This window comes from Mytilus californianus, unplaced genomic scaffold, assembly GCF_021869535.1.
Source record: "Mytilus californianus isolate M0D057914Y unplaced genomic scaffold, xbMytCali1.0.p SCAF_53, whole genome shotgun sequence".
NCBI lineage: Eukaryota > Metazoa > Mollusca > Bivalvia > Mytilida > Mytilidae > Mytilus > Mytilus californianus.
The window spans coordinates 986,632-1,109,464 of NW_026262705.1; the positions used below are offsets into that span (position 1 = coordinate 986,632).

The following is a 122,833-nucleotide window of genomic DNA, read 5'->3' on the forward strand; positions in this document are numbered from 1 at the left end:
ACTAAAATTGAGAAAGGATTAGATAAAAGGAATTTCAGATGCCAGGCTCTTAAAAAAAGTTGTATTAAATAAACAAATAACTAAATTCAATTTTGTCTTTGTGAAAATGAATAGTATTTCGTCTTCCTACTGGAAATGATTGTCATCAGATTTCACAGGACGTTTCATGTTATTGCAAGTCTTCGGTTTTTAGGTATGATCAGATTGGCGCCTTTTCTTATTGTTCGCTGGCTTATTGTTCGCTAGCTTGGTGCATCTTATTGTTCGCTGGCTTATTATTCACTAGCTTGAGTCTGGTATATATTTATGCATAATGTTGAATTATTCCAAAACTATTAAGTTGTTTATCCCCAGGCATAGTTAGCGTTTGCAGTATTTGGCACGACTTTTCGGAATCTTTGGTTTCCAATGCTCTTCAACTTCGTTTTTGATTAAGCTTTCTGTTTTCAAAAATGGTTCGCGCGTCACCGATGAATCTTATGTACCAGAAACTCGCGTCTGGTGTACTAAATTGAAGCTTGATATCTTTGACGAGGTCTTTTATTTGTTAGCTGAAATTGAAGTTTAAGTCGGGTTTTGTACTCTTATATCGGTACTTTTTTGTCTTTTGTCATTGTTTTTTTGTGTTGTCTCCGTGATTCAATTTAATAACTAGTCGAGCACTTTTCAACTAAATTTTAGTTTGTTCTCATATTATACTCTTACACCACTATATGCAGTTGATTCAAATTTGTCATCACAATCAAATTAATTAAAATAAATAAAATGAAAAAAACATTAATGCAAAGATTCCTACATTTTTGGTCATTTCAAAATCATGACATTACATATTATGAAGACTTTTGTTTTATTAAAACGATAAATCTATGATATTTAAACTTGGTAACAGCATCAACCCTTAATATGCAATACAAACAAGACTATTTGTTTCTAGATTTCCAAATATTTTACGCCATATAACATTACTCGATCTGATGAGTCTTCTTGAGTTGAACACCCTATCCACATTAACCCGTCCACTCCTAGACAAATCATATGGGGAAATGATATCCCTTGTTTACTGGTGTCTATATAATTCGTTAACAATCCACTGATATTGAGAATATGAATCAACGCGTTATCTATGTCGGTTACAACAATAGTATCTGTATTTGTTATCATAATGTCTCCTGGACAAAAACGACAAGAAGTAATGTTATTGTTTCCACTGTACCTCCATTTTATTTTGTTTGGATAACCCAGTGCAGCGACACACCCGTAACCAGGCGCGTAGATGCCTTTACACAAAAAATCATTTGCTTGCACATTTTATTCACAAAAAAAAAACAAAAAAAAATTCTGAAATTGAATTACGGATAGTCTTTAGTCTTTACAGATTATCGTGTCGGCCGTGTTTAAAGCCCAAATCTCTGATGTCGTCTGTAGCAGTGACTAACAAGGAACTATATATCCTTCAATATTCGCAATCTTCTCCATTCTAGTTACAATGCCAGTAACTAAATCAACTACTGAACGGTCATTTAGTGCATTAAGGCGACCGAAAACTTATCTCCGTTCAACCATGGTACACACAGGACAGACTATCTTCGTTTGCGCTCATACATGTTCACAAAGAAATGGATATCAACACCGAGAGAGTTCTGCGATCATTTGCCTTGGCAAAAAATAGATATATGGACTTTTGATATTAACTATACTTTAAGTCTTACATGCAGTATAAACATTTAATAATACAGGCGCAATACAATCACCTTGAAACATCTTAGATTTATATCCCTTACTTATAAGTCAAGACTTAAAAGTGGCCGTTAGATTTCGTATTCCCATTGTCCGTTCGTCCAAAAGACTATTGATTCACCTGGGGTATCTGTGTCCCAAATGACCTTCTACCGTTGTCGTAGAAACCTCTCCTTTGATTTGAGAATGACCTTCGTGAGACACACTACGGGTGTCTTGCAAGAAGTAGGAACTGCTTACCCTTTTGGAGCACCGGAGGTCGCCACATTGTTTTCTCGGTCTGTGTTTTTCATCTGTTGTGTATTTAGTTTTCAATGTTGCATGTTTTTGTTTCTCCTTTTGTGTCTTATCTGTTCCCGGGTTTGTCAATTGTCCATTGATTAATGCTTCGATTGTCGACTCTTCCTGATCTTCCCGTTTCATAATTTTTTTTTTATATTTGAAAATAACCAAGTTAATAATATAAGCAGCAAATTACATAACTCACTAGACTTTTACTATCGTTTCTTGAAAATATGGTATAGTAAGAAACAGATAGGGTATTTTTCATGTTCAAAGCAGTCACTGTAATTACTCATATGCCCGGAGCTTCATGGGGATTCGCTTCCCCAGACCACCGTCTACGGTGCTGCCCTGGATCCCCAACTAGGGTGCTACCCTGGATCAGCTGGGGAATTTGAGCGGTCCATAGCCTCCTCCCTTGCCGAATCACTATAAAGTCCACAATATTCACAAAATAGGAGTTTGGGTGTGAATGTGATGTGAATTTCATAAGCATGGCATACCGGGAAAATGGTCCAAACAAATTTTTGATAATCTGTAAAGACTAAAGACTATCCGTAATTCAATTTCAGAATTTTTTTTGTTTTTTTTTTTGTGAAAAAAATGTGCAAGCAAATGATTTTTTGCGTAAAGGCAGCTACGCGTCTGTATATACACATATATATATATAATATAATATATATATATATAATTGAACGTTGTTTTCAATTTAGACTTGTTTATATTTTTTCGTTTGGGCTTGTATTATATTTGCCTTCGGGTTTATATGATCCGTTCATCCTATTTTGACTCTTCAAAATTTAAGAGTCAATCCCAAATTGAGGTAAATTATATGCCTTCCAAATACCGTTTCGATTCCTAACATCACTGAAGAGACATTAATTGTCGAAATCCGGATATGGTGTACAAATTTTTGCACCTCATGTTTGCGGTATACCATCTTTTCCGCAAGTTTATTGTTTTCTGTTTGGTATTTAATTAATAAATTAAGATGCATTTTTACATCTGGTGATCCGTTTTTTTGGCAATCGCCATGGCAGTCAGCAGGGTTTAAGAACATCCGTTGTTCGACCTGCTAGTCAAATGCGTTTTGTTAAAATATACTTTTTCACTCTTTTTGGTCTTTTGGAAAATGTTGTTTGTGCTGTATTTAGACCACTCTACCAAGAAATTTGTTTTGCATGCACACGTATAAAAATTGCGGTTTTTATCCAACGCAATCATAGGTTTGAACGTTGTTTTCAATTTAGACTTGTATATATATATATATATATGTCTCTGATAAAACCTTGCAACTTTAGTTTTTCCACTTCAACTTCAAATCCACAATGAGAAAATCTTTAAATTCTTAATAAAACCAAATGATATACAGTTTATTTCTGACAGTAAGTATATACTTATATATAAAATAATGTTGTAGCCAGCAAGGCATCAGAAAGCCTAAAGTTGCACTTTTCCAAAAGAGTTTGTACGAAAAAATGCCTACAATTAATATATGGTCAGTTCAATGACTTAAACCGTTTGACATATTTGAGCTTGTTTGTTTATGCTTCACTTCTTCCATATGCTATTGACTCTTTAGAATTTTTATATGCACTTTTGGTTAAGCAGGAATACATGTCAGAAAAACTAAAGAAAAAAAAAACCAACAAAACTACACAAAACTACACAAACTGAGAAGATAAAAAAGAACAGATAGAGAGAAGACAAAGATGAAACCAGATGGAGATCTTGTCAAATGGCAACTTCAAAGAAAGTTACAACCAGAACCGCCAGAAAATCCAGTTTATTTTGAAATTGTAATGGGGAAGTTGCTCTCCCAGAAGTTTTATTTACTGCTTAAAATACAACAGAAAAGGATACCAGTAATAATAATGTGCCTGATCAAGAAGATATATGTATCAACATATAATTATGTGTCCGACCATGACGGAGAAAATGATAATTAAATAAAAGTGAGATTTATGAATGTAAGGCCACAATAACAAAGGAAATAGTTAAATATTTTTGCAGATAGTTAAAACCGCATCTGGTAAAACCTTTGTGATTAAAAAAAATGTGGACAGATGTTTCTAAATGTATGGCCAAAAATAATAGCGCTTCTCCCCAAAGTTCTACTAATTAAAAAGAAACTACAGAAATACATAGCGGACTGCAAAATAAGGACAAACACAAATTGTTCAAAACTGAATCAACTGGTAAGGATACGTCTGAAACGTCAAACGAAGCCAGACAGTGAGTCTAGAATTGGAAATGCTGAATCCCTAATAAGATAGAACTCTGGCGGAATCTTTGCTTCACATGTACTGTTTTAAAAAAAAGATCAAAACTTCTCAGTACTGTTGCGTCATGAGTACTATCTGGGTTTCTCGTCCACACATAGTTGAACTTCGTCTTTGAGTTACAACATCCGAAAATGATAGAATACATGTAGAACTTTTTTTCTGTTAAAAAAATGCATGTGGCTAGTGTTGATGATTTATTTTGAATATGGAATCCATCATTAGCACTAATTACATTTTGCAATTGTGATCTTTCGCTAAATTGTATATATGAGTTGAATGTCCACTTGTTGCATTAAATTCTTGTGGGGTACTTTGCCATATTATTACTTCAGGCATCTCAGAGACCATTACTGATGATATTCGTTTTATTCTTGCTTGGCAGCTTTCTTTGATGTACCAAATCTGTCTGCCATAGAACGGAAACTCTCCATATTACCAATGATAATGTATCATAGAAACATAACTTACTCTTTTTGTACATTTGGAGTTGGACCTTTCTGCATGTCTATTAAATTCAACTTGACGGGAAATCCCGGGCATGTACTTTCAAATGACTCTCGTGTCAGTATAAAATGCTTTTTAAAAAATCATTAAGAATTATAACGCGGGAAAGTTATATATAATCCACAGTAATTGTCTATCCGTGGAATAGATTCAGCCGACTTCTTCTTTCGTTGAAATTCGTCTATAGACATCAAATGGTAGAAAACAATTAATATACATTAACGTACAATGTGCATGTTGTTGTTGTTTGATAATTAGGGTTGGGATGCATTGTATTGATATTTTTAAAATGAAATTTATTGATTCTCATATATGCGTATAGCTACCACTGGTTACAGACAATAACATTGATTGCTACCAACGAATCTTCTCTGAACGCACCCAATAAATAAACAAATTATAAATAGATTTAATTTATAAATATACACATTCTTTTGATGGAAGGGAAGTCTCTGTTCAGTTGTAAACCGATATAGTCATGGTTTAAAAAGTGCAAACAAAATATCATTAATTTTTGAAGTTTAAAATAATTTAATACACATTCAAAAATATTCGGAATGAAGTCAGAATAAACAAAACAATATATGATTAAAACACACATATTTCAATTTGAAATAATTAACACACCCGGGCGTGGTATGGGTTTTGCTCATTGTTGAAGTTTGTACGGTACCCTATAGTTGCTGAAATATATGTTATTTCAAATGTAACGGATAGTTGTCTCATTGAATACTACATCTCCTTATTTCATATTGCTATACAACAAAAAGATTAAAGGTTATTTAGTAGTACGTACTTTGCCCATTTTTCTTAACTGAATTATCTGTACAAAAAAGATAAATTATATAAATGAGGTATCGTGCACGTCTGTCACCTGTATTATTGTTTTTACTAAATAACACATATATGGTTACTATCGTACACTAATGCACTCGAAATACATTGTGAATCATTGTAGACTAACTGTTTAATAAATTTACCTGTAATATCTCATAAATTATAAACATGATAAACACTGAATATTGAGTGGACACTCTCGTGTCTATACATAAATTCTGAATAACATGTCAACAAAGATATACATGTACACGCCAAGGATCGAAGTAGTGTCACAGTGGAAATTTAGAAGGTAAGTAAATATATCATAAAGATTGTCGCCACTAAAGAACACACATATTTTACTGTTACTTTATACAGAACAAAAGCAGATTTACGCCATTTAACTGTTTACAATTGATATTTTCTTTATTTTTACACACTTTAAATAATGAGTGCTGCTGAACCAACATTGAGCATGATGTCTTGTGGTACCGAAGTCGACACCAGTGCGGGGTCTGTAATTTAGGCTAGTGAAGCTGAGTCCTACTATAAAGACATAATGTAGAATGCATATTATGACTGTTTTCACCCCAAGGATTGACTGGGTTATAGAAAAATTGTCATATCTCGATTTATCCCGTCCGACAGTAAAACAATTTCTAAAGTTGGTCATTCGTTTGGCTGTTGGGGATGTATAAATACGTATAGCCACTTTCGGTCGGAATAGGGGCGTTTATTGGAGGCCCCGGGTGAATGTGATACCCTCAACACATTAAAGAGCCAAAGAAACCCACTTTTGAGAGGTCTGTAGATAGCCTATTACAAGGAAAAGTGTGTTTTCCCATCTACTACACCTTAATTTTCAAAAGGCTGTCCACATTTCTATCTAGTATTAATTTAAGTGATAAGTTGTTTTCTTCCGGAAAATGGATGACGTATTTTCCACAGTGACTGGATATTAAACAAGCAACAATCAATTAGTCAAGGGACTCGCACCATTAAGGAATTAAATAAAACTGGTAGTGTCGGTTTCTGTTTATCTAATACAAAAATAAGGTGATGTGGTATGATTGCCAATGAGACAACTATCCACGAAAGTATAATAAAGTGTATTTAAGCAATTATAGGCAACCGTACGACCTTCAACAATGAGAAAAAAACCATACCGTATAGTCGGCTACAAAAGGCCCCGACATGAAAAATATGAAGCAAGTCAATTGAGAAATTTAACGGCCTATTTTATAACAAAACAATTTACGAAAAACAAATATGAAGGACGTGAACCAACGACAATCACTGAACTACAGGTTCTGACTTGGGACAGGCACATAGAGAATGTGGCGGGGTTGAACATATTTATGAGCGGTCAACCCTCACCCTAACCTGGGACAGTGGTGTAACAGCACGACATAAGAACCAACTATAAAAATCAGTTGAAAAAGGCTTAACTCATCAGATCGATACAAAGAAAAACATAAAACAAAAACATAGACGTGGCTTGGTGTATATCCATCCATAATCCCTAACAACAAAAAAGACACTAAGTACAGATCTGAAATTACTCGCAGTTACTGACAGATAGTTCAAAACCAATAGCAACTAATAAAAAAAAATCATGTATCTAACACTGAAATATCAATCAGTACACATCCAACATTCAATGGATTTAGTGTAAAGACGTCATTAACAGAGAAAAACATGACCTTGTGCAATGCCAAAGTATAGGTATCGACAGATTGTAGTACCGTGAAAGTAGATATGTGTAATGTTTAATATGGTTTTAATTTACTGATAATAAAATCGATATTTATACCAATAAAACAATATTCAAAGTTTTAATTACAGTGTTGAATATGTAACCTTTTAGAATAAGTTTTTTTAAGGATTGATAAGTTTACCCGGATCGTATCTACATTTCCGGGCTCGGTTAACAACATGATTTGATTGATTGATTGATGACTAATTAACCTCCAGTGGTAAATTACATTCTTTATCTTCTTCCTCTGCATCGAGCGTGATACAATATTTTTCCACTGGAAACATTTTTTTTTAAATTTTCACTTTAAAATGCGAGGCTTGTTTTTAGAATTTAAAAATACAATTAAATTGTCGAGGGTGGAGATTCGTGTTGTACGAGATTTGGTGGTGGAAACTATTTCTCGAATGATACTTTGTTCATGATTTGCAAAAACATGTTTTCTTTCTATATGACTTCATCAGACATAGTCTCCTTTTTCCTTACGTCACAGTAGAATAAAATATAGATTCGATTGTTAGTTACTTAACGTCCATTGTCAAATAGTTCATGCATGTTGAGGACGAGAACAAATTAACAATACATACAATAGTTAGGTCTTGTAATAGAGGTCATCAGGGATGAAGGTCGATGAAATTTCGACTGCCACTGGAATATGAGGGTATATTGGATTAGGACAGAAACTTTGCCTTGCAACAGGCCACCTACGAACCCCTCAATGAGTTGTTGCAAAGGTTATAAACATGCAGAGAGCGTGTCATTCTCTCTACACGAGGCATCAGATTTCTGACATTCTCACCGGACGTGGCTGCGTACTTGTACATCCCGCACAGTCAAACGGAAGCCCCACTTTGGCAAGGGATTTACTGCCGGTCGAAAGAAGACCTGTAGAACCCACATTTCTATTCTCCAGTCACCCTTGCTGATGAGGAAAGCTAGAATGTGTTTTCTTATAATTGAATTTACATAATAAAGAACCGAGATCAAAAGGACCATGTTTATTACAAATATGAAATATTCAAACAGTCAAGTGAAGGTATAGGTCGGCTAAGAATTAGTGCTAGCATCGTTTTGTAACAGTCGATAGAGAGAAATATCACCTAATATTTTGATGGGTCCCTAAAAGAAATTAAAAATAAGTAGAAACGACGCAGCGGTTGGAGACAAATGAGGTAAGTATTACGAACAGTTCGAGAAGTTTCTGGTATCAGATCAAGAGTTATAGGATCATTAGTATAGCGTTAGTTGTTATTTATCATGATTTTAATTCAGGGCAACATATACATGTATATGACGGCTTCAATATGGACAAACACGCGTATTTAAAATTTCATTTAATTTAAGTAATGTTCCCCCTAATAAATCATAAATTTTCTGTGTAGTGTTTTGTGAGTTTAACTTATTATTTGTCTTTTGTTGTTTTCTCTTTTGGTCGTGGTGTTGTCTTCGGATACTATTTTTTTGAATGCCCTCCTGTTTACGGATGAAAATGCTTTACTTCAATATCAATATGATATCTTACATCATTTGCAACTATTGAAAGCAAAAACACAATATACATTTTTTCAGCGCCTGTGAGCTAGTGGACACACATAGTTAAACACCAAAGGTTTTCAACTTCATATCAGAAAGAAAAAAAACCAGTAAATTTATGCAAGGAACACATTTATTAATTAATAGTTGGTTAGTTGCTTTAATTTTAAAAGGATCAAAACAAAACAGAAAGAAGATACCATGTGGACATTTGAAATTCACAGGTAAAAAAATCAAGGAAAGGACAAACAACAATAACAAATAAATTTTACACGTTAGACTGAAGACACGAACCCCACAACACCAGAGATGAACTCAGATGCTCCAGAATATTTTAAGCAGTGGCAACCGTCCGAACGAACACCTTAAATGTGGAAACAGTTTTAAAATGTTCTTACCTTTAAAAATCACGAATCAAAACATGCATGCCAGGTAGTTTTGCGGTGTTATTAAAATTAACAAACCTTCGGAATTGTGATATTGTTTTTATTGCAGACTTAAAAGCAATATAAAATGTCTTCAATACCTGTGATAGATTTCCAAAAATATGGGCTTCATATCGAGAAGGCAGATTCTGTACCTAGGGAGGACTTGAAGGAGTTAGGAGACCAGATGTGTGAAGCTCTACAGAATATTGGGTTCTGTTATTTGAAAAACCACGGAGTTCCTGATGCACAGGTACATTATGTTTTAGCTCACCTGGCCTAAAAGGGCCAAGTGAGCTTTTCTCATCACTTGGCGTCCGTCGTCCGTCGTCGTCGTCGTTGTCGACGTTAACTTTTACAAAAATCTTCTCCTCTGAAACCACTGGGCCATATTAAACCAAACTTGGCCTAAATCATCCTTAGGATATCTAGTTTAAAAAATGGATCCGATGACCCCGCCCATCAACCAAGATGGCTGCCATAGCTAAAAATAGATCAAAGGGGTAAAATGCAGTTTTTGGCTTATATCTCTGAAACTAAAGGATTTAAGGCAAATCTGACACGCGGTAAAAATGTTCTTCACATCAAGATCTATCTGCCCTGAAATTTTCCGACGCACTAGGCAACCCATTGTTGGGTTGCTGCCCCTGAATTGGTAATTTTAATGAAATTTTGCAGTTTTTTGGTTATTGTCTTGAATATTATAATAGATAGAGATAAACTGTAAACAGCAAAATTGTTCAGCAAAGTAAGATCTACAAAAAAGTCAACATGACAAAAATTGTCAATTGACTCAATAAGGAGTTATTGCCCTTTAAATTAAATTTTTCACAATTTTTCGTAAATTTTTGTAATCTTTTACAAAAATCTTCTCCACTTAATCTACTGGGCCAAATATCATTAAACTTAGCCACAATTTTCAATAGGGTATCTTGATTTAGAAATGTATCCGATGACCCTGCCATCCAAACCAACATGGCCGCCATGGCTAAAAATAGAACTTAGGGGTTTACTATAGATCTAGAAGTCTATGGGAAAATTGTAAAAAAATAATTTCAAATGTTCACAACTTGAAAACTAATTTTAATAATGATAAGGGGTCTTCAGTTACTATTGTAAGACTACAATGGGATGACCTGCTTTTAATTTAACTACTGGGCTAAATTAAACCAAACTTGGTCTCAATCATTATTGGGGTATCTTATACTATTTATTATGTTTTTAACCTTATTTTTCATGATTTCCAAAACCACAGTAGATACAGGTGAGCGACACAGGCTCTTGAGAGCCTCTACTTGTTCTCTCTAAAAGCAACTTATGATAATTGTAGGTGTTTCTACAGTGTTAATTCAAACACCACAATAACAAATAAAAACGACAACAACAACAACAAAAAGTCATTGTTAAGACATTACAGTATCTTGTTGATACAAATTTCCTTATCAACTCTGTTTTAATGAATAAAAGCTAAAATCAAAATTTACATTAAAATTAGATACTAATATGAATAAGATGTACATTAAATTTGAGTTTAAATATTATTATAGTTGAAAGAAGTATTGGAATTGTCAAAAAAATTCTTCAGTCAGCCATTAGAAGAAAAAGAAAAATGTGCCAAACCAGATGGAGGTTATGATGGATGGATCGGACTAGAGAAAGAAAAGTTAGATTTTTTTTTCAATTTATACGAAACTATTTAATATTTACAATATCATTACAAAATAATGTTTGTAGCTTCATTAATTGTTATGCAAAAGATTTCTTATATTTGTTTAAAAATTTCCGATGGGTTACATTTTAGGTGAACTATTTGGTCTTTTAGGTGTCAGACATTTCTGAGGAAGGGGGGGGGGGGGGGGGGGAGACAACGAACTATGATATTTGCTGTATCTAATAAATAAAAATTTACCTTTATTAAAACAATGTATTATGCAAAAACATGAGAGTGGGAAAAATATCTAAACTAATTTCTATGATTCTGTTCTACTTTCCTTAAAATGTATGTTAAGATTATTTTTTACGTGTATTATATTTCAATTGTACAAACAAAACTAATTTTCCCTTGGCGATTGAAGAGTAACAGGGATATAACGCTTTAAATATGGTTGCCTTCATCTCTCCTATCTGACTGTATGACTTATGCTGATTGGGGCTTTAAGATGGGGCTATCTGCAATACAACTTACCATTGCGACACCTCTTCGGGGGATCTGCTGAAGACAATATGGTATATAACAATATTTCTAACATGCTCTCTTGTGCGGTTGGGTAGCAGTTGAAATGTCCCAATCTCCATCCCGACCAACCCACTTTGCAGATTTCATTTAATCTTTTTATTGTTTAAATAAACTCATCATAGATACAAGGATTAAAATTGTGTACGCCAGACGTGCGTTTCATCTACAAAAGAGGTACACAAATAATCAATCAATTATTTGAGCTCACCTGGCTTGAAAAACTAGTGAGAGCTATTGTCATCACTTTGGGTCTGTCGTGCGTTTACAGAAAGTTTCTCCTTTGAAACTACCAAAATCAAAATAAGAAGATGTGGTACATGTATGATTGCCAATGAGACAACTCTCGACCAAGACCAAATGACATAGAAATTAAGCCTATTGCAGTTAAAATTGGTCACACTCATCCTTAAAATATTTAAGTTAACAGAAGTTAAGTTATATCCAATAAATACGCCGATCAACCAACATGACTTGTCTTTTTTTGTGGAAACGATAGTAAATAGAGAGAAACTATAATCAGTACAAAGGTTTGGCAAAATAAGTTCTGCAAGTCAACACGACCGAAATCACCAGTCGTCTCCTTATAGGTGGTTTTGCCTTTCAATGATATTTTTGTATGTGTTGCTTTTTCAACGAAAACTATAAACAGCAAAAAATGTAAATATGCAAAAAAAACAAAAACAAAAACAATGAACGATACAGACTATTTGGCCTCTAGTTTTCAAGTTTCGATATCTTTAGGTCAGTTATAAGCGATATTTTTTTTAATTTTATTTGATCCAACGTTTTGTTTGTTTGTTTAGGGAAAATAAACAGGTTTCTGAAATGCGGAGTAAAACCTTCTGGCTAAAATCTGACCCATAAATAAGCTGCATATAACTTTAACACACAACAGGAACGTTATTCAAAAAGTAAATGAAAGTAATATTTAACTATATATACGCCGGGACATTTGTAATGGTTGATGAGCTGGACAAATTTTTAGGTACAATTGTAATTTTCCTCTCCAAGTTATATAAGATGTCTGTTTCAGACTGAATTTAGAGAGACCAGTAGGAGATTATAAAGAAACCTATAACATTACTCCAATATGCGAAGTAAGTAATATAAATAGATCATTGAATGATGGTTGGATAGATGGAGGCCTGCATCTATACACAAATGCACAGATGGATGAATTAATACATGTGCATTGATATATAGCTGCTTGAATGTTTTGTCTTTTATTGTCGAGCCTGCGAAATTTATTTTGCTAAAGCGAGACAAAGCGATCCGATTCCGTCGTCGGCGTCGTCAACATTTAGGTTCAGTCTGTGCTTACAGTTTTTTTAGACATCAATAACTTTGTCAAGTCTACATGGAATTTTATGAAATTTGGACAGAAGCTTGTCAATGACCGAAATACAGTATCCAGAGCAAAATTTTGAAAATATTTATTTTCATTAGTACGTATTTTACTGATAAATGGCCTTAGTTTTTTTTACAATTAACATTCCGTTTCATTTCTTCGTTTTAAAATATTTAACACATTATTTTACATTGTTTTCTGTAACCCACACCGGAATTACTAGCGTTAAACGTTGGTTAAAAGTTTTGTGACGGGAGACCTTTGAGAATTCATATACCTAGTAGTTTTTGGTTTGATGCTAAAAATGACATTGATTGTAGACACCAATGATAAATATCACTCCCTTACGGCACAACAGTTCATAGTCCATGTATAGCGAGAGATTTATGTTATCAAATTCAGGATAGCGCATGTCCTTTTGTAAAACAAGTTTGGAAAACTCTTTATAAGCAAAGAAATCCAATGGAAAAGAGCAAATCCCATGAATACTTCGATATCATTACCAAAAACCTAGCCCGAAGTACACTGTCACAACAAGCCCTAATTTTACTCTTCCAAATGGTATAGCATTGTTATGTTTCATATACTAATAAGTAACCGAAAATAGGAGGAATACTCAAAGAACAACATTAATATGTTACCCGTCTACACGGAAAATATAAGATTTTTCTCGTTAGTATTTGGACAGCTGATTGACAAAACCGAATAAAAAACAATAAGCCATCTGTAATTTAAATTCTTAAGTGCTTTAAAGGTTCTATACACAAAATTACACTTTATCTGTCCTGTATTTTTCTTTTTTAAAGCTGTTTTTTTGTCAAAGGTACATGAAATCAGAAAACGTCACCAACATTGACTTATTTTTTTCTACAGTTAACAAGTAGAGTACAGTTTTTTTTTCAGTTGACATTTACAGAGAATCAAGGATTAAATCTTTTTGACTTGATAAATTTGGAAACCTTCATGGATTGTTATGAAACTTCGACAGAAGCATATCTTCAAGTCCAAGAAATAGCATATAAAAAATAAATTCTGATTTTTTTTTTAAATTCTGAATTTTACCGATAAATGGACTCACTTTTTAAGTAAACATTACACTTACACTGACAGCAGCAATCGCAGGCGAGCCACGGGGTATGCGGAATCCCTTACGATTTTTTTATTACTACATAAAATCATCAGAGTCAAGCCACCTAAAATAATTTTTTATCTATCTAGTACATAACTTTTGATTCATTTGGAACCCCACCAAATGTGTCCTTATTAATACTATGAACAACACGACGGTCTCCCTTGCGTAGCAGAATCTGCTTACCCTTCCGGATCACGTGAGATCACTGAAAGCTTTTGGTAGGGTTCGCATTGCTCAGTCATTAGTTCATCTTTGTTGTTTTTTATTTTTGTGTTTGCATGTTTGCGTCTGCAGTCATTGATGACGTTTTTGTGTGCAGATGTTTTTTTGGGTCACATCATCATTATTCAGCAGCTTGCATTGCTAAATTTTCAGTCGTAAATGTAGTTTGGTGTTAGGACGCATGCAACACTTGGAGTGAAGACGTGAAGACAATATGTCCACTTTTACCTATACTTTTAGGCTTCGTTTAATCCGAAATTTTATATATAAAGTGATCTACATGTACATTCACCATAGCTTGTTATAAGTATGTGTCTTGAGAAGAATAGCACAAACTAGGCCACCGCTATTATGTTGCGCAACATCGACTTTAATTTTAGTTTATCGACCGAGTTAAAATACCAGAGTATCAGACACAATCTCCATATGTAGTACTATTTTTTACATCAAGTGCAGATTTCAGATACCAAGAAACCTGCAATTATATAACATTGTTTAATATATTATAACAGCGTTTGTTAAAACTTTTGTCACAGTATTTTAGGCCTCGTAAAGAGATAACATCCAAGCCTCTTTCACTACAAAATGTATCTTCTCGCTGTTACATCATTGGAAAGGTGTGACTTAAATACAAAAAGTATATATAAGCAACACCTAAAAGTTTTAAGTTACTTTGGAAATAATTTAAGAATATTGTCGGTAAATTTACGAATTTAAAGCACGATAAAAATGTTTCATTTAATTTCTTTTTGTGTTAAATTTTGTATATTAATCTTCTTTGACCTCGCAGGACCTTTTCTGTATTAAATCTTCGCGGAAGCGCAGCAGCTGATATTATTTAAGAAGCCCTGATTTTAATCTTATCTGCTGATTAGGGATTTTTTATTTGCCGTTAGAATCACTGAACATTCTTGATGCACATTGTTTTCTCGTTTGTAATACTGGTGTCAAATTATTCAGATCAGAAATACATATTTGTTCTTCGTTTGGCCTTTCAACTTTTTTATTCGGGGATCACTGATGAGTCATTTGTAGACGAAACACGCGTCTGGTGTGAAAATATATATGCCTGGTATCTTTGGTGAGTTTATGTTAATTCTTCTATTTTTATTATACTTCATTTTCAAATTTCAGGTATGGCCGACCAATATACCAGAATTTGAGACAGTTTTAATGGATTTCTTACGAAAATGCATAGAACTAGCTTTAAGAGTTTTTGATGTTATCTCCGTTGGTTTGAATTTAGAGGTAATTGATATGACATAAAACATTTTTTTTTATTGTTTTAATATTATTATACACGTATATTACATTTTTGATTATAATACTTAATAATATTAAACAATACAAACTATTTTAGTAAAATTCTACATTTGTATACGGTTTACCCCAACTTCAGTAGTATGTATTGGATCTTTATTTTTTCTGTTATATTTTTCCTTCAAACAGTCCATATCATATTAATCTATCTGTTCGTCTTTCCACCATTAGGTTTAAGTGTTTCGTTTTTAAGCTAGTTTACCATGAAGTGTCAACAAATTGAAAGTTTGTTCATGTTTATACTGATGTTTCCTTTTTACAATACTGTCTCCAATTACAGAGAACAATTATACTTTTCTTTCATTATAGGACAAGAATTTCTTTCGAAACTGTCACAAATTAATTGGACAAAGAGGAAATGTCACTGCTCTTAGAAGTTTGTTTTATCCGGCTATTCCAATGGAAAAAGGTAGATTTTTCCGTAGTGTCAATAAAATGTTTAACAGTTTATATGAATAAAAGGAGGCATGAGGATACACGCCAATGAGACAGATATTCAACGACACATACACAAAACAGAAGAATAATTAGAGAGCTTTCACATGTTTATTTTAACTTGGATGGAGAGTTGTCTCATTGGCACTCATACCGCATCTTCCTATATCTATTAACATAATATTAATATTAATATGATTACAAAAAAATTATACCAAAATTTTTTGTCACGTAAAATTAATATTTATATATTATTCCGTTTCTTAATATAGAATTGTTATGTTTCAATTTGTTGTGTACTAATTCAATTCACAAGAACATTGTACATTTTCCAATTTCTACACAAGAGATTAAATCAGCATTGTTTGCAGAAATAATGGAAGGCCAAGTAAGATGTGGTGAGCATTCAGACTATGGTACACTAACGCTACTATTCCAAGACCTCGTCGGTGGATTGGAGGTAAATGAATACTTACTGTATATATTTTTCCTAAATTAATTTAGATATTAATTATATATATTTAAATAAACACAAACTAGAGACTAATAACAAAAAACGAAAACGGCATTGTAAGACAAGCTAGGTAACTTCAGGGTTACAAATGTCAATTAATTAATTTTGTATAGTGTCACTGGTGAAGCAAAATATTCTTCCCCTTCCGGAACACCTGGTTCTATCCCGTTTTTTGTAGGGTTTATGTTGCTCAACAATTTAGTTTTCAATACAGTATTTTTTTTAACTACTGTGTTTTTTATGAACTTTATAGATCATTGTAAAACCGTCTTGACTTTTTTCTTTAGCTTATGATTTTTGATTGGTTCCTTGGTTCAATTTTCTCTCGTTTTTATAAGAGATATTGGGAAAAGCAGGTATTTTCACTGTAAATGTTTGTTTGGGATACATATGCATATTTTCATTCAATAAGGTCTACTTATTACCTGATCAAATGTTCTTAATCTTACAGCTAACGTATGATCATCTGCTCATTTCAAATCCTATTTTAGGGACTACGAACTCGGCCAGACTTATGTACTCACAGAAATTTGAATGGCCGATCTCGGGAAAACTACTTACTGAACTATAAATGATTCTAACCTAAAACAAATATCCATAAACAAGTCAGCAACTTGACCACGGACATTATCTCCCTTTTTCATAGTTTTTATTCGAAAATAACAAATCTGTAATTATTAACTTCATGATACGTACAAATTCATCAAGTTGTAACGGGAAGTGCTTGAAATTACTAAGTTTAAGAAATTATATATATATAACTATGATTATATACTACATCAGACATTTGTATCACACTTTTCCAAATAATAGGACAGAACCCTTGAATGCAATCGTAAGAAATTAGGTATAATTAATAAAAAGATCAGAAATACATTTATTTTTCTAATTCTTTGTAGTTTAACCCTTACCCGAGCGGTTTTTATTTGTTATACGATTAACACACGTATTCTTCTTTTCAGTTTTCATTAACTTATCAATATTAAGTTCAATTTTCTCTGCCAGTCTCTAATTTTTCGTTATGTTTTCATTAATAAAAGATAAGAAAAACTCTGTTCTATAATACACGAAAGTTTATGCAATCTGTATAAAAACCAAATCAACCCATTTTTATCGTTTATTCGTTAAATTATCTGGTGTGCTATAAAACATTTCTTACCTCGACAAGCCTTGTGTATTGAAAATAAGAGTTTCAGGTTCGACAATTCGTAACTTACTTGCAGCAGAGGCAAATTGTATACGTACATGTATATTTTTTTCTTGTCAAATACAGGTAAAAACACGTGATGGGAACTATATTCCAGCTACACCAATTTCTAGTACCATTGTTGTAAACATTGGGGATATGATGCAGAGATGGACGGCAGATAAACTTATTGCAACGGTAAAGTTTAACTTCTTTTCTAAATGTGGCAGCATGACTGTATGTTTGTTAATTTTATATTTTTGTATATATTTCTTAATGTTTTTATTTTTTGTATGATTGGCTTATGTTTTGTTTCGTTTTTGTTTCTCTATGGGTGTAAGGGGCTGTTCTGCCTAAAAGATTTTGACCACAGATATACAGCTTAATATATGTATTTTGTATGTTAAAATGTTTGTGTCGTACAAGAACATGTCAACTCATTGTAGTATTCATACATGATACGATAACACAGAAAGACAGTGTGAATAAAATGGACAGATGCCACAGTTTTGACGATATCAACCAGTCAAAGTGCGCTACTGCACGCTCTTGAAAATGTCAAGAACTCAAATTGTTACATTTGTAGGTTTTGAAGTTTAGTATGAGTAGTTTCGTAATTGACTGAATCGTTTTACATTCTTTTGTCTCCATCTACTATAGATCTATAGTTAAATCATACAATAACGTAAAATATCCGATATTTTAAAAGGAAGAACGAAATCTGACAAAGAAAAAGAAATAGAGATTTCAAATGTCTATTGCAAAACGATTACCAAAGTTGAGAACAATTTAAAAGATAACTTTTTTGTCTTCCAAAATACTTTTTTGACAGTAAATTAGTATTCTAATATAAACAAAACCAAAGCTACATGTTCAAAAACATGAATGTATATTATACTGTATACTTTCAACTTCAACTTTATTTGATCACTCAGACACATTACATACGTGTAACAGGAGGAATACAATATTTACATATATACAAACAATACAAAACAATGGTTGGTATGGAAAAAAAAAGAGAATATATTATTATACAATCAATTCACAAAATGTTTATAAGTTTACTAATAAACAGTGATAACTTTTTTTTTAAACTTTTACGTTACATAGTGATAATAAGCCTATCATTTCTTGATAACATGGATATCTAGTAAAGTAAATAGGAATATGTTTATTTCGTATGTCTACCATTGTCGGAAACAGACATTCAAAAAGGTAATGAAATTCAGTGCCAATTCCTATATGACATATTCTTTCTTCTTTTTTTCTACATAGAAAAAGAGGCTCTAGATATTGTATCGAATGCCTAGATAACTAAGAAAACTGGATCACCTGTTGGAAAAATTGTTTAGTTTTGATTTTTGTTCTACAACGTGTTGGTTGTTGTTTGTAATGCATGTTGCTGTAGTGTCTGTTAGTTTTGAACTTCTTAGAATATTTTTGTATTTACTATTTTAATATAATTTAATTTTGGATGTAACGCGTCTTCTGATTGGCTGACGTTGTTTTGTTTATCAGCTCATAGACATAATTTTGTCATGTGACCGTGACGTCATCAACGTTTTTTCATGGTTTACTCCGGTTTAAAATGGAATTTAGAATTAAATTATAAGAAATGACTATAATATTTTTTCTGTCTATTCGAAATAACATAAAAAATGTGGTGCACACTTTAAAATAACCCGCTACGCGGGTTATTCAGTGTGCACCACATTTTTGATGTTATTTCTTCATAGACAGAAAAAATATTACAGTCATTCCTTAAATGATAGCTCACCATATCGAAAAGTTTTAATTTAAGCTTTTGTCATCATTTTCTATATGCTGTCAGAAACATTTTAGGTCATATGATATGCAATTCTTCTGAATATACATGAAACACTTGCCACTGGACATGAAGCAAACTTCAGTCAATCGATTAACTTTTATTTACAGAAACATCGTGTTTTAATTCCGAAAGAAGAATCAATAAAACGACAGAGTCGACAGTCTGCAGCTTAAAAAAGCCTTTGTTTGTTGTCCCGGATTCATTTCACGTCATCACGTGTTTGGACGATTCTGAGAAATACCCTTCTATCACTTGTATTGATTATCTCTATGGAAAGTTTCATGAAAAATTCTAAATTGGTATTGATTTTTTGAAATATTTTATATATCTAACTTAATGCTTTGCTTGGTATTGCTAGAAATTTGCAAATCTGTAATTCGTTTATTATTCAAAATTAACGCAAAATACATAAAAGATGATAAATTTCGTATACACTATGTTAATTGTGAGTCTATTCCAAGATCCATTGTAAACTCCAGTTGCTTTTACTTGTGAACTGTTGTTTTGAACAAGTTTAACAGATTCAATATTCCAACTGTGTCTGAACAAGATTTTTTCGACTTTGTTTCGATATGATAAAAATATGACGAGTTCGTGATGGCGGCTGTTTAACATAACCGATCGAGTAGCTGTAGCTAAGAAGTAAATATGTGATTTGTGTATTTACTTCATTTGCATGTTCGCTTCCAGTGTAGCAACCTTTAATTTTGTTTCATGAAAACTCCTAATAGCATAGCGCAGTGATTAAATTTAGCAATGGCTATCTTTAATGCTTTCAAGCTTTATTCTTCCTACAACTTTATCCTTCAGCTCTACCGATCCTTTATGATTATTGCAAACACTTAACTTGAAATTCAAACACGATATGTGTGTGTTTTATTTTTGCTGTTTTTTTTGTTGTTGTTTTGTTCTTTTTATTCTTTTTAGTCGGATGGGGTAATATTTTTATTGTTGTTATTATTATTATTATTTTCTTTTTGAATGGTTAATAAATATCAAAAACAAATATGTACAAAGTTAAAAAGTACAATTTTTTTTCTGTAATAATCATTGATAATGCTTTGGTAAGCATCAAAGGTTTATAATATGGGTCAGTTAAAATTATTGACGGACATTACTGTAAAATCTACGGAATCCGACCAAAATCGAAAACTTAATCAAAACAAAAAAATGCAATCTCGAGTTTAAATATATTGTCATAAAAAGGAGTTATGATTTAACGAAACAAAAGTGTTATAGCACTAAGACAAAAATATAAATATTTTCTTTCTCTTTGAAAAGTAATTTCAGACGAAAATTATACAAGAGAATAAATATTTTAAAAGGATAAAATCAATAGTAAATAAGAAAATTTTTATGAAAGCATTTCTTCTTTTGAATTTTATAGATATTGTGTATTGAACAAGGAATAATTTTGAAAACTTTCAACCTTAAACATATAGATGTTTAGAAGATATTAAGTGTATCTAAATTTGCCGAAGAATATTTAAGGATAAATATGTATTTTCAGAGACACCGAGTTCTTATTCCGGGAGAGGAAATCCAAAAGAGGAGAGATCGTCAGTCCGTGGCTTTATTTGTTTTACCAGACGATGATGCAATAATCCGGTGCCTGGACAACTCGAACAAATATGAACCAATCACAAGTCAAAATTATTTGAATATGAGATTTTTTGAAAAGTTTTAATAATCACTTCAATAAAATCATACTGACATGAAGTTTACTTGTTTTTATTCAACCGTCAACAAGGAATTGTACGTATTGTTATAGCAAGCATTAAGCCAACATCTTTATGTGAATATGTCCGACTGAATCTTAAAAAGTTTGCTTAAAAACTAGACAGTTATTGAAACAAGAAAAAGAAGTTGAAAATAGTGAGAACAAAATAAGACCAAGGTTATTCAGAAATATGTGAGAATAAACCACCGATATATACACAAATACACAAACACAGATTGGTCATTTAATTTATATTGACGTTTTATAAAAAAAAATACCACTGATGCTACGGATCTTTAGCTACGGATATGACTAAATAATAGTAAACTAATCTAGTGTTTGTAGCTTCATTTTTTTGTGTAACGCGAAGTGTTTAAAAAAAAAAAATACATGCATATGGACGTTTTATGATCTGAAGGTGCTAGTATTCAATACATGTCAGTTTTGATTCGAACCATTTCATAAATTAATTTATTATAATAATTATAAGCGCAACTTTATTTTTATAGAATGCAATATTCAGCGCAGACACAAAACGCTGTTTACAAAAGGGCAATCCCTCTTAATTCAAAAGAAAACGTTTGAACTGATTTTTGTAGTGTTTGAACTGATGTTTGTAGTTTGTTCTTATGTTGTGCCGTTTCAAATATTTCCCAGGTTAGAGGTAGGGTTGAGCGCCCGCAAAAATATTAAACCCCGCCAGATCCTGTATGTGCCTGTCTAAAGTCAAAAGCCTGTTATTCAGTGGTTTGTAACTGTACGTCATATTTGCTTTTCGTTTATTGTTTATTGTTTTGGACATAAATCAAGCCATTAGTTTTCTCGTTTGAATTGATTTACATTTTTTCATTTCGGAGCCTTTTATAGCTTGCTATGCAGTATTGGTTTTACTCATTGTTGAAGGTCGTACGGTGAAATTTAATTGCTAACGTGCACGTCATTTGGTCTCTGATGGAGAGTTGTCTCATTGGCAGTCATACAACATCTTATTTCTTAGACTATATTAGATAGCATGTAATGCAGTGGTTGTTGGTTGCTGTCTGCCATATTAGCTTTTCGTTTGTTTGGTTTTTTTTATCATAAACCAAGACGTTGGGTTTTTCGTTTGGATTGTATAATGGCCTTTTAGCTGACTACGATATGGGATTGGCTCATTGTTGAAAACCGTACGATGACAACCATTTCATTTGGATTTTGGTGAATACATGTAGTTGACTCGTTGGCAATCCTACCACTAAAACATCCTTTATTTTTATATCGAACAGAATAACTAAAATATTCTGAGATCGATTTGCTAAATGATTTCAAAATGTTTTATTTTAGCATAAAAATTAAATTAACCGAATCAAATATCTCACAGCAGTTTTCTCCTCAATGATAAGGACATTGAACCTAATTTTTACACCTGAAAAGATTACTACCTACACCACGTTTGCATGCGGCGGCCGCCGAAATAAATCTTGTATTTCACTGTGTTTTGTATTTTACAGTGAAATACAGGATTTATTTCACCACGTGACATTGGTTTATATTTGACTTGGAAATGAAGGTACAATTTAATTTTCACTCAACTGACGTAATACAACAATAGACGTGGTTGTGCCATTGTCAACAAGCTTGCGTCATAAACACAACCTGTTCTTCATAAAGTACGATCGTACTAGTGTGTTCATGATTGTCATGTTGGCTGTAGGAGAGTGCCAAACTCCTAGGTTATAGAAATATAAGGGTATGTATTTCATGATTTGTGAAGAGTAAGCTCACTGGAAGCTGATATTATTGCGCATCCCATTTTATTTCAGGTTCATCTAATATTATTCAGTTTAAGTTTTCGCCTTGATCTGTCAAAATGTAATTTATGTAGCATGCCAATGGTGAAGCATTGGCTACTAGGTTGAACCTACATCGTACCCTCATTTCCAAGTCAAATAGAAAACGATGTTACAAAGAGAAATAAATTTTGTATTTCACTGTGTCTTGTATTTTACAGTGAAATACAGGATTTATTTCACCACGTGACATTGGTTTATATTTGACTTGGAACTGAGGGTACAATTTATTTTTCACTCAACTGACGTAATACAACAATAGACGTGGTTGTGCCATTGTCAACAAGCTTGCGTCAAAACGAAGAGAGGGTAGTCCTTGCATTTTTCATAAGCGAACGAATGTCGGGTGACATATTGTTCCTCAGTTTCTTTTTTTTTTGTACTAATATTTTTCTTCCACTTGTTTTGTCCGTGCAATTTCTCAGGTACTATAGGACAAATATTCATGAAAATATACCATAACAAAGAACCACCATATGTGGATGTGTATTTAGACTTTGGAATTTTAAAAGGATAATATATTTTGTTACATTAGAAATTCGTATTCTACAAAATTAAAGCCCAGTTTAAGCGAGATTAGTTCGTGTTTTTGAACAGCCATTGATACAAATAGCACGGGAAGCGAAATACACAAATCATAAGTGATCGATCTGACAATAATATTTAATTATGTTAATTTGGTATGAACATACCAGCCAAATCTGCGCATGTACAATGTTGCAACCTTGATTGATGTATCACATAATTTGTAAAATGAAAATTTAATGTAACAATGACTCAAAAGATCAAGACAATACCTGCACCCACAGATGTTACATATGCCTATATTCTTTTTAAATTTTTACTTTTCAACACTAGTAAACTAATAGTATTATAGTTAATACAAATAACCGTATCAACTTTGATTTTGTAAGCCTTCAAAATTTTTCATAGAATCTCATATTCAAATAATCCCTACTCGTAATTGGTTCGTATTTATTTGAGTTGTCAAGACAATAAATGGTGGCATCTTCATCAGGATTTACAAAGAAAGCTAAGGACTGTCGGTCAACCCTTTTCTTCATCTCTTCAGTCGGAATAAGAACTCTGTGCTTCTGTAAAAAAAGAATAAATGCTCATGTGCTTTGGCAATTGAAGAAACAAATGTTATAATCATGTCTGTTATGTGCGTCAAAAGATATACGTCCATAAGACATTAACCAAAAGGCAATTAAAAGACATTTTCTTCTTTGACAATTTTTAACAAATGCCTCTAATGGCGAACGAACTGCTTATTGATCTAAGGCATTTGAGCAGTCAACATCCCCTCTCATTTTTTTCGGGATCATGTTGATCAATGTTTTTATTTGTTTATTTGTTTATGATTACTATATTTGTATCTTAAATAAAAAAAGGACTGGCTATGATTTGCCATATCCAAATTTACTGTAGATTTTTTTAATCATATGATCCCTATTATGCCAACCCGAACGAATGTCGGGTGACATTTTGTTCCTCTGTTTTTGTTTTTTTTTTCGACTTAATGAGTTTGAATGTCCATTTGGTATCTTTCGCCTCTCTTGTACTAATATTTTTCTTCCACTTTTTAGTCCGTGTGATTTGTCAGATACTATTGGACAAATATTCACGAAAATATACCATAACAAAGAACCACCATATGTGTATGTGTATTTAGACTTTGGAATTTAAAAAGGGCTGTATTACCATGATTACCATGGAAACAACAATAATGTAAAAAAAAAGTGGTTTTTGAAGACTAATTTCTCACTAGTACGACTTAAGTAAAAAACTTGAAATTTTTATGCAATGTAAGTGTCCACTTAATACAGGTTTTGTATAATTTTGAGAGGCTTTGGAACTGCTATGCAGCAGCTTTATTTCGAATATGTTTAACATAGAACCCTATTGGAAAACACATACTAGTAAGTAGCATTCTCAAACTAAAGATCAAATGTATCAAAGTTTTATAGATATGATATCTTTAAATCGGAATAGTTTTCAAAATTTTCAAAAATGGCAACGGTCGCCATGAAAAGAGCAAAAAATGTGAAAATTTTCAAAATGCTCAAAACTTTGTGAAACTTTACAGAAATGTTAACTGGCATATGCAGTTGAGGTGTTTGACTTTAGAATTTTGAAATAACTGCTGTTTAGTGGTAATTTTCGGAACCGGGTGACACCCTCTATTGCTTGCAATTGCAATTCCAGTTATAATTATTATTTTTAATTTCATGAATCTTATTCTGATTCTGATAATTATTATAAATATCATTATAACTATAATTCCAAAAGTGCCTTTCACAACAAATTATAGTATATTGCTAATGACATCAGAAGGAAAAAACCTGTGAATATATTCAATTTATATATACATGTACATGCATATATAAATATAGTTAACGATGATTCAACATGGCATGATATATTTCAAGCTGATCTGCACTGAATGTTTGATTGATTGATTGATTGTTGGTTGCTTAACGTCCAGTGGCAAATATTTCATGCATATTCAGGACGATCACTGAATGTTTGTAATCTATAACTAAATTATTGTATGACAAGGTAATTGCTTGGTTGTATGAATTGAATTTGTACCATTTTAAAAGTTGAACTTCAAGCGGACTAAAAAAAAACTCAATAATGTGATTGTAATTAATAGTCTGTGTTATAAATGCAATTAAGGCATTCTTTAGAGAAAGAACTACAATAATCTTTGTTACTTCGAAACTAAGAATTTATTACTTTTATGAAAATTGTCGACATAATTCTACCAGTTATTTTTTAAGAATTAGACTCCTTTACCTCAGACTGCATTGTACCTCCTTACATATCTTTTGAAACTTGATAATGTTACAAAACTATACAAATATCATAATAGTCTGGACAAAGATGACTTTTATAATTTAATTTCATTTGTGATCAATGATAATAAAATAGACTTTGTGAGGAACAACTTACATTTGCAATAAGTTTGTCTGCTGTCCATCAACAATAGTTCTTGGTATAGGAGGAGCTTGAATATATTCTCCATCACGTGATTTTACCTAAAATGGTGTTATATATATTAATTAATGAATAAAAGAAGATATGGAGTATACATTTAATAAGGCAGCAAACCAACATGAAACATTACCAAAAAAGAAAAAAAACACTTTATATAAATGCGTCCGCTTTTCTTGATTAACCTTCATGAGGAACGCTGAAAGCCAAAAATTTGGAAACCAAGGATGTTTTAGTACCTAACCATTTGAAGAGAGCTACATGTATATGACCGAAAAAGAACTAAAACTCATAGCCAAATCCACATTTAGGTTAACTTTGCATGAAAAAAAGAAGCGACAGATACCAAAGAGACATTCAAACTCATAAGTCGAAAACAAACTGACAACGCCATGACTAAAAAAGAAAACAGACAAACAACAGTACACAAAACACAACATAAAAATAAAGACTGAGCAACAAAAACCCCTTCAAAATCTGGGGGTGATCTCATGTATTCCGGAAGGGTAAGCAGATCCTGCTCCATATGTGGCACCCGTCGTGTTGCTCACGTAAGTATAAACCCATTGATATGTCTAATTCGGTAGGTCACATTCGGGGAAAAGTGGACGGGATTGTAGTTACGACAATTGGAACATATCCGTCATCATCTGTGAAACAGATATTCCATTACGGTCAACCAACTCGTAATGGCGTCCGTAATATTTAGGATGATTTCAACTTCACCATTTGGGACTCTTGGTTTAATAGCTCACGACTTCCTTGTGAGCATCAACCCTTTGTCAAGGAAATCATGATAGAAAATACAAGCCCTGGAATATCGTATCAACTGGGAATATACTCTGTATACTCCGTATGCAGGCTATGCTGAAATTGTACTGCATAGAAATGGAAAGATCACAATTGGGAAGCTGAAATCATATCTTTTGTCGGTAAGTTTTTTTTTGTTTTCTACCGACCCTCATTGTCAATTTCTAGATGTTAGTCAAAGAAAGAGTTAGAGCCTTAGTTTCTGCATAATATCTAAGTTTATTAACGGACATTTTAAGAAAATTTTGTTATAAGTCATGTCAGTACAAATTTAAAGCACTGACTACTGAACTGATGATACTGTCTGGCATTTATAGTCCTGCATCAGTATTATCGATCCAGTTCTACATACATGTATCATAAATTGAAATACACTTTTTAAATTGTATGCGTCCGAAGCACTTTACTGGATTTATCTTCATCAGGAACGCTCAAAGCATACACCTTGAAAGCCAAGGATGTATAAGTAAAGCTATATGACCAATAAAGGCAACAGTAGTATACCGGTGTTCAAAAGTCATAAATCGATTTAGAGAAAACAAATCTGGGTTACAAACCAAAATCGAGGGAAACACATCAACTATAAGAGGAAAAAAAAAGAACAACAGGAACACCGAAGTGAAACAAACACATAACGCCAACACACATAGAAACGATCTATTTGATAACAACTGCCATATTACTGACTTGGTAAAACGGACCTATCATACAAAATACCAAAGACATATATGCTATAATTAAATTAGCAAATATCACAAATATCTGACGTAGTAAGAAGGAAATAAATTCCGCGTGATCATAAAATATTGGCGTTATCTCAGTGAGACACATCATTTGGTTCTGACCGTGTTCCTACTTTTTTGCAAAAAATGTTCCAGATATTTTTCCATGGCATGGCAATAATGGTATCACCAGACATTGATTAAGAAACCGTTTAAAGTTACTTTCGGTTTTAAAAACATTATGACAAGATTCTCTGTACTTAAATTATTGTCAACTGCAGAATACCGTGGTGAAAGCAGTTAGAAATGCGAAAGGAAAAACAATAAAAAAAAAACAAACCCCTCTACATTAAAGATTCAATGTATTTCTCAGGATTAATTTTATCAATTTGCAGGAAATTCAAAGGCACTCTAAGGTAAATCGGTAACCTTGTATGGAGAGATTAAAAACAGGATAAAGAAATAAGATACAAAAAGGATGGAAAAACGATAGATAAGAAAATAAGAAATAAAGATAAGCTTGAATTTTTAAGAAATCAACTTACATAAATTACCAGAAAGCGAGACAACTAAATGACTATGGAATTGTGTCTCTTAATAAATCGTTCAAAACGATCAACGTTTTCTCTTTACGTGTGTTTTGGAAAGTTAAAGCAATTGATGTCATATTAAAAAAAACATGTCTGTTTTGCTTTTTCTCAACCTGATTTATAAATGCATACGCTAGATTTCCTTATTGAGATGCCTATTTTATTTTGAACTATTTGTTGAACTCAAATCACATCAACATGATTACTTACTGGAAACGTTCTTTCACTTTTGTTGCGTAAAAAATCTATGATCAAATATACAAGTCACTTAAAATGTTTACCTCTAACCCTCCAATGTTGTCTTGGAAAAGCAATGTAAGGGTACCATAATCGGAATGTTCACCACATCTAACTTGGCCTTCTATGATTTCTGTAGATTAATATTAACTTACATTATAACTGTGTCAGAAAGTTTCACAATATATACATCCTAAATACAGTTGCACAAAACATCTTAACTGATTCACTTTGTTCATCTTGCTAATCAAAGTTATCGTTGTTTCATCGTGAAAGTTCGAAAGTTGAATATGTACAGTTGTACATCGTAAACATTCTTTTGTGTTTTTTATCTCAACATTTTCTATAAAGAGTGTGATATCAATTCGCAATATTTTAATATAATTTTGTTATTATAAAATGATATATAATTACGATGATTCTTGACCCCAGTCGTTCAGATTAAGATTTAACGTTAATTTTTTTTTGCATGTGTAAATGCTACTGCAGATTTAATGGATAAAAAAATATCCTACGAATAATATATTCTAAAAGGCGTGGTGGTAAACATATATCTTCGACTTTTTTCTTTGGAACCACGATATAATAGAAACTGTCTGATATTACATGTTGGTATTTCACTTTAAATTGCGAGTCCCTTTCCCACTAAATGTTTGAACGATTTCGAAAATATCAGTTGATAAACCTTGCTTGGAACCAATATAACCTAAAATTTACATTTACCTTTTGTAGAGGCCACTGCAGGATAAAATATACTTCTGATATTAGATATGTTTCCTTTGTTCCCTATAAAACTATGATACTTTCTCAGGAAATGTTTGTCCTTAAACATGTAAGAAATATATTGCTACAGTATTATTTTGAACCGATATATCATGTTATGGAGGGGTATTTGGGAAAAATACAAGTCAAGGGTCTGCAAAATTTCCCGAGCCGCGAGGGAAATTTGGTCCCAAGACTGGTATTTTTCGCAAATACCCCTCCATAACATGATATATCTGTTTAATTACACCGAACAGATTTTGATTGAAACTCTCTGTACAGGTAAAGGGAAATCTTGTTTACTAGTAAGCTCTAATCCATAAAGTGACATGTTTATGCATAATAATGAGGATAAGTTGAGAATTATACATGTACTTATACGCGTTAGCTCTGTCTTTGTGTAACGTCATATCCAAATAATTTTCGCGGGAAGAGGCTCGAGATGGTAAAAAAGTAATATCCAAAATGATAAATACCACGGCATAGACTGGAATTTGGGGCATATTCACCGGCAGTGGTGAAAACAGCCAAATTCGTTTGAAATGAGGAAAAAAAGGTTCGAATATGTGTAAAATACACTGGCTACCAACCAATCAAAATCCGGCATTCTTATGTAAGGTGTAATTAAGACTTAAACATCCTGTTTTATCGACCAAATTGTAAACACCAGTAATGGCTTACCAATTGTTATATGCAGTGTAACTACATTCAAAATTCAACATATTGGCCTTTTTTTTTTGTGCACGGGATCGACATCGCTGCATAACATTTGCGCTTTTGATAGGATATTTGCGCTTTTTGATAGGACATTTACGCTTTTTGAAATAGATATTTGCGCTTCAATTATTACGACTTTTGCGCTCTCTAAAAATGGACATTTGTTCTTTATCGTACTGTACATTTGCTCTTTTGCAACAAACAATTTGAGGTTTGGTGTTTGGGCATTTGGACAACAGAATACAGTTGTATAAAATGTGACATGTCATCAGAATATTGTTGGTTGTCCCTTTTTGTCCTGTGTCACTGGATGCTAGATCAGACCTAATAGCCGTTCTAACTCGTTCATCAACCGGTCCTTCTGATGAAACGCATATAGGGGACGTTAGGTGCTATGGAATACATAATTGTGCCCGTTTGTCTTTTATTTATTTCATTCCATGCAACCCTCACATTTGTAGTTTCAAAACTACATGTACATATATATAATATATTCAAAACGCCTACATCCTGTTTTTTAATTTGTTACGTTTCACAAATAAACTGTATTCACTTGCTTCACTAAAAAAGATAAACTGAATTTTAATATTATAATTTGTTAGATCTGAATTTATACCTGCTATTTTTTGCCGCTTTGTTAATATATGCCCATCATTTATAAACCATTATAAAACAGTTATATTAGTAAACAAACTTTGCAGTTTACGGGGTACTCTGTGTAACTTTCAATGACAGCGAGAGGTAAATTGACTTTGTCTGTTTCTTCTCCTTACCGCAAGTTTCAACTGCTATAATATTTCTACATCAAATTAAGATTGTATTCGTGCCCTAGAACTTATATTCGACGATGGTAACAAATAGATGCAAAATGTAGTCAGGACATGCATACATTGTACATGTAAAAATGTGTGAACATTTAGTTTTTATCATCTGTTGATCAGGAATAAAGACGCATTAACTGTTGGTCATGTTTACAAGTATACACACCTCTAACTTCAAACCAACAGATATAACGTCAAATACACGTAAAGCCAACTTTACACAACTCAAGAACAGGTCAGAATGTACTTTCTGAAAGTCAGGAATATTTGGCGGCCATATCTAAAATAAAATAATATCTTAGAAATAAACATTAGTGCTATGATTAAATTTAGCTAAACATTTAGTAACAATGAATCCTTCATAAGCAATGATCACTGCTTGATGGAGCATACAATTCCTACAGGACATTTAACAATAAACAGACATTCAATCCATTTGGACAAAGAAACATATTATAAACATTTATGTTGGAGAATGTCCTTACCCCACAGTCAGGAATCAAACCATATGCCTCTTTGTAATCACCAGCTGGTCTGTTCGGGTTCAATCTGGATCAAATAATACCATAATTAGCACATTATTGAATAAAAAAGTAACCTTAGGTCATATATAATATATTGTGCTAATCATATAGGTTAATAAGATTGATTCAGATTTCTCGACTAAAAAAAAAAATCTTTTTATACTTTTAAATGTAGATCATATGATGTAGGTGGTTGTTTTATAATAGACATGTTTACGTGCGTGTTGGTGTCAGAAAGTGTTTGTGTGAATGTGTGACTGTGCATAGCAGTTAATAAGAACAAACAATATTTCTAGATATGAGCTTTCAATATATCTGTTATAATTTGCAAAACAGAAAATCAATTCCAAATAACATTCAAAATCATAAGTCGAAGAAGCACAGACAAATCTTGATCAATGGGAATAAAGATGAAAACCAACCAACTTTCTACGTAATACTATACAACAACCATACGATTGCGTAACACGATTCCACCTAATACCAAGGCTTTTAGGCGATTCAGAAAGCAGACCCTGCCCGCTAGAGACAACCGTTATGTTGTTCATGCCAAGTTACATTCGGGAATAAACTGCAGTCTTTGATAAAGTGTGTGGAATTTCGTATAGTTGATTTGACCAGTCTTTGGCGTTCATTATCACTGAACTAGTATATATATTTGTTTAGGGGCCAGCTGAAGGACGCCTCCGGGTGCGGGAATTTCTCGCTACATTGAAGACCTGTTGGTGACCTTCTGCTGTTGTCTGTTCTATGGTCGGGTTGTTGTCTCTTTGACACATTCCCCATTTCCATTCTCAATTTTATTTAACTGAAATGTTTATGGAAATATAAAATTTGTGTTTTATATGCAGCTTTGGCGAGGTTCTAAAAATTACAATTTTGTTGATATTCGCGAATCATATTAATTGTGTTGATTTATTGAAATTTCTCTAAATGACATGCATGCAGGATCTCTATTGGTTGATCTTCTTGTGTATATTCTCATTTTTTTTAAAATATGCCTCGTTTTGAACTTTTGTGTAATTTATACAAAGGGTTTATAATTATCTAGACTTCTTAAAAATGAGAATTACCCTCTGACAACTATTTTCTGGCGATTTACTTTCTTACTAAAAAAAGAACTTATGAAATGGAATTTTAGCGAGTGTTTTATATGTTTTTTTCTCGATTGTGAGTTCACTGAAATGCTTGCTATCGCTGACTTACACAACTGGTATTACTAGCGAAACATAAGCTGAGCCTATGATTTAATCCCTGGGATTTTGATTGGGTTTGTCTTACTCAATCCTAAATTTTGTTATTGATATTTCTGTGATTGTTGTTTGTCGTTTCGTCGTATTTCATTTTTGACATTGTGACGGTGTTGTCTGTTTTGATCCGACCTATGGTGTTAGCCTTTTGCTATCGTCTAAATCTGTTTTTCAAGCAATATCATTTACTTAAATGAGCAATACACACCACTGAACTGTTCATTCCTTGCATACCTTTCTTTTTCCAATCCTATCCAGCCAAAGTAACTATCATCTGGTTTGATACATTTCATTTTGTCATCAACAGATTGGGTAAAGAATTCTTTGGAGCTCTCTAGTGCTAACCTTAACTGAAAACATAATCAAACCTGAATCATATACTATGGTTACATAACCTAGAAATTGAAATCATTATAAATGTTACGGCCATATTTAAATGCATGTTTGAATAGAAATACATTCTTTTTCTTTTTTTACAAATTGAAATAATGAAAAAAAAAAACAAAAACAGGAACAATTCTGTTTTTATTTAATGCGTAAGGAAGTTAAATATATGGAAACAAATTTCAATCATATGATACCAGAAAATGACATGGTGTTCTTCTTATATAATATGTAATAGTTTGTCAATCTATTAATTACGAATGATAGCCTACAGTTTTTTCTTCCAGTACAAATAAGAGATGCAAATTGAGGAGTATAATGTCAGTTGTGGTCAATTCCATCAGACAATCAAACAAAATAAATGTCAATTAGAATTATTTACTGCAGCAAGTATCGTTTGTATTTTCGAACCGATTCATACATTTGATATAAAAAAAATTACATGAAGGAGTTTGTGGTGTATTAAGTCGACAGTAGTTTACATGGGTTGAAATCTGGTAAATTGATCAAGGCGACAACTGTAGTTTACATAAGTGTAAATCTCGCAAATTAATTAAGAAGAAGTAGCAAATAGAAGCTGATGGAATCTCATAAACTCTAAAAGGAGAAAGACCAGAATTTGTCAGTCATTTTTTGAGGTACAATGATTTCACCCCAAGCCAGCAAATTCTGTTTTATATGATTGAAAAATAAGCTATACTTTTCTTGCTATTTATTTTACGTAATCGTTTCAAATAGAATAGAGAACGGAAACGGAGAAAAACATCCGAAGTCTTTTGATTGTTAGAAATGATCTGTACCTGTTCATCGGGAATTCCATGATTCTTTAGGTAACAGAACCCTATTTCCTCCAGAGCCTGGCACATTTCATTTCCCAATTGCCTTAGATGTTCGTCAGATACAGATTCATCATTTTCCACATCTATACCATATGTCTTGAAATCGATTACGGGTATTTTAGCTGTCTCTGACATTTACTTTCTTCTGTCAAAAATAAATAAATGCATTTGTGTTTTGCGATCAATATGGTATCATTCTTAAGGATCAATTACATGAAGTTGTTTATGGACAAGTTGATACAATAATCCACGGAATTTCCATCAAATACTGCTTAAACTAATAACGCTTAAGATGACCGTTTACATTAAACGGTATTGTTATAACGATATGAATATAAATAACAAGACTTAGTCGGTAAAAATCAATGAGATATTGCCAATTTTATTTCAACTGATCGGGCGGAGCTTACGTTTTAATTTGCATAATAATACTTTATTCCAAAAGCAAGTACAGCTTATAGGATATATATACAATTTTTGACAAATCAATTATACATGCACCATATCACATAAACAGACATATAATAATAAAATGTTAACTACATTTGAATACATTAAATCACTCTTATACAATACAATGTTAAGTATAACGCAGAGTATGAAATTCATAAAATTGTTAAAAGTTAGCAGCGTAGTTTCTCAGCTAATTTTAAGTATTTACCAAGATTGTTTAGTTCTTTAATATTTTGTACAGATAACAATTGTATCAATTTATAAGTAGAGGGGTGTCTCCAATAATATTGTTTGATATATTTTCCCCTAATATCAGCATATTTATTACATTCCAATAAAAAATGAAATTCGTCTTCAATGGAACTTGTATTACAACAAATACATAATCTATCTTTCCTGTCAATATTATAATATCTTCCTGTCTCTATATTAAAATTATGTGCACAAATACGGTATTTATAAATATAAGGTTTATATATCTAATTCACTTGTTTGTCTAAGTAAAATTGTAAAGTATGTGTACAAAAAATATATTTATATAATGGACATTTGTTTGAGACTTCAAAGAAAGCATTTGCTTCGCATATAAATGTATCAACCATTCTCTCTTTTAATTGTCTCAGAAAAAAATCTACATTATCTACCTTTTGACTTAACCAAATAAAATTAAAGCCATATTTACCCAAAATATCTTTAATCTTACAGCACCAGTTCTGCTTATCATTTGGTTTTCTATTACAGCTACTAAACATTTCATCATAACAATTTTTCAATATGCAATTATCAGTACATATTAATTTTATCCAATATTTTACCATTCTATATTCTCTCTCTATACACATAGGTATTCTACCCAGTTCACAATATACCATGTTATTAACAGTACTCTTTTTTACTTTCAGTATACGTTTCAAAAAATACATATGAACCCTTTCAAGATCTGGTGCCTTATGATACCCCCAAATTTCACAGCCATAGTTCAAAATACTTGCAACATAAGTTTCAAATAAAGTCAATAATGTTTCATGGTTATAATAGTCATCCTGTATTTTATTAAACATACTATATACTGCTTTTTTTCCTTGCTCTGACAATCTCTTTTGTATATTAACAAAATTACCAGTGTAATAAAAAAGTAAGCCTAAATACATAAACTCATTACAAATATCAATCTTATCACCATTTAAAAAACCATTTTACTTCCTGTTTAGGCTTACCCCTATTTCTGAAAATTACAATCTTTGTTTTTGTAAAATTAATGTATAAATTGTTTTCATTTGAGTAAGTATTGACACTATCAATCATATGCTGTAAATCTTGTATATTTTCACTGAATAAAACCATATCATCTGCATACATCAGAAGATATAAATTTAACATTTTAAGCTCATAAGATTTACAATTTTGATTTAATAATTCCATCTCCATGTCATTTACATATAAAGAATACAAAAGAGGAGATAAAGATTCACCTTGCATAAGGCCAACAGTGCATTCAAAAAATTCAGATAATTTACCATTCATCTTAACACATGATTTCAAATTCATATACATTGATTTAATTACATTAAATATCTTCCCTGTAATACCATATCTTATTCATTTTTGCCACAATTTAAGACAACATAAGGATAGTCTATTTGAAGATGTGTGTGATAAGGATGATTGCCGTTATAATTATTATTGATTTCTAATCACCTATCAGTGTCAACAAACGGAAATACAAATGAACTGAGTGTATGATATGGGACGAATAACTGGACACTTCATTGATAAGTTTATCCCAAAACACCTGTCTATAGATGGTCTGGTCTTTAATAAGTGAACATGTTAAACCCCGCCCAGTCAAGTGAAATAAATCAAGTAATAGTAATATATCGATACAAACAAATTTAAATCTCATATACTGCTTTCAATAATGAACCAGTGTTTATAAAATAAAAAGATATGATTGGCTTTAAGAAATCTATGCACCAGAGACCAAATGACGGAGGGAGATGTTAGCAACTATAGGTCACCGTATGGCCTTCACACAACACAACACAACTGTGATTGGATTTCCAAAATTTTGGTCGGCCTTTGCAGTTTTATTAAGTATATGTTAGTTATGTGTTCACATGTGTTATGTGGCCTTCGGCTGTTTTCTGCTCTTTGGTCGAGTTGTTGTCTCTGACACATTCCCCATTTCCATTCTCAATTTTATCTAATACATTTATTTGTTTTTCTAATAATTCCAGAACTTAAACAAAATATATTCTTGCAAAGATTCGTTTCTTATTGTCTGCTCTCAACACCTTATAAATGATTTTTTTATAAACATTATGTAAGATAAATATTATCTTAAGTCAACGGACAATAAAGTCGTTCTAAAACATCCACATATCACAATTTATTGATATTTTCTTGTTCATATAAGCTAAATGTGTAGCCATTCTTAATAAAAATATATGGAAACAGGACCAATTTCTTGTATTTGCATTTCAATGGTTGGAATTTCTCTCCTTTTGCATGTTCTGTAGTATCCAATTTAAAGGGATTTTCGCTGTAGATTGAATACGGTAAACTTTATACAGGAACGAAGATTGAAGTACAAATATTGAGTACTATATAACAAGGAATATGGAACCCCCTCTGTAAATTATGATGTCATATAAGCAAAAATACTGTTCCAGTGAGGTTAACAAATTTGGACCATTAAAGGTTTTATATAAACATAATAGATAAACCACTTAATTTTTTAAAGATTATACAGCAAAAAATGTAATGTACTGTCGAAACTAGTTCCACGATTAATGAGCTTTTATCATTTGTTGTTGATGGCAATATAACATCTCTGTTGCGTTCGATTAATTGTATTACTGCAAAAGAGTGGAGAAAGATACCAAAGGGATATTCAAACTCATATTAAAGTCGAAAATAAAGTGACAATGTCATGGCAAACAAGAATGTGTCCATAGTACATGGATGCCCCACTCGCACTATCATTTTCTATGTTCAGTGGACCGTGACATTGGGGGTCAAAACTCTTATTTGGCATAGAAATTAGAAAGATCATATCAAAGGGAACATGTGTAATAAGTTTCAAGTTGATTGGACTTCAACTTCAGCTAAAAACTACCTTGACCAAAAACTTTAACCTGACTTGACCAAAAACTTTAACCTGAAGCGGGACAGACGGATGGACGGACGGACGAACGGACGCACAGAACGAAAAGGATAGGATGAAATTTGAAAAAAATAGGTTAGACAGGAGTTTTGATTAAAAAAAGGCAGGATGTGACACTTGCAAAAAAAAAAGTCAGGACGACAATTTAGGTTAAAAAAAGTCAGGATAAACTAAAAAAAAAGGCAGGACCAAATAGAGTGAAAAATAAAAAGGCAGGACAGAGATTACAGCTAAAAAAAAAACAGGATAAAAATTTTCATCCTAGCCCCCCCCCCCCCCCCCCCCCCCCCCCCCCCAAAAAAAAATCAAATGGTAGCTCCCTAAGGAAGAAAAATGTATATTAATCATTACGATTTCAGGAAATGCTGTATACAAACAATGTTGTCAAACCTTAAAATTTTAAAACTTGTCCCTGTCGCAATTATCACAACGCAATAAAACATCGCAAACAATTCTGATTGAATTGATCGATGGATTAGTGATCAATATCAACTCATACGAAAAGTTAGACTTTTCATTAGATTATTTCACGTCTTACAATTTCATGCGCAACCCTTTTTTGAAAGATAGTACAATTGTTTCCTTAAATACAATTGAACTATCAATGACATTAATGATTTTCGTTTTCATACATGTATCAGTCAAAATAAATCCCCTCGATACGCAATAAAATTACTTATGTTTTATAAGTTTTCTCCTGAAACTAGTTCAAACTGTGTGAGTGTTTACATTATTTCATAATAACATAACTTAAAAGAAGGCCCAGGGGGGTTACTGACTATCCTTTCGGGTATAACTGTGCCGACAGCACTTGCCAAATCGTACCCTGTTCTAATCAGAAAACATTTAAAATCATACCCTGTTCTAACCAGAAAACATATAAAAACATACCCTGTTCTAAACAGAAATATTGAAAAACATACCCTGTTCTAGACACGCTCAGAAAATGTATACCCTGTTAAAGACATGCTCAGAAAATGCATACCTTGTTCTAGACCGTATAAAATAGATGCTGTTCTAGACCCGGGTTCTAGACTGTATCTTAAACAGTTAAATAAGTCAGACAAATACTTTGTTTAAAAAAAGACACTGTTCTCACCAGCAATGCATGAAAAAGCGACCCTGTTCTAACCAGCAGGGTATGAAAAAGGGACCCTGTTTTGCGGCACACTCGTACTACTAAAAAAAAAAGGAAGTAACCCCCCCCCCCCCCCCCCGTGAAAGAAGGCAAGTACAATGGATGTATTGAATGCAAAATCACACATTCACACATAACGAAAAATATTTATGATGTAATCAACTTACTGTGTTTTGAAGAAAAGAAAAAAACATTTGTAAATTATTGTTTAGTATATCCTAACGTACATGGTGTTTGTTTCATCCGAAATTAAATCAATTTTCATTCTAGCTCTCTGCTTTCAAGACCATATAAGGTACTGTCGTCACCTGGCGTCTTCGCAGTTCATCCTCCGCGTCAACTTCCGAAGCAAGGTTGTCGGCTCTCCGGACTTTCCCGAAGTCCTGCGTTTTGATTGCCGAGTTTATGAGCTTCGGTCCTTGCTTGGAAGTTGCCTCCGCGTGCGTTTGTTGACTATTCTCTTTTCAATTTGCATCTTTTCTGAATAAACGCCAAAATTATGCATTTAAGGTCCAAACCAAGCGATGCTCGTTTAGTTTTCTTAAAACATAAATATGTCCGCAAGAGGCAATCTTTGATTCTTGGTGTCCAATTTTCCAAATTCCTCTCTGACAGTACAATGCCCTATGTTTAAAAACTTTATATTTAGGATTAATGATTGGAAGAAAACACTAATTTAAGCTTTATCGTCTTGCAATGAAAGTTGCATTGCTGCCACATAATCAAATTGAAACATTACGGAAAATCTCATTTTCATCATTTTCTCTGACATTTAGTAGCTAACATTAACCAACATTGACCGGAACATCTTTATGGAGAATGTCATATAATAGCAGGCTCGTCTAGCTTCTATATCATCTGTTTAAACTATTACTACAAATCATGCAGCAGTGAAAGGTGGCGTTAAAAATATTTTGATGAGGAACGCAGCCACCAGTGTGAATCAGATGTTATTTCGCAGATACTCTAAAGATCTACTCTGCGCAGAAAACAATCTTGAATACTGATAGGATAAAACAACACCTGGGATTTCCTATAGCTGCTCTTAACCAATTGCAACTTTGATGTTAAGTCACAAGATGGTGCTAAACACCTCGACCCTCAAGGATATAAAATCAAAAATTTTCCGATGGCTTTCCATTATCGTCCATCTACACATAAAGTCCTACTATCCAGGTAGCTTGGCATGAACAGCTTACAAAGTTGTTAAGGAAAGGTCGTTTATTCCTCAGCTCATCAAAAGGAAATAGAACTTCAGGTTCCTAAGTGATACAGATTATGATCAAGCCATAACAAGGTTAAACGCGAGCCAGACGAACATAGACTGGACACACTACACTCTTATATAAATGGACTTAAGCTGTTTGTTCGTGTATTTAAGCGCATTCAAAAACTACGATGTTCTGTGAGCATACCGATTTCTAGCCACCTGACGAACTTGAGACTGAGACCGCATATCCTTCTTTTACCGTAAATATATTTGCATTGAAAAAAACCTCAGACAACATGTATTATTTCAAACATCATTTGTTGTATTGCCTTACAAACCAACTTTTAAACACCCAGTCTTTGATAGAACCATGCAAAAGGCTTATAAGTGGGTCCACATGACATGTCTACCAAATGTAATGAAATTTTGCAAATATGTTATGATAGTCAAGAGAAAAAAAATTCTAGCTTTAAAATTTGATTTAAGGCTTATTTTAGATTTTGCAGCGCCATCTATTGGAAAAGGCTTAATTTCCCAAAATGTCCACAAAAATGTCACAATTTTGTTACTCTGAATATGATAGATATGGTTATGTTTAGCTGATATTTGAGTTGATTTCTATAACAAACATCATTCGTCCTTCGAAACTTGACAAAATGTTTTTGCTTGAGTATAGCTATATTTTGGGGCTGACCTGTCTAAAAAGGGCATTTTGGACATTTTTTAGATACTTCCTAAAAAGGTCAACAAAAAGACAGGAAATCGTGTTTAGTACAATGCATTTTTTAATGTTTTAAATATTTCGATAAAGGTTTACATGTTTACTACAAGTTTTATGATTTTTGAGCTGGGGTTTCCTACACCGTTACCATGGCAACGGAATAAAAATGAGTAATTTTCACATATTTTTCACAATAATCCGTGTATTTAATCATGAAAACTTATTTATCTTTTGACACTGGCCAATGATATTTTTGGCATGAAGGTGTATTACAATAAGACAGTGTATCTCATACAAATTAAAACCGTCAAATGACCTTGACTTTGACCTCAAGGTCAAAATACTTGAATTATTTTTTACTTTTTACATATTCTTGTCTGGAGCACACCTTTTCCTCTCCCTTGACAAAGTTTTTTCATACTTGACACACAAGTGCAGCACCTCAATATCATGTGTCACGTACCATGGATGATGACCTTGATCTTTGACCTTCAAGGTCAAATAAAAAGTCAAAGTCAAATATTTAATTTCATATGTCACCCTAAAACCAAACATATTCTTTCTTGCCATGTCAATATGAAAATGAACAGATGTGGACTGATTGCTTATGAGACAACTATCCACGTCAGTTAAAATGAAGTGGTAGTAAGCAATTCATAGGCCACAGAACGTGCAAGACCTTTTTTAGTGCAGCTAAGGATTTGTCCCTGGGGGTCATGCCCCGTCCCTCATAAAATAATGATGTTATTTAGATTTATCTTAAAATAAAGGGTTCAGAACTCCATCCTTAACCAGTATTTAATCTTAATTGCCTTTCTAGTTCATCATGGGGGACATGCCCTGCCCCCTACATACCATTGATGGTAAAATAGCTTGAAATATGTTCATATCCCTACCTCTAAATCATATATATATTCTCAATCAGCAAGACAACACTTTTGAGTACACCATATATGTTTTTGCTGTGGTTCGTGCCCCTTATATATCTGTTCAGATTACCACCCATAAACCATGTACTCAAATAGATATATCATGACTAGACCAATTAAGTGTAACATATATTGTGTCCCTCATGCCCTACCCCTTCGTTTCATAAATTGGTAAATATTTCCCTGCATTAACCATGTATTCTTACTTGCAATGACAATTTTTTTTTTTACCAGAATGATTTCTACAGGGGAGACATTAGTTTTAATTCACTAAAACGGTTCTACCTAGTTGTAATTAAATTCAAAGACAATTTGGTAGAATTCTGACTTTATGCAGAAAAATTTGAAATACTGTGAATTCAGAACGTAATGTGTGTAATATTATTATTGCATATTCATGGTGACTTTCAAAAATGTGAGATTAATTAAAAAAATAAATTATATTGAACATTGTACAAAAAATGAAATGTAACTTAGGTCATGTCACAGTCTGGGTCTTATAGGGGGAACTACGTGTTGTGGGTTTTCCTGTTTGTTGCAGATTCGTGTGGCGATCTGTGGGTGTACATTTTTGGTTAGTTAACTTCTGAGATGAAATATTGTCTCCTTGACATATACCCCATATCTGTTCTTGTTGTCCCCCTCAGCATCACATTGCGGCCGGGAATATATGAATGCTGTTCGTTCGTCTGTCCGTCCAAGCATCGGTCCGGATTGTAAACTTTCTAGCATAACTAATCGTTATCTAATTTGGATAAAATTTATGCAGTAGCTTTCTACAGACAACAGGTCAAGTTTGAAAATGAGCCTTGTACAAAAATTTAGTAGACGGGTAACATTGAAAATCTGTTGTGTTAATTCATATTGCAATAATTTTTAAATTTACAGAACTATATTTTAAAAGTTTCGATCAGAAAGTTTCGACATACATTTATACATTGTACATGTAAACGTCAGCTTGTTAGATTTCCCAAGTAAACTAATATAAGAAAACCATGAAGATTTTGATAAATAAAGGCTAGGTTTTGAAAAGGTCCAAGAAAGTTGTAAAATTTCCCCAAAATTGTAAGAGACGTTATTATAATACAACATCTTTTTATTTTTATATTGTATGCTTTTTTTGAGCAAGGAGAAAACCAACTTGAAAAAGACCTCGTTATGAAGGCATTTGCGATCGCCCTAAAAACAACTCCATATAAAATGTTTCCACCAAAAGAATGGTTATCATCAAATTAGATCAGAAGCTTATTTGGAAACTCTACTTTAAAGAAAACAAATGAATTGGTTGACAATTCTTATAAAGTGGAAACAATTGATGAAGCAGATGTAGGACATGATTCAGACTTCATTGAAGTATTACAGTCAAATATTGAATATATTGAACTCAAGATCAGTTGAGGACAATAATAACGAGAAATTATTGCTTCTTCTTCTGTCTATTATATGTGTTTATATATCAGAAATATTTGTGAATTTATCAACCAGAACCAAGCTATCGAACAATAAGCCAGCGAACAATAAGATGCATCAAGCTAGCGAACAATAAGCCAGCGCCAACCTGATCATGCCTAAAAACCGAAGACTTGCAATAACATGAAATAAATGATTTTGAAGATTAGCGTCTGTCCAAGTTTAATAACAATCCATGAAGGTTTACCATATTATCATGTCAAAAAAATTCAATCCCAGATTGTCTGTAAATGTAAACTGTAAAAAACTAAGTCCATCTTTCAGAAAAATACTGAATTGAAAAAAATATATTTTCAAAAGTTTGCTTCAGACATTATCTCTTAATCATAAAAAGGCTTCTGCCAAAGTTTTATAAAATTGTATGAAGGTTTGCCAAAGTAATTGATGTGTAACAAGTTTTAATCCCAGACTGTAACTACTTGTTAACTGTAAAAAGATCTATATCCATTTATCAGTAAAATACGTAAAATGAAAATACATATTTAATTAATGAAGATTTTTTACATTTTTTTGCATTTTTGCCAAGTATCTTAAAAACTACAATCTATAGATAGAAACTTTAAAAAGCAAGAAAAAATAGATTTACAATTATTTCGTAGAAAGAAACAGTTAAACACATGAGATGAGTTTGATTTTGACGAGTTAACTCTAATAAAGATATGACAGCACAAATTATTTTAGAAGCCTGTTTTTATAATTAGATTTCTTTGTAGCATCCCCTTGGTTATATAAAAAAACCAATGTTATGGTGACTGTAATTTGTTTGCTATCTACACCTTGTTAGATTATTGCTCTTTTTTTTAAAACCACTTTAAAACAACATGAATATACAGATTGATTTTTAAATTTTTTCAGAAATTGCAAATTTGACATTTTTCAACAGAATCATAGAAAAAAAATCACAATCAGTTTTTTGGTCTAAACATTCACTTATTATACCTTGGTACATGTATGCTTTGTTTTATATTTTACTTTATGAAAAGAAAAGAAATATCGAAACACTTATAATGTATCAAGAGCAGAATGCTTAATTTGAAGAAAAAATAGATACTTTTTAAAGATTTTAAAAATGCATTTTTTACTGAATTATCTCCTTTTGTACAATAGAAAATCAATATTTATGGCTTCATTTATTGTAATTGTATTATCTTCATTGATAGTTCAACTTACATTGTTAAGTATAATAATGGTTTTTACGGAAACGTATTTGGGCCATCCTTTTTATTTTATTTTTTTTTTCAAATTGTCGACATTAATCTTGGAATTATTAACTTTAATCTTTTATCTTGGGATTATCAACTTCTATCTTGGAATTATCATCTTTAATCTTGGAATTATCAACATTAAACTTGGAAATTTCAACTTTAATCTTGGAATTATCAACTTTAATCTTTTATCTTGGGATTATCAACTTTAATCTTGGAATTATCATCTTTAATCTTGGAATTATCAACATTAAACTTGGAATTATCAACTTTAATCTTAAAAATGACTGATATATTACTTCTAGTGCATAGTTTATTGTGTTTCTCCGTATACTTAATCTAATTATAGTTATTTTCTCGGCTACCTTTTTTGTAAAATGTTACAGAAAAATAGACGTGTATCTAAAGTCTTGTATAGTTTCGCGTAGTCTAATATCCATGAAAAGGGGGGGGGGGGGGGGCTGTAACTTCCCAATAATGGGTATACGTGGATATGCCAAAAATATTGGCCATAATTTAGCGAGATTTTATATTTATGACGCTACTTTTAAATGACAATCTATATTGATATGCATAGTTCTTACCAGACTCAAGCTAACGACAAATTCCAGAGACCAATCAAGCTAGCGACCAATTCTATCGACCACTAAAGTAAACAATGAGAATCAACACGTTAGAGAACCATTCAGAGATATGTCTGAAAATCACAAATTGACATTATGCTACAACGTTCTTCTGATAAGAAATACGTAATATATCGCTTTTAAATGTTTAATGGACCACATATGTCTACATTTGCAATACATAGGGGACGGAAGAATAAATACATATACTTTATAGAAAGGATAAAGTAATTAATTTTGTATCAATTTTACTTTGGAGTTCAATCAAAGACTGAACAATTAACGTAAGTAGCGTGGTTGCTCAAGGCTTGTGCTTTAAATCAGTAGTTCAAATAATCTTAGTACATTAGTATAGATGTCAATTTACGGTGAGATAAATAAAAAGTTAAACTGAACAAGAAAGACGCTATATGCGGTAGATAAAATCATATTGAACAGCTTTCTATACTCTCGGCATCCTCAAATATCGTGTATTTCCTTAAAACCCTTTAGGTAAAGAATTATTGTATCGGCCCGGTCAAAAACAACATACAAGAAAGTAGTACATATTTCAAACAAAATAGTTCCTACGCATATAGCTAAAACTTTGTCAATAAGTAATATATTTGGTTTATTTTGGTATCAAATGAAACCTTAATCACTTGTAATCACTAAAGGACCATTGTGAAGCAGGGCATATTTACCCTGTTGCTGAGATTTTGCTCAGTACCTGTTTTTGTACTTCCAAATTTCCGGGAACCAGTGCGCACATAAAGGTATGTTGAATTTTTTCAGGAGAAGTAAGGGTAAAGTAAAGATGACAAACAATTACCGTCACATTATTTGAAATTAGGGCAATAATAATTAGTTTTACCCTATTGCATAACAGGTCCGGGGCACTTTCCCACCGGGCATTTTCATGAATAAAAGGACCTGGGACAAGCTTCCAATTCCACTAGGTGTGGGTAAAAACTTTGCCGTAGGGAACTGTACACAAAGACTGAAAAATGTGCCCATACCCATTATTGATAGATAACTTAGACTTTGGGTGGCCAGTGAAGTCTTCAGGTGCACTTTCCCACCCAGGTATTCATATGAGTTGAAGATATAAATATTAGCTTTCAATCTAACCACCTGGGGTCAAGAACTTTGCCGTAGGGAAACGGGAGGATAGCGATTCCTGCCACCACACCTGTGCTGAAAAATGAGAAATTTGGTATGTTGTTGTGAGCTTCCGGTGCACTTTCCCAACCGGGCATTTTCATGAATAAAAGGGCCTGGGACAAGCTTTCAATTTCACTAGGTGTGGGTAAAAATTTTGCCGTAGGGAACTGTACACAAAGACTGAAAAATGTGCCCATACCCATTATTGATAGGTAACTTAGACTTTGGGTGGCCAGTGAAGTCTTCAGGTGCACTTTCCCATCCAAGTATTCATATGAGTTGAAGATATGGATATTAGCTTTCAATCTAACCACCTGGAGTCAAGAACTTTGCCGTAGGGAAGTGGGAGTAAAGCGACAGCTGCTACCACCCGTAATGGACAAAAATTCGAAATTGGTTATGTGGTTGTCAGCTTCCGGTGCACTTTCCCATCCGGGTATTTCATGAATAAAAGGGCCCGGGACAAGCTTTCAATTCAACTAGATGTGGGTAAAAACTTTGCCGTAGGGAACTGTATAGAAAGACTGACAAATGAGCCCCTACCCATTACTGATAGGTACCTTAGACTTTGGATGGCCAGTGAAGTCTTCAGGTGCACTTTCCCACCCAGGTATTCATACCAGTTGAAGATATGGGTTATAGCATTCAATCTAACCACCTGTTGTCAAGAACTTCACCGTAGGGAAGTGGGAGTAAAGCGACAGCTGCCACCACCCGTAATCGACAAAAATTCGAAATTTGGTATATTGTTGTGAGCTTCCGTAGCACTTTCCCACCCGGGCATTTTCATGAATAAAAGGGCCTGGGACAAGCTTTCAATTTCACTAGGTGTGGGTAAAAATTTTGCCGTAGGGAACTGTACTCAAAGACTGAAAAATGTGGCCATACCCATTATTGATAGGTAACTTAGACTTTGGGTGGCCAGTGAAGTCTTCAGGTGCATTTTCCCACTGAGGTATTCATATAAATTGAAGCTATGGATATTAGCTTTCAATCTAATCACCTCGAGTCAAGAACTTTGCCGTAGGGAAATGGGAGGATAGCGATTCTTGCCACCACCCCTGTGCTGAAAAATGAGAAATTTGGTATGTTGTTGTGAGCTTCCGGTGCACTTTCCCACCCGGCCATTGTCAAGAATAAAAGGGCCTGGGACAAGTTTTCAATTCCACTAGGTTTGGGTAAAATCTTTGCCGTAGGGAACTGTAAAACAAAGACTGAAAAGTGTGCCCATACCCATTATTGATAGGTAACTTAGACTTTGGGTGGCCAGTGAAGTCTTCAGGTGCACTTTCCCACTGAGGTATTCATATGAATTGAAGCTATGGATATTAGCTTTCAATCTAACCACCTGGGGTCAAGATCTTTGCCATGGGAAACGGGAGGATAGCGATTCCTGCCACCACCCCTGTGCCGAAAAATGAGAAATTTGGTATGTTGTTGTGAGCTTCTGGTGCATATCCCACCAGGGCATTGTCAAGAATAAAAGGGCCTGGGACAAGCTTTCAATTCAACTAGGTGTGGGTAAAAACTTTGCCGTAGGGAACTGTACTTTAAGACTGAAAAATGTGACCATACCCATTATTGATAGGTAACTTAGACTTTGGGTGGCCAGTGAAGTCTTCAGGTGCACTTTCCCACCCGGCCATTGTCAAGAATAAAAGGGCCTGGGACAAGTTTTCAATTCCACTAGGTTTGGGTAAAATCTTTGCCGTAGGGAACTGTAAAACAAAGACTGAAAAGTGTGCCCATACCCATTATTGATAGGTAACTTAGACTTTGGGTGGCCAGTGAAGTCTTCAGGTGCACTTTCCCACTGAGGTATTCATATGAATTGAAGCTATGGATATTAGCTTTCAATCTAACCACCTGGGGTCAAGATCTTTGCCATGGGAAACGGGAGGATAGCGATTCCTGCCACCACCCCTGTGCCGAAAAATGAGAAATTTGGTATGTTGTTGTGAGCTTCTGGTGCATATCCCACCAGGGCATTGTCAAGAATAAAAGGGCCTGGGACAAGCTTTCAATTCAACTAGGTGTGGGTAAAAACTTTGCCGTAGGGAACTGTACTTTAAGACTGAAAAATGTGACCATACCCATTATTGATAGGTAACTTAGACTTTGGGTGGCCAGTGAAGTCTTCAGGTGCACTTTCCCACCCGGCCATTGTCAAGAATAAAAGGGCCTGGGACAAGTTTTCAATTCCACTAGGTTTGGGTAAAATCTTTGCCGTAGGGAACTGTAAAACAAAGACTGAAAAGTGTGCCCATACCCATTATTGATAGGTAACTTAGACTTTGGGTGGCCAGTGAAGTCTTCAGGTGCACTTTCCCACTGAGGTATTCATATGAATTGAAGCTATGGATATTAGCTTTCAATCTAACCACCTGTTATCAAGAACTTCACCGTAGAGAAGTGGGATTAAAGCGACAGCTGCCACCACCCGTAATGGACAAAAATTCGAAATTGGTTATGTTGTTGTCAGCTTCCGGTGCACTTTCCCATCCGGGCATTTTCATGAATAAAAGGGTCTGGGACAAGCTTTCAATCCCACTAGATGTGGGTAAAAACTTTGCCGTAGGGAATTGTATAGAAAGACTGAAAAATGAGCCCCTACCCATTACTGATAGATATCTTAGACTTTGGATGGCCAGTGAAGTCTTCAGGTGCACTTTCCCACTCAGGTATTCATACCAGTTGAAGATATGGGTTATAGCATTCAATCTAACCACCTGTTATCAAGAACTTCACCGTAGGGAAGTGGGATTAAAGCGACAGCTGCCACCACCCGTAATGGACAAAAATTCGAAATTTGGTATGTTGTTGTAAGCTTCCGGTGCACTTTCCCACCCGGGCATTTTTATGAATAAAAGGGCCTGGGACAAGCTTTCAATTTCACTAGGTGAGGGTAAAAATTTGCCGTAGGGAACTGTACTCAAAGATTGAAAAATGTGGCCATACCCATTATTGATAGGTAACTTAGACTTTGGGTGGCCAGTGAAGTCTTCAGGTGCATTTTACCACCCAGGTATTCATACGAGTTGAAGATATGGATATTAGCTTTTAATCTAACTACCTGGGGTCAAGATCTTTGCCATGGGAAACGGGAGGATAGCGATTCCTGCCACCACCCCTGTGCGGAAAAATGAGAAGCTTGATATGTTGTTGTGAGCTTCCGGTGCACTTTCCCACCCGGGAATTTTCATGAATAAAAGAGCCTGGGACAAGCTTTCAATTCAACTAGGTGTGGGTAAAAACTTTGCCGTAGGGAACTGTACACAAAGACTGAAAAATGTGCGCATAGCCATTACTGATAGGTAACTTAGACTTTGGGTGGCCAGTGAAGTCTTCAGGTGCACTTTTCCACCCAGGTATTCATATGAGTTGAAGATATCGGTTTTAGCTTTCAATCTAACCACCTGTGGTCAAGAACTTTGCCGTAGGGAAGTGGGAGTAAAGGGACAGCTGCTACCACCCGTAATGGACAAAAATTTGAAATTGGGTATGTGGTTGTCAGCTTCCGGTGCACTTTCCCATCCGGGCATTTTCATGAATAAAAGCGTCTGGGACAAGCTTTCAATCCCACTAGATGTTGGTAAAAACTTTGCCGTAGGGAACTGTATAGAAAGAAACTGAAAAATGAGCCCCTACCCGTTACTGGAAGGTAACTTAGACTTTGGATGGCCAGTGAAGTCTTCAGGTGCACTTTCCCACCCAGGTATTCATACCAGTTGAAGATATGGGTTATAGCTTTCAATCTAACCACCTGTGGTCAAGAACTTTGCCGTAGGGAAGTGGGAGTAAAGGGACAGCTGCCACAACCCGTAATAGACAAAAATTCGAAATTGGGTATGTGGTTGTCAGCTTCCGGTGCACTTTCATATCCGGGCATTTTCATGAATAAAAGGGCCTGGGACAAGCTTTCAATCCCACTATAATTATTTTCCATTTGAAAACCTGTTGACTCTGATGATCCTTTCCCGGGATAAAAAGTGTGTATCTTCTCAAATCTAATCGTTCTTCCAGCACCACATGTTGTACATAGTTCTCTGGTTTCATGCTCTGGATCTGAATTTACTTCATACTCTAATTCAGATTTTAAATCTGAATAAAAATCATTGAAAAATTTAGTTTTTCCATATTACCTCTTGTTCCACTTTCTTTCTTATATCCATTCCACTTTTACCCTTGTCCTGTTTTCTTTCATTACTAACTCCATTTTTGTTAAATGTGTTTGTTATTTTAAATGTTGATGTCATGTTTTTGTTGTTAGTACTTTACAATATATTTTTTTAGTTTAAAATAAAAAGATTTCTTGGTATGCGCAATTCACTTCACATATTGCTCCATCTTAGAATCTTCCTTTAAATTTTGATTATAAATCCAATTGTTATGGAAAAATGTTCTTCTTTCTTTCGAAACCTTGATCCTTAGTTTGAAACCAGTGTCTAAGAAAAGTATTCCTGTTAGACTTGTTAGTCAATTTTAAACCGTCACTTCTCCTGTATGACCCTTTCAAGTATGTCCCCTTGTAACACACTGCTAACCAAGTACATACAAATACGTGCATTGTTTCCACCTTTCGGTCTTTAACTGACAGAATACTGCTTATTCCAAACCTACATGTACTCTACACATCTTCTACATTTAAGATTTTATTAAAACACTCCAGTGAGGATATCCTTCCATTTTATTGCTTCACAATTTGTTTCTTTGGCTTTTTCTTCAAATACGTTTACGGATTGACTAAAAAATTTATCGTCCTACTCCTCAAACATAGTTATTTTTCATTTATTGTCATAGCTGTTTAGGAGTTAGGGATAAAAAAGGATCTAACAAAAACACTTTTCTGTCAGGTTCACAGACAATAACTTTGGTATAAGTGTAGCGATCTCTATTAAATTACGCACAAGGTTCCATACAACAAAAGGAAGGGGAAGGTTATGATTTATTTTGGGGTTATTGTCGTAGCTGTTCAGTAATTAGGGGGTCAAAAGGGGGTCAAAACAAGAATTTTTCATGTTTCAGGACAATAATTGGTGTATAAAAGTATAGATTTCTATGAAATTTTACCACAAGGTTCCTTACTTCTAAAGGAGTTTTGATCGATTTTTGGAGGGTCATGGCCCATACCGTTTGATAATTAGGGACCAAAGTGAGGCAGAAAACAACTATTTTTCTGATTTGTAGACAATAACTTGTGTATGTATAAGTTTATGGATCTCTATTGAATTTTAGTACAAGGTTCCATACCACAATAGGAAGGTTGGGTTTTACTTTAGGGGTCATTTCAGTAGCTGTTTAGAATAAGGGGCCAGAAAGGGCGCAACAAAAACAATAAATTGTCTGGTTCCGAGTAGGAAAATGCACCGGAAGCTCACAACATCATACCAAATTTCTCATTTTTCAGCACAGGGGTGGTGGCAGGAATCGCTATCCTCCCGTTTCCCTACGGCAAAGTTATTGACGCCAGGTGGTTAGATTAAAAGCTAGTATCCATATCTTCAACTCATATGAATACCTGGGTGGGAAAAAGCATCTGAAGACTGCACTGGCCACCCAAAGTTTAAGTTACCTATCAATAATGGGTATGGCCACATTTTTCAGTCTTTGAGTACAGTTTTCTACGGCAAAGTTTTTACCCACACCTAGTGGAATTGAAAGCTTGTCCCAGGCCCTTTTATTCATGAAAATGCCCGGGTGGGAAAGTGCACCGGAAGCTCACAACAACATACCGAATTTCTCATTTTTCAGCACAGGGGTGGTGCCAGGAATCGCTATCCTCCCGTTTCCCTACGGCAAAGTTCTTGACCCCAGGTGGTTAGTTTGAAAGCTAATATCCATATTTGCAACTCATATAAATACCTGGGTGGGAAAGTGCACCTGAAGACTTCACTGGCCACCCAAAGTCTAAGTTACCTATCAATAATGGATATGGGCACATTTTTCAGTCTTTGTGTACAGTTCCCTACGGCAAAGTTTTTACCCGCACCTAGTGGAATTGAAAGATTGTCCTAGGCCCTTTTATTTAATTGTTTGTCAATTATACTTTACCCTTACTTCTCCTGAAAAAATTCAACATACCTTTATGTGCGCACTGGTTCCCGGAAATTTGGAAGTACAAAAAACAGGTACTGAGCGGAATTCTCAATACACCTCTGAATCTTGAGGCTTGGTTTAGCCGTTATGTACTAAGATGGCCTTTTATTAATTCATCTATACTATATGTAGTTAGTGTTACACGTTAAAAATCTTAGTTTAAAGTATCGCAAACAAATAACATAGATACTTTTATTTTTTTTAACTTGTTTTATTTTTGCTTGTTTTTTTTTCTTTCCTTTTCGGCAAGGAACGAAGATCTTGATTTCATATAAGTGTATAATGCCATGTAATATAAAATCTTCAAATACTGAACTACTGATGTAAAGCATATGCCTTGAGCAACCACGCTACGCACGTTAATTGTTAGAAAGATTGAATACCAAAGTAAAATTTATACAAAATTAATTACTTTATCCTTTCTAAAAAGTATATGTATTTATTCTTCCGTCCCCTACTTATTGCAAATGTAGACATATGTGGTCCATTAAACATTTAAAAGCGATATATTACGTATTTCTTATCAGAAGAACGTTGTAGCATAATGTCAATTTGTGATTTTCAGACATATCTCTGAATGGTTCTCCTGGTTAGTTCTTTCATAATTTTATATTGATTTGGGGTATGTTCTACATGTCTTTTATAAATATGTTATGGAAACCTTATATTAATGGCCAATTGTGGTATTTGAATCAATCAGGTACTTTATATTTACATTAAAATAGTGTACACAAGTAAAGGTCATTCTTTGTGCATAATTTATTACATATATATGTGACTAGCCATGACATATCCAGACTTATGGAGGTAGAACCTCATTGTGAGAAAAACGTGGTTAAATTTATGTGACTAGCCACTTCCAGGCAAAAGAGGGTGCATTGTCTAAAATTTGCTTTTTGTTTATTTATCTAGAATATTTGAAAGAAATTCTCTGTCATGTTATTATGACATATTTGTTGTAATAGCAATGAAACGAGTCATTTCGAATACCGGTATGAAAATGACTTTTATTTATTGAAGGCACTAATTTATAAAATACAAAATCATCGTATTTATTGGCGCTTAGTAATGTTCAATAGCGTATTTGAATAAAATTCAAAGAATTAAATTTACTACAATACAAACATTTCTTAGCTCTATTATAGAACATGTAATTTAAACTTGTTGAAATGAAGTTAGTTTAAAATTTGTCAAAGTAAGCTTTAAGAATTCCTTTCTTTAAATTTGTCTTTTAATTTAGATTTATTATGCATGTCTCTATACATAGTATGCGACGCGTAACAGTTTATAAGCAGGTATTCTCTTATATGCATTTGATACGGTGCATTTATTATGGATAAATTTCAGACTCCATTAATTCAATTTATGAAAGAAAATCTATAGAGCAGAGAAAATTTTTTTTTGTATCAATTTAAAATGTAGATTCAAATATTTTTCACTTCAAACGATAACGTAAAACTTCTTGAAAACTTATATATGATGTCTAGTTCGGCGTCCGCAAAAAAGAAGCCAAGGTAAAGTGTTTATCTCTTCTTCACAAATACGTATTCCATTGAATCTCGATATTTATCATGTTTATAATTTTTCTAACAATGACGTTCTACCTCCATAAGCCTGGAAATGTCATGGCGAGTCACAATTTTTATAATAAATAAAGGTACCAAATATTAGTTAATATTATGTAAAAATAGGTATATTGTTTTAGACAAACATAGCACACCACTACCCAAAAAATTAAACTTTAATCTTGGAATCTCCAACTTTAATCTTGGAATTATAAACTTTAATCTTGGAATTATCAACATTAAAGTTGGAATTTCCAAGATTAAAGTTGATAATTCCAAGATTAAAGTTGATAGTTCCAAGATTAAAGCTGGAAATTCCAAGATTAAAGTTGATAATTCCAAGATTAAAGTCGACAATTTGAAAAAAATGAATAAAAAAAGGATGGCCCTAAAACGCTTCCGTAGGTTTTAAAAAAGTAAAATTTATATATTTCCAAAATTATCTACAGATTGATATTTAAAATTCATTGATTCTGTAAGAGAAATTGTAAATTTGGGCATTATTAAAGGAAAATTCTAAAAAGTACTAGAGTCAACCAATCGTATATGCTAAAATGCGTTCTTAACACTGTCACTTAAAATAACCAAATAGAGATATGTTTATATTTAATGGACAGAGAGCTGGTAAGTTTACAAAAATGTGATTTTAAGATTTTCAAAAATGTATGTTTACTGGATTATCTCCCTTTGTATCATAGAAATTCAATATTTATGGCATCATAAATTTTAACTGAACTATGGTCATCGTTACTTTGGCTTATTTTGTTAGATGTTATAGTGCTGAACACTTACATTTCCAAAATTATCTACAGAATATCTGTCTTAAATTCATTGATTTATTGAGAGAAAATGTAAATTAGGCATTTTTAGATTAGAATTTTAGAATGTACTACAATGAGACCCCAGCAAGTTTACTAGCTAAGTATTCCAATTGATAAAACATAGGGAGTTATCTATATATTTTTAATGGACCAAAGGCTAGATAATTTTAAAAATACGTACTTTTAATGATTTTCTGAAAAAAAAAATTACTGGATTATCTCCCTGGGAATAATCCACAAACTGTTTCTCATAAATTCAAGTACTGATGAGTTAATAAAGCTTCAACACTTTATTTTTTCAATAAATCATCGTTCTTTATCTCGTTGTTTTCTGCATTCATAAGTTTCAGGGTCTTGAAATTAGTCATTTTCATAGAAAAATCCTGCCTCCAACTGGGGAAACTGGTTCCCGGTACATTACAACACCTCCTAACTGAAAGGCATGGGAACCAGCTGAAATGTTTGTTTTATGGACTTCTTTCATAATGTTGTTTAAGCACACCAAGTTTCAATTAAATCTGATGACATGCCCTCCAATCCCCCCCCCCCCCCCCCCCCCTTGTGGACTGTTTTGCATGGTTTTATGGTAGACTGGGTGTTAAGATAATCCAATTCATACACCTTATTTGAGAAACTTAAAAAAAAAAAAATCTGTACTCCTGTCCTTTGGCCTAAATATTTTTAAAAGTACGATGAAAATCTTCCGTCTTTATTTAATAAACCAACATGCTTTATGACGAACTTTTTATAGCAGGCTTGTCTCATTTGTAGTTTTAACTAACAGTTGTAAATCAGATGTTGATTCTCAAAAAATGCCATAAGATTTACTACAAAATCTTCAAACACGACTGTCACAATAACAAGTCTGTAATAATACTAAAATCTTTGATTTTTGTACAACAAATGCTACTAGATTTCATGTTTAATTGGAAAATCAACTATATTTAATTTATCGTATTAAACACTGGACATCGTCTTGATAAAGGTCATGAAAATTCCACAAAGAATACAAGAATGAATGGACCGAAGACGACATCATTGAAACGTAGGATATTTGTATCGACAAAATTTTGTAAATTTGGTGAACTGCTATGTCAGCTACCGTTCTGTACTCTTCTGGGTACTTATTTATTCATTGCAGATTTCTTTTTGTTTTTTATATAAAACATTTCGTACAAAACCTTCTCAGAGATAAATAATAAAAAGTTATGGACTTAGACTTACAATTAACTTTCATAAAAAGGGCGAAGACCTGATGCTTAAATGCCCATATTTCAGTGAAAATATGCCTCTTATATATCTCAGCGAAATAAACCTTAAGTTTTGCTTCATATTTAGGTCTTCAAATCGACACTACATACGTTCGTTTTCAAAATCACGAATTGGCTGACCGAAACTATAAGTCTGTGTATCAGATCATGAGAAATGTATGTTCGAGGTTTTAGATCTGAAGATACAAAAAAGTCGTCTTATATGTAAATTTTCAGATTGTGTCCGATTCCCTATTTTGACAAATAAACTGACTCATTATTCGCAAGGCTGATGGTGCGTTCATAGACAGAGACTCAACCGTTCTAGCTCCTGTTGAGTTGCATGATATTCTCTCAGTGTTTCTTTACTTGGTTTGCAAATTCAAAATAGATTGACGAGTTTTAGAGCAGAGTAAAACAATTGTTGTCTCATTATTGTAAAAAAAATGTCATTGCAAATTTCTTTTGCTCATTAAGACTTAAATACCTAAATTAATTAGAACACACAAACCAATATAAACGCTGTCTTGATAATATGTTGATAATATAGTGTGCATGCCTAAAGTATGCTAAATCGATTTGTATATCCACAGCCATGTTAAACCACGTTGAGATGTCCCTTCGTTTTTATTTAAAAATGCATTTAGAAGACAAAAAAACTGGTCGTCTTGGAGTCCATCTAATATATAATGGGATTATTCTGTCTTCAAAGAAAGCATTGATTGTGATATATATATATTTGTGTTATTAACGCTTTAACTAACTTTCTTATATACATTTCATAATACACCCTAAAAGTACTCACATGGTGTATGTATTTGTCCTTTATCTTGGTAAAACTATGTGACGTGATTATTTGTGTATATGACATTAAATAAGATAAGTGTGTACTAAATGCGTAATCATATACAAATCTATCGCACAAATGGTGGGAAAATATTAGTGATGTTACAAAATTGTATTTAGCTTCCTCTGAGGAAGGTCCATCTTTGTTGAAAGTACAGCTATATTTCAGGTTAAAGAGAACCTTAAATCATTTTATTTGTAACTTCAATTTTTACCTTTGAACCATGGTCAGACGTGCATTAATTTTTTGGTCACTCTTCATAGATTGAAATCATTTGTGTTTAAAAATAGCTATCAGGGATGGTTTAATTTGGGGTTTGATGGTACAGACATTCAAGTAGAATATTTCGGTTTGGGTGGAAGTACGCTTCGTCCGGGTCCAAAATGCGTTCAAAGGCAAGAATTTATCAAAATTATTGATGATAAGCCTCATTGTGTTTATCTTCAAATTGGCGGCAATGATTTATCCGCTGAATTTTTGCCAATTACATGATCAAATGCTATCATGTTCGTCACGTGATTATAGGTCAGTTGCTCCCGAGATACTCCGGGGGTTTGGAAGACAATTATAATAACAAAGTTATAGAGATAAACAAAGAGCTACGAAAAAATGTATATCAACGTTGCGATATTAGCTACTGGCAGCACAGGGGTTTTTGGAAAAACACTCAATGAGGCGACAATTGGGGATGTTTTTGAGATGGAGACTACTGCTTTGCCGACATTAAATAGACCAAGGGCAAAGAAACGTAGGAGTACTAGGACACAACCACAACGAGCTGATTTGCCGGACAATATTACTATGAGTTCTTCGAACAATAATCTTCAAACCAGTCCATCCGCTAATGACATTGGTGAAGCATTTTTTTGCAAAGTTGCACAGTTCCGGCATTCAACTAGTAAAGGACAATAACGTGATGCCGACCATTTCAGTCATACTAAATCCTTCTTCACAAACTGGTCATGCAAGCACAACACAGTCTATGCAGATTCCGGTTATTACAAGTATACCGCCGTTGGCATCTATACAACATGACAACAGTGATGACCATGACTCATCATTAGCAATATTTCAGCCACCCTTATCATCGGATCCGGATTTAATAGCTAGTGAGCAGTTTTACTCAAGCTCTGCTAATGTAGACACCCCTATGCATGTCATATGTTAAAAGATTCTATACCAATAGATTTTCATGTTAGTTGTAAGATAAAAGATGATGTTTGGGCAGACAAGTATGTGAACTTTGCCTTTTTGCTGACGTCTTATATTGAGGAAGATTCCTCAACTTTGTTTGAAAATTTTAACATCACTCTTTCAAATAGGAAAAACAAAAGGGAGCTCCAATCAATTCATCAGTGGATGAATGCTTTTGACATATTTGTGTCCATTTATTTAGGAAAGTCTTTGAATTCTGCTTTGGCCTTGATAAAGTATGGTTATACTATTCGTGGTTTATGTAAATCTTTGGGATTTCAAGCAGCTAAAACATATGATGAGAAATTTAGAAAGGTTAGAAAAGTTCTAAATTTTAGATGGGATACCATAAATGACGAGTTATGGAGGTCTTTTTCTCTGACTGAACGGTCAAACAGTGCCACGTCTTAGGAAAGGAGCTCCTTTATGAATACCCCTAAAATACATTTCCAAGTAGGGTCCAACAACAATTTCAGTTCCCCATCGGCTATTGTTTGGCTTTCTGTAAGTCAGGGGAATGTACATAAAAAAAACTGTAAACTCAAACACCAGTGTGTCCATTGCAGCAATAAACATTATACCCTCACTTGTACAGAGGGCCAAGTTAAACGAGCATCCTCTGCCAAACCTTCCTTCTCCGGTAAAAGTTCTTGAATTGAATAAATATTTATCGGGTTACAATCAACAGTTGAAAGAGAAATTGATACATGGTTTTACACATGGGTTTTCAATAAATTCTTTTTTTTCAAGATCTGATTTAAATTTTCCTCGAAATCATAATAGCGCCAGAGAAAATCCAGTTGTAGTACAATGAAGAATTGAAAAAGAATTAAAGATTGGGCGTATTAAAGGTCCCTTCAAAAATGCACCTTTCCTTAATTTTGTTTGTTCTCCTTTAGGGTAAGTTCCAAAGAAAGAGCCGAATTCATTTAGATTAATTCATGATTTGTTCTACCATAAAGGGTAAATTCAGTTAATCAGGTATGTCTCCAGAATTTTCAGCAGTGCAATACCAAAATATTGAGGCAGTTATAGAATTAGTCCAGTTGTATGGTTCACGGTGTCTAATTTCGCTTAATTCCGATTTCAGAAAAGGATCATAATTTATTAGGATTTCAGTGGGATAGTAAATATTATTATGACGCATCTCTACCAATGGGGGCATCCTCGTCCTGACAGTTATTTGAACCTTTCTCAACGGCACTTCAATGGATCTTAAATGAGAAATTTCGCATTCATGAGGAATCTCACTTGCTTGATGAATTTTTCTTTGTAGGAAAATCTGGTTTTAATTTTTCTTGAATATTTTTACTGGTCATACGCTTTCAGACCTCGTGTATAAGCCATGGCATGGGAACCCTTTGTTTAAAACAAACACGGCCTAAGAATGGGTTTCAGTATATCCAGACTTCAGAAGAAGCATTATAATATGACAGCAATATAACAATCTTGAATCAAAATGTCTAATTGAAATCTCTTCAAATATAACTTTTTTAAAATTTCAGTAATATAATAAGGCATTTTCTCCTCTAGATTGACAGATCAGCCAGTGGCAGGAAACCCTTGCACAATTATTTAAAGGTGGATTAAGTTTCCTGAAAGGAACTGTTATTTATTTTTTATTCAGTAGTATTATTGGGATAACCAGTGTCAGCGGAAGTCCTTCCCACTTTTGTTTGAGTATATACCCCAAAATGATGTTTTATGTAAATTGGGATTCTCGAAAGAATTGGTACTAAGATAGATTTTATACTCCCTGGGGCGTATACTTCTTGCTTAGTAATTGTTTTGGATGATAACTCAAGTATCCCATCATGAATTATAACACATTTAACAGGTGATAAGTTAGCAATAATAACATGTTTTATTTGTCTCTCTAAGCAAACTAGTGTTTTGAACCCTTGAAATAAAAATGTTTTCTCTCAATGAATGTTCATTTTGGCGGAGTATTAAGCAGCTAGCTTTTTACATGTTTTTGTTGTTTGTTTTTTTCGTTGTTGTATTTTTTTGGGGGGAAGGTGGGGTTGTAGCGTATTGTGTCTTCCATTTTCTTCACGCATGGTTCTCCTTCAACGCTCCCGGAGAGATATTCAAACTGATTAGTCGAAGACAAACTGACCACGCAATGGCACAACACGAATAACTACGAAGAGACGAACAACAGTCTACAAAACACAACAGCAAAAAAATGAGCTATACGTACCCTACTAAAAATCATTATTGCACTGGTTGATTGTTAAAATGTTGTACATGAATAAACATTTCTATTTGCAGATAAGATGAATACATTGTATATACCTGTAATAGATTTCCAGACGTATGCCTTAGGTCAAGATTGTCCAGCTGCTGACCTGGACAAATTGGGATCAGAAATGTGTAAAGCGCTTGAAGATATAGGATTCTGTTACCTGAAAAACCATGGCATTTCTCAAGACGTTGTAAGTTGTTGTAATACGTACAAATAATGACAGTTGGGATTCAGATCGAATGATCGCCAATCAAATCCCGTTTTGCGGGAGATAATATTTGACTTCAAATAATGGCAGATTTCAGAATATTTATATAACACCTAAGTTAATTATTGTTGAGTAACGAGGTAGCTAGTTTTTAATTACCATATGTGTTACATTTTTAGTTTTGTTAAGTATATTAGAAACAACTCAGCCGAAGAAGATTGTAAAACAAGAGCATATACAAATCTAAAAAAAAAATTGAGAACAATTGAATTGCTTTCCACTAACAAATTCGAACTTGTTGATCCTTTAAGTTGAAATTAGTTTGAATAAAGATAAAAAAAAAAGAAAATAATTTTTGTTTAATAAATACTGAGAAAACATATAAATTGCGGTTCAAAAAGAGAGGCGAAAGATACCAAAGTGAAAGAGACGTTCAAACTCATAAGTCGAAAATAAACTGACAACGCCATAGCAAAACAAGAAAAAGACCAAAAACAAACAACAGTACACAAAACACAACATAGAAAAAACCTAAAGACTGGGCAAAACAAACCCCACCAAAAAACCGAGGGTGATCACAGGTACTCCTGAAGGGTAAGCAGATCCTGCTCCACTTGTGGCACCCGTCGTGTTGGTCATGTAAGTCACATGTGGCACCAGTCGTGTTGCTCATAAAAAGTCACTTTAGGCATTAGGAAAAAGCTTAGATAATACTAGTACGAATTTCATAAATATATAGGTTATTGAAAATGTGTATGAATTAAGAGAGACAATCAGCTACTCCCGGTTAATTGAAATGATAGCTTACTTCAAGTTACATTGATTCCAAAAATATATAAGGTTTCTACATATTTCAACTCGAAAAAGGGAGTTAATTTTCTACCTTTCAGTGTCATATGATCTATCTGTTTGTTTTGTTCACACATTGTTGTCAATATAATGGAATTTTATGCGACTGTCATACAAGTGAGAGGTTTAGCTAACTATAAAACCAGGTTTAATCCACCATTTTCTAAATGAGGAAATGCCTGTACCAAGTCAGGAATATGACAGCTGTTTTCCATTCGTTTGATGTATTTGAGCTTTTGATTTTGCCATTTAATAAGGGACTTTCCGATTTGAATTTTCCTTGGAGTTCGGTATTTTTGTTATTTTACTTTTTACATCATAAATTGATTTCAAAAATATAAGTTTTTCATACACTTTTGCTTGAAATAATGAGATACTTTGCTACGTGTGTTTTAAAAAGCCACTGTCAGTGTAATATGATAGCGTACATTACACTGACTCTAAACATATATGCTTTCTATTATTTCCTTTAAAATACGGGAGATACTTTGTTACTTTCGGTTTACATAATATCACAACCGTTGTTGTATGATTTGTTTCTTTATGTTGAGAAAATAAAAATATACTATATCTAGCTAAAATTAGTACAAAAATGCAACTTCCGGTTTACATATCAACCAGTATGAAATTATCACCATTAAATGATCTATTTAGGTTTCAAAAGGGCAATAACTACTCCTATAAATGTCATTGGATTGGTTAAAACTCAATGTATCTAAATCTTCGTTATAATGTTTCAAACATTTTTCTCCGTTTCTTTATTTGTATTCCTTTGTAAGTTTAAATTGATTAGGATTAAACGAGCAAAGGTCAAAATCTAGAACGCCAATTTGGCCTTTGATCTTGACCTTAATTTAAAAGGTCAAAGTCATGTACCTGAAATAAAAAGCCAACCCTTACATGTATGGCTAATTAGTCATTCTACAAACCAGCTTATTTTGAACTTTTAAGGGGGAAAACATAAAAAGTCATAAGACCGCTTTGACCTATGTTTATTGGCGTTACGACCAATTATATGTTAAAAACTCCTGTGGTTTCTGAGGTGTTGCGCTAACAAACAAAGTTCAATATTTAGAACATGACCTTATCCTCAATTACCTACTTATGGACTAAATACGGTATGTCATTTATATCGAACACAAAACGGAAAATAACTCGTATTGCATGTAACCAGATCACTTTGATCTAAATTGGGCAGATCATCATGAGGAAGTAACGAACATTTGGGAGAAAAATTTCAGCGATATTTTTTACACTTTCTAAAGAGAAGCGATAACAAAACAAACAATATACGGGGAAATAACTCTTATATGTAAAAGTGTTCGTTTAAACAGGGTGAGTTTCAAAAGTGCAATAATTGTACGATATCATATATAAAATATCTTACCGACATGTTGCGAAACAAAAGCGACACTTTAGAGACAAAAGCGGCGGAACTCAAAATCAGAACAACATCAAATTAAAGGTCTTTCCACAGAACGATTTTTAAAAAATATCATAGAAATTTAATTTACCCGGTATTTAGCTGTAAAATATATCTTATATATATGTTTATCGTATATAGTGTATTTTATCATTGGATTAACGAGTTCTTAATCAGGACGTCTACTCTCTTTCTCAACAAGAAAACTCTGTTAACTTTATTAATGCAAATTCGTTAAATAAAATTATTGAATATTTTGTATCCTTCACCTGGATAGTAATTATTATCAAATTCCTTATTTCTTATATATTTTCCATAGGAAAACATTCGTTATCATTGGTTATATGAAAAAAAATGCATCCAATATTATCTCTAGTGTGTATTTCGAAAGTATTAATCATCGAGTTAAAAAATAAACATTTACGAGGTTTTCAATAAAAACAAGTAATTGGGTATGTTCGTGAAAAGTTTGCTAAAAAATTCATCTAAATTTAATATGGTCTTTGTATCCAGTCAAATGTGCTTAACTGGTGTTTTAATTTTAATTTTCAGATAAACGATGCCTTCAGGTCATCAAGAAGGTTCTTTATGCAACCAGATGAAGAAAAAGAAAAGTTCGCGAGATCAAAATCAAAACATTATAACTTTGGATGGGTTGGAAAAGAGGGTGAAAAGTATAAATAACTAATGTAGCAAAATTTCATATTTATTAAGGAATATTTTTCTGGCATATTCTACATTTGATAATACAAATACATCCCAATTTTGGATTGATTGATTGATTGATTGTTGGTGTTAAACGCCACTTTCAGTACTACTGGATATATCGTTGCGGTACGATTTTATTGGTGGAGGAAGCTGGAGTGCTCGACGAGAACCACCGGTCTAATTTTTTAAGTCTACAGTTGTGTTGACCCCTAAAAGTCTCTTAACTTTTATTTTATTTCATCGTAAGTGTGTTAATTGGAGTGTTGTTACATTGCCTTTTACTCTAAATTCAATACAAAGTATATGATACAAGAAAAGGCAAAGCATTATTCGTTGTTATTAATTCATTTTAACGATATGTGGTTTATAGTCATTTGGGAAAGAATGTGCATGCTCGCAAACCTCCCACTTTACCTTTTATATGTCGTAAAAACTAAAACACACAATAAAAAAAAACCTACACAAAGCAGCTAATATCTGGATGACCACTAACAATTAAGGGTAAAAATACAGCACGAAGTTTGGGAAGCGGAGCCAAAACTGCCGCTTAAGACAAGCAACATAAGCTACATAAAGTAGCATCATAAAATTAATTGAAATCGGCAGTTTATGTGAAAGGCCATCAAGTATCTAAAATCGTCACCCATCGGAAGATCCATTTTACTGAATAAGTGGATATATCCCGTCTGTAGCCTTTGCTGTTAAACGATATAGACTGAAATTTATCTTTCTATGCATACATACATACAATTTTAATTCATCAGGAATTGATCATGATGCCTATTAATTCATGTTTCATGTTCAGTGGCAAATATTATTTGCATTTCCGGACAAAAAATATGTTTATTCAATACAAATATATATGAACCCTGCTTTGTTCTTGACCGACACACTGAACCGATTTCTAACGTGCTAATTCGTAGGAGGACTTACACACTGACCACCCACTACTTGACGCTCCAGACAAGAGCGAAACAACAGCAGGGATCCATTGTAGAAGAATTATCACTACACACGTTATTAGTAGAAGCCATTTGAAATTGATTGAAAAAAATAATATCTGTTAGAGTGCTTCTAAAAGACTATTAAGAGCATTGTAATATTTTTGATGACTGTCTTATTGACATTCCTGTATCATCTCCTTACATGAGCATGTCTTTCGACTCATTGTGTCGGACTAGCGCATATACATTTATATACATGTATTATCTCGCCCTGAATATAGCATTCAGCAATTATCAATAAATTTGGAGAAAAAAAATTAAGTGAAGAAATAACAAATATATTTTGTTCTTTGGTCTTTGTTTAGATAGTCCATGAACTGTAGGAAATACTACAATTAAAGCTTCTGAGAGAACTCTTTGACTAAAGCATATACTAAGAAGCTTTTATTTTAAAAGTTATTTAATATCGGTATTGTTTTATAGGCTGAACGGTCCAGAACATCCGGGGGATTATAAGGAAACATGGAACGTTACTATTTATAAGCAAGAAGAATATTCAGATGTATGTTTTTTTCTTGCGATTATATTATTGCTAAATATCTAATAACAGCTAGTTAGATTTTAGGAATTCTATTCTAATACCATTGACTTTTTGTCATGTTTTTTTGGACGTTAGTTTACATATTATAAAAATTAAAATCATCAAATATGCATTTAATTGTGTATCATATAAATAAGAAAAAGAGGATGACGTATATATGCATTAGTCTGGGATCCTGACACAATAATTTCAATACCGTAAGCGGACTTCCGGTTCGAATATAGTTATATTTGAATTGAAGCTTGCAAATCGAAAATATTTCAACAGCATTCCCGGTTAGTATATGCATGTATGTAAGGGCATACGATACAGTTACAGGGGAGAACATGACTTTTCTCACGTAAAAAGTTATTTTTCGCGACGTCAAACTGTGACATATCGGGAAAAGATGAATTTTTCGACTGATTTATATCATTTAGACTGATTTAACTTGAAAACGAGTTCATGGACCCCTCTTTTTTTAAAATGACATTAGGTTTGATTATATATGAAGATTATTTGTACCAATTTTTATGAAAAAGTCACCGATGATTTTTTTTTAAATTAGATAAATATACAGCAAAAAATCATGAAACTTTGATAATAATTAATTATTTCCAAAGAATTTTTATTCAAATTTAAAGCATAATTATGTAAAGAAAAGTTTCCAAATGTTTTTACAAAAATCCACTTGTGTTTATCTTTTGAAACAAAAAAGTTAGGTATGTCTATCCAAAGGATAGAAATGTCCAAAAAAACAAAACTTTGAGTAAGTGTCTAAAATGTCGACTACATTTATCTCTTAGAGTAGCACATTAAGGTATAATTTTTATTACATATTTGAATTGGCTAGGTGAAAAATAGCTTGTATGCAAATTTTCGTAAAAAATCACAGTGGGATCAAAACTGTATCGTATGCCCTCACAGCAATGTACCTGTCACATTTTTCATTCGGCACGCAGATTTCCTTCAGATATTTTTATCAATTTAATGAATATGATTAAGTTAAGAGAAAAAAAAGTTTTAAAGAAAAACGGTATTTTTTTTTATTCTGGCTTTATTTAATTAATATATTTTTATCAATTTAATGAAATGATTAAGTTAACAAAAAAAAAAACCAGTTTTAAATCACGTAAAAAAGCAAAGAAAAGTAATACGGCATTTTTGTTCATTCTGGCTGTATTTAATCAATAAAATAAATATACGTCGATTGATTGATTGATTGCTTATCAACGACTAGTGGTAATTATTTCGTGAATGAATATATTCAGGTCGAGAAGACATTAACCATTCAAAAAATAGATGGTTTCTGCTACATAGGTCGAACTAAATGATGGTGGTAAAATTTGGTTGCCACTATGAACAGACTGTACAAATGTATGTTGAATAGGTGAAGAAATTATGCCTTGCTACAAGGCATCTACAGGGAGTTGTTTCAAGGGTTCTTACCCTACAGGAGGCATCTCATTTGACTTCCCCAATCCGACCGAACGTGGCTGCTTATTTAAACACCCGGCGCAGTCGAACGGACGTCCCACTTTATCAACGTTTACTAGCTACATGTAACAGGCCTAAGCATATTTCTATACCACAGAGAAACCTTTGGGTTAAATACTGAGTTGCTGAGAATCTAAAAGTAATTGACTGGCTGCTCTATAATCATGCCTTTTACATCTAATAACGTTTGCTGTATTTCACAGAATACAACAGTGAAGCAAGATAGAAACGACCTTGCAAAATGTGCAGTTTCAACTGTACAGAATTTCAAAATACAAAATATTGCTTCAAACTAAAAATTGGGGAAATTATCATACCTCCTTTTCCCCAAAAATACTATACGAATGATTCAACAACAACAGTACCCTGAATTATATATTTGTCAATACGTGTGTGTTAGGCAAAGGAGAAGGATTTAACGCGGTCAATTCCTATACTTGATAGCTTTATTCATAATATGACCGTTAATAGACAGATGCAAAATTCCATTTGTCTAGTTTGTGCAAATTGTTTACGTCATAAAAAGTAACAAAACTGACTTAACAATTTTGAGAGCAATGAACATTTTTGTAGAATACACAGGTCTCTTAAGTAATGCTCAACTAAAATTAAACCGGTTTCCTATGCAAGCATATATTAAATGACGACATATTTGCTCTATTCATTTGTACTTTATTTGCACATGTAAGAAGTGCTTGTATTGTTTAAAACATTTGACAGGAATGGCCTTCACATATTCCTGAGTTAAAAAGTTCTATGGAGATTTTGTGGGACAAAGGAACAGAACTTTCACTGAAAGTGTTTGATGTTATTGCAAATGGTCTAAATTTGGAGGTAATATTTTATTTTTGTCAATGGGAAACATTTTACTAGAGAAAACAAAATCTTTCACAGATGCATAATTTTTTTTTTGTATTCGTTTGTTTAAGTTAACGCCTTCAGGAATTAACAAAAAATGCAAACAAAATGCATGTATAAATATGGGACACCAAAATGATTAAAAGACGCCAGAAAAGCCACAAACCATACTAAACCAAGTTGGAGAAGTTTGAACTCGAGAGAATTTGATTACGAGAAAAAACAAATATATTTTCTCCAATTTTCATGCTATTTTCACATGTTTCGATCGGTGTGAAAAATATTTCTCATCTCCAGAGAAAACTTTGCTTTCGGCAAATGATTGGTACTAATGTTTAAATCTCGGAAATTACTTTTGAATATACATTTCAAAGTGAAAATAACCGAGGTAATCGCATGAACTTACAAAGAAGTTTGCATCGACAGGTTATAACTCCTTCCTGCTATGCATTCATCACTCGTCATGCGAATCCAGACTAATTCAAAATGTCACAAAATTACACATTAGCCGTTGCAACCTCTTGAAGAGATCACACATCGGTGCAGGTGTATCGAGATATTTGGGCATGGTTTTTCATTTCTTGTTTATTTTGTTATCACTTTTGATTAATATACTGCACTTTTCTTTGCGTTTTGACTTTCCCATTTGCTGAGTTCACAAAATATTCCAAGACTGAAGAGATCGAGAACATTCATATTGAAATACTGACAATTCAAAATATTTTGCGAAGTTTTCATTAATGCAAATAATGAGATTAGGTGAGCGTCGCAATATTAACAACTCTTATTCTTATTCTGATATACGATGCATATAAATTATCATCAGACAGATTTTCCTGAAATCGAAATGGTTAATCTCACATGTTTTCCTTTCTAATAAAAAATTGCAATAATTAATGAATTTTCAGTTATTCATTTCATGTGTGAATTACCCATGTTATCTTCCGGTCATGGTAATTTAGGGCATTTATTAAGAAAGAGTATCAGTACACTTGTCCTCTTCAGAATGTTTCGACTCAGCGAAATTTCACCAGTTATTGACACGGTAGCATTTCTGTTCTTCAGGACAAACAGTATTTCCGGAAGTGTCATAAACTAATAGGAACACCAAACAACAAGAGTTTATTAAGGTCATTGTTTTATCCAGAAATTCCTGCGGATTATGGTAATATATGTCACTGTAGACTACCTTTATTTTATACTTCCCTCTACAAAGTATAAAATGTGGTATGACTGCCAATGAGACAACTTTCCAGCTGAAATCAAATGACGAAGACGTTAGAAACCATGGGTCACTGTACGGCATTCAACAATGAGCAAAACCCATACCGCATAGCAAGCTATAAAAGGCCCCGAAATGACAAATGTAAAACAAATTCAAACAAGAAAACTAACGGCCCGATTTATGTACAAAACCATAAGCGAAAAACAAATATGATATACGGTAACAAACGATAACCACTGAATTAATTGTCATCGTTGATAACAACATAATGTTTAGAGAATTGGTTCATGAAAACTGCTGAATAACTTAAGGCACAATTTAACCAAAAAGTTGACAGCGATTGTATTTTTCCAAAGCTCTGGGTGTTCCTTATATCTATCTAGACAAGTTCTGTAAGTAAATAAAATTAATGTTTCCCTTTTTCCATAGTCCATAAAAATGTTAACAAATCAATAATGGTGACGATTCGATATTATTCATTTTAGACGCACATTGATATTACTTTTTTTAAATCTAATACAGTATAATTTGGTATATTTTGGTGTATAGATTCCTTTGTCTTAACTGTCATTATAGAATAATATAACTTTTATTTGAAAAATATATAAAACAACTTTAACCTGAAATGTCCTTATTTTAAATGACACCTGTCGACTGGTCTGTGTATAAACAAACAAGATCATAGAATAGGTCAAAAGCAGAATTATCAAATTATCTAGTCAAAAGCAAAATTGTCAAATTATCTAGTCAAAAGCAGAATTTTCAAATTTTCTAGTCAAAAGCAAAATTGTCAAATGATCTAGTCAAAAGCAGAATTGTCAAAAGATCTAGTCAAAAGCAGAATTGTCAAATTATCTAGTCAAAAGCAGAATTGTCAAATTATCTAGTCAAAAGCAGAATTGTCAAAAGATCTATTCCAAAACAGAATTGTCAAATTATATAGTCAAAAGTAGACTAGTCTCAATAAATTGTAAGGGTGGGTCTTGTTTAACTAATCAGACCTGACATATGTTCAACAATTCAAACGAGAAAACCAAATTTAACAAAACGAATAACAAATATGATATATAACAAAAAACGACAACAATCGTTTTACAGGCTCATGACTTGGGACAGAAACATACAGAATTTAACGCGTATGACATGTCTGTGGGCATATTGAATTTCCTGCTAATTTATGGAACTCTATGAAGTTGAAAAGCACAAAAAGTATATCTATCCACCCATACCTTCTATTCCCGTTTTCCTGTTTCTGTAAAATTTGAGTTAAGAATAACATCTTCGTAACTGTAAATTTGTATGATAATTGATGATTCTATAAATTTGGCTGGAATTATCAGTATGTCTACAACAATCAAGTTCGTCGAGTTTTTTGCAACCATAATTTTTTGGTTTTTTTTTCACATAAAAGCATGTAAATGTGTCACTTTTTTATATTTTAAGAGGAATCATCATACGTATTTTAGAAAAAAAAGTACAAAATGGATTTGCCTGATTTTCAATTGTCCGTTTTCTTCCACGAATGTTATATTTGTTTCTATCAACAAGTTGCTGTAATATATAATGATGCATATGTCTGTCCGTCCGTCATGCTTTAATTTCCATATACATATAATAAAAAGAGAACCGTCTCAATTGGTTACGTCAGACGTGGGTTTCGTCTACATACGACTCATCGGTGCGCTCGGATGAAAAAAAGGGAAGGTAAGGGTAAGACAGTTTTTTGCACCGAAACAATACAGAAGTTCCATATGTCGAACAAAGCGTTCAAATTGAAAGAGCATACTGATTGCGCCATTTTTTAATGAAACATTTAGACTCCATGCAAATACGAGTAACCTTTCTGTATAAGTTAAACCCAAATCAAAATTGAATTGAATTATATATTAGTTATGTTTGTCTATTGTATTTAGAAATAAAAGAGGGTCAATTACGATGTGGAGAACACACAGATTATGGCCCTTTAACTTTGCTTTTCCAAGATGACGTTGGTGGGTTAGAGGTATGTTTCTTATATAGCTTTCAAATAAAGTACTGTTGATGATAAAACCACTAGTTTGTATACTTTTATTCAAACAACATTATATAGAATCAGTTGTCTAAATGATTTTGGTTTAAACAGAGAGAAGATTTCAAGACCCCCTGCCCATTCCGGGGTAATTGAAAATATAAGACAATTAAAAACAGATAATACCATTTCTCTAATTCTTCGTCAATTTATCCCTTTCTGCACCCATTGTATAAAAAAAAATAATCAACGTGTGGTTCGTTTGATCTCAGTTCTTCATTGGTTAAAATCTGATTATGACGTCTAACTTACTTGCTTTCCTCTGAATTTTCTATTGTGACGGCATGGAAAAAGGCGACCATGCCTGATGACGTCACATAGAAAGAACACATCTTTTTACAGATCATTCGAAAAGACGGAATAAGTTTGCCTGCATATTGTTTGAAAATCATTAGAGAAACAGATTCCACCACCAAATCTTGTGTAATACGATATTTATCCACTCTCGATAGTTAAATTTTAAATATTTAAAACGCTCGGCGAGCCTCGCGTTTTAAATTTGAAAATTTAACTGTCTCGAGTGGATAAATATCGTATCACACTCGATGCAGTGGTAGAATCTATATATCAAAAAATAAAAAAAAAACGACGAAAGGACTAATAACAATACAATATCAAACGTTACATAGAAAGCTAGAGACTGAGCAACACGAACACAATCAATCATAGCTGGGGAGAACTTTCGTGCTTCTGAAAGGTAAGCAGTTCCTGCTCCAGATGTGGCACCCGACATGTTCCTCAAACAAGGAAAAATCCGGTAATAAGTCGCATTCGGTAATGTCACAGTCGAGGAAAAGAAGACGGGATAGTCATATGTTACACAAAAAAAAACGTAAAACTTTTGCCACTTTGAACCCTTGATGCAGCAGCTTCAATGTACAATATAAGCAGTAACCCTCTAGCAAGGAAATTATGATAGGAAACGCAAAATATCGTACCAACTGAGAGATGGATTCTTCGTATGCAGGCGCTGCTGGAATGTTCCAATACACAGAAATGAAAAGTTCACAATCATAGAATTAAAATCATCACTTTTGTCGTAAAGTTTATTCCTCAGCCGACCCTCATTGTCAATTTATAGCTGTAAGTCAAGATATTAGACAGACTTTACTGCATCTGTGGTATCCTTTATTTCAAATTCATTTGGATAAATGCCGTCAACATGGTCACCAAATTATTTAGTGAAAGGACATTACTTTATAGCCAGCTTATTATTAGAAACTTCTGTATATAGAATAAAGGGAAAACTGGGGACACGGTTAGTTCCCATAGACATGCCGATTGCCTTTAAAAAAACATGTCCTCCAAATTTAACAAATATGTTGTTATAAAAAATATCCAACATTTAGAAGATGTCAGTCTCAGTGCAACTTTTGCTGGAATCAAGAGTGTGTTTTAACCAATATAAAAATAAGAATATGTGGTATGATTTAAAAAAAAAAGAGACAACTCTCCGACAGAGAAGTTTACGACTATAGGTCACCGTACGGCCTTTAACAATGAGCAAAACCCATACCGTATAATTGTCCATTCAAAAATTCAAGTTATTTGCATCTGCACTTGCTATTATTTTTTATGAAACAAAATTGGACCAATTATGTTAATCTGTCTTTAAGTCTTAAATGAGGAAGTATAGTGTAAAAAGCAGAGAAGTCAAATGTTTGAATACTATTGCATGAAGAGAGGCACTTTAATTTTATGTATTCTAACAGATCATTGGATTTTCATGAAGCACACGACCCCTAGAGTAGACAGGGGGGCATTAAGTGTTATCCTTGTCCGCCCGTACGTACTTACGTCACAAAATTGGTTTCCGTTCTCTAACTTCAGTTTGCTTCTACCAAATGTTATAAAACTTTTACACAATGCTAACTACTACAAAACACAGATCAAGATAAAATTTGGGTGGCATCAATTATATCGTTCTGAAGTTATGCCCCTTTAGTAATGGAAAAGTTACTGAATTTTTCATTCCCGTTCTCTAATTTTAGTTTGCCTCAACCAAATGTTATGAAACTTATACGCAATGCTTATTACCACAAAACTCAGATCAAGTTCGAATTTGGATGGTGTCACTTTTACCGTTCTCGAGTTATGCCTCATTATAACGTTATATGCAAGCGAGGCCATCATCCGTGTCCAATGGACACATTCTCTATTTATTTTAAAATGTCTTGAAAGTTCCATTAATTGCGTATAATATTATTAAACTATTTTCACACGACATTATCTTCAAAGACAGCATAAAGTGATAAAACAGGCTTAAAACTGAACATTTATTGGATGAAGTTATTTCTCAAGAATAAATTATAGTACAAGGACACGTGCTTTAAATTTTTCGAGAAACACATTCCTGAGCGACGTGGAAATGTAAAATCTTGGATCTTACAACCGCAACCAAGAACAAAAATACTGCATAGACCGACGTATTGACTGTGTATATAAGAAATATATACCGAGATGATTAATAAATATAAACTAAGGAGATGTGTTATGATTACAAATGAGACAACTATTCAACATAATCCAATTGAAGCGAATTTAAGCGACTATAGGTCACCGTACGGCCTTCAACAATGAACAAAACACAAACCGTATAGTCAGCTATGAAAGGCCCCGACATAAGAAAAAACCAAAGACCTGGTCAACAACGAAATAAAAAACGAAAAGTAAATATGACAGACAGCAATAAACGACAACCAATGAACTACAGGCTAAAGCGTTGACTTTGGACCGGCATATAGAGAATATGGCGGGGTTAAACATGTTTGTTTGTGCTCAACCAAACTCTCCTTCCAGACTATTATTTTATATATAAACTCTTACGATGAATATAATTATCTGTTGTGATGTATACAAATTGTTAACAGTAGTATTGTAGTGATATGTAAGGATAACAGGAGAAAAGAAGCTACAATTAGACATGGACCGAAGAACAAAGAAAATCTATATAACAAAAGTTGCATGATATAAAATCCAAGTAAATTAATATCATTTTGAAAGGTTAGAAACCGAGATGGACAGTTTGTACCAGCCACGCCGATACCTGGTACTATTTTAGTTAACATCGGTGACATATTACAAAGATGGACAGCTGATAAGTTAATGGCCACAGTAAGTATAATAAAATTTAGTGAATTTAGGTTACGGCTTGATGTACCATTTTGTGTGAAAATAAAAACAAAATAACATTTTAACATTTTGTTTTCAATTTTCATTTCTTAGTTAATTGTAAAGTGTTTTTATTTAATCTGAAAGATATTAACTTGTTTAACCCCGCCGCGTTTTTGCGCCTGTTCCAAGTCAGGAGCCTCTGGTCTTTGTTAGTCTTGTTTTTTTTTAATTTTAGTTCATTTATATATTTCGGAGTTTAGTGTGACGTCCATTTTCACTGAACTAGAACACATTTATGTTTAGGGTCCAGCTGAACCCGACTCCGGGTGCGGGATTTTCTCGCTGTGTTGAAGACCCATTGGTGGCCTTGTGCTGTTTTCTGCTCTTTGGTCGGGTTGTTGTCTCTTTGACACATTCCCAATTTCCATTTTAAATTTTAAAACAGAATCTCCCTCCTATTTCTTATATTCAAATGTATTCCTCAACCAACTTGCATTTAATGCTAAGAGCAGAAATTGATTTTACGTCTGTTATTGGTTTTTCGGCTTTAAACTAAAATAACGCATTTTTTCCCTAAATTTTGATGCGATTCAAACATGGCTAGTGTAACCCACGCTAAAATGGGCGTCAATTTGGCAGGTTCTTAAAACGTCCCGAACGAATCGACCTCAATGCATCCACTACCCAGAGGCATTTCCACAGATAGTTGCTACGTCATAGATCTAAGGTCGATTTGGCTGATCAGGATGTATAAATACTCACCCACGTGCAGTCGGAAGTATCTGATGCCGCGTGTAGGTTGAGTGTCATGCACTCTTCGCGTTAAAGTAATTTTAAAACAACTTTTTCAAAATTTATCTTTTTGATTAATTTGTAACTTGTTCTCGTCTTGAGTATGTACGAAATATTTGCTATTAGAGAATGTAATTTCTCTTAAATAAAAACATACTTTTTTCGCCAGTGTACATGTAGCTGATTAAGGATTTTTCAAAACACGTTCATTTATCGTGTACATTGTGTTTTTTTTAAGTTGTTCTCTGGCTAATATTCTCTAATCAATAATGTCGTAACATTTCCCTATTTCACTAAATATGTTCACTTTGTATTCATTATTGTTAGTGGGAAACCCGATTTAAAGGTTGTCATGGGTAGTTAGAAGCACCAATTTTAACACTATAAGTAATACAAAGTCGGATATAATTGTAGGAGGAAACTATGAAAAGATTATGTTAGATACCAAACGAAATAACAATTGCTTTCTGTAAACACCAAAAACGAAATCAACAAATATAAATGAAACCACACTAAACAATATGAAAAGTAGCTAATTATGGACGCAGTAAACTAATTTGAAAACGGTAAAAGAGAGGCGAGAGATAACAAAGGGACATTCATACTCAATTCCTAAACGAAGGAGCTCATCTACAAGTACTTTTATATACCATTGATTCATTTCAGAAACACCGAATTTTGATGCCTAGTGCAAACATGGAAAGAGGACAGACAAGGCAATCTATAGCCTTTTTTACTTTCTCGGATGATGACGTGATGATTGAGTGCCTGGACAAATCTAATAAATACGAGCCAATCAAAAGTATTGACTATCTAAACTCTAAATTCAGTCTCACATACTGAATACATGTATATAGAAATAGCAATATAAAGCACGCTATGCATAAAAAAACTGATGCAATTTTATTTCATTATTTGTACGTTAATTAATAATGTATGGCTGTGTTTACTATTTAGATTCTTTTCATAAAAGATTATATGACGAATAGCTAATATTGGACCTCCACATATTTCTTAAATAAATTTACAAAAACTGTTAATCTGAGTTACTCAAAACATTATGAATTGAGAAGTGGTCAAGCTTTACACCAGTCAACAGATAACATTAGCTAGACGTGTCTAGTAATCCAGTTGATAATAATTACTGCATTTATCATGATACCATTGACGCCGGGAAATATCGGCCGAAACTAGTAGACCAATTAAATTGTACCTTGCATCATACGAAGTGGTATATTTACAACTAATTTATTGAATTTTTTTTTTTTTTTTTTGTATTTTTATTATCATAATTTATTCATGGTTACAGGTTTTATCTTTTAACTTGTTTACCACCTAAAAGTGTAATTTTCCAATTTTTCAGTAGAATATATTCACCTGAATTAGAGATTAAAGAAACCACAGATACAGCTTCCCCCGTCTCATTTCATACATATACCTGGAGTTTGACTACAGCGGTCATCTCAGTTCCAGAATCTATGACAAACGAGACGATTTCAATTTGGAAATCATAAATTTTCCTCAACTTAGCAGTAATATTCCAATTTCACACGCGTTCGGAATATACATTTTTCAATGCATACTATATGCAAGAGCTTGTAACTGCTACTCAAACTTTGTGAAATGTCATCGGTGTCTTGGCAATGAATTAATGAGTCATGGTCTTGTCATTGAACGTCTCATCTTTTTTCTCAAAAAGTTCATCAGCAAATACCAGGATAAATATTCTGAGCGTCTACTGCACAAATAATACAGGATGGTCTGGCGTTAAAGATTATATGTGTTGAATGCGTATTATTTTATTTACTGTACAGTTTTCCTCTTATTTATCTTGGAACTATTATGTTCCTTTGGTCGTTGACTCTTGACGTGATCGCCAGTCGGAATTTGGGCATCACGTTATCGGGTTTTCGATATGATAAGGAGGAGATCTTGGCAAATCAATACTCCTTCATGGCATTGAATATTTCATTAAGCAACACATCTGAGAAGTTTCCTTGTTTGTATTGGATACCCAAACTTCACAAAACTCCGTACAAACGATAATTCATTGCCGGCTGATCTACATGCATATCCAAATCATTTTCCGTTAGAGTATACATTTTTCCTTCCATACGAAATTAAAGAGCTAACACCTGCAACTCAAACTTCATGAAACGTCATCGGTGTTTGGGCAATAAATTATTGCGTCAGGGTCTTGTCATAGAACGTCTCGTCCTTTTCTCAAAACGTTCATCGACAAGTACCAAGACCTAATAGATAAATATTCGCAAATAATTAGCGTTGTCAAATTGAAAATGTTTACCTAACCAGTTACTCGGATAGACTTTCGACTGATTAACCGGTTAACCTGTATGCAAGTTTAATGTTCAAAGAAAATGAACCCTAAGGGTGACAGGGGTACACAGATATGGTCACTTTTGGACTTCTTTCGAAATGCAATAAAATACTTGCAAAATCGGAAAGACTTGTGACTGTGTGAGATGTATGAATTCGCAGCCAACACTAGCTTTAAGCCATTAAAGTCGAAAAGAACTTCGCACTCTCCGCACGTGAATAATCCTTGCAGTAACTCTTCGCGGTGTCCGTAGGAGGCCTGTTGGAAGACTTAATTACTGTCCTTATCAAATATACCCTTATTTTCCAGTAGCTTCCAAATGTCCGTTTGATTTTTCACGGTTTTATGGACGTCCCTCTTTTTTAATTTACCTTAAAGTTCTATTTATTTTGTTAATTTTTTTTCTGTATCTCTACCCTGTCAGGAAAATACATAATAGACAAAACCCCAAACAGAATTTACAAACGGAAAATCTGGGACCTTGATGGTCTGAGTTACATTGATTGATACATACTGATAATAGATTGATGTCTGAACAATGCTGAACCCAAGAGGACAGGCTCAGGACAAGTTGCTGACATGTAAGTTATTATATATATGAATATGAATAAACTGCTTGGTATCAGATCTTCATGCTGAGCTAACGATGGAGTCACCTTAAACGGACACAATTTTCCTTATCCGAATGAATCGTGTTCTCTTTTCTCTTATTCCTAAACTAACTATTGCTCGGCAGATCTACAGAAGAGATTTTCATAGTTGTACACGCCTTCATAATTTATTCGGAAAGGAGGGGGGGAGGGTTGTGGTGTCATTTCGCCTTCAATTGTTCAATAAAAAAACTTTTGAAACCCTTAAATCTGGCGTTACTGGAAATGAGTTAAATGAAATTCATGGGTAAACTGTTCCTCCTCGATTAACGATAGATTTCATACATAGCCAGAAATTAGTAGTACTTTTGCTAATTAAAATTCATAATATGTAAATGAGAACTGTACCACGTGATAATAGTTTGAACTGTACTGGCTTGATATCATTAAAATCTTTAAAACACGGATATTATAAGTTGCCCGTCACAGAGTCCTTGTTTATAACCACTCTGATATTTCCATAAAGTTGTCAGGCGGTCAAAATCAAAACATTGAACGCGAATTTAGTGAATTTTTTGTGTTTTCGTGAGTTTATTCTTCTTGAAATAGGGGCATTTTAACTTTACGTGGGAACCTAGAGTTCAACGACTAAACATACAAGGTTTGGACTTGCTTATTCTTTGGACATTCAAGTCTCAAGTTTTATCGCCGCAACCTGTTTTTGTAATGACCTTGTTAGCCAATTTTCAACACGAAGTTTGAAAATTTGACGTTTCAGCCATTTTAGCCTGTATTTTATACTGCAATGTTAAAAGCCTTTCGCTTCGATTTTTAAAATAGCTCAGGAACTTTGATTTATGCAACGACAGTCATTTTGTTTCGTTTAAATGGTGTATATTGTTGTGTTTGTTTATTTTCTGTCCCCGCAACCTGTCTATCACTTAAATTAAAGTTAAAACAGACATTTTTTTCAAAATTCCCTATCATTTCAATATAATTTCCGTGACCCGTATCCGATTTCTTTAGTATAATATTCAAATAAGCAAAGTAGCCTTGATTTCTGGATATGACGATTCACTAAATTGTTTTTCCATTGGTTAGTATATTTCAATTATATTAACAAAGTTGAAACATCGGTATATTACGGATGCCTCTTATTCATGCCTATTTGTGTGTATTGAAATAAGTTTGAAAAATTTTCCAATGAATTTAATCGGATATTAGAATCAATGTAATTACCGATATTGACAATATTCATAGATCTTATTGCATTGTTAAAGTGATAATCTTTAACGACCAATAAGTTAAAACAGATCGTTTCTTGATTAACGAGCACTATAAACAACATCACCGTAAACATTAGGATGTAACACCCTGTTCGTAATATCATTTCGAAATAAACAACAAAGCCTTCACACCAAATATTTGTATCACTGAAAGAATTATGACATCTTTTAATGATTTTTTGGTAATGACATCACTGACTGAATATTCCATTTATACATGCATAACGCTCATTGAAATTTAAACATACCATATACTAAACTTACTATATAAAAGGACATAGTGAACGATGTGGGCAGTATACACACCGTAAAAGGGACAGAAGGAACGTCACCGTCTAAAAAAGGGAAATTAAAATTAGGATACAAAATCATCTTTATTTGTGGAAAATTTTAGTTTTGAGTTCCGCGTAGAAATTATCCAAATCAAGAAAAAGATCATTATGTACAATTCATATTGAAATCATTTAAAGTCAATTCCCTGGGGTAAATGTCTGCATTATAATTAGGGAATACTTGATTAGATTTATAAAAAAACATAACTATTAAATGCAATTAATGAAACTTCCACTTTTTTTATTTCAATTTATGCGGCCGAACAATTGAGAGTCGTTACATTTACTGAGATAAGAATCAAATAAATACACACATAAATTAAATATTCATTTGAGTCTTTTTGTCTGCAATACAGCAATGTATTCAACTGTAGTATTCGACTGGCAAAACATACAAAGCAATTATTAACCAGAACACAATTCATTGCCAATATTAACCATTTCAAAAGTTTCAGAATTAATATTTTAGTTTAAGTGATGTTGCGTGTAAAACAATTTAATTGTTCAAAGTTTGAAATTGCAATATCTTTGATTTGATATTGCATCTCAATTAACACATGATTTATACTAATATCAAAGACCTACAAAATCAACTAGTATTAATCTTCTTGCTCTGTTTGGCATGAAGATAAATTTAATTTACAGAAATGTAACTGTTTAATTTGTAAGTCAAAGAACTTAACATGTGTGATGTTCTTTTCAAGCATTAGTCGCCAAACTCATCTATAAGCATATCTTTCAATATATAAATTCTTGAAAAACCGCAAAGTTCCAAATAAGCCATTCATGCAACCAATCGTGTTTTGTTCAGTTTTCAAAGATTAATGACCCATACAGTTTGGTGCAAACCAAGAATTACATGTAGAAGCGCGAAAAAAGTTAACGCGGCGTTTACTCGCGTGTATTCATGTAAACGCCGCGTTAACTCCAAAATGTTAGTAGACATAAAAAGTAAACGGGCGTTTACTTTCACGTTTACCTCTGCGTTACCTCTACAATAAAAAAAAGTAATTGTTATATTTGAGACTAATTGCCGGAATGCAGGGTTGGGTAAGGAACCGATTAATTACGAATGTAACAATAATATTTGTGTCTACGGTTACGTTGTGTTATTGTTACGTTAATGCACTTCAATGTATGCTGGGACTAGTGATATGTATTAAAATAAAACTGAAAACTTTTATCTTAATTTTACAATATTGCATACAATTTTTGAAATTTTAATTTAAAATGGCAGTTTCTACACATCCAGTATGTAGTTTTGGGAGCATGTTTCAGTCCGACGCATTTTTGGTGAAACCACTCTAGGCAGCCATCACAAACGAGTGATGCAGCAATGTGCACGTCGTTTTGCAGACTTGACAATTCCACTCTGCAATATCCCTTTCTGAAGTTATAGAAACTTTCAATGTCTGCCATGCTTCAGGTGAAAAATATTTTTCTCCTCTGTATGTATATATTTTCGTCCAATATTTTTGTTGGAAACATGTGGGGTTGTTACATGTTGTCTTTTGATATAATTTCATTGCCGTTTCGATTCAAACGCATCCCAAGTTTTAAATTTTTCACCCAAAACAAATTATTATCAAGTACATATCGAAGAATTAAGCAACACAACTATAGAAGGTTAAAGTTTAAAACGTAACAATAACACAACGTAACCGTAGACACGAATATTATTGTTACATTCGTAATTAATTAGTTCCTTACCCAGCCCTGCATTCCGGCAAGTATAGTCTCCAATGTAACAACAACTTTTTTATTATTGTTACATTTCAATGTAACCGTAGCCACTGCCTTTTGTGAAAAGTTAATGCACGTTACTACTGCATGGTGGGTTACACTAATGACTGGACCAATGACAGGACAATGCAAGGAAAATGACAGGACTAAAATAACATGCTAATAACTTTTTTACTTATCATAGAACTTACCTCAAATTTGAAATATAATGAGATTTCATCATTTAATATTTAAATATAAGGGAAAAAAAACGAAAAATTATTTTCAAAGATTGCAAAAACGTGATCTGAGCAACGTTGACAATGACCTGACCAACATCGACATTGAAAGGACCAAATGAAAATGCTAATAATCTTTTTATTTCTCAAAGATTCATCTAAAATTTATATTATAATACGCTTGATAATTAAGTACTATTGCATATCTCAGAATGGATTGTTAAACATAAAAATGAAGAAATTTAAGTATAAAATTGCAAAATTTGTTGTCGCATGAAAAAAAAGTGCCAATATTTTCCATTTTGTTAGAAAAATATACAACGGCATTAAAAGTCTGTTCTGTTTTTCCCTAAGGATGAATAGTTTTACACAAATTGAGAGCTCTATAAGTCTACGGTAACTAATATTTATGTAGATAACAATAAAAAGTGACAATATTTCTTTTTTTTTATTAATATTCTTGTACTGGCCTGATAATTGAGTACTTTTTATACCTCAGGATGGATTGATAGACATAAAAGTGAAGAAATTTAAGTTTAAATTGTTAAATTTGTTGTCGCATAAAAAAAAGTGCCAATATATTCTATTTTGTTAGAATATTATACAACGGCATTAAAATTTTGTTCTTTTTGTCCTTACGAATGAATAGTTTTACACAAATTGAGAGCTCTATAAGTCTACGGTTACTGATATCTATGTCAATGACAATAAAAAGTGCCAATATTTCATTTTTTTTTTTATTAAAAACGTGTACTGACCTGATAATTAGTTCTTTTTTTTACCTTAGGATGGAATGATGGACATAAAAGTGACGAAATTTAAGTTTAAAATTGCAAAATTTGTTGTCGCATCCAAAAAAAGGGCCAATATTTTCCTATTTGCTAGAATATAATACAATAGCATTAAAATTCTGTTCTATTTGTCCCTAAGATTGAATAGTTTTACACAAATTGAGAGCTCAATAAGTCTACAGTGACTAATATCTATGTCAATAACAATAACTAGTGAAAATATTTCTTTTTTTATTAGTATTCTTGCACTGGTCTGATAAGTGAGTACTTTTTATACCTCAGAATGGATTGATAGACATAAAAGTGAAGACATTTAAGTTTATAATTGCAAAATTTGTTGTCACATAAAAAAAATGCCAATATTTTCCATTTTGTTAAAATATTATACAATGTTATTAACAGTTTGTTCTTTTTTTCGCTGAGAATGAATGGTTTTACACAAATTGACAGCTCTATAAGTCTGCAGTTACTGATATCTATGTCGATAACAATAAAAAGTGACTATATTTCTTTTTTTTTATTAGTATTCTTGTACCGGCCTGATAATTGAGTCCTTTTTCTTACCTTAGAAAGGATTGATAGACATAAAATTGAAGAAACTTAAGTTTAAAAAGGCAAAATTTGTTGTCGCATTAAAAAACAGGGCCAATATTTTTTTTCAATTTGCTAGAATATAATACAATAGCATTAAAATTCTGTTTGTTTTTTTTTTGTCCCTAAGAATGAATAGTTTTACACAAATTGAGAGCTCTATAAGTCTACGGTGACTGATATCTATGTCAATTACAATAAAAAGGGACAATATTTCTTTTTTTTTAATTTTGCTTGCACATGTTGTACTGGCCTGATAATTAAGTACTTTTTATACCTCAGGATGGATTGATAGACATAAAAGTTAAGAAATTTAAGTTTATAATTGCAAAATTTGTTGTCGCATCAAAAAAAGTGCCAATATGTTCCATGTTGTTAAAATATTATACAACGGCATTAAAAGTCTGTTCTTTTTGTCTCAAAGGATGAACATTTTTACAAAAATTGAGAGCTCTATAATTGCGAAATTTGTTGTAACATTAAAAAAAAAAATGCCAACATTTTCCATTTTGTTAGAATTTTATATAATGGCATTAACATGTTGTTCTTTTTTGTCCTAAGAATGAATGTTTTTACACAAATTGAGAGCTCAATAAGTCTACGGGTACTGATATCTATGTCGATAACAATAAAAAGTGACAATATTTCTTTTTTTTTATTAATATTCTTGTACTGGCCTGTTAATTGAGTTCTTTTTTTTACTTCAGGATGGATTGACAGACAAAAAAGTGAAGAAATTTATGTGTAAAATTGCAAAATGTGTTGTCGCATCAAAAAAAGTACCAATATTTTCAAATTTGTTAAAATATTATACAACGGCATTAACATTCTGTTCTTTTTGTCCCAAAGGATGAATATTTTTACCGAATTGAGAGCTCAATAAGTCTACGGTTACTAATATTTATTAATGTCGGTAACAATAAAAAGTGAAAATATTTCTTTTTTTTTTTATTAATATTCTTGTACTAGCATGATACTTGGGTTCTTTTTTTTTTACCTCAGGTAAAAAGTGAAATATTTCTTTTTTTTATTAATATTCTTCAAGAAATTTAAGTTTAAAATTGCAAAAACTGTTGTCGCATCAATATATGGTGTCAGTATTTTAACTTTAGTAAAAATATTATGTTACAGACTTAAATATTCAGTCCTTTTGGTACATATCGACGGACAGTTTTTACACAAATTGAGAGCTCTTTAATTATACGGCCTTTTATATGTAAAACGATAAAAATAGAAATTGCCTATATTTGTTTTTATATAATGAAAGCTTGTACCATTCTGAGACTACCATAACATGTGTTATAGTAGTCTCAGTACCATTGTACTTGCAGGATGAATTCTCTTTTTATTCCTTAGGCTGGATTGCTTGACATAAAGGAGAAGGAGTTATTGCGACGCTTTTTTTTTTATATATAAAAAACAATTTCTAATGTCTGCAGTGATGAACAGATTGACAGTACATATACATCGTATATATAAATGTCGATCAACTAAATCGTTTCTAAATTCAGTAAACCATGAACTACGGCAAATATTTTGAAATGAGAGTATTGTCTGAAAACAAAGTTTTATAGATCATTTTATGTCGTCTGTTTTATTTCAAGCCTTGAAACATTGCCTAGTTAAATCTACCGTAATGAATATTGTTGTTAACATATACAACTTTTCTTTTTTGAGGTTTTGTAGTATTTACTTATCCAATAATTTCTGAAAAATATTTTATAAACGATAAAATTGAGAATGGAAATGGGGAATGTGTCAAAGAGACAACAGCCCGACCATAGAACAGACAACAGCAGAAGGTCACCAACAGGTCTTCAATGCAGCGAGAAATTCCCGCACCCGGAGGCGTCCTTCAGCTGGCCCCTAAACAAATATATATACTAGTTCAGTGATAATTAACGCCATACTAAACTCCAAATTGTACACAAGAAACTAAAATTTAAAATAATACAAGACTAACAAAGGCTAGAGGCTCCTGACTTGGGACAGGCGCAAAAATGCGGCGGGGTTAAACATGTTTATGAGATCTCAACCCTCCCCCTTGACCTCTAGACAATGTAGAAAAGTAAACGCATAACAATACGCACATTAAAATTCAGTTCAAGAGTAGTCCGAGTCTGATGTCAGAAGATGTAACCAAAGAAAATAAACAAAATGACAATAATACATAAATAACAACAGACTACTAGCAGTTAACTGACATGCCAGCTCCAGACTTCAATTAAACTGATTGAAAGATTATGTCTTCATCATATAAATATCAGGCACAATCCTTCCCGTTAGGGGTTTAGTATCATACCATCATAACATATATGAGAAGAACATAACCCGTGTCATTATTTTATTTATCATTTAGACTTTATTTATTAATCATTTGCAATATATAAATAAGTCAGAAAAAAAGTATATTTATAATTTCTACAAATAGTTAACTGGAATATTAAACGCGTGTTTTCTAAGTGCACGTACACGTAAAGATGTTAAATCTGTAGTAAACGCTCATTTACTACTGACTAAACGGACACAGAGTAAACGCGCGTTTACTCGAGTAGACATTAGAAATTTTCATTTTGACCGCGTTAACGCAATTGTTGTAAACGCGAAAATTGGAGTGAACAAATGAAATATGTGCACGCGGCGTTAACGTGCGTTTACTTTATGTTATGCTTGGTCTGCACCCAACTGTATCTAAAAAGTAAAATAACAAAAATACTGAACTCCGAGGAAAATTCTAAACGAAAAGTCCCTAAGTAAATGGCAAAATCAAAAGCTCAAACACATCAACAAATGGATAACAACTGTCACATTCCTGACTTGGTACAGGCATTTTTTTATGGAACTCAATCAGAAAAGTTTGGATTGCTAATAAAAAGAACATCATCAATACATCTGAATGTTAAAATAAATGATCTGGCTTCTTTGATCTTCTTGTTTTTGACAAGTGTCTGAAGGAACTCCGACTCATATGAAGATAAGAAGAGGTCAGCAAGGAGCGGCGCACAGTTCGTTCCCATAGGAATGCCGACAATGTATTGAAAAAGTGTACCTCCAAACTCAACAAATTTGTTGTCAATAAGAAACTCCAGTATACTGATCACTTGTTCTTCTGTGTAGCATGTTTTACTTTTATCTAAATTAAATTTGATTGTTTCAGAGAGAGGGTAGGTAATTCTATTTCTTTCGAAAACTTTGATGCAAATTCCTTTCCACATCGGTTTCGGACTCTAATTATTGTTTGATTAAATTGAATATCTATATTACCTGATAAATAGAAATCAAGGAAATAGCTAAATTGCTCAGCATTGATGCACATACGGATGAATATCAAGAAAATATAATTGTTCAATCTTTAGTTTTTGTCGAATTGAGCTTGATGCTGTTTGTTTGCTCCACTTTTTACTACTGACTAAACAGACACAGAGTAAACGCGCATTTACTCGAGTAGACATTACAAATTTTCATTTTGACCGCGTATTCGCAATTGTATTAATCGCGAAAATTGGAGTGAACAAATGAAATATGTGCAAGCGGTGTTAACGTGTGTTTACTTTATGTTATGCTTGGTCTGCACCTCAAAAAAAGTTAGATCACAAAATTACTGAACTCCGAGGAAAATGCAAAACGGAAAGTCCCTAATCAAATGGCAAAATCAAATGCACAAACACATCAAACGAATGGACAACAACCGTCATATTCCTGACTTGGTACAGTTATTTTCTTATGGAGAAAATGGTGGATTGAACCTGGTTTTATAGCGCTAAACCTCTCACTTGTATGACAGTCGCATCAAATTCCATTATATTGACAACGATGCGTGAATAAAACAAACAGACATAATAGGTAAAAATGTCAAAATAGGGGTACAGCAGTCAACACCGTGTCACAATCTTAATCACAACAAAAACAAACAAATATTCAACAAAGAAGCATATATCACATTTAACAACCTTGTTCATTGCTTACTTATTTTTGTATTTTATCTATATATGCCAAATCAACCCATAAAAGATCTAGGGATTTTAAGCAATGGACCGAATCGTAATTTGAACATTAAATCTGTCGTCGAATCGCGTGTTTGACGTCAGAATGTAAACGTCACACAGGTAGAGATATAAAACAATTTTGTCGTTCAAAGTATGCAAAAATTATAATAGAACAATAACACAAAGGCGGGATGTTTAAAGTACAGAGACACGTCATATGTATCAAAGAAACATAAAAGTGACACAAGTAAAAATGAAAAATAATACAAACAACACAATGACGGGATGCATAAGTACAGAGCCACTTCAAATGTATATCACCAAACACAGACCAAACAGTAAAAGTAATATTAATAAAGACAAATAAAAGAACACTTTAACACGTTATTAAGATGATAAACAGCGTCAGTACGCAGAATTTATACTTCAAGATCATGTATTATTTGTGAGACTCTCTCATCTTGCAATAGTATTAAAACATTTGACTTTTCTACACTTTACACAAGTATTCTCCATTCCAAACTAAAAGACAAATTGAAAGAATTGGTATTATTTTGTTTCATTAAAAAGAATGGCGAACGTAGATACAAGTATCTTGTCTTGGGGATGGATAAATCGTACTTTGTAAAGAATCACTCTGATTCAAACAAAATATTATCTGAAACTGACATAATCAAGATGCTTGATTTCTTGATTGACAACATATTTGTTACTTTTGGAGTACGTTGTTTTCAACATACTGTCGGAATTCCAATGGGAACCAATTGTGCCCCTCTTCTTGCCGACTTGTTTCTTTATTATTATGAGGCTGACTTCATACAGGAACTTCTTAGGAAGAAAGATAAGAAGTTAGCAATATCCTGCTCATATCTTGACTTACATCTAGAAATTGACAATGAGGGTCGGTTGAAAACAAAACTTTACGACAAAAGAGTTGATTTCAGCTTCCCAACTGTGAACTTTACATTTCTATGTAGCAACATTCCAGCAGCGCCTGCATATGGAGTATATATCTCCCAATTGATACGATATTCCCGGGCTTGTGTTTCCTATCATGATTTCCTTGATAGAGGATTTCTGCTCACAAGGAAGCTATTAAACCAAGAGTTCCAAATGGTGAAGTTGAAATCATCCCTTCGTAAATTTTACGGACGCCATCACGAGTTGGTTGACCGTTATGGAATAACCGTTTCACAGATGATATCGGATATGTTCCTTATGTCGTAACTACAATACCCTTCCCTTTTCACGAATGTGACTTACCGAATTAGACTATTTACCGGATTTGTAATAACATAAGCAATACGACGGGTGCCACATGTGGAGCAGGATCTGCTTACCCTTCCGGAGCACCTGAGATGACCCCCAGTTTTTGGTGGGGTTCGTGTTGCTTAGTCTTTAGTTTTCTATGTTGTGTCATCTGTACTATTATTTGTCTGTTTGTCTTTTTATTTTTGGCCATGGCGTTGTCAGTTTGTTTTCGATCTATGAGTTTGACTGTCCCTCTGGTATCTTTCGTCCCTTTTTTGTGAAGTTGATACGGAATATTTATCAACAAGGTCTTGGTACCTTCCGATGAACTTTTTTAGAAAAAGGTCGAGACGTTCTTTGACATACCCCTGGTTCATCAACTTTCTGCTCAGACACTGGTGACGTTTTACAAAGTCTGAGTAGGAGCTGCAAGCTCTTGCATATCAAATAAGTTGGGAAATGTAAATCCCATAAGCAGGTAAAGTTGGTATATTGCTACTAAGGTGGGGGAAATTGATAATTTTAAAATTAAAATCGTCTCGTTTGTCATAGATTCTGGTACTGAGATAACTGTGTATGTCAAATTCGAGGTGAAAGTTTAAAAATGAGGCGGATGATGCCGTGTCTGTTGTTTCTTTAATTTCTAGTTCTGGGGGATGTATTAATGGAACCCAATCAGAAAAGATCGGATTGTTAATGGAAAGAACATCATCAATATATGTAAAAGTGAAATAAAATAATCTGGCTTATTTGATCTTCTTGTTTTTGACAAGTGTTTTTAAAAAGTAAAATAACAAAAATACCGAACTCCGATGAAAATTCTAAACGAAAAGTCTCTTAGCAAATGGCAAAATCGAAAGCTCAAACACATCAACTAATGGATAATAAATGTCATATTCCTGATTTGGTACAGGCATTTTCTTATATAGAAAATTATGTATTAAACCTGGTTTTATAGCTAGCTAAACCACTCGCTTGTATGACAGTCGCATGAAATTCCATTATATTGACAACGATGTGTGAACAAAACAAACTGACATAATAGGTAATAATGTCAAAAATAGGGTAAAAGCAGTCAACATTGTGTTATAATTTTAATCACTATAAAAACAAACAAAATGGTCAACAACAAAAAAAACAAAAAGGCATATAGACAAAGCACATTAGCAAAAACGAGAGACAAGCATACAAAATTTTACCATAGCACAATAACACAATGACGGGATGTATAAGTAGCGAGCCACGTCAAATGGATATTAACAAAAATAGACTAAACAGGAAAAGTAATAAATTACAATGACAAATAAAAATATACTATAACACGTTATTAAGATGATGAACAACGTCAGTACCTAGAATCTATACTTCAAGACCATCGTGTATTATTTGTGAAGTTGATACGGAATATTTATCAACAAGGTCTTGGTATCTTCCGATGAACTTGTTTAGACGAGACGTTCTTTGACATACCCCTGGTTCATCAACTTTCTGCTGCATATATATCCCATATGCAGGTGAAGTTGGTATATTGCTGCTAAGGTGGGGAAGATTGATAATTCTAAAATTAAAATCGTCTCGTTTGTCATAGATTCTGGTACTGAGATGATTGCTTATCTCAACTTCGAGGTATAAGTCTAAAAAACTACGGCAGAGGAAACCGTGGCTGTTGTTTCTTTAATTTCTAGTTCCGGAGGATATATTAATTGTACTGAAAAAGTCTACCTCCAAGCTCAACAAATATGTTGTCAATAAGAAACTCCAGTATACTGACCACTTGTTCCTATGTGTAGCATGTTTTACTTTTATCTAAATTAAATTTGATTGTTTCCCTAAATAGAGATAGGTCAACTTTAAAGCAGAGAGAGGGTATGTAATTCTATTTCTTTCGAAAACCTTGATGCAAATCCCTTTCCACATCGATTTCGGACTCTAACGATTGTTTGATTAAATTGAATATCTATATTAACTGATAAATAGAAATCAAGGAAAAAGCTAAATTTCTCAGCATTTATGCACATACGGATGAATATAGTTTTTGTCGTATTGAGCTTGATGCTGTTTGTTTGCTCGACTTTTTTGCTTAGTCGCCTCTGTAATGTCCGTCCATCATGTGTACCAAGATCTGCTTACCCTTCCAGAGTCAGTGGTTGTCGAGTGTTAATGGCTTTCGTTTTTTTGAGGATTGAGTTTGAATGGCAAATATTTTACTGTTTCTATTTAATTTCTTCTCATTTTTCTATATTTTATTATAACTTGCTGTCTCATTGACGTTTAACCGACAGACAGTTTTTCTTACTAACCAAAGAATTCAAGAGTTGTATAAACTTTCAAGATATTGAATATATTGAGCTTAAACCTTTTGATTGGAACCATTTTAAAATAACATTATCAATAATAACTTTTCTCTAATTTTTGTGTAATTTTTTTTTTTTACATTTCTTCTTTTACATCGGTTTGAGAAAATTATTTCTCCTCACTAGTGAAATATCTGTTCTCGGCAAATGATTGGTAGAAATTTAATTATGACGTCAAATTTTCTTGGTTTCTTCTAAATTTCCTATTGTGATGTCATGAAAAAAGGCAACCAAGACTGATGACGTCACATATAAAAAAACACAACTTTCTGCAAATCTTTGTAAAGGAAGGATAAAAATCATTGGAGAAACAGATTCCACCACTATAACTCGTGTATTACGATATTTCTCCACTCTCAACAGTTAAATTTTAATTATTTAAAAAGCTCGTCAAGCCTCGCGCTTTAAATATTAAAATTTACCTGTCTTAAGTGGAGAAATATCGTAACACACATGTTGCTGTGGTGAAATCTATATTTCTGCACCAGATGCGCATTTTGATAAGAAATGTCTTTTCTTTAATACTCGAGGTCAAAATATATGAAAATCCAAAATTTATTTAAAAATTGAATATCGATTCAGACACAAAGGGTTTTTAAAGTGTTGTTTCTTTTTGTATTCTTGTATATATATTTACTTAATGTTTACTTTATCCAGAAAGTGTATACTATATACAGTATGTACTATCTACGACAAAATCGTTTTGTTAAACGTCATTTGACGCATGAAATTTATAACGTGTTGTTTCCATTTTTTACTATCTACTACACCTATTTGTTGGCGTCTTTGTTAGATTATTTTGTATGTATGTTTGAAATTTTTAGTCAGTTATGTTGTATATCTGTAAGCCTCAAATCTATGTCTTTTCCGCAAATCTATGTCCTTTTAAATATTGCGTCATAGACGTTCCAAATTTATGTCCTTTATTGTCTCAAATCTATGTCCTATATTGTCTCAAATCTATGTCCTACATTGTCTCAAATCTATGTCCTTTATTTACTCAAATCTATGGCCATTTTTGTCACAAATCTATGTCCTTTATCGAAATGTGGTGACGTAAGACATAGCAAGACGTACTCAAGTTAAAAAATATGTGTAATTTCATTCTTAAAGGCACGTTAATTAAGTAACATGTATGCTCGTTATGCCAATAATTTGTACAGTCACAGAATTTTGTTGTGGTTATTGAATGTTGATGTCATGGTACGCAATGGATTTAAAAGAATACATAGATACAAAACCAGAATAGTTTCACCAGAAAAAAAACCTTTTTTAATAAGATAGTGGCACAACATGTCGTTGTTAAACAGGCAATAAATGATACCTCAAACATTTGTATGTGGTACCTATACATTGAAACATTGCACAAATAGATTACGATACAGAATAGGTTCAATTCATTGTTGAAGGCCATACATGTATCTTTAGTTGCTTGTATACAGATGTCATTTTGTCTCAGGTTGTTAATTAACTTATATTTCGTATTTGTTATCAAGACGTAATGAGTAAAGGGAAGTAACGATAATAACTACAGAACAATTAAACAAGGGATCAAGAAAAGCAAACAATTTAAAAATGTTGTAGTTTTACAATAAAATGTAAATCATACAATAATTACACACGCATGTAAAATTTTTAAGCACACACACGGAGAACACATCCCAACTTAACATTGAATTATGGGAAATGACTTAATAATACAAAAATCCTATAAGGCCGTACTTATTAGACTGGCATGAATTTGCGCATGGCGAAACAAACTGGAAAAAGATTTAAGAAAAAAACACAGATTTGAGGCCGTATCTTTTAAACGAACATAGATTTGCGAATGACGTCACGATTGAAAACAAATTTGAAAATAGGACACAAGATTTGAGACCGTATCTTTTTTAACGGACATAGATTAGCGATTGACGTCACGATGGGGCACATATTTGAGAAACGGACACAGATTTGAGGCCGTACACAGATCTGAGGTTAACATATCTTTGATGTATGTTTACACAGTTTGGCTGCTGGATCCCAATTATTGTCATATTAACTAACCTATTATGTCTGTTTCGGTCACTCAACCAAAGCAGAACTATAAACAACTGTCAATCAAGTTGGAGCTTGAGCTAGCTATAAAACCAGGTTTAACCCACAAGTTTCTTCGGGGAATGTCTCTACCAAGTCAGGATCGAATGTGGTAGTTGTTTTTCACTTATTCCGTTTATTTGATAACATTTGATCTTGTCAGTTTTCATAGACTCCACCCACTTTTTGAATTTGCCTTGGAGTTCTGTATTTTTGTTATAATTTTTTATAGTTAAAAAGACAAAAAAAAACTTTGGATAAAGTCAGGCAAGGAATCCGAGCTTGGCATTAGATATATATATTCCTTAATTAAAAATTATTTGCAAATTTTATAATAGGAAATTGTATTAACTCGAAATCCTCATTTTCATGCCAGTACCGAAGTACTCTATTAATACTCTTCAAAATGCAAGTTTGAAATACTCATTATCTAAATGTATAAGTATGAAATGATAGTTAATTTAGAAAAATATTTTTGCTTTTGGAATGTTGCTGATCTTGAATTTTTTACCCAACTTTTATGTACCTACCTGAGTATGATAATCTCGATCCACTTGTCCTGTATGACAATTCGCTTGCAGTCAATTCAGCACATAATGTGTAAAATTGCAATAAAAAAAACAAATATTGAACAGTCTTCACATAGACTGAACAGATCTCCATTGACTGGAAGCAAATTGTTTTAACAGTACTGAATTTACCGCAGTCTTAAATGACTTAATATCTTATTATTCAGACTTTTTAGGAGCTATTCAGATCAAAATGATCGTTTTATATTAAATTTGGTTAACTAGTGAAAGACTTAATTGGTGCAAGGGAATGATTATCTTTTAAATTTTGTAATAATGACTGACCGTCACATTTTTACATACTATTGGTCACTATTTGAAAATGATCTGTATTCCTGTTGTAATGAATGTCTGTGTTTATTCACAGTTGGTTTTTGTTCGTGTTGTTCACTTTTTTGTTTTTCTGTGAAATCTTTGATTGACTGTTAGCTGTCTACTTTTTTGATTTCAGACTAGACGATAGCTGTATTTCTTCGTCTTTAGGTTTCACCGGGCACTCCGGCTTCCTCCACCAATAAAAACTGGCCGCCACGAAATAGTCCAAAAGCGGTGCTTAAAAGTGGCGTTAAAAAAACAAAAATCAATCAATCAATCGTCTTTAGGTATTTTATTGTTCTCTTGGTATCTCCCATTTTTATTTTTTTTTATTCATATGAAATACCAGATACAATTTTCCTCCATTTAATACTGTTACCATTAATCATACTCGAACAATTTTGTACCGACTATACGCTAAATGTTCTCCCCTTGGGATGCAGCAATGTACGTAATGTTATAAATAAGTTATAGGAATTTTCATACAACATCTTCACGCAAAATAACCATAATGACATTGATTTCTGTTTTCAGCCAATAATTTTGGCGATGATTTTTAAATCGTTATTTGTATGGGTTGCGCAGTTGCTTTTATTCTACTTGAAGCAATTCATTTTCAGGGAAATATATATACCATATACTTTATACAACATTAGTCTAAGCTGAATGTGATTACGATGATTAAATTGCGAAGAAATTTGATTGTTGACTGTTCTTTACTGCTATTTTATCTCATGATTTCCTTTAGTTTTGCACAACAGAATGTTAAGAAACATAATTTTGTAACAACACAAGGCAGAAGGATTCTTCCAAGCAGTACAACAGTAATGACAAAGATAGTCCCGTCATATGTGGCTTGTGCTGCTCTGTGTTCTCAACAGGGAACGTGCTGCTATGCTAGTTATGACAGCAGCACGAAGCATTGCAATTTAGATGAATCTTGCTGCACACAAAGTGAGCCTTTACAAGGTGCAATTATGTTGAAGAAACTCCCAGGTAAGTAAACATAATTTTTCCTTGTTTAGATAATTAGATATATTTCCAGACGTTTATAAATGTACATAATTATACAAATTTTTACCACAATATACAAACGTTGACTGATCGGTGACGATCTTGAGGTCAGGAAATCAATAACAATCTACGAATGCAGACCTGCAGTTTTTTACTCTCGCATTTCGATAACTCTAATTCATTATGATTTTATATTTTTAAATAGAGTGTAATTACGTTTTTTGAATGTGTATCACCGTCATGAGTCGTTAGAATATATGAATTGCACTCGTCTATATTTACACATCAACTAATGGTTATCTCTTAATTTTATCGCCAAACCTGAAGTTTTATGGAAATTATCAAGTATCTACTAAAGTCTCAATATTTTCGATGATACTGAAAATGATGAGCTGATTTCTATTTTCATAAAGCATCTCATTCGATCAAACACTCGGTATAAATATTCAGGCAATAGAGCCACGGATAAGTAAAGGTCAAGGTAATCTGAAAATGCGATGGTTTTATAGTTGACTTAATTCAAAACAGACCAACCTGATGATATTACCACTGTCATTCCCATGATAGGATCTATAAGACCACTCTGGGTAAACTGTTTCATACTCTCAATGCAATAAAACATATTTTGAACAATTAAGATACTTTTGAAATACTTTTGATTATCAAAATGTCACATTTTAACTATTGAAAGTATAACGCAGAGTCACATTAGTTTCGTAAAATATTGTCGCTCTGTTGAACAGTACAGTATTGTAGTACTGAAAAATATCCTACAGAAAAAGATAAGTTTACAAAAAATTTTTACGAATAAATTATAAAAGTCACTGAAAAATATAAATTCTGGTAAAGAATAGTATGAGTATACTAGTGACCAATTTTCCTAAGTATTCCCTAAGTGGCGTCATTTTTTATTTGAAAATAAAAATTCAAAATTGACTAGACGCAAGTTGTCTAATGTTATTTCATTAAAGTACAAAATATGTATTGTTACAGAAAACTTTAAGACAGAACAGTTGGCATGAGAAATAATGTTCTTTATCTGTTATTGTAAATAGTAAAGGGAAACTAAATAAGCGAGGGTTTTTCACCTATTCATACATTTTACTGACCTTCATTTCCTCTTGAAAATATATCTCCAGAATTTGCAGTGCAAAGCATTAAAATTTGTGTTGTCTAGCAATCATTTGTCAGATGTCTTTTAAGTATATTAATCAATTTAAACAAACTGAACATAGTATTGGTTGTACTCTGCAAATGTGTAAATGATAACTGTGTATGCACAATAGGACACTGACACATACATTGTTGGTCCACAATGCTCTTCAACTTCGTATTTAAACCTTTTAACTTGTTTTATTTGAGTGCATCTGGCGTACACACTTATAAATCTGGTGTCTTTTGGATATTTTTTTTATAACAAAGTCAGCGTCAAATGTTGTTCAACATCAAAACGTCATGCTTGTGGTCAATGAATTTCAGTACTGTAGTCAAAATTGATGGATTAATATTTATGTACATGTAAATTTAGAACCCAATTTAACTTGAATCATGTTATTTTGATGAGAAAAACACATGTTTGTTTCCGTCGTACTTTCATTGACTTTACTCGGTCATGAAACTCTATTGTTGCTAATTTACTTTAGAAGTCAATGTCTGCTGTTATTGACTGAATTTTAAAGGCGACAAGGTCACCATTTAAAAACGTCGTTACACTCTATTTGAATATATACGATCATAATGAATTAGTTCCCGAGATACTGCAAAAAGTACAGTACTTACATCCGTACATTTTACTGATTTCATGGCCACCAGTCGTCCCCAATCAGACAAACCAATCTTCGAAAAGTCAGGATTCAATCCTTTCTTCAATGACGGATTACATATGTGTTTGTTTGAATTATCTAAAGGAATATGTTTCAAAATACAGTCTTTTTATTAAAGAAAAATTATGAAAGCGAAAGTTACTTAAAACATGTCGATAACAGTAAGAATCAGATGTATTCAATAAAGTTTTTTTTTTAAATCGAACCAATAAAAATATTTTAAACAAAGCTTTTAACAAATAAAAACATATTTTACATGTTTTTAATCAACACACATTATCAGCAAGCGGACACACATAAAATTGAGAATGGAAATGGGAAATATGTCAAAGAGACAACAACCCGACCAAAGAGCAGAAAAAAGCCGAAGGCCACCAATGAGTCTTCAACACAGCGAGAAAATCCCGCACCCGGAGGTAGGCTTCAGCTGGCTGCTAAATAAAAATGTGTACTAGTTCAGTAAAAATGGACGTCATACTAAACTCCAAAACATATTAAAAAAACATACAAGACTCACAAAGGCCAGAGGCTCCTGACTTGGGACAGGCGCAAAAAGCGTCGGGGTTAAACATGTTTTGTGAGATCTTAACCCTCCCCTATACCTCTAGCCAACGTAGAATAAACAAACACACAGCAATACGCACAGTAAAACTCATTTTAAAAGAAGTCCGAGTCCGATGTCAGAATAGGTAACAAAAGAAACTAAGCAAAATGACAATGGTACATAAATTAACAAAGGACTACTAACAGTTACTGACATGCCAGCTCCAGACTTCAATTAAACTGATTGAAAGATTATCATGTCTTCATCATATGAAATCAAGCACACTCCCTCACGTTAGGGGTTTAGTATCATACCATCATAAAATATATCAGAAGATCATAACCCGTATCATGCCAACAACTGGTTTTAGAACAAATGTGTTTTTTCCGATGCAAAGACCCTATGAGTGAATCAATATTAATACCAAAATATGCCATCTTCAATGACCTGACAACAGCATCGTAACTATATCCATCTATATGCATTTTGTTTTTAAATTGTACATATTGTAGGACAATGAATAGCTATACTTCTTACAAATGGTATATTGTTCTAAAGCATTGTAGCTTAAACTTATTATTACTTAGATGTACAAGCCTTGTAGTGAATTTGACATAGATACAATACTATCATAACTCTTTTGTGAAATTCCAAATATTCATTTTAAATATTTGATTATTTTAGAAAATGAAAGCTCTTGGTATAACTGATTGAATTTTTTTTTCCGATTTCGTTTCCTTTCGAAATTGAAGAGCATTGGAACAGAAATTTCAAAAAATTGAGCCAAATCAAATTTACGCCGGAATATAAAATAATTCGATTATATTCTGTAGTTAATTTTCAGTTTCAATTTCATGCCAGAACGGATGGCATAAGTACGAAAACAACTGCTATTACTTCAGTGAAGAAACAAGAAACTGGACCGATGCTGGGGTAGGTTATACTCAATTTTCATGAGTATTTTTAATTATGAATACATAAAAAGAAAAAAAAACTAAGTTTACATTTGATGAACATTACTATATGAATTTGTTTCAATTTGGGAAATAGCAAATTCCAAAACTTAATATGTCAAGATTAGTGAGTACTTTCACGAATAATAAACTATTCTTTGTATTTTACTAGATAAAATTGAGAATAGAAATTGGGAATATGTCAAAGAGACAACAACCCGACCAAAGAGCAGATAACAGCCGAAGGCCACCAATGGGTCTTCAACGCAGCGAGAAAGTCCCGCACCCGGAGGTGGGCCTCAGCTGGCCCCTAAATAAAAATGTGTACTAGTTCAGTGAAAATGGACGTCATACTAAACTCCATAACATATAAACGAACTAAAATTTAAAAACATACAAGACTAACAAAGGCCGGAGGTTCCTGACTTAGGACAGGCGCAAAAATGCGGTGGGGTTAAACATGTTTTGTGAGATCTCAACCCGCCCCTATACCTCTAGCCAATGAAGAATAAAGAAACACACAGCCATACGCACAGTAAAACTCAGTTTAAAAGAAGTCCGAGTCCGATTTCAGAATAGGTAACAAAAGAAACTAAGCCAAATGAAAATGATACATAAATTAACAAAGGACTACTAGCAGTTACTGACATGCCAGCTCCAGACCTCAGTTAAACTGATTGAAAAGTCTTCATCATATGAAAATCAAGCACAATCCCTCACGTTAGGGGTTTAGTATCATATCATCATAAAATATATAAGAAGAACATAACCCGTATAATGCCAACAACTGGTTTTAGAATAAATGTGTTTATTTCCGATGCAAAGACCCTATGAGTGAATCAATATTAATACCAAAATATGCCATCCTTAATGACCTGACAGCAGTAGCGTAACTATATCCCTTCTGAATAATGCTGTTTAAAGGTTTGGTTAGCTTTTGAGGTGAATGCCGACATTTTTGTGTTTTGTAAAGAATATTACCACAAAAGATTGGATGTGAAATAAGATGTCTGCATGTTGATTTATATTTACGAATGATGTCCTTGTACCGTTGATAAAATTTAGTAAATGTTTTGACTAGTTTGTGATATCGAAAACCCTGGTGCAATAATTTTTCAGTAATACAGTGATTTCTTTCGTTAAAATCAAATACGTTGTAGAGACTACATGTACCTTTAGAGCATACTTACCCATTCTCGTCAAATGGAAAATCAGTATTTTCCTTTCTATTTTTTATAGTACATGGCTTTCCTTGCACTATAAAATGCTACACATAAATGACTTTTCATTGTAGATTAATTATGAAAGTGAACTCTTTAAAATTTCACTAAAGAAGTGTACAACCTCCCAAGGCAATGTCCAAGGGAAAAGAGCAAAGGAAAAAAAAATCATGAGTACTGTTCTTAGGCTAATTAACCGGTATTATAAATGAAATCAGTAGAATAGAACTATTAAAGCATTTTAAGTAGAGATTTCAACATTGTAAATGTTATTTAATGGTACATATATAGAACCCCCCCCCCCCCCCCCCCCCCCCCCCGAAATGAAAAGGGGGCAAAAGTGTTGGTAAAACACATAAAAATTATAATATTTAATTAAATTTTTATACCAGACCTCAAACTTAATGTTTTAAGAAACAATGACTGTTGATTTGAAAATTTAAGGAACTTAAAAGAAAACAAAAAAAATCCAACCAATACATTCATCAATACAAAGAGCATCTGATGTTGAAATGATTGTAAATTAAAATTTATTGATGAAGTTTTATCCTTATTAAAAATTATACAATTTTAGAAAAGCTGATTTATATAACATTTTGTGCTTTTTAAAATGAAGGAATTTTAGATATATAAGAATAAATTGTACATTAAGCAGAAGAAATCCATGTTTGAATAATTTATCCTATTTTGTAATCACAAAACTATCTCATTGCTCTTTCATTCTGTCTGTTGAAATGACCGTTGAATGATTTACATCCAGTTTACTTAATATATTAACATTTGAAGTGAGGTGTGAATATGTTCTAAATTGGTCAGACAATACTTTCGGCTACGCCTTGGGCTTTAAATATTCATAAAACATGACCAAGTATTATCTAACCTATAAATAGATTTTAATTGAAACAAGACATTTACTAATTAAATCGCCAACAGAACAACTAATTGTTGATTTACTGCTAATCCAGATTGTCATACGAATTAGTTATTTGCTTACATCGTTTGTAATTGTATGCTCTGCAAAAACAAAGTGTTCTTTTCTCCATATTTCATATTCTTAAAGGGTAATTAGCTGTCAAATTCATGTTCACCGATTTGACTAAAATTTTCATATTTGATTTATAACATATTAAAACGTGTACCTAAACTATAAAAAGTCTAAAATAACGATTTGTGATGCATGTACTCGATAATAGGCATCAGCATGTCGTGTGATTTTTTAGTCTACACGCATCTTTATTAACCATCGAGTTTACCTCTGAAGACTGCAGACGGTCATATAACCCGATACAAACACAAATATAGATATAAATAGATCATGTAGATAGCGCACACGTGCAATTAGATTTTTCTAGGTCAGTTTGATTTCATATTATAGTTTAAAAAATGTTTAGAATCATGTTTAACTGTATAAGAAAATTTTTGTGGATCGAGTCAGTCAACCTTTGCTTCTCTTTCTATGTTGTAACAACTGAACATGTCTTGTTTATGAGTAAACCATCTGTAGCTACGGGGTTAAATTGAAGGTCACATGCATACAGATTCAATGAGGTCGATTCATTCATTTGCCAGTGAAAAACTCATCAGCAATGTGTATTAGTTTATTTTGAATCATTAAAGCAAACTGACTGCATGCTAAATTTGAATTATTATTCCAGTATTTCACTTTCATTAATGATTGAAAAAAAAAAATATCATATTTTAATTATTTTTTTTATATCTCGTAGCTAATGACTCTTTAAAAGTACATGACTTTTAAAACTTCGGGATGATTTTCCTAAATTCGATACTATATACATTTAAATACAAGGAAATATGGTATGACTGCCAATAACATGACTCCATTCGACATGTTCGAGACTAAAGGGCATACATTTAATCCGGCGCATAACGTTTGCGCGAATTCGTTCTACGTTTGCGTGAAAAAAAATCCACGTTTGCTAGACAAAACGCACTACGTTTGCGCGAACCTTACCTGTTGAAAAATCACTACGTTTGCGCGGATTAATTAAAAAAATATGAAAAATAAATTCTTGCCTTTTTATAAACTAAATTGTAATTTCCGAAATTAAACAAATTGAATTTAAATTAATTTCCGTTTTTTTTTCTGACGATACAATGTCAGATGCTCCTGTTAATGATAACTGCAACAAATTTACCGACTACTTTGTAGAAAATTACGTAACCAGTGAGTAAAATTTCCACCAGCAGTGATATTCACTGTAATTCATTTAAAAAATAAAAATCTTTTACATAAATGTAGTGCTTTTTAATGTTTATACAAACGAAAAAAGAGTTATCGGATATATATATATATATAAATACAAGAAGTATGAAGATGTTGTTTCATTGCATACTATGTTCAAAACAATAAACGAAAAACAAATATGAGAGACAACAACCAGTGAGATAAGAAAAAACGTAAAATTCAGGTTATTCTCAGAATTAAATTACAGGTAAAAGCTCAGGTATATTACGGGTAAATTCGCGCAAACGTAATATCATTTCTTCGCGCAAACGTAATGCTTGTCATTTTCAAATTCGCGCAAATGTAGGTCGCCCATTTTATCAAATGTAAGCTACTATATGTCACCGCGCATTTTTCAACAAATGGCATTACAAATACCATTTAGTTAAATATAAAAGGCACTCTTGACAAAATGTGAGACAATTCAAATGAGGAAACCAACATCCTGATCTATGCAGAAATAATGAAATTGTTCAAAATGCATCATAAAATTTATTAAGCGATAGTTATCCAATGTCTAAAATGCCAATCCGTATTATAAGTTAAAAAAGAAAAATTCCTCTATATCAATAACCAAAATGTTGTAATGGTATTTTACTGATTTGCACCCCACCTTCTTTTGAATTTATGTGTTTGAATACTATTTCTGAAAAAAAGGCGGTATTTCGATATTTTGAAAGTCTAAAGTTAAATTTGGAATTTATAAAAATGCAAAACATTGATATTTATAAAAGTCAAAATTTAAAGTGTTTTAAAGTCGAACATTGAAAAATTTAAAAGTCGAAATAATGAGATTCTGTAGGTCAAGCATTTTAAGTTATAGCAACAATTTAGAGTTTAAGTCGAGATTTTTAAGTAAAGTTTCGACTTCATCGCAAAATTGTATTGTAAATTTAACTTTACTGTTGTATTCATTCTTGAGATTTTCCATTTTCATCAATATAGGTTATAACGTGAACATTTCAGACAGGAAAGGGAAAATCAATAATCATATAACCAGGTGACCTGATATCTGTAATAATTATAGGTAACTTGCAAACAGTACGGAAGCATGCTTGCAGAAGTTAAATCAAGTTGGGAAAATGACTATTTGAAGACCAAAGCTGCTGGATTAAGTATGTTCATGCATTGTTATACTCGTATTACATTTTATTTCAAATTTTAAAGCAATTGAAATCTTAAAATGTTATATAATAATACTTTGATGAGGTAATTTTTTTAGTTTTATTAACTTTTGTGAAACTGATAAAATGTTTTTGAAAGTCAATTAAACCACCAATTTAATGAAAATAGACAGTGTTTTTTTTCTTTATTTCAAGGGGAAATTGAATTTGAAGACAACAATATACAAAAACGAATTGTACATCAAGCATTTTGTTCAGACGAACGTTTTGTTTTTATTTTTAAAAATCCCTTTCATATAGACATAAACCTACTGTAACATGTGTAATAATATTCATATAGTAGAGAGTGATTTTTTAATTTTTTTTTAGCACATTTCGATCACCAAAAGAAAGCAGTGCAACCTTAAATTTTTCAAAATCAGAAACGGATTTTCTTCATCGAGAAAATAAAACATTATTTTACACCTAGATTCGTTAAGACTAAGACTAAGACTAAGACCAAGAAAACTTTATTTTGATTCGGCATGGTTTAAACATACAAACATAAGCTCTTGAGAGCTTTTCACCGAATATATAAAACAAACACATAACATAAAAACAAATATACATACATATACAGACATAAAATAAATATGATATACATGCAAGGCAATCAAAGCATACATATATAAGCAGAACATATAAGCACACATAAAATGAATAGAATAGCCTTGCAAAGCAATCAAAATCATTAAGCACTATAAGCAACTAAAAAGTAAATGAAAATTTAAAAGCTATGTGAACAAATTAAAAAAAATACTACTTGCATGCACTACATCTACATTCTGATCCATTCCAGGTCTGAATTAAGCTTTTAAACTGGGAGAAGTTATTTTCAGTCCTGAAATGGTCAGGCAAGCTATTCCATAATGTAGGAGCTGCAAAACGAAAAGAGTGTTTGCCAAAAGAAGAAGTTCTTACCCTTGAAATATCCAAAATGTTACTATACCTGACAGAATAATTAGTTTTTTTTTTTTTTTATTTACAAGATTATTGAGACAAGAGGGAGCTAAAATGTTAAGAATTTTGAAAGTTTCCAATGCCATAGTCCTGATACGACGGATCTGTAGAGAAGACAGCTCAGCTCTCTGTAATAATCCAAATATGACCAGGTGTAATCGTCATAGACAAAACGAAGTGCTCGTTTTTGCACTTTCTCTAGTTTTTTAGTGTTAGTTTCCGAGCAAAAGTGCCATGCCAAAGGGCAGACATTAAAGTTGCTAAAAATAAATGGATGAAATATAGTAATTTTATTTAGCCAAGAAAGATATGGTCCTTAGCGTTTTAAAACACTGAGATGCTTAGCTGCCTTTCTACAGATATTTCCAATATGGATGTCAAATTTTAGTTGATAGTCAATTTCTATACCCAACAATTTAACTATTTTTTGAATTTTGAACTTCAACTGTTGGGTTCATGTCAAAAGGTTTCTTTCCAGCTACAATCACTTGAAACTTGTCAGGATTGGCTTGCATTTTATTTATTCTAAACCATTCTATCAGCTCATTTGGCTCCAGTTTTAGGGTTCATATGAGATTGTCATAATCAGGACTTGAAAAAGACAAAGTATTGTCGTCTGCATAATTATACAGCGAGCCATATTTTATAAAATAAAAAATATCATTTAAAAATACATTGAAAAGGATAGGGCCTAATATAGAGACTTGCGGTACCCTTTTATGAATGCCAGCCCAACTGCTAAGAATGCTTCCAATTTTAATTCGCTGTTTTCTACCAGTTAAATATGATTTTAGTAAATAGACTGAATGTGGCTTAATACCATATGAGAGCAATTTATCAATTAAAATTTCATGTGGAGGCAATCATGTCCCTTACGAAATGCACCTAGATATAGGTTAAAAATATTATCAAAAAAATCAGCCAGTTGGATCTCTAGTACTTTTTCGTATATTTTAGATATTAAAGATAATAAACTTACAGGTCTATAATTGGATTTTTGAAGCGCATCATTTTTCTTGAATACTGGAGTGACCTGTGCTTCTTTAAGTCTGTCAGGGAATATCCCATACTCAATTGTTGTATTTATAAGTGTTGTTATTTGAGGCCCCATGACAGACTTACTTAGCTTTACAACCTTAGCTGGAATTCCATCAGCTCCTGTAGCCTTTTTAATGTTTATTTTGTTCATGATCTTGTCAATTTTGTCAGGTGTTATTTTTTTCAAATTCAAAATTTACTTTTTGGTCTCGGTTCTTTTCAATTTCTTGAATACTTGGATGATTCTCTATTTTATATGTGATGTCATTTCCAATAGAGTCTGCTACTGTAGAGAAAAAGGTGTTAAAAGTATCTGCTACCTGTTTTGTGTCATTTAGTATGTTGTTACCTTCTGCAAGTACTATGGTTTGGTCTCCATTTTTAAATTTCTTGGAAGGGTTTTATACATTTCCAAAAATCACATGATTTTGATCCGCCTGCACATCTAGCTCTCTAATAAATAAGTAAGAGTCTTTCTTAAGTTTGTTTACCGAATTTCTTTGTTTATGGTATTTTTCCCAGGTCTTACTGTTTCGTTGTTTTGTATAATTTGTATAGAGCATATGTTTGCGATAAATAGATTTTCTTAATTCACTGTTCATGCATGGCAGTGGTTTCTTTCTGTGTGTTCTTGTCTTAATGGGTGCATGTGAGTTTAGGATGTCAGTTACCTGTTGTTCATAACTCATGTATGCCTCATTTATTTGTTGTTCATGTGTTTTAGTACTCGAGATACTTGGCACACTTGGGATGTTAATTTTACTAATATCATTGTTGAATAACTCAAGATCAAAATTTCTATACCTTCTATAAGATACATTTTTTCTCAGCTCACCTGGTAAATTTCCCTTTATGGTAGTAGATATAAGGTTATGACAATCGCTTATACCACTAGGGATATTATGCGTATTGAAACAAAGTGATTTTTTATTTTTAAGTATATTATCTACCAGTGATGGTTTACAATTTTTCATAAAGCATGTTGGTTTATCTACAAGCTGGGACATATAAAAAATCTCACATATATCATTAATTGATTTACTTTAAGTTTCATGTAATAAATCAAAATTAAGGTCACCAAAAATCATATAATTTTCATATTTTACTAGACACTGATCTAAGTTTTTTGAAAATGTATCATTAAAAAATCAGTCACTGATGGTGGTTTATACATTCCCATTATTAGCCATTTTCTGTCGTTGATGTGGACCTCAATGGAAATGTTTTCAAGGTCTTTGGACTCAATTTGTTGCTGTCTACTTGACGGGATGTCACTACTTATAAGGGCAAGCATACCTCCTCCAGACTTCGGTTCGGTCACGTCTAAAGAGTTTGTAGCCTTCAACCATAAATAAACTATCATTGAAAGTCTCATCAAGTTTCGTCTCGGCTATAAATATCAGATCTACGATTTTGTCATGTAATAGGTCTTGTATTTCATTAAGTTTTTACCTCAGGCTATTTATATTTAAGAAAGCAGCTATAAAGTTCTTGTGGTGATTACGTCTAGAATCCCTCAGTTGCTGAAACGTGTTTTTTGTGTACACCGGAAGTAGCTTCTTCTAAGTGTGTGTTTGATTGTTCATCTGAGCAAAATTCAGATTCAAATTCAAAATACGAATCTGTAAAATTAGGAAGTATACATTCGCGACAATACCAGCTATCTGTTGACTCGGACAGCCTGTTATACTCATGTTAGGGTTAAGTAGCTGGTCTAATTCATGCAGTATACTAACATATTCCAATTTGATAGTTCTACAAATATTATAAAATCTATTTATTGCATCGATAGACTCTCTTGAAAGCTAAATGACACGTTTTTCTACACGGTTTGTCAAAACCTACGGAGTAATTGTAGTACTAAAACTAATGTGATTCTTTCCCTTCTTACACCATTTTGATCAAGTGATAACGAGAAGTTTTCACAATCATTTTCGTAACTAAAGGTATTTGAACTGATATTGTATAAATTGTCTTCAAAATTGTAACATACTGTGGATTCATTATTATTCGTTGGATACCAATTTTCGTGAGTCTCGTGGGTTACAGGTGAACCACGAATTAAAATGTTCAACGAATTACAAATGTTAATTAGGCTTTGTATGCAGAGATTGGCAAAACTACGAAATCAAATATCCACGAAAATGCAAGTGTTCCTCAATCCACGAAAATTGATACCCAAGCAAAATAAATGAAACCACAGTATTCAGAGAATTATTTTGTCAAAAACTATTGTATATAATTATTATAGAATTCTGAATAGGCGGAACAGACATACAAAATGAGGGTCTTTGGATTTGGTCAAGTAGTGAGACCGAGATCACATTTTTTGACTGGGAGTCCAATCAACCAAACAATTGGGGGAGTATTGAACATTGCCTTGAATTCAACTATCTACAATTACAATGGAATGATAACAACTGCAGTTTCCTTCGTCGATTTATCTGCGAAAAGAGTAAGTTTCTTGTCATAGAAAACACATCAACTTGTTGTCGATTTAGCTTAGAGTGTAGTTCGAACCGTAAAAAAACCTAATAAATTGTGTTTACGGGTAATCGGATTGTATCATCTTTAATAAGATACAACTTTAAATGTGTTATCTCAACATTAATTTGAATCTACAACTATACTTGATCATCATCTATATTACAATTCCCCCTCCCACTTTTACGAGAAAAAAAAAGAAAAATCAGGCAATCCAAACCCCAAACCATCCTATATCTTTGCCATTTCAATATACTTCTACATCATTTTTTCTATGAAACAGTTTTATCTAAACTTTTGTAATTTGAACATATCGGACTGTTTGTTGATGTCACTTCTTTAATTACACATTTAACCAAAGGAATTGTAAAGATATTACAATATAGAAAATTATGCTTGTATTGCTTAAAGTGTTATAAAATGATTTCTTATTAACCCATTTCAGCTCACCAAAGCTTCTGCTTGAACTTTTCTCATCGGTTTGTCTTCGTGGTATAACATTTCATAAATCTCCTCATCAACTTTGCCAATATGAGAGGGTCTGGATGGGGGTCCTTCATTTCTGTATTCTTTATTTTTTTAGCCCGTTATATTCTCTGTCCATTATATTTTAGCAACTCATTATTCTCTATTCTTTATTTTTTCGTCCATTTTTCTCTATTCTTTATATTTTTGCCAATTATACTCTATTCTGTGAAAATTATGTCTGCTTCTACAATAATAAGCACAGAGGTGTAAAAATCAATTCTAAAATTTGAAAAAAAATCTTTCATGAATTAATTTTTCAAAATTAAGGAAATGATACATATTCCATCCATTAGAGCATTACAGGTGATAACCCATACTGCCTCCAACATGGCCTTCATTATCATCTAAAATAGATTGTTTAATACAAATCTCAAATAAGAAATTATGAAAAAAATAATGCAAATAATACCAAACGTAGGTAAAATGATACATTAATTATCCTCAATTAGGTTGAATTGAACAAAAAAAAAAAATACAAATTATGTGAGAGATCCATTGCTTCAATGTACCACATTTTGAGTAAACTATACATAAGTATGGTAGCCTGCGATACTTTTAATAGGATTCCTTGCGACATTTTCAATAAAAATGACTACTCTCATTCAAATATGGACGCAAACGATAAGTATACAAAATTCATGATGCTATGATTGCCAATGATACAACTATTTAACAGATTCCAACCGGCGTGCATTTACACAATTTTATGTCATCGAACGGTCTTGAACAATGAGCGAAACCCTTATCGTAAATTCTGCTATAAAGGCCCCTAATATGACATAATTTGAAGCAATTCATACGAGAAAAATTTATCGGCCTGGTTTATCACAAAACAATACTTGAAAAACAGATATGACAGATTATAAGCAACCAACGATAACCACTGATATTTAGTATACATTCTAATTGCTCTATTTGCTCTTGTTTTATTTTCTGCCATTTTAAATTTAAACTTTAATCTTAATTTTTATTATACTCAATGTTTTTTTGTTGAAGTATGTCGTTAAAATGATATTTTTATTTCCAGGCTTATTACAGTAAAGATCTGGAAGACAAAGACTGCCTTAGATAGAACATCATCATTACTTGCGCGTTAGAAAAAATGTAATATTCTGCGTATGAAAATAACATTTCAAAATCAAAATTATTATACACCAAATAATTCGATTATTATATTGCACCCTTGGCTCTTGGTTGACTTAAAGATTAAACAGCTTTTAATTTTTATGTAACCCTACAATTCATTTGAAGATGTTCAGTTAGAATATATGTAAAATTTAGTTACCAATTAATGACTTTATATTTATGAACTAACAAATAAACTCATCATAAATATCGGGCTTAAAAACTTTTTACGCCAGACGCGCGTTTCGTCTACAAAAGTCATTCTAGAATCAAAAATGTTAAAAAAAAGCCAAAAAAAGTACGAAGTTGAAGAGCATTGAGAACACATCACTTCGAAAGATTTTGCCAAAATACAGCGAAGATAATCTATTCATGGGGTAAAAAATCCTTAGAATTTCGAAAATGTCTGTTTACACTTAATTTATAATTATTACCATTTCAACAAAGTTTTGATTTTTGGACTTGTGATTCCCTCGAGGAGAAAACCTCCATCAGCAGTGACATCGATTCAGTGGTTGTTAATATACTTACCGTAGATACCAGGCTTAAAAATAAATTTTAAGCCAGACCCGCGTTTCGTCTTCAATACTCGTCACATCAATACACGAACGTGCGTAGAAGGTAATAAACCTTTTTTTAAATGAGGGCGCACTTCATATTTGCTGACAACTTCTTTGCAACACCCATTGATGTGAGACGCCAGAGGAGTGAAATAAGAGAATTTGTTTTTTTAAAATGTAAAATAGTCGGATTATATTTGACAAGGAAATCACAGCATTTCATTGCAAACAGTTTAATAGTCTCGTCTGATATTGCCTAAAAGAAAGACAATACATCATCAACACACGCGCTAATCTGTAATCAAATATTTTAATGTAATTTTACCGATTGTGACATTTTAACTGAGTGTGAATTCTTATGGCTGTTGATACATGCATAGCAGGAAACGTCTTCCCTGTCGACTCACCCGGTCTTACTCCTTCTGGAGTTCGTACGATTCCCTCAGTTTCTGGTTGTTGCCTCTTCCTAATCGATTGACGAGATTTGAAAATCGGTACACTAATGTTGCTGGAAAAAAATCATTTGTAAATAGCCTTTAAAGTATTGTTTCAATGAGGTCTTTTCGACATTATCAAATTATTGGATTTCTTTATTAAAAGAAAAATATTAGAAAACCGTCAAAACACAGCTACCGATAAACATCTTGTTTAAAAAGCCCAAATAAACCAATCCATTCTCTTTCCCCATCAATAAGTAATAGTAAAAGTTCAATGATAAGTGACTATTGATATTAAAAGACCGAACAAAAAGGGATGTTAAGATCACCGAGCACGAAGGGCGAGGTGATATTAATTTCAATATTAAATTGTCATTGAATTTTTACTGACTTACAAACCGTCAAAAACGTAACAAAAACACTAGTACACAAAAAGCACTTGCAGAAGCCTAATTCCTCTGAAATGGACGAGTTTAAATCGGATTGAACTTAAATGATAGTTAAACAGTACTCAAGACTAATATATTCAAATAACAGTTACCTAATTGCATCAAAAACGACCGATTAAATGACAGTGCGTCATTTAATTATTTGATTATTATAAATTTTGTAGCTTTAACACGCCTGGTAAACCATCACATCTCAAACAAATGGTTAAGACTGGCACTTCCTGTTGAGCTTTTCTGGTACAAAATATCAAAAATATAGACGGGGTAGGTCAACTTTTCATCAATTTTAATATTGTCAATCTATAAATATTTTGTTAAATAGGAGAATGTCATGCCATTGATAACTAAATGAGAGATTGTCTCGTTCATTATATAGACCAATGTAATCCAAAATGACATCGGAATGACTTTTCTCCCACAGGTAAATGCGGCCAACTCAGTGAGTTTTTGACGACAAAATGACAGTGAGTTCATCAATACGTAAATTATAAACGTATAATAACAGTTTTTTTTAAATTTCTTACGAATATGATATGTTATAAAATATATCAGGTTGAGATTGACTGGTATCGGTTGTGATATTCTGGAACAATGTTGAGATCTTCTGTCAAATAAAAATTCCAACTTGATATTTGTTAATCGGATACGCTCATACTTCAGTGATTCCCTATATAATCAACCATTTTTTCCCTACAACCCCCGTCCCCCCCCCTCCCCCATGGATCCGTCTATGAGTAATTAATAGCTTCTCTAAAAACATTTTGTAATTGGTCAAGAACTTATAGCTATTCTAAAAAGCTTGTAATTGGACACTAAATATATTATAGCTTTTCTTAAAAGCTTGCAATTAAACCAGTAATACCTTTCTTAAAGTTTATTATATATAAAAGCTGATTATATACAACATAGTTTAACTCCAGAGGCGGATTTAGAGGGTTTTTCAGGGGACCCGGGCAACCCCTTTTTTGGGAAAAATTTGGTTGATTATATAGGGAATCACTGAAGCATGACTGGAGCGGGCCCCCTCTTAGGCAGTCAGTGGGCCCCCCTTATGAAAATTTCTGGATCCGCCACTGAACTCTAAATTCTAATGCGGTTGCCAATAGACTATTTTCATATTACCGACTTTTGACTCCGGATTTTATAATTTGTCGACTGGTTATATTGGACATCATGGTACCAAGTCAGGTAAGAGCAAGCTAAAGAAGTAAAACCAAGCTTTCAATCGGTACAATTTTGGGGGAAAATTACCTGCTTAACATTTTTTTTTCACTACAAAATCATCGGAAAACGGTTAACTTTCCCCTCAAATTACACCGATTATATGTTTGATTTTACTTATTTTGGTTGCTCTTACTTGACCGAGTACCATGATGTCCAAGGTAACCAGTTGACAAATTATATAATCCGGAGTCAAAAGTCGGTAATATGAAAATAGTCTATTGTTTAATTTTTTCATCAAATATTTATCTTTTATTTACTTTTTGTATGTTCGTTGTGATATTGAAAAGTTTGGTCCCCTCCTATATTTGTTTCGTTCTTAAAGTTAATGTATAAAACTTCACTGGTGTCAACGTGATGATCGTAACTGCAATTACAATCATCCCAATATGGCGGACGCAAATTCAGGTAAATTTTATATGGCCGATTTCTCCACTCTAACAACTTACATTCATATTTGTATCAAGAAACATCTATATAAGCATGGTCATTGAATGTTGTCGAAACGTGGCGGAATTTGATCATTAAGGATTGCAATATTACATTTCAAACGATTCTCAACATTGTTGTTTATATACTTCCAATTGAAGTGTTGCTCTTTCGACATTGTTGTGTTTTCGGTTTGTTGTGGCTATCTTTATCATTTTTTAGAAAAGGCTCGAAATAAAGAACTTTTGTGAGCACAAACTCTCAACAGATTCCTAAGTTCAAATCTCATAACTCCTACAAAAGTCAACTGATATATATTTCATGTGGATATGCAAATTACCATCAAAAACATGAAACAACCAATACAATAAAAACAATTATTAGGCTAATGAAATGGATTCACACACCACAATAGTTCAATACTATTCAATAAACAAATTTAAAAAATGTTCTCAAAACTATCAAAAATTGTTGACCGACGCTTCAACTCAAATTTCAAAAATAATATATAATAAGAACTAAGTGTTTATCGTGTGAAAACAAATCTTGGAGTGAAGTAAAAAGGTATGTAATTTAACAGGTAAACGAAAGTGAGTAGAATTCAACTAATAATCCAATAAGAAAAGTTATGACAAAATCAGGATGACGAAAAGAATGTAGCATTTAAATAAATAAATTCCTTAGGAACAGAAAAATATTAAAATTCTAGCAAAAATATAAATTTCTTTCTCAGTAATTAATCATTTTTAATAAAATAAAAATGTCCAAATTACTATCAAAAACATGAAACAACAAATACAATAAAAACATTTATTAGGCTAATGAAATGGATTCACACAACACAATAGTTCAATACTATTCAATAAACAAATTTAAGAATAACCAATATAGAAATTCAAAAATTGTTAATACATAAAATTAACCCGCCATACTGAAGGTCAGCCAAAAAAACAGTCACTGTTAAAAGAAAATTGAACCAAGAGTACACTCTTAATTTTAATATAAACAGAATCTGCTAACAGATAAGCCTCCCTAGCGTCCAAAAAAGGACCAAATTAGAGATAAGCTAAAGTCAGCCTTCTGAAAAATTAAATGAGAGAAATCTGCTACAAAAACTCTCCCCCTGCATAAAAGGGGTCAGAAATGAATGAAGCCTTTCTCGTAAAGAGCGTTACCTCAACTCCAATGAGCCAAAGTATTGGCTATAAATTGAACAAATTTTTGAATTCCAGCATGATTCAAATGCAATAGGTCAGTTTTGTGAAATAAAGAGTATATAGGTCTATGAAATCTGTCATAGAAAGAATTGCAAGCGGACATATAGCTAACCTTCACCCATATATATCCTGTTTGAGAAAAATCAAAAAGTTGTGAATTAAAATCCTGAACTAGGCGGTCAGACATTTTAAAATCTACTGGTCTAGGTAAAATGGAAGATAAAATTATTCTACAGGAGGCGTTTACACTCCTAATTTCCTGAATAATTAAATTAATATTAATCCTATATTGATCACTTGTTATTGCCAAAATATCATTAGTGCCAACATGAATTATAACATTACAAAATTCATTAATATTAAAATAGCCATGTCTAATTTTCCAAAGCAAACGTTCACTTGTTATGCCACCAAACGCTTGTATCTCTGTATTCTTTAAATCAGGAAAGTATTTAAAAAACAAATCACTTAATTTCAAAGTGCTTCTGCACCAAGCTTTGCCTCCTAAAACGAGAATAAAGTATTAGAAAACAATTAACAATAAGACATCATTTTGTTTGCCACAATAAGCTTTTCATTCAAACCATAACGGAGATAAAGTTTATATGCAGAACTTTTTCAGTCACCTTGAAGTTGAATTAAATCAGATGGTACACCATATTTGAAAGCCCACGTGGCACCACCCCTTCTAAAACTATGAGTTGAAAATTTACCTGCATCCAAGCCAATACTTGTAATGCATTTTTTAAAAAAAGAATTGAACACATTGTAAGTAACTGTTTTAAAACACCATTCTTTTTAACAACAAAAGCTGAGGCTGAGTCTGGAACAATAGATTTATCGCACATGGAAACATAGGCCGTAAAAGGACAAAAAGGAGAGGTATTTCTAACAAGTAGAATTTGCAAACTCCTTTCTCCAAATTGTATAGTTTAAGACCAATTAAAATTCACAAGCAATACATTATGTTTTACAAAAATATCCTACCTCTTTAGACATTTCAACGGGTCATCAGCGGTGCCTACCAAATTAGACTTTCGGCACATAAGAAAAAACACAAACAAAAATAAACACCAGAATGTATGGAGATTACTCTCCTCAAAATTTAAAAAAACTAGATATCATTGAGATGGGAACCATCTCTGTGGGCCCCGCTGTGAATAATGTGTGGTAAAAAATTTGTATCTTTATCATTGAACATGGGTTTGTCAACTGAAACCAAAGTTTATGACCTTGACCTTTGACCTAGGAAGTTGTTCATAAATTATGACACACCCTCTGGTGTTGGTTTATATACATGTCAAGTATAAACTTTGAAATCATAACGGTTCTCAAGATATAGAGCGTACACGATCGTTACCATGGGTCATGGGGTTGTCAACTAAAACCAAAGTTTTTGACCTTGACCTTTGACCTAGGAATAAAGTATTAGAAAAAAATTAACAATAAGACATCATTTTGTTTGCCACAATAAGCTTTTCATTCAAACCATAACGGAGAAAAAACTTATATGCAGAACTTTTCAAGTCACCTTGAAGTTGAATTAAACCAGATGGTACACTACATTTGAAAGCCCACGTGGCACCACCCCTTCTAAAACTATGAGTTGAAAATTTACCTGCATCCAAGCCAATACTTGTAATGTATTTTTTCAAAAAAGAATTGAACACATTGTAAGTAACTGGTTTTAAAACACCATTCTTTTTAACAACAAAAGCTGAGGCTGAGTCTGGAACAATAGATTTATCGCAAATGGAAACATAGGCCGTAAAAGGACAAAAAGGAGAAGAAGTATTTCTAACAAGTAGAATTTGCAAACTCCTTTCTCCAAATTGTATAGTTTAAGACCAATTAAAATTCACAAGCAATACATTATGTTTTACAAAAATATCCTACCTCTTTAGACATTTCAACGGGTCATCAGCAGTGCCTACCAAATTAGACTTTCGGCACATAAGAAAAAACGCAAATAAAAATAAACACCAGAATGTATGGTGATTACTCTCCTCAAAATTTAAAAAAAACTAGATATCATTGAGATGGGAGTCATCTCTGTGGGCCCCGCTGTGAATAATGTGTGGTAAAAAATTTGTATCTTTATCATTGGACATGGGTTTGTCAAATGAAACCAAAGTTTATGACCTTGACCTTTGACCTAGGAAGTTGTTCATAAATTATGACACACCCTCTGGTGTTGGTTTATATACATGTCAAGTATAAACTTTGAAATAATAACGGTTCTCAAGATAAAGAGCGGACACGATCTTTACCATGGGACATGGGGTTGTCAACTAAAACCAAAGTTTTTGACCTTGACCTAGGAAGTTGTACATAAATTATGACACTCCCCCTGGTGTTAGTTTATATACATGTCAAGTATAAACTTTGAAATCATGACGGTTCCTAAAATATAGAGCGGACACGATCTTTACCATGGGACATGGGGTTGTCAACTAAAACCAAAGTGTTTGACCTTGACCTTTGACTTAGGAAGTTGTACATACATTATGACACACCCTCTGGTGTTGGTTAATATATATGTCAGGAATAAACTTTGAAATCATAACGTTACGGTTCTCAAGATATAGAGCGGACATGATCTTTACCATAGGACATGGGGTTGTCAGCTAAATTCATAGTTTTTGACCTTGACCTTTGACCTAGGAAGTTGTACATACATTATGACACACCCTCTGGTGTTGGTTAATATACATGTCAAGTATAATTTTTGAAATCATAACTGTTCTCTAGATATAGAGCGGACACAATTTGTTACGGACGGACGGACGGACGGACAGACTGATCACTTTAGGGCGTCCGCCATTCGGCGGGGCCCTAAATTAATAATATATAATAAGAACTAAGTGTTGGACAAACACAAATCTTGGAGTGAAGTAAAAAGGTATGTAAATTAACAGGTAAACGAAAGTGAGTAGAATTCAACTAATAATCCAATAAGAAATGTTATGACAAAATCAGGATGACGAAAAGAATGTAGCATTTAAATAAATAATTTCGTTAGGAACAGAAAAATAATAAAATTCTAGCAAAAATATAAATTTCTTTCTTAGTAATTAATAATTTTTAATAAAATAGAAATTTCCACATCTACATATTATGTCCTTATATATTATCTACAACGTACGTTTCATGAAATTCTGTTCTGATGTTTCAGAGGAGTTGCAATGATAAACTTTGCAGTAGTATGTTTAGGCCAAAATTCTAAGTTCAAAGGGACGTACATTGAATCATAACTTCCTGTGGATATGCACATCTACATATTATGTCCTAACTATCTAAAATTGAGAACGGAAATGGGGAATATGACAACGGGACAACAACCCGATCAAAGAGCAGACAACAGCCAAAGGCCACCAATGGGCCTTCAATGCAGCGAGAAAATTCCGCACCCGGAGGTGGTCCTCAGCTGGCACCTAAATAAAATTGTGTGCTAGTTCAGTGAAAATGGACGTCACACTAAACTCCAAAACATATAAATGAACTAAAATTAAAAAACATACAAGACTAACAAAGGCCAGAGGCTCCTGACTTGGGACAGGCGCAAAAATGCGGCGGGGTTAAACATGTTTCAGTTTGAGATCTCAACCCTCCCCCTATACCTCTAGTCAATGTAGAAAAAAGAAACACATAGCAATACGCACAGTAAAACTCAGTTAAAAAGAAGTCCGAGTCCGATGTCAGAATAGGTAACAAAAGAAACTAAGCAAAATGACAATGATACATAAATGAACAAAGGACTACTAGCAGTTACTGACATGCCAGCTCCAAACCTCAATTAAACTGATTGAAAGATTATGTCTTCATCATATGAAAGTCAAGTACAATACCTCAAGTTAGGGGTTTAGTATCATACCATCATAAAATATATGAGAAGAGCATAACCCGTATCATGCCAATAACTGGTTTTAGAATAAATGTGTTTATTTCCGATGCAAAGACCCTATGAGTGAATCAATATTAATAGCAAAATATGCAATCCTTAATGACTTGACAACAGTATCGTAACTATATTCCTTCCGAATAAGTCTGTTTAAAGGTTTGGTTAGCTTTTGAGGTGAATGCCGACATTTTTGTGTTTTGTAAAGAATATTACCATAAAATATTGGATGTGAAATACCTGAACGTATATGATGTCTACTTGTTGTTTGATATTTACGAATGATGTCCTTGTACCGATGGTAAAATTTAGTAAATGTTTTGACTAGTTTGTGATATCGAAAACCCTGGTGTAATAATTGTTCAGAGATTTCTTTCGTTTAAATCAAATACGTTGTTACATACACGAGCGAATCGAACAAGTTGAGATATATAAACACCATAAGATGGCGACAAGGGAACGTCACCATCTAAAAATGGATAATTAACAATAGGAAATGAAAAAATCATCTCTTTTATCATAAATTTTGGTATTAAGTTTCCCGTTAAAGATAAAGATATCAAGATCCAGAAAAGGCCAGTGTTCATTGTTAGTATTAGCTTATTTCAGGTCAGTTCGGCAGGATAAATCTCTTTAGTGTACATACTGAAGTCGTCATTATTGAGAGCCAATATATCATCTAAATATCTAAAAGAGTTATTAAATTTTTGAATCAGATGATGTTTCGATTGGTCTTTGCTGATTTTAGTCATAAATTGTAACTCATAACAATACAGAAACAGGTCTGCAATAAGTGGTGCACAGTTAGTCCCCATGGGAATTCCGATAACCAGACGATATACAAAGTTTCAGGAAATTCTGTTGTGTGGTTTCAGAGTAGTTGCGATGACAAACTGTTGCAGTAGTATATTTAGGCCAAAATTCTAAGTTCAAAGGGGCATAACTCCTAAAAATCAAAGCACTGTAAGCACTATAGGCAGTTAACAAAAAACCAAGAAAAACGTAATTATGAAAACTGTGGCAGTGTTGCTTCATTTTTTTTAAAGATTTGAAAGAACAAACATTAAACATTCGTATATTGTACATGTATGTTTATTTAATGAATTGATTATTAAGGCAAATTAATTAATATTTTATCAAGGTTTTCAAAAGCAATGCATATATCAATGTACATGTATATTTTTAATGATGAGTTTGCAGTGGTACAAGTTCGCAATGATTGCAGTTGTTCTAGTTGGTAGTTAACGTTGGTACCAGTTGACTTTTAGTTGTACAAGTTGACGTAGTACGAGTTTGTAATAGTATGAATAGACTTGCTTTCCTGGCAGGAACACTGCGTTTGGGTGCTACAGTACAAAAGTTATGAGACAAAAATCAGCCAAAGGTTTACTACTACAGGGATCAAAGGTGAGGTCTGATTGACCTGCCCATAGTAAATGTAAATGACCCTTACCTTCACCAAGTCCATGATGTCACTCCATCCCAAGTTTGGAGTAAAATGACAGGTGATTATAAAACAGTTGGTCAAACATTCTTGGGCTTTACACTGCTTGAAAGATTTATATGTTTTCTTTAAAATGAGCCATAAATGAAAATTTTTATAGGCCCAGAAATAAATCAAAAGATAAGTTAAGTAAATTCAATTAACCTAGACTTATTTTTGCATCAGTTAAATTTTATAATAAACAAGAAATAATTGTAACAGGATGCTGTTACGAAGTCTTCCAAACAGAGCTCCCATAATTCTTCATTCCCATGGTCGTCTGACATTGGGCAAAGTCCAGTACAAATTGGTTAGGTCTAGTAAAGTGATATGCATATGTGATCCCTAGGAGATAGACCCTGTATGTCATTCAAATCTTCTTGAAATGACGAACAGGAATAAATATGGTTAAGGGTTAGGTATCTCACCGTTTACAAGTTCTCAAAAGGGGGTGATCCCCAGGGGACTTACTCTTTATTTCATTTGATTTAGTTTATTGTCCCATACAAGAATATATATGGTTTCGGGGTGGGGGGATCTCAACCGTTTACAAGTTCTCAAAAATAAGGGGGGTGGGGGTGACCCCCGTGGACTCGATCCCCTATATTTCATTTGATTTGTTTTATTGTCCCATAAATAAATATATATGGTGCAGGGTTTGGGATCTCGACCGTTTACAAGTTTTCAAAAAGAAAGGGGTGGGGGTGACCACAGGGACTCTCTCTATATTTCATTTGATTTGTTATCTTGTCCCATACATGAATATATTCTGTTTAGGGGTGGGGATCTCGACCATTTACAAGTTTTCATAAAACGGGGGGGGGGGGGGGGTGACCCCTGTGGACTCCCCTATCTTTCATTTGATTTGTTTTACTGTTCCATACAAGAATATATATGCAGTAGGGGTGGGGATCTCGACAGTTAACAAGTTCTCAAACTGAAGGGGATGGGGTGACGTTGGGGATTCCCCCAAATTTTTATTTGATTCGTTTTATTGTCCCATACAAGAATATATATGGTGCAGGGTTTGGGATCTCGACCGTTTACAAGTTTTCAAAAAGAAAGGGGTGTGGGTGACCACAGGGACTCTCTCTATATTTCAATTGCTTTGTTATCTTGTCCCATACATGAATATATACTGTTTAGGGGTGGGGATCTCGACCATTTACAAGTTTTCAAATAAAAAGCTTCGCTGGGCGCAGCTTGATACGACCGCAGAGGTCGAACCCTGAACAGTTGGGGCAAGTATGGACACAACATTCAAGCTTGATACAGCTCTGAATTTGGATTGTGATTAAATATTTGAAACAGCATAGGTTTCTGACACAGAAAGAATGTGGTCTAAAAACTTGATTTTTTTTAATTTACCTATTATGGTCCAATGTCCAAAATCAAAATACATGGTTAGATTCAGCATATCAAAGAACCCCATATATTCAATTTTTGTTGAAATCAAACAAAGTTTAATTTTGGACCCCAACTTGGACAATCTTGAAAACTGGGCCCATAATCAAAAATCTAAACACATGTTTAGATTCAGCATATCAAATTGTTGAAATCAAAAAAAGTTTAATTTTGGACCCCAACTTAGACCAACTTGAAAACTGGGCCCATAATCAAAAATCTAAACACATGTTTAGATTCAGCATATCAAAGAACCCCAAGAATTCAATTTTTGTTAAAATCAAACTAAGTTTAATTTTGGACCCTTTGGACCTTAATGTAGACCAATTTCAAAAACGGGACCCAAAATTAAAAATCTAAAAACACGGTTAGATTTGGCATATCAAAGAACCCCAATAATTCAATTTTTGATGAAATCAAACAAAGTTTAATTTTGGATCCTTTTGACCTCAATATGAACCAATTTGATAGCGGGGTCCACAAATAAAAAATCTAAATACATGGTTAGATTCAGCATATCAAAGAACCCCATACATTCAATTTTTGTTGAAATCAAAAAAAGTTTAATTTTGGACCCCAATTTGGACCAACTTGAAAACTGGGCCCATAATCAAAAATCTAAACACATGTTTAGATTCAGCATATCAAATTGTTAAAATCAAACTAAGTTTAATTTTGGACCCTTTGGACCTTAATGTAGACCAATTTGAAAAACAGGACCCAAAATTAAAAATCTAAATACACGGTTAGATTTGGCATATCAAAGAACCCCAATATTTCAATTTTTGATGAAATCAAACAAAGTTTAATTTTGGACCCTTTTGACCTCAATATAAACCAATTTGATAGCGGGGCCCACAAATAAAAAAACCAAATAACATGGTTAGATTCAGCAAATCAAAGAACCCCATATATTCAATTTTTGTTGAAATCAAAAAAAGTTTAATTTTGGACCCCAATTTGGACCAACTTGAAAACTGGTGCAAAAATCTGAAATCTAAATACATGTTCAGATTCAGCATATCAAAGAACCCCAAGAATTCAATTTTTGTTGAAATCAAACAAAGTTTAATTTTGGACCCCAACTTAGATCAACTTGAAAACTGGGCCCATAATCAAAAATCTAAACACATGTTTAGATTCAGCATATCAAAGAACCCCAAGAATTCAATTTTTGTTAAAATCAAACTAAGTTTAATTTTGGACCCTTTGGACCTTAATGTAGACCAATTTAAAAAACAGGACCCAAAATTAAAAATCTAAATACACGGTTAGATTTGGCATATCAAAGAACCCCAATAATTCAATTTTTGATGAAATCAAACGAAGTTTAATTATGGACCCTTTTGACCTCAATATGAACCAATTTGATAGCGGGGTCCACAAATAAAAACTCTAAATACATGGTTAGATTCAGCATATCAAAGAACCCCATATATTCAATTTTTGTTGAAATCAAACAAAGTTTAATTTTGGACCCCAATTTGGACCAACTTGAAAACTGGGCCAAAAATCAAAAATCTAAATACATGTTTAGATTCAGCATATCAAAGAACCCCATATATTTATTTTTTGTTAAAATCAAACAAAGTTTAATTTTGGACCCTTTGGACCTTAATGTAGACCAATTTGAAAAGTGGACCCAAAATTAAAAATCTAAATACACGGTTAGATTCGGCATAACAAATAAATAAATGTGGTCAAAGATTTTACAAATCTAATGCGCCATACTGTGCAATTAAAGATTACTTCTTGAAATTTTTCAATATTTGAAATTTGAATAAAAAATAATATTTGAAGAATAATTCTTTTTAATTTCTGAAATCTGAAAAGAGAAAAAATTGACCCCCCACAATTTCTTTTTACCCCCCCCCCCCCCCCTCTTTTTTCCCCAAAAAAAATCTTTCCCTCAAGATATGGTCATAATCTCAATTCAAATTTCCAATGGAGTTTGCAACCATGATTACCCATTTAAATTTACCATAGTGCTTACTTAATCTATTTTATAATAGAATTTAAAATGTAGTGTCAAATCTTTCATATGGATTTTTTTGTAAAAAAAAAAGATGCAACATTTGCAGATATTTTTACTGGTCTTCCTTTATAAATATGCATTTCTTTAAACATAATTTAAAAGCAGTGTAAGGGAAGTAACCAAAATTTGGATTTCCTCCCTAACACTGTTTTAAATTATCTTAATTGTTCATTAACCATTACTTTATACATAATTTAAAAGCAGTGTAAGGGAGATAATTTCAATTATGTGTTTGATTTATCTCCCTTACACTGCTTTAAATTATGTTTTGTACTAAAGTATTTGTCCATTAACCAGGACAACCTTGTTTTTCCCCCTTTTTGCCCCTAATTCCTAAACGGTTTGAGCCATAACCCCCCAAAGCAAATCCCAACCATCCCTTTGTGGTATTGAAACTTGTAGTATAATTTCAGAGAGATCCATACACCGTTCCACAGTTATTGTCTGGAAACTAGAAAATGCTTATTTTTGGCCCCTTTTTGGCCCCTAATTCCTTAACTGTTGGTACCATAACCCCCAAAATCAATCCCCACCTTCCTTTTGTGGTATTGAACCTTATGGTAAAATTTCAAAGAGATCCATTCACTTAAACTAAAGTTAGAGTGCGAAAACCAATGTGTCTTCGGACGACGACGACGACGCCAACGTCATACCAATATACGACCGCAAAAATTTTGCGGTCGTATAAAAACAGGGGGGGGGGGGGGTGACCCCTGTGGACTCCCCTATCTTTCATTTGATTTGTTTTATTGTTCCATACAAGATTCAAGAACCTTAGTGAGCGCGCTCACATACCCCACGTCCCTACATTGTCACTGGAGAAATAAAATAACTGTAAGAAAAAAAAATTGAATCATAATTTTCTGTCGATATGCACATCTACATAGTATGTCCTTATTATCTACAAAGTTTCATGAAATTCTGTTGTGTGGTTTCAGAGGAGTTGCGATGACAAACTGTTGCAGAGGTATATTGAAGCAAATAAGTTCAAAGGGGCGTAACTCCTAGAAAAAAAATTGAATCGTAATTTCCTGTCGATATGCACATCTACGTAGTATGTCCTTATTATCTGAAAAGGTTTCATGAAATTCTGTTGTGTGGTTTGAGAGGAGTTGCGATGACAAACTGTTGCAATAGTATATTGGGCAAATAAGTTCAAAGGAGCATATCTCCTGGAAAAAAAATTGAATCGTAATTTCCTGTCGATATGCACATCTACGTAGTATGTCCTTATTATCTACAAAGTTTCATGAAATTTTGTTCTGTGGTTTAAGAGGAGTTGAGATGACAAACTGTTGCAGTAGTACATTAAAGTAAATAAGTTCAAAGGGGCGTAACTCCTAGAAAAATAATTGAATCGTAATTTCCTGTCGATATGCACAACTACATAGTATGTCCTTATTATCTAAAAAGGTTTCGTGAAATTATGTTGTGTGGTTTGAGAGGAGTTGCGATGACAAGAAACAGGACTGACGGACGGACGGGTCAAAACATTATACCCTCCGCAACTCGTTGCGTGGGGTATAAATATATTTGCAGTAGGGGTGGGGATCTCGACCGTTTACAAGTTCTCAAACAGAAGGGGATGGGGTGACGCTGGGGATTCCCCCAAATTTTCATTTGATTTGTTTTATTGTCCCATACAAGTATATATATGGTGTAAGGGTGGGGATCGCGACCGTTTACAAGATAAAAGCACATTTTCAAATTGAAGGGGGTGGGATGACCCCCCAGGGACTCACCCTATATTTTATCTAATTTTATTCTATTCTCCTGTTATTATTACTGAAGACCGTGTGTGTCTATCACTATGTTTTCAAGTAGTAGTCATTTGAAAATTGAAAAAAAATAAAATCCCATAGCAGGGGCGGATCCAGGATTTTGGAAAGGGGGAGCGTAGTATTAAAGTTCGCCGAGCGGAGCTTTTTTTGGCTAAAAAACATAAAATAAGTGTAAAATGCATTTTATAGTTAAAGTGTAGGGGTTTGACATTTTTGGTGCCGTATTCTCTCCATCAATTGTCTATTATGAAATGATTGGATGGATCC

General features: G+C 33.0%; 2 protein-coding genes and 1 long non-coding RNA gene across 5 annotated transcripts; 2 read left to right on the top strand and 1 right to left on the bottom strand.

Annotated features, from left to right (window-relative positions):
- Positions 1–288: 288 nt before the first annotated feature.
- LOC127703874 (uncharacterized) lies at positions 289–75,155 on the top strand. Its single transcript, XM_052207950.1, has 9 exons — positions 289–296; positions 59,876–60,039; positions 62,882–63,003; positions 64,465–64,543; positions 66,779–66,892; positions 67,982–68,081; positions 70,055–70,143; positions 73,213–73,323; positions 74,782–75,155. Exons 2-9 carry the CDS (start codon positions 59,881–59,883, stop codon positions 74,956–74,958), a joined length of 951 nt encoding a protein of 316 aa, XP_052063910.1. The 5' UTR covers positions 289–296; positions 59,876–59,880; the 3' UTR covers positions 74,959–75,155.
- Positions 5,791–21,284, top strand: LOC127703876 (uncharacterized). 3 transcript variants are annotated; one of them, XR_007983094.1, is made up of 10 exons: positions 5,791–5,937; positions 9,412–9,594; positions 10,889–11,004; positions 12,611–12,674; positions 15,414–15,527; positions 15,909–16,008; positions 16,406–16,494; positions 17,822–17,932; positions 19,673–19,864; positions 21,076–21,284. XR_007983094.1 is itself a non-coding variant. In XM_052207953.1 (9 exons), exons 2-9 carry the CDS (start codon positions 9,430–9,432, stop codon positions 19,025–19,027), a joined length of 774 nt encoding a protein of 257 aa, XP_052063913.1. In that variant the 5' UTR covers positions 5,791–5,937; positions 9,412–9,429; the 3' UTR covers positions 19,028–19,407. The 3 variants fall into 3 exon arrangements, 2 of the variants coding, with proteins under 2 accessions (XP_052063913.1, XP_052063912.1); XM_052207953.1 differs by lacking the exons at positions 19,673–19,864; positions 21,076–21,284 and adding an exon at positions 19,013–19,407; XM_052207952.1 differs by lacking the exon at positions 19,673–19,864 and having other exon boundaries at positions 5,794–5,937.
- A 29,428-nt stretch (positions 75,156–104,583) lies between the features above and the next one.
- LOC127703881 (uncharacterized) lies at positions 104,584–106,932 on the bottom strand. The gene is made up of 2 exons (XR_007983098.1): positions 106,450–106,932; positions 104,584–105,270 (listed from the first exon to the last, which is right to left on the bottom strand). It is a non-coding gene; the product is annotated as an uncharacterized LOC127703881 (long non-coding RNA).
- Positions 106,933–122,833: the final 15,901 nt, after the last annotated feature.

Coding starts and splice junctions, on each gene's coding strand:
- LOC127703876 (XM_052207952.1), top strand. CDS start 9,430: ATGTCTTCAATACCTGTGATAGATTTCCAAAAATATGGGCTTCATATC. Junction 12,675..15,413: donor ACATTACTCCAATATGCGAA/GTAAGTAATATA, acceptor TTCAAATTTCAG/GTATGGCCGACCAATATACC. Junction 16,495..17,821: donor ACCTCGTCGGTGGATTGGAG/GTAAATGAATAC, acceptor TGTCAAATACAG/GTAAAAACACGTGATGGGAA.
- LOC127703874 (XM_052207950.1), top strand. CDS start 59,881: ATGAATACATTGTATATACCTGTAATAGATTTCCAGACGTATGCCTTA. Junction 66,893..67,981: donor CAAATGGTCTAAATTTGGAG/GTAATATTTTAT, acceptor TCTGTTCTTCAG/GACAAACAGTATTTCCGGAA. Junction 73,324..74,781: donor CTGATAAGTTAATGGCCACA/GTAAGTATAATA, acceptor GATTCATTTCAG/AAACACCGAATTTTGATGCC.